Source organism: Helicoverpa zea, chromosome 27 (genome assembly GCF_022581195.2).
Source record: "Helicoverpa zea isolate HzStark_Cry1AcR chromosome 27, ilHelZeax1.1, whole genome shotgun sequence".
In the NCBI taxonomy this organism is placed as follows: Eukaryota; Metazoa; Arthropoda; class Insecta; order Lepidoptera; family Noctuidae; genus Helicoverpa; species Helicoverpa zea.
In genome coordinates this window covers 2,595,523-2,717,418 of record NC_061478.1, presented here as the reverse complement: position 1 = coordinate 2,717,418, position 121,896 = coordinate 2,595,523, and the positions used below count along the sequence as shown (strand labels likewise).

The following is a 121,896-nucleotide window of genomic DNA, read 5'->3' as shown; positions in this document are numbered from 1 at the left end:
CCTGCTTTTATACTGCTAATTTCCGCTAATTATTAAAAGCCTTTATTAGTATCTTAAGGTCACAAACTGCGTAAGTTAAAACTTCAATACTAATGTGTGTTTAATAATCTTAGCAAATTCGGATTTGTCTCACATAGCTTAATCTCATAGTCACCCTATTAGAAAGGGACAGACAGCCTCCGTACTAACTGTTTCACTCGGCTCGTTTTTTGGGTTTATATGCGCAGTCCTGTTTACTAATATTATGTCTATGTCTACCACACACTAAATATTTAAAATATTTTTTATCATATAATTTTTTTTTTTCCAGTTTCTTTTTTATTACTCTAAAGTAGTATGCATGCAACGGAAAAAAATGAAGTGACAGGGAACTCTTCATATGGCAAAAAAACTATACAAAAACTTAAACATGTGTCAAACACTTGTCTAAAATATAGTTATATGTCAATGGTCTAAAAAAAGTGTGGCTGCAAAATGGACCTAATTTCAACGTCATAATTCGTATTTTTTTGACAGGTGTTAAACTTACGTTTAAAAGTTTTTGTGGTAAGACGGCAAGGGTTTTAATTGGGTTTAGAATTTGCGTTTTCTTTGTCACTCATTGACGATCTATCATACGGTAGTGGGGTGCTAAATCTACCTATTTAGGAATTGTTATACTTACCTGATCTACATAGAATGAAATCTTAAATTGATCTCAATGATAATAAATACTTACAATTTTCTTTACTTACCTATTTTTTTCTTCATGTCGTGTAATTCTGTGATTAACATTATCAAACCGAGTCCAAAATAATGTGATAACAGTTTTTCAAAGCAATTGTGTGGTTTACCCTTGGAGTAAAATTATTCAACGATATTTGTGCAAGCCATTATTGAAATACATAATTTAGCATTAAGTATTTTTTGTCATTGTCGGGTCGGATTACGAAACCGACCTAATTCCTATATGTATTAGTTATGTTCAGACAGTGCATTCAGCTCGTACTGACGTATAATATTGACAAACACACTCCCCGTAGCTTTACTCCCTGACATTCTGACATCTTCTTGTGGGTTACGTGAGGCCCGCATAATATTAGTATAGAAGGTTAGATTCTGTGTAAAATACTCTTCTAATATTTTTACATATAACGCTGTCACGGTTCACAGTTCCCGCGAGGTACAGTTAATATGTAATGAATTCGGTCCAAGGGAGAGAAATAAAAGACATCAAGTTGACAGAATGGCGTATTATTGCTGCACAGTAACAATATAATATATTTACAACAACAAGCTAAGGAAAGGATTCACATACAACTACAATTCAGAACTTATGAGGTACGTCACCAACTAAGCGTATGTCTAAGGCCCCAACGACAACATGAGGCCGAGCCATTTGTATATGATAATACAGTATATGATACTTACTAATTATATATGTATACACATACTTAAACCGGGAGTTTTTTTGTTGCGAGCCCTTTTTCATAACAGCTCATTACGTCCAATCAACTGCTACGAAAAACTAACTCACTGCTTTTTTTGAATAATGCAACGAACGACTCGATACCATTTTGTTTGTTTACATGAAACCCCAATAACGTGAACATTTGTTTATTCGGCACTAGCTACAGTGTAATATAATCTAGCAGCTAGAGGAGGTGCGGCGTCGGCGCGGGTGTCACGTGACCTCGGGCGACAGGTCCGGCTTGGGCGCCGCGTCGGCGTCGGGCGGCGCCGCGTCGGGCCGCGGCGGCCGGCGCTTGAGCTGCGGCGCCGCGAAGGCGATGGCCGACACGTTGGCGGGCGGCAGCAGCTTGTGCGGCAGCGGCACGGCCTTGTGCAGCAGGTTGGCGACCAGCGCCCGCGGCGCCACGGTCACCGCGGGCGGGCGCCGCGCCAGCTGCAGCGCGGGCCGCGGCGCCGCCTGGCGCACCACGTTGACGAGGTGCGGGCCCTTGCCCAGCTGCCCCGCCTTGATCTCGAACAGCTGCGCCACGGAGCCGCCGGCCGCCTTGTCGAGCGCCGCCAGCGACACGACGGCGGGCAGGTGCAGCGCGCGGTTCTGCGCCAGCAGCGCGGCGCGCTGGGAGTGCGACAGCGGGTGCGCGTGCAGCACCTTGAGCTTGGAGTGCGGCGCGTGCGGCACCACGAGCGGCACGTGCTTGTGCACCGGCCGCGCGCCCGCCAGCGGCAGGCGCAGCGCCGCGCCCCGCCCCGCGCCGCCCACGCCCACCACGCCCGGGAACGGACCGTTGCCCACCACCACGCCCGCCTGCCCCGACACCAGGTGGTTCTGCAGCCGCACCTGCAACGACGGACAATTGTTATTGAAATGGCATCTTTTAACGAAATTTGGAGTAACACGATATTCCTAAGAAGGTATGACTGTCAGACTTATTTCTCAGAGCCCTAACAACGCTCTCATAGTGGGCGATTATTGTCGCTAGAAGAAAAAACCGAAAAAAACCCACTAGTATGACAGCGTTGTCCAAATGCCCAATAGCATCCTAACTGATTGTCATCCACGACGACTATTCTCATATAAAGAGATCAACTAGCTACGCAGGACATATTATACATAGTGCACAATCATTTTATTCAATCACCACACATAACTTTTACATTTAATTTTATAGGGTCAGAAAAAATCAACGTACCTTTAAACTATCAGACACAGCGACGGTAACGATCTGCGGCTGTGACGTATGCGGCTGAGCCTGACCATCCGGCACCGACGTCACTATTGTGACGTCACTCGCCCTGCGATGTCCCGCCGAACTAATTATATGCTTCTTCAGCGGCGAATGTTTCGTCTGAACAGTCTTCAACTGCACCCCGTGGGGCAACTGAACTTCCTCTATAGTATCTTCTTTGCGTTTCTTCTCGATTTTAATATGTGGTACTTCATTAACTTCTTCTATAATAATGTTGGATGTGGGTACTGGGGCGGGCACGTCGATGATTTTCTCTTCCTTGACTGTTGGCTTGGGCGTTTCAATTTTGATAGGCGGCGGTTCGGGCTTGACCATGTCGATGTATATGGGCTCCTTATCCGCGTTTGTAACGTTCACTACGGTCGAACCAAACGAGTCCGCCTGTGGAAGAAGAATAATGTTAATATATTTTATTGAAAAAAAGAACAACATATCGTTATTCAAAATGGTGTATGTGTGTGCCAAACATATTACCCATAAATATGATTCTCTAACCAAATCCTCTAGTGTGAAATTGCTGTCAGTTATTTGAGATAAATTGCATAACATAAAAAGACGTACTTATTTTCGGCATTTATAATAATGTATTCATAAGGATAGAAAAATCTATACATACTTATAATATTTCAGATTGATCATTTTATCCGCATGCCTGAAGTAGTTCCTAAGTTAGTAATACTAGTATTAAAAAGAGGATATTTTATTATTTGTTCATAAAGGATAAACTCAAAAATTACATGACCCATTCTAAAAGTTCTTTCATCCTTAGAAAGCTACATATATTATCTGCGAGCGACACAGGCCATATTTTGACCGGGTCGTATGGGGAGAAATACCCCCGGGACGTGGGTGAAACCTCGATACCGGCTACTTTACAACACAAATAAGTAAACAACACCCACCTTTCTGTAGTCCGGGCCAGAGTGGGCACGCCCCCCCGTACTCTGGCCGTGCGATAAAAACGACGCCTCCGCCTCCGCCGCCGCAGCCACCGCCCGCCCGCCCGCCGCCGCCGCAGGCAGGCACCGCCCGGGCACTAGGCTCTCCGTCTGCGCTGACGATACACCTGCAAGGAAATAACATGGTAAATAATAATAAATAAGCAAAAAAAACTTGTACAATAAATGTAAAATGAGGTAATTTATGCATATTGCCTTCGAGCTTCCTAGGTCTGATTAAAGTATATAGGTACGTTTGCAGTCCAAATTCTTGAGTTCAGAAGGTCACTACAATCTTTCTAGAACCATGCGCGTTTTTATAATTTCTCATAGTGCACGAAGAACAATTTTAAGACTATCAAGGCAATTAATGTCATATTTTTTTCTAAATGTTGTTGAATATTGACCGTTTACTGTTTACCAATTTTAAAAGAGATTTAAACTTAATAGCATGTAAAAAACAAATCAAATCCTAATAAGCAATAACAAAAAAAACACTCACCCGTAAAATCCTCACTAAGCAAATCGTCCCCACTAATATCTAATCCGGTCACACTATTATCCAACACCGGGTTTATATCCGGGTACAGATCGGCGAGAGTGAACTCTGAGGTAGTGAAAGTGTCGTGAGTGTCGGACACGGTGTCGGACCGGATCTCGACAGCGATGGGCGTGTGTAGCGACACTGGGAACTCTGTGTCGTGGCTCTCTGGGTGCGGGGGCGACGGTGGGGGGGTTTTTGGTCGGAAATGTAACCTGGAATTGGAAAAAAATGGTTTTATTAATTTTCTTTTGTCATACAAAACATATATAGGAAAACAGTATTTTTATTATCGCTCAGTAAACTGTGTCATGTGTGAGAATGGTTATGATTGTATGTCCTTAACAACTGAAACGATTTTGATGAAATTCCGTGTGAATGTCACCAATGATAAATGAAAATAACATGTTGATATTGTGTACAGCCAATGGCCATATTCATTTTTAAAAAACACTAAACTAATCATTTCTCGCGATTACAAATGCGAAAGTAACTGTCGTCTATCATGCGTTCACGCCAAAACCATTGAACCGATTTAAAATACAATTTTATACACAGATTATTTAAAGCCTGAGAAAGGACCCAGTGCTGGTATTGGTAAGCTAATTTCTCATAACAATCGTAAAAAACTCACCATTTCTTATTAACTTCATTGATAAACTGCTCAAACTCCTTCTCAACCGGTTGCAGACTCTCATCAGAATCGTAACTGCTATCCGAACAACCGCTCCAAGCTCTCTTCCTCATCACCCGTTGCAAATTATCTCTCACTACACCATCTAAAGTCCTTGCACTAAACCTAATATCACTTTTAACACTATTAACACTGTCTTGGATGACGTCAGGCAAGTCGGATCGGATGTCGGGCAGGTCGGATCGGACGTCGGGTAAGTCCGACTTGGTTGCTTCCTGCTTGATGTCCGTGTCGGCTGTCCAGAGGTCGGGATTGCGGGCGAGGTGGCGTCGGAAGGCATGCCTCCAAGGATATTTGCCGCTGCTGTGGTAATCCATTGATAGTTCTTTTGGAGTTCTTTGCGCTTTCGTTTCGATGTCCTCCTGTAAATAAGATTGGTATGTTTAAGTAAATATTTATAATATAATTCCGTCTGTTTTTTAAGAGTAAGTTTTAGAACATACACCGTGATTTGCAGAAAGATCCATTAAAATTAAAGGCGTAGTTCGTTATGTATCTAGGCAGTCATTAATGGAGTTTTTGACCTCCAATATGGCCTATGAATTAACAGGCCATGCTAATATAGCCAGTAGTGATACATACGTGTGGCTGGTGGGGCTGGGGCGGGAAGGGCAGGCGCGTGAACAGGTCGTGCAGCGGCGTCCGCGTGCGGTCCAGCGCCACCCATAGCAGAGTATATAGCCAGTAGTGATACATACGTGTGGCTGGTGGGGCTGGGGCGGGAAGGGCAGGCGCGTGAACAGGTCGTGCAGCGGCGTCCGCGTGCGGTCCAGCGCCACCCATAGCAGAGTATATAGCCAGTAGTGATACATACGTGTGGCTGGTGGGGCTGGGGCGGGAAGGGCAGGCGCGTGAACAGGTCGTGCAGCGGCGTCCGCGTGCGGTCCAGCGCCACCCATAGCAGAGTATATAGCCAGTAGTGATACATACGTGTGGCTGGTGGGGCTGGGGCGGGAAGGGCAGGCGCGTGAACAGGTCGTGCAGCGGCGTCCGCGTGCGGTCCAGCGCCACCCATAGCAGAGTATATAGCCAGTAGTGATACATACGTGTGGCTGGTGGGGCTGGGGCGGGAAGGGCAGGCGCGTGAACAGGTCGTGCAGCGGCGTCCGCGTGCGGTCCAGCGCCACCCATAGCAGAGTATATAGCCAGTAGTGATACATACGTGTGGCTGGTGGGGCTGGGGCGGGAAGGGCAGGCGCGTGAACAGGTCGTGCAGCGGCGTCCGCGTGCGGTCCAGCGCCACCCATAGCAGAGTATATAGCCAGTAGTGATACATACGTGTGGCTGGTGGGGCTGGGGCGGGAAGGGCAGGCGCGTGAACAGGTCGTGCAGCGGCGTCCGCGTGCGGTCCAGCGCCACCCATAGCAGAGTATATAGCCAGTAGTGATACATACGTGTGGCTGGTGGGGCTGGGGCGGGAAGGGCAGGCGCGTGAACAGGTCGTGCAGCGGCGTCCGCGTGCGGTCCAGCGCCACGCGCCCGCCGCGGCACAGGCGCCGCCGGGCGAAGCCGATGCAGCCAGACCGGAGGGAAGTCAGCGTGTACCTGCAAACACAAATGGTAAGGTCAATCATATGTTAAATGGTGGGTCCGGGCCTTTGGCAGTCGTAACGGTAAGTCAGAAAGTAGAAATCTGACAAACAAATCTTGCCGAGTTATCCGGATAACTGGTTTGAGGAGGTCAGATAGGTAGTCGCTTTATGTGGTACACTGGTACTCAGCTGCATCCGTTCAGATTAGAAGCCGACCCCAACCTAATTGGAAAAAAAGTTAGGCAAGTGACATATATTTGTAGGTGTACACATTATTTTTATTTATTCGGAATCTATACCTAGTAATATTTTAAAACTGAAGAGTTTGTTTGAACCGGTTTGTATCTCCGGAATTATTGTTCAGATTTGAAAAATTCTTACAGCGTTAGATAGCCAATTTATCAAAGCTTCTTTTTTCATGCAGGAAGTAGCTACCACAAGTTACGGACGGAACAACGGAAATTACTTTTTATCCAGAGGCACGAAGTATTTCTCTCGCTACACGGGCGAGACAGCAAGTAAAGAACCTATAATATCATCATCATCTCGGCCATAGGACGTCCACTGCTGAACATAGGCCTCCCCCTTAGATCTCCACAGATACCTGTTGGAGGCGACCTACATCCAGCGTCTTCCGGCAACCGTTATAGGTCTTCTGTCCACCTATATAAACCTAAATAATGTATAATAAAGTGGATGTGTTACCTATGCCTCTCATCCATCTCGTGCTCGAACATCCCGTCTTTGGAGGGATCATCAGGGTCCACGGGGTCGCCATACAGAGTCGACGTCGGCTGCAAACATAATACTGAATATTAATCACGGTTAATTACTATTTTATTCTCATAAACATAGTTGAAAACTGGTCAAATTCACCACTTTTTTCTGTTAATAATGATTACATTATGTGCAATATATAACTAAACTAACCAACTATTTATACAAAAAAAAAAAACTATGATGTCACAGAATTTTCACATCCAAAATATATTTTTTAATTGAAACAAGAAAAAGAACTGATATTATTTTAAGATGCTTTACAAAATGGATATTTTATTTTTGACTTAGTTAATTAACAACCCAATTTAGTACAGTAGGCTAAGGAAAGTAGTCTACCAATTTATAAAAAATATCTAACACAATGCATAGCACTATCATTGTAGGTAGACTACTTTTATTACTGAAAATATTTGTTGTGTTTATATTAATCTCCCAATGGGTCCATATTTATCTTCTATCCTGATGTATCTCACAATGCAACGAACATATCGAGCAATGAAATATTTAAATGTAATTTTACTGACCATTTCATAATAACAGCCGGGCTTGCGTCGGAAGGCGAAGGGCCCGTCGTCAGGCGGCGTGGCGGCGTCGGCGCGGCCGCTGCCCTCTTCCTCCGAAGAAGTGTACACGCCAGAATCTGCAATGTTACAAATATATTCGCGATGTTATTTTACATTAAGGTTCGATAAAGTTTGAAGAATGTGAAGAACATTACACCAACCAAATGAAAGTTTGATTAGGGTAATCAGCTCTTCTAAAATTCTTATTTAGGACTTCGGTTCCTAAAACCATTTATTCCCAAAAAGTAAAAGTTTGTTGTTAAACAAAATCCTTAATGTAATCGATTGATGGTGTAATTTGGCATAATATTTTGACATAGCCAGTTTAACAAGAGCGTTGTGACTATTATTTTTAATTAATTAGGTTAATATACATGCATTGTATTTTAACGTACCCACATTTCAATACGCTTTCGGTAAACTGTAACCCAAAATATTTTCAATCTTTTAGAACTACCGTTCACTAAACCTTTTTCATAAAAGGTACCCTACTTTTCAAATTAGATTAATACGCATGGCGTCTGAGGAAATAATATTATTTTTATAGAGTGCAGTATCCAGTACAAGAGATTAGATGCAGGAAACACATAAATATTAAACGGCAGTTTTACTTTTTTTTTTCAGATACCCTACGACTTTTTGATAATCACAAAACAATGCCTACCTGTATGAAATCTTATCCATATTCTTAGGTACAAATTAATAAATTTGAAATACCCCCGTATTTATAGAAGATGGTCTCATTAGTTTAAAATATCATTATAATAAGACTTTTGATACTTAACTATTAATTTAAAAACATAAAACCCGAACAATACTACCTTTATTTCTCCCCTTAGAAGGATTTATAGTGAAAACCCTCGACACTAGGGCTCATTAAAGTTTATTTTAGTACGTATAAGCACCATGACGTTCGGGCGCCACGACATTTAAGTGCCACAACGTATTTGCGCCATGATGTTTTTGCGCCATAACGTCTTTGCGCCACAACATTTTTGCGCCACAACGTTTTTGCGCCACGTCGTTAAAGCGCCACGTATAAACTGATACGTACCTCGCAGCCCCTGCACGGAGCCGACGACGGGATGCCTGTGTTTCCGTCTCTTGTACGGACGCTTTTCTCGCTGGAAGGCAACAGACTATCATGATATCTTACTCGCTTTTATTACTTTAATATATGTATATAAAAGTTGTTTTTTTTTTTGTTGAGTGAAACATCTATTAGCGCGTTTGACGTCACACCGCTCCCTACCATCTTATTTTATATCTAAATAAAGCTGAATAGCAGCACTTTATTTGAACGTCAATTTTCTGCCCTGACTGACGAAATAAACTCCCCATTTAAGTAGATTTTTGCAGGGCAATTGTAAAGAAATGTGTGTATATGATGTATATAATATACTTCTTAGTTTACGTGCCTTTAGATGTTTCACTGTTAACCGGTAGACCGGTGATCACTTAAATATTTTTCGGTCTTAATCGGTAGGATTTAAGTTGCGAGTATCAGCCCCATTTTTGTGCAGATTTAAAACACTTTTTTATACACAGTGGCATATCAATAAATTGAAGGAATTATTTTCATATCGAATCGATGTTTCATTATTGTTGCCACTATTCCAAGGTTAATTTTATGTTTAAATAACTTGATCCCTAACCTTTAAGGTCCATCATAGACAAGGCAACACAAATCCCCGAAACACTGCAATATTTTACACACGCAGCGAGCCATTTATGTTAAGACATCTGTCAAATTTCTTCAATAGATTTTCAACCTTACCACAATAATGGAAGGTTAAAGTTCGATTGATAAAAATTTACAGATTCGGGTAGGTTGGCCTGCTGATCTGTTCAATCTTTTGCGTCGAAATATCACCGTATTTCGGAGAAGTGTTGCCATATCTACGCAGACCCTGAGACAAAGAGTTGATATATTTGTGGGTACCTGTCGCGGTTGGTCGACGGGCGCGGGAGGCGGCCGCGGGGTGTAGTGCGGGAGGGGGTACGCCTCGCGACGGAACGACGACGACGTCAGCGGGACTGGAGTGTACGCGGGCCTGGAAATGGAACGAATACATTTTTAATGATATATTATAGTGAAATGTTTTGAGCTATTTTCTTGTAGAAGCTCGTGGCTTCTGGTATACCCGGCCTAGTGTCATATGAGAGTGAAGGAAAAGGTACTCTCTTAGCACTAAGGGTATATCCTGGACACCAATGATTGATTAAAGGTGAGGGAAAACATCTTGGTAACCTGGGCTATAATGTCTGAAATCACCAAACCAGAGCATCACTAGCAAGCGTGGTGATAACGCGCAAATCCTTCTCTATGGGAGAGGAAGCCTGTGCTCAGCAGTGGACGATAAAAAGGCTGATGATGATGGCAGTCAGGGAGTGGGAGGCAGCTGCGATGTTGGGAGACCATCCGTTCCAATTGCAGGATCGCCATGTGATGTTGGGTCGAATGTTGGGCTTGCCAACCTTCCGACAGACAGGGTCCTCAGGTGGTAATGAGGGGTGGTAGTACCTGAGCTCGCGCTTGGCACTCTCGGCAGGCCGGGAGGACGGGGCACATACCTGGGCGGCGGGTCGGGCAGCAGCTGGTTGGCGAAGTCGCCGGCGGCGTAGCGGCGCTCGGCGATGAGCGCGGTGAGGCGCACGAGCTCGCGCTTGGCACTCTCGCGCCGCGCCACCAGCTCCAGAAGAGTCAGCGCTCGAGCGAGGTCACGACGGAGTTTGAGCATTTTCTCGTATGAGCTCTCGTCATTTTTCCTGTAAAAGAATGAAGATTTATTGTTAAATGATTGTGATACAAATATTACGCTGTGATTTGACAGTCGTTACGGGTAGTCAGAAGCCAGAAAGTCTGACAGTCAATCTTAACTCAGGTACTCAGCTCATTAGGTTAGACTCCAATCCAAATACAGTTGGTAAACGGCTAAGCAGATATAAATATGAAGTCGTGGTGATGTAATAGTTAAAGTCAGATGTGTAGATGTCAGACTGACAGTGACAGAAAACATCCTTGAGGAAACCTGGACTTAACCTTAAGCAAACGTTGTGTTTAACGCTAATACCTTCCCTACAACAGTCACATATATTCTAAAAACTTTTTTATGTATTGTTTCAATTACTCTAGCAACTGTGCTATATTTTATCAGCTGTAAGTGGACGATGTTTTAAAGAATCGTATCACAAACTGCTAAAGTGGCACTCACCTATTTTTCCTAGTCTGCATCTTTTCCGTCCGCCGCCTGAACGCCAAATAGGGGTTGTTAGAGGACTGGCCCGGCCTGTTCTCTGTTTTCACTGACAGGACCAGTGGATGTTGCTGGGGACAAAACAGTTATTGTTATTAATATTGGAGCGTCGGAGTCTTGATAAACCTAAAGCAATTCTTATAGACTAGCTTAAGCTCCTGTTCCGAGTGAATTATTTCCAGCAGATGGATAAAAAGTATCCTATATGTATCAGAATATGGTATATATTGCTATGTAGGTCCTATATGCTATATATTGCTGCCAAGTTTCATCAAACTCCACGTCAATTTAGCGTGAAAATCTCAAAATTTGGCAATTATAATATTTGTAAGATTTAATGATTACATGCCACGTCCAAATTTAATGGAGCAGGAACAGGTCTTATGTAATTTGTATAATTACACATAATCCCTACTAACATTATAAATGCGAAAGTAACTCTGTCTGTCTGTCTGTCTATTATGCTTTCACGTTTAAACCACTGAAATGATTTTAATAAAATTTAGTACAGAGATAGAGTTGACCTTGAGAAAGAACATAGGATAGTTTTTATCCCGGACTTTTGAAGAATTCTCTTGGAAACGCAATTTAACCGAACTATACTCAGGCGGAAGCTAGTTGTATGTACTTGTCAATTTCAAACATTTTGTCTAAAAACTTAACCAACTTCCAAACATGTAACTCACCGTATTGAGGCGCTTATTCAACCAGTAATCGTACACGGCGATGACGAGGTCATCATTCCTCTCCAGAAGCAGCTTAGCCTCGTTCAAGGTCACCACCGTCTGGCCTGAACTCTTCTCCAGTTTGTCCATCATTTGCTCGAATTTTAGCTCTGGAAATAAACAAAAATAGCAGTCAAGCAGTGTTTTAATATTAAATAAGTTGCAGCGAAAATAAGGATGTACTTGAATATAGCAATCCAGCTCTCAGGCCGATTGAAGGCCACGGCGGCTGTTGAATATAAGGACATCAGCCAGCTGCACAGGACATATTATAGTGCACAAGCATTTGCGCAGACACAGGTGTACTCTCCCTCACACTCATGGCTCGATGGGATGGCAATTCCATACGTGACAGTGAAAAGTCACACATTAACATGTTCTCCCATGCAAAAAATCACCGACTTTCAAGGTAGAATTCCGTGGATAGCGGCTACGACAGCCGCGCGCGGCTTACGACAGTCGTCGGCCGCGCGCGACAATAGTCAACCTATGAAAATGTATGACACCGTTGCCGAGGTCCGCGACAGTCGCGCGCGGCCGACGAATTTCGTAAGCCGCGCGCGGCCGTATGCATCTCAACATGGTCTAGCGCTTAGTAACATCTATATAATTTTAGTAAAACCAGAATTGAATTGTTTTTTATTTAGTCGGCAAAAGTTCCTTTTGTTTTCATTACAATACAAATGCTTTTGAATCAGTATTGGGTAGTATCCTTCATCATTTCTACTTTTTTAAAAATAGGGTCGATTGGTAATCTATTTTCATAATACAGCCACAGCAATACGTCATCCTCTTCTTCTTCAAGGATATCAATTAGCACTTCGACTAGAGGGAACGGACGAACAAAATCTACTAATTTCAACACAATGCCGCGCGCGGCTTACGATTTTCGTCGGCCGCGCGCGACTGTCGCGAGCCTCGGCAGCGGCGCCATACATTTTCATAGGTTGACTATTGTCGCGCGCGGCCGACGACTGTCGTAAGCCGCGCGCGGCTGCGCAAGCCGCGACCCACGGAATTCTACCTTCATACTCAGACTCAAGAGCTAGTTTGTTTGGTAACGGTTTCAGCCCGACCCGGGAATCGAACCCGAGATCCTGTATTCTGTAGTCACGGTATGAGAAGCTGTTTTTAAGCACATAAGTCTTAGAAAACATATGTAATGAGAAAAAAAATGTGTGATGATACATATGTATTTCAAGGTACTTCTACTACTTAACTCGCTCCTCAAATTAGTCATTAGTAGTAACTACTAGTAAATAAACAACAATAATTTACATACGGGTGAGTATGTATACCTGTGAGCTCTGGATGCCTCTGCTGCTTCAGCCAGCGCTCGTCGTCCGTGTCGATGTCGTATTCCGGCGCCTCTTGTTCCTCCCATAGCGCTGTAACAAGTAAAAATATATTCTGAATAACAATTACCAGATACTTATTCCAGACATTTTAATAGCCTCAGACGCAAAGTTCGTAAGTTTAATTAATTCATTTTTATCATATTAATTCCAGTAAATATACACAGTTGCATCAGCAATTTCACTTATGTCTTAAAATTGTTTAGGTACACTCTTAGGGTTATTTAGAAAAACAAATTCACAGCATTTGAAGCTATATCCTACTGTCAGTATCCCAATTTTCATGTGTTTGTAGATCCAAGTTTCATCCATCTTCTTCCATATTTCTCTAAATCATAAAATTAAGTCCGTAATCTTAAAAAAAAAACTAAATACATACTACAGACTTTCGAGTCCTTAGAAAAAATAAACGCCTCTCTGAACCTAATACAGAATTCTGAAATGTGCTGCCAAATAATTGTATAACGTAGTTTAAAATCCAACCTTATTCCGAAAAACCCTTATATAAAACATCGACTCATTTCAAATGAAAAGGTGGGTTATATAATCTGTATGGGTTGTTTGTATCACGTTTCGTGGAAATGTGCGACCGCTAAATCAGTTACCCTCTTTTTCAGTTAATGAGTTATTGTTTGATTAAAGAATACATACGTATTGTTAATTTTACGGGATTCAATTAATTACATACCTATTATGCCATGCTATTTATAATTATCTCCGATTAATTAATGATTGGATGTAATAATAAGCCGTTGCTATACTCAGAAAATCGAAGTAATTCTATCTGCCTATTTCTTGAGAGCTCAACATTTATTGTCCTAATTATATTTAGCATTATTATCTATGTAATTTGAATCCCTATACATAAAGGACGGGGAATTTGCAGTTTGTTTGTCATTTATCCTCACACTAGCTCGTGCCAGCGGTTTCACTCGCATCCCGTGGGAACCTCGGCACGAACCCGGATAAAAAGTAGCCTATAGCCTTCCTCGATAAATGGGCTATCTAATACTGAAAGAATTTTTCAAATCGGACCAGTGGTTCCTGAGATTAGCGCGTTCAAACAAACAAACAAACTCTTCAGCTTTATAATATTAGTATAGATACCAACTTATTAAGTTAACATAACATATTTTGAAAAAATAATGCAGTCGTTCAGAAGTTACGCATACATATTACGATAATACATTTTTATTTAACCTGACACACAATAGAAACTCGTGCATAATCCAACAGCCCGCTACACGACCTCTCCGCTCGGCGTCCGCCATGGTTCTACGAAGGCCGACACTCGACAGCGTAGAGAGCTCACAGCTGACAGCGCCGGCTAACGTAATCGCATCACCAGACGCGTGCGCAGACTTGACAAACACACACGAGGTTTTATATCCGAGGATTTTTGTTAAGATAATATTCTAAATTTTAAAAAATGCGTGCTGTTTATAGTGCCAGAAACAACGTCTATGAACGCATGTAGAAACAGGCAATTAGAATTGCCACATTTAATTTAAATTGATCATGAGTGCCGGCAACATAAATCAGTTTTTTTCTAAAATCAACTTTTTACTTTGTAAATTGCGTGGTATAGTTAACAAAACTGGAGTAATAAAACTGACGTATATTGTTGATGAACTAGGGCCTAAAAAGGATGTACTAAATTGACACCAAAAAATATAGATTTCATTAAAAAAGTTTAGAAGATAAAGTAGGTACATCATATACATATAGCATCATCAACGTACAAAACTAAAGCTTATAAATAAAACTATTTCATAACAACAACCATATTATACATTTCCCCTAATCCGGCGGAGCAATTAAGAGTTAATCCTGGGCCGTCAAATAACCTCGTGAAGCGCGTATATAACTAATAACTAGATAGTAGATAGCATAAGCTGGGAAAGGGCAACAATAGCTAATTAATGTTCTATACAAAGTGTTTGTATTCGGCTACTTATTACGTAAAATGGTAGTCAACAAAATTATATAACTTTCCTATAGTCTATTTAGTAATCTGTGCTATAGCATACAATTGGGTTATATTATATGTAGGACTTAACACATTTCTGTAAGTTATTCAACGGAATCGAAACTAATAGACACCTACAGTTATAAAGCTCTGCTGTTCACTTAAAATACGGATGACACCACGCGAACGAAACTAGTTTATTAACAAGGCCTATATTGACCGACAACATAAACGTCCGTTTTTCTTAATACAACTGTTTACTTTGAAACTTGAATGTGAAAATTTATAGTAAATATTTTTTTTTTATCGGACGTTAAAGTTGTCGGTTAACTTGGGCCTTATGAGTTATGACTTCATACATCAAATTCTTTTAATAGGTACATAATAAAGCAATGTCATCCTCCGAGCCTTTTTCCCAATCATATTGGGGTCGGCTTCCAGTCTAACCGGATTCAGCTGAGTACCAGTGCTTTACAAGAAGCGACTGCCTATCTGACCTCCTCAACCCAGTTACCCGGGCAACCCGATACCCCTTGGTTAGACTGGTGTCAGACTTACTGGCTTCTGACTACCCGTAACGACTGCCAAGGATGCATAATATAGCATATAAATAAAAGATAATAAAGCAATGTATGAACCGAAAATTAAAATGGAACGCATTTAATTGCCATTGAAAGCAATTGCGCTACGTAATTAGGACACAGACAGGTAGACAGGGGCTGAAGTAGTGGCATAGCCAGACTATTCAATAACTAGCGTAAAGGGATTCGGTGCGGTTGGGGCACTCAGATCGGCTTTGGCAAACTATGAAATGCCTGTATGAACTGTATCCATATTGGTCTGATAGGAAGCTACGCTTATTAGTTATAATGTACGGCCTGGCAAGGGGAATGGTAACTTAACAACATATTTATAATATCATAATCCCTGGTATATGATAGCGAAATGCGAAAGTAGCTCTGTGTCTATCTGGCATTTAAGCCAAAAGTTCTAAACCGATTTAAATGCCATTTGGTATGCAGATATTCAAGAACCTAAGAAATGACATAGGTGACTTTTATTCAAATACGGGAAATAGTTCCCTGGGGACACGGATGGAAACGCTGGGAACAGCTATAGTTCGGCCATTCAGAGAATGCGTTCCTGACACGTCGCGATTGAACTGACGACGTAACTTTGCAATGGCGTTGCAGTTACGATAAAAATATTTTTGCTGGTTGTTTACCGTTTTAACAATTGAGGAGCATTAAAACAACATTATTATATCAATAATCAATGAATGTTATTACGTCGTCAGTTCAATCGCGACGTGTCAGGAACGCATTCTCTGAATGGCCGAACTATAGTATATGATCAGGCTCCGAAAAAGAACGGAGAAAATCCACGGTCAGTCTGACAAGAATCACCAACTACGAAAAAGTATGATGAAGCAAAAACATGGATACGACTAAACCTCACGTGTCAGAATTCAAAAGGTGCTCCCTTTTTAAAAAAATCCTTCATAACAATGTAAAAGAAATTCAACTTTTTCAGAACTTCTAAAGCTTCCGCTTGTTTCCCAAGGTTTTGTTTAAAAACAAATAGAAAGAGAAATTGGGACAAAAACAAGGAAAACATCATTTTGTAAGGTAAAATGAAATTATTTTTTGTTAACTTTTTAATTTGAGGTGGGAATTGAATTTCGAAATACATTTACAAATAAAAGTGGACAACTCTTGCTAACAAGTTTTTTAGGACTTCAGCTCCAGAATTTTATCCCTTTTCGTTTTTACTTTTTAATATTACATTTTGAACCCAATTTCGAAAATCAAAGGTAACTCCAGTCAAGGCACTCATGTATTCAAATAAAAAAATATTATGTTTATAGGCACACTCAAAATTCAATTTACAAGCCATTTCTAATGTTGATTTTACTTCAAACAGTAAATAGGTCAAAAATATAATTTCATTTTCTCCTTGTTTTTCGACGGAGACCGAAAATGTTTCATGTTTTTGTTTAATTTTAATTATATTTTGTAACATCGAAAGACTTTCAATTAACGGCCAATCTACGCAGTCTTTACATTTCAAATTAATTTTACCACGAAACATACTAAAAAAAAATCGAAGACAACAAAATAAATCTCAAGACAAAAATATCTTCTGACAATTTACTACGTGTGCGTTCGTCGTTATCACCCAGACAGACATACAATAGTTTACTTACACGCACACATTTGCAGAGCAACACACACAGACTCAAAGCGGTTTTGCTCGGTTCCCTAGTAATTCATCTAATGCTAGCAATTGCTTTTATTGTAAAGACTATTTTGTCAGTCTCAAGTATTCTGTAAGGTCGTTGTTAACGTTGATTCTTTGTGAAAACTAATTTGTTGAAGTTTAATAGACGCACAAGTTTTTTGGAGCAACAGGTAAAATTGTCCTTTACTTGCCGGGATTGCAGGATTGTTCGAAAGTGTTACCGCGGTCCTGGTACACAAAGGGCTTAAGAAGGAACATGATGGGGTTTTAGTCAGTAAGAGTCTGACACTCCCTCACGCTGCACCCACAGCGGGAGGGTCATTTGATAATTTCACATAAAAAGTGTCATTCTTTACGAGGTACAAAGCATACAAGACTATTTCAGATTCGCTTTACATAAACTAAACATGTTCTCATAGGTACTATTTCTAGGACACAATCCAAAGGAAAAAACCATGACGTAAGCTGAAATAATCTTCATGACGTAGATGTAACTGTAAGACTGTAGATTATAATCAGTTGTTGCTACATTTTGCAAGTCCTATGACCTATGATAATGATGACTCTTTAAAGAGGAATATGCAAATTAGGATTCCGTGCAGCAATGAGGGTTTGGTAAAAGTACACCTTCAGGCTGTCATTGAACATCCTTGGCAGTCGTCTACGGGCAGTCAGAAGCCAGTCTAACCAAGGGGTATCGGATTGCCCGGTTAACTGGGTTGAGGAGGTCAGATAGGCAGTCGCTTCTTGTAAAGCACTATTACTCACCTGAATCCGGTTAGACTGGAAGCCGACCCCAACATAGTTGGGAAAAAATGGATGGATGATGACACCTTCAGACACCATTCCCATACTTGGTAACATTTTCAGGTTTGAAAATCAAATTAAAGACCAAAGCAACAAAGTATGGATTGTGCTGAAGAGGAGTAGCCAGAGTAGCCTAGAATTGGACTCCATACTGAGACAATTTCAAACAGAATCATATAAAAGCCAAGGATATTTTAATATACAAAGCTAAACATAATTAAACGGTACATAATGCAAATCAGATATATAAACGTTGTTGCTACGTCGTTCAGTCATAAAAATACGACGAGAATGAGTCATTGAAGATTTTCTTGGTAACACTAATGATAATGAGCTCGTAAAATCGATCCGATATGGACGGGATGAGATTCAAATGGCTGTTCTGCCCACATAATGTCTATGTGGTTAGTAGAAGAGAAAGATCTTCATATCTTTATAATTAAAGGAACCTTATTTTTGGAATATTAACTTGTAGTAAGTGAACTACTGAACCGGTTTCTAAAAAATTCTTTCAGCTACACTATCCTCGAGTAAACATAGGCTACATTTTCCACGCGCGAAAACAGATAGATAGTAACTGATTATAACGACACACATAATCTTTAACATTAACATAATTATAAATTCATAAAACTTACAGCCAGTTTCTTCATCAAAAGTTAAATCCAAAGTAAAAGTCAAAGTAATGTCTAAAGTAAAAGTAACGGTCAAATTCAATTTTTCTATTAGTTTTGCTGTCACTTTAGCCTTGAAAAAACGTATTTGACCGTTACTTTTACTTTAGACATTACTTTAACTTTAACTTTTGATGAAGAAACTGGCCGTTAATGTACTATAGTTCGGCCATTCAGAGAATGCGTTCCTGACACGTCGCGATTGAACTGACGACGTAACTTTGCAATGGCGTTGCAGTTACGATAAAAATATTTTTGCTGGTTGTTTACCGTTTTAACAATTGAGGAGCATTAAAACAACATTATTATATCAATAATCAATGAATGTAGTTACGTCGTCAGTTCAATCGCGACGTGTCAGGAACGCATTCTCTGAATGGCCGAACTATAAAAATACGTACCCGTTTAATAACCTCTGTTAATCCCTTTTGTGAAAGGTGACAAAGAGATATTACTAATTGAAATCGAAACCGATTTGACCAATGTTATCGTTATAGTTAAATGGTGCAACTCACACTTTATTCGCAATATTGTATACGTCTGGTAATTACCAACCATCACATGTCAAAAAACACCAAAAAAACCGGCACACGCCGAAACAATTATGCAAATAAATTCATCCATTCCCGTTGTAACCCGAGATTCGATTAAATTCAGCATATCAAACATCAAAACATTTACATACGCATCAGATTGGAGTAACCACCCATATAAAATTTAAACAGGTAACAAAACAAGGGTCGAAATATCCCCTTCACTAATAAATAACGCTCAATCGACAGGAACAATGGTCCAAAATTAAAAAAAAAAAAAAAAAAAACAAGTGCGAGCGGACTCACGCACGAAGGGATCCGTACCAGAGCAAAAATGAGCAAAATGTCACTTTTGTTGTATGGGAACCCCCCAAAATATTTATTTTATTTCAGTATTTGTTGTTATAGCAGCAATAGAATACATCATCTGTGAAAATTTCGGACGGACGGACGGACGGACAGAGGAGCGAAAACAATAGGGTTAACATTTGGGTACGGAACCCTGAAAAAACTGCGACATTAACAAAAGGGTTCCGTACATCGGGTTTTAGGTATCAATTTCAATATCCGGGGGGGTGCTAGGAAGACTTTATTCAAAAATGAATTCTATTTGTGAGAGTTTAAGTTGATTATTGATTGTGTGATGAAATTATGAGTGGGCGGTCAGACAAAACAGATGGCTGTGTTGTGAAATGGCTTCCATAAACGAAAGTACATCGTTCATGGCAAAGGATTTGAGGCAATAGTACTCCAACATAGAGCTTACGTTATGCAAACAAAACACTTCTGGTCTGGGAGAGGCACTTCGGTCTTCGGTAAGGGCGTATTCAGCTGACACGCGCCGATCACGCACAGCACCCGTGCACGCGTTCTGCCCGCCTTAAACCCGCACACGCGCTGCATCCGCCTCGCACACGCCTCGCGCCCACATAAACTACTAGGGACGACTACTTCGTTCACTAGGCATAGTGGCTTCCAGGTTTCACAACGCGTACGCGGGGAGGGTGCAGAGCGCGGGCAGGGCGAGTGCAGGGTGGGCGCGAGGCGGGCGCGGGGCGTGCGCATGGCGTGCGCGTGTAGACCTCGTTAAATGCAATTTGAGATCTATCGATGCATTATAAGGCTCAAATTCTTATTTAACAAACTTCAATGCGAGTTGGACGCGGGTGGCGTGCGCTAGGCGTGCGCGTGTCGTGTGAACGCGCCCTAAAGCCGTTTCAAAAGGCTTTGGCAGTAAATGTACTCAAATTATGTACAATATGTACAGACTATATTCTATTTCATGATAATAATAATAATACACCTGACGCAGTAGATCCGTACCATCATTCAAGTCCATTTTGGATACTCCAAAAAAAAATCTGGAAATCTGGACAGCCATTTTTAACAAGAGATATAAAGCATATCCAGAACCATTACTATGGACATTTCTATGGATAATAAAGGGAATTGGACCAAAAAATACCACTACTAGCCGTAGGTTTCCAACAGTGACAGAATTTTGCAAATCGGTTCAACAATTTTGGAGCCTTTAGGATACAAACAAACAAAAAATATTTCCACTTTTTTAAAAGTCAAATAAACTGGAGAATCGTACCTTTTTTCATTAGAATTAGCCAAGGCCCTCGCATACGAACAAAATATACTACGTGGAGTTTATTGACCCCCAAAATGTTGCAAATAGACAACCTTCTCATCCCCTTTGAGAGTTCAAAGAGATATTCGGATGCGAGGGACGATATTAGCTCGCATGGGGGTGCAAATAATATCGGACTGTTTTCCTTATTAAGGACTGAATATTATGACAAACTAATTTTAGTAATGAGTTTTGTGATAGAAACATGGTACATGAGATTGTCAGTGCGATAGCTTCGTTTTGAAAACCACCATTTAACATTAATATATATTTTTCAGTCTCAGCAATAGAAGACAAAATTGACATCAAACACAGTCAAAAGCGGACAAAGAGTCTACTTGGTTAACTTTTGGACTGCCTACCTGACTTCCACAACCCAGTCACCAGAAGAATCCGATAGGTACTCTTTCTGGTGACTGATTGACAGATTTTCTGGCTTGACTACCCGCAACGACTGCCAAAGATGTGTAAAATGACAGTCGGGACCCACCAATTAACCGCCCCTTCCGAAACACGGAAAACAATAGAAAACAAAAGACGGTCGAAGAGTCAACATGGTTAGTTTTTGGCCTGCCTCTGCAGCGTACCACATGAACACAATGCGTGAACAAAATTATACGTTTTAATATTATAAAACGGGATAAAGCACATATATTCTGATATGTGATAACGTAATAATGTGGTGTGAAGTCGTAATTTCCCTCGGGCAGCGTGGGTAGGGTCCACGGCGTAATATAATATCGTAATATTGCCATATCATAGCGCTTTCGATAAAGCATTCGGAGATAAGACCGAATATCGGGTTATTAAAGGAGTATAGCTCAATGTTACGGTTATAGGTACTGACATAATATAATGTTTATCTGTTTCCCATGTCCTTAGGGACTGGCAACAAAGGCTTGCAACTTAAAAAGCATCATTTGAGGATACCAAATCAGAGTTACCGCGGCCCTGGTGCATAAAAGGCCTACGACGGAACACGACCGGTTTTTGTCAATAAGAGTCTGACACTCCCTCACCGCTGTTAACCCACAGCGGGAGGGGTCATATGATGATTTCTGAAGTCGTTAAAAAAAGGCTGTTATTCAGGGCGACCTATATTTGAGCAATATTTAGCCTGAAAAATTTCATTGCACTAAAGAACATTTTTAGATATGAAACGCCACTGATTTTGTAGTTACAGAGATTATCCGCTGCACATATCCTCATTAACAACTCTTATTTACCCTCACCCAGTCACATACATGTTTCAAAGTCAGGAACATGAACTACTGCTAAATCAATTCGAGACACAAACACATAAATTAGCTCAACCTCTAAACATACATACCTCTAGGTATAGACTACACAACAACATGGATACGCCAATCAATTAAACTTTCATATTACATGCGATTCGACCTTGTTGCGTCAAACTGAGAGCTGTAAATTGATGTCAAACGGCACGTCAAAGTGGTGTCAAATCAAGTACTGTGTAGAAGCATTGAATGTACAGGAAAATTGAGGTTTACAATCTCGATTGATTTATGGTTAGTTTCATCTGAACCTATTCCATCTTCTTTTTCTTTTTTTCGAGTGAGCTGCAGGTTTTATTAATGTAACAAGCCCTAGTGTCAGAGTTTTCCCAAATCCGTCTGAATTCCTTTGAATAAAATTCACTTATTTACCTATTCTATGAAGAGAAGAAAAAGTTGCTACACATCTTAACTACATAAAGCCGTTTCCGAATAATGCTACTCATCGTAAAAGGAGTACATAGTGTTTAGGGGAGATCGAAACAATTTCTTAACTAAGTGAAAGAAATGTGATTATGTTTCTTTAGCTACCCACGGAGGAAACACCATAGAATTGCGCAGATCTTTCATTTAGAGAGCATCAGCTGTCTTGAAAAGATGTAGTATGTCTTGAAAGTATGTATCATAACAGAGTGAAACCCACACGTTGATTTTGATGAGTTTGACCCACGATTGAGTTTAATGCTTCACCTACTCAATCCGATTCAATTATCTCTTTCTTTAAAATAAAGATCGGAATTAAAGATCGGAGTAAGCTTGGGGACTTTTAAAACTTCTCAAAAGTATTCTTAAAAACATCAGCTCATTCGAAAATATTAATCCAGTTCTCCAATTCGCAAGCAAGCAATTTGAAGACAGATCGGCGTCAAATCTATCAGGAGTACCCTCGAATGGAAGACCCACTTGACCCATATCTAGTTGTTTGGCTATTTGCTATAGTTCAACTGTTAAGTTTCGATGAAGCCGTTGAAACAATAGTGTATTTGTTTAGTTTTGAGATCGACTGTTCCTGTTTACGTATTAAGTTTGAGAGGCGATAGAAAGATTTAAAATATTCGCCATTAAAGTATCGGCAGATTGAGACTTTTAGACGTGATAGATAAATTGTAGGATGAGAAGGATGTGAATCAATTTCAAATGAAATCAAATCCATTTTAAATGCCATAAACGTGAAAGTGTGTTTAGTGGATGTGTTTTGTTACGCTTTCGCACAAAACTACTGATTTATTTTTGAGAATACCACAGTTATATGTACTGAATATACATCCGAGTGACATATAGGCTACTTTTTATCCATATGCAAGAAGTAGTTCCCTCGGGACGTGGGTGAAACCGCAGACAGTAGCTTTTATGAAATATTACAAAGGCGTAGAAATACAATTGACATTCGTTTTATTTGTAGGACTTTAAAAAAGGAACACAACGCAATATAACATTTCTGTTCAGTTCATAGCTCTTGGAGTAGAAATCCCACAAGAGCGATTTCTATTTATTAATGGAAATGGAATATATCGATTGCTTTGCGGTTTCGGCTAACCGATACGTCTGCGTATCTGGCAGATTGTTCATGCTGGTTCGTTGCTTTTACTTGTCAGTTCAATATTTGAATTTCCTCTTTCATTTAACTAGTATTGTGATTTTTTTTAAACCGTTCACGATGAAATCAGTGATCAGTGAAGTAGTTCCCTAGGGTCTATAAAATCCCTGGAAACAGGGAGTAGACTATTCTTTAGAAACCTGACACAATTTAGGTCCGTGTGCTATAGGCCTTATGTCGCGCACCCAGATAAAACGTGATTTCCTCTATAAACGGGCTCTATAACACCGAAACATTTCAATCGGATATCATAACAGTATTTCCTAAGATTAGTCCCTTCAAACAATGACTCATCAGCTTCATAACATCAGTACCTTTACTAAATATATTTTGACGTATGAAGTAAAAACGTGGCTAGAATATCAATCGTCGTAGCTTCAATGAATAGGTGCAATAAATACACGTAGGTGCCACGAGTCGGGTTGCCAACGTGATTAACTGGTGAAGCTGGCTGATACTGCCAACTATGACTAACGGGTTAGTTTAAGAACATCAGTTATAGTTATTTGATAGTTAGGATTACTAATAGGTTTACTTACGTCATGCTTTTTTTCAAACGTGGGTAAATGGTATCGTACCGACAGATCTGTTTCAAATCGCATCCTTGATAATAACATCGTGCCTACTTATTTATTTTTTTCATTTTCTATAACACATATTATATGGTTGGTTAACAGAAAATATGATTCCATATATTCCACCAATAAAAAAATAAAGTTTTTTCCCCAATTTCCGAGAAATTTTAGAAATAATATTAATTTACTAGGAACTCGATAAAAGCATACAAAATACACATGAGTTCTGACAAAATAAAAACATTAATTATATGAGTCTGTGTTTGTTTTACGAACGTTAGTTAAATAAATATATCGTGTCTCCGGCAATATTTCAGGGCAACGTTTGTTTTATGCCCGTAAATAATTTTGTATTGTACAAAGTTGTGTGTAAAGGGATGGTTAGGTTTATATTTACATGCTAGCTCCTGGAAGCGGTTTACGGATAACTATTTTCGCCCTAGTAGTCTGTAGCCTTCCTCGATAAACGTGCTATGTAACACTGAAATATCTTTTCTAATCGGACCAGTAGTTCTTCAGATTACCGCGTTCAAGTAAACAAACTGTTCAGCCTTGTAATAGGTACTAATAACATGTATGGATTTCGCAGAAGCTACATTTACAACGCACGTACAAAAATGTAGCCAAAAACTGAAACTTAAAAGCCGAAAATACAAATATGGGTGTTGCTTTTAGAAAATGGTTCACAAGAAACTGACCCAAATACCTGTACGTGTAGGTAGACAGATACCTAACACGAGCTAAAACCTCGTCGGAAAAATCGGTAGAAAAACGAGCTAAAGCTTAGATTTTCTAGCGACTCCTATATGTCACTTGTAAATGAGTAGTATTTGAAAAAATCTTTCACTGTTCGAAAGCTACACTACTCCGAAGTAATATAGGATATCTATATTTACGGGTACGAGCAAAAGTTGCCCAAAGAACGTGGACGAAAATGCCGCGGGAAAAGAGCTGGTAAACAATAAAATAAATACATGAAATCTTTCAAACACTATCAACTCATGTTGGTCACACAACGCGACTTGCAAAACAAGAAACGCCTTACAATTTTCCTATTAAAAAGCCAGACAATGGGTTTATCAATATAATAAATTGAATTTAATTACACACAGGGCACCCCCTTTGTGTTCAATATTGAAAAATAAACTTGTAGGGAGTCCGGAGGCAGTCTGCTGGGAGTTTATAGGGGAGAGTGGGGCTCTATGATTTAATTAAGAGTTTTCAAAGAGAGTATGGAATTGTTTTTTACTTTTTGATGTGACAACCATTTTTATGTTAGACATAGAAGTAATTTCCATGTTGGTAAGTTCAGTAGATATTATGTAACTAGCTGTTCCCGCACCCGGATAATAATTTAGTTCAATCGGTTCAGTATTTTTGTCGTAAAAACCTGACAGATAAAGTTGCTTTCGCATTTATAATATTAGTAAGGATTATCTTTATTTATACTGTCTATTCTATAAATAAGAAAACCTTACCCATAATATTAATTAATTTTGTAAATGCTTATTAAGTACAAAATATCTGCACTTAAAAATAACATGATTAATAGTTGTTGATCTAAATGAAACTTTACTTAAAAGTAAAGAAATAAAAAGCTTATCATCTCCTTGCAATTAAAACGTGCAAAAACAAGTAAATAAATAAAAAGTGCTTCGGTGACAAAAAACTTGATCCTCAAGTCAGATAGAGCTATTCAATTTTCAGTCAGGAAATTCTGAATAGCCGAGCAAAGATTTATATTAAAAACTTCAAGTGACTTAGGACTTCCTAGTCACTTTGAGCTGATAACAAGAAAGATAAGACACGACTAAATAAATGACATAACTCATTTAATAACTAAATAAAGTAACATAACCTAAGAAGATTTTTTTTTATTGATTGACTGTTTATAAGATAAATACTCTGACATACTGAACCCTTCACTATTCCCGGGTGTTTATCAAACGCTATAAGCATATTTTGTCCAGATACGGTAATTAGTTTCCACAGGACGCAGGCGATACCGCAAGAAACCTTAAGCTTATAAATAGAACCTACAGTACTCAAAACATACTCTACAAACATTAAAATTTTCTAAACAAAATTTCACGTAGATTTCAACTCTACACTGCAGTAATAAGGTTGATAACACGAGAAAACTTGTCGACCATTCATTTTTCATAGAGCACACAGTTGGTAAAAAAGATAGACTAAATAAAAAAGAACTTTGAAAAGGCTTGTACGTATAAATGAGTAAGGGCTATTTAAAATTAACATATGTATATTATTTATGTACGGTACGCTCGTTAACTGAATACTCGACGAGATTCCGACGATGCAGAATGCTGCCTGATGACTAATGGAAGCCGCGAAATGTATAAAAAATGACGGGTATGTATGTGCAGGTGTATAAAAGACGGGTTCCGTACATAAAGTAGCACTATTCTTTTTAAGTAGTAGTTCAACATCATAGGAATAAGACCTAAGTTTGTAGCATAAAGGCTCCAGAAATACTAAACCGATTAAAAAATTATATCCCTGTTGGGAAGCTACACTATCCTCGAGTGACATAAGCTATATTTTGTTCGGATTGAAGTTTCCGAGGAACGCGGGTGAAACCGCAAGCAACAACTTCTTTTTAGATATTCAGTGGAATTAAAACCACAACTCTGATCATCCCGAGCCTTTTCCTAACTAGGTTGGGATCGGCTACCAGTCTAAGTGGATGCAGCTGAGTACCAGTGTTTTACGACTGTCTTTCTGACCTCCTCAACCCACTTACCGGGACAACCAAATACCGCTTGGTAAAACCACAATTCTGATACAAATTATATCAATCCAAACCAATTTTTTAAAAGCGACTTCCTCATTTCTCTAGAGAACCCTAACTAACCCGTATAAAATACGTGCGGTTTTCACAGCACTGTTAGTGGTTGTAAAAACTTGATGTCTTCAGTTCTATCTTTATCTTTATTGCAATGTTACGTAGGGGTTAACAACCGGTCACTATTGTCCGATGCTTTATCGATTGTTGATGTAGGCTACGTTATTTAGTTAATCGATTATGTAGCCTTGGCCTTTTGTCGTTTCAGGGTTAACTGTCCTGTTCTAATTGAGGTGACAGAGGTCAAGCTTTTTAGATTACCTTCCTAGTTTTAACTATAGCATGTATTTATTGTCTGTCTAAATAGGCTAGACAGGCGATGTCTTTCCTGTCCTGTCCTGGGATTTTGTTTCACTTTTTTGCTTATACGCTGTGTTTCAATTCATCTTAATCGATTCAGACATCCCTATTGCAAAAATGTCATGATTCTAATCACATATTTTATTCCGGGTGGCCTCCACATGTGTTTTTCTTCCATACTTTTCCATCTAACGTGATCTCATTTACCGGGAAGGAGTTACAAACTATCTTGTAATCAATATTCATATTAGTTTACAATACAGGATAATATATTATTATCCAATATCCACATAGCCAAAGTTAGATGCTCTGCTATTCTCCCGAGGGAGTTTGAACTATGTTTGAAACCATTGGCTGTGAATACAAACAATCTGTATTTCATAGCCCATGGGAGTATTATTCTATGGCACAATCAGCTGTGTTTGCAAGCCAGTACAGGTGGATATTCAGGCTACATAATATGAATGTAGAACTTGGGAATATACCTGGAAATACTTGTTTATTAAGAGACATATTCAGAAGACTACATTAGAACTAATCATGACCGGAGAGAGATCAGGCGCAGGACCGACAAGAACATGCTCTCCGATGCACGGGTGTATCAATCACCAACTTCCAGGCTCGGGGCTGCTTTGTGAAAGTTTCTAAAGCACTTTCGGCCTGACCCGGGAACTGTACTCGAGACCCCGTGCGCCAGAGATGTCAGCAACCCCAGCGGGGCCAGAAGAGCCAAGGCCTGCCGGGGCTGCAGGATGTTCGAAAGAGTTACCGCGGCCCAGGTACATAAAAGGCCTTCGACGGAACACGACGGTTTTTAATCAGTAAGAGTCTGACACTCCCTCACCGCTGCACAGCGGGATCTTTGTCGTCGTTAAAAAAAAAGACCCCGTGCGCCGAAGTCGCGCTATGCGACCACTACACCAACGATGCCACATCTCCCATTTTAACGAATTTCGAAACATGCACGAAACGAAAGCTCAATAGTTTTTATTTTACTACTCTGTACACTGCTAGACTGTAGTAGTTAAATGCAAACTTCTTCATGCTAATGAAAACTATAGAGCAGGTAATGTATGAAAGTTTCCGCGACTGGTTTCGGAACTTCATACCTACCAGCGTTTATGAGAACATTTAGAGTTTGTTAACATTTAAAGTTGTTTATTGGATTTATGATTGCTTTTAAGTTTAAGACCCAGTTGGACCACATAATAACGATAACCAGACGTGTACTTGCCGCCCATTGGGCAAATTGGCGATTTGACAACTGAAAAAGTTCGGTCATCGTTATAGTTGAATGGTATCATTTTAAATGGTATCAACTCATCGTAAGCTTCGGTCGCGTGTTTCGAGTTTTTAAGTTGTGGATCCTTGTTCCAGAGCAAATTACACCTTATATATTATTTTTTTTCGCCCATAATGTCCCCACTGCTGGGCAAAGGCCTCCCCATTTTGCTTCCACATTTCTCGATCTTTCAACCTTATAACATTCTTTTGTTTATGGAGACCAGATGACTTAGTAAATCTTGGTATACAAACATTAAGCATTTGACTCCACAAACTCATGCATTAGAATTGTATCTACTGTATATATAGTATTGATGCTTAGTCACGATCAAGTCTGGTATGACTAATCTATTGAGGAGATCAGACAAGGGAGAATCAATGAAGTGTAACCGGCTTGATATAGCATCATGTACGTAGTTAAACATGTTTTAACAATACATTACATTTTGCCGTCACCGAGTTTCATGTCTATAACTAATCTCTCTCAAAGACTTGTATCTAGTAACCTAGAACTCGTAAATTTTGGAAAGCTTACAAAATTGAGCATAATTGCAATAAAACTTTCCGTTATAATTACTTAAAATTACTATCAATTAGAGAATAATTAGGCTATTGTCACAATTCTTGAAAGTCGCAATTGATTACGTGAAGAATAAACGGCTTATTGCGAAAACCAATTATCTATTAATTAACAAAATGTTGTGCTCAAAACAAAATTATTATTTTCAATCTATACTTATCTTACTAAAACCATGGAACACAGGACTCCAGAAGAAAGATAGGAGGTTACAATCAGAAAAAAAGCGAGCAAAAGCCTTGTATATCTGAACTACCCAGCACTTTAATCATTATGTACAAATGTACAGCACATACATAAAAGAACGATTAAAATCACCCAGTTTTATACCTTTACATAGGTATATTTGTACATACATGTCATGTGCACAAAAAAGCTTTTAACCAGAGCATTCAACGTGAACAGTTGACGACCTGCCCTTTGGGCGCGTCCGGATTAAATATAACTACAGATATTTTATACAGCATTTACGTTACAAAGCCAAAATCGAATTAAAATGTGTTTCCGTGATGAAAAAGTAGAACTGTTATGATTTTTGAATCCCAATAACTGATTTTGCATACCATAAAATTCACATTCTAACATTATACAGAGGTAAAAATTGTATGTTTGTTTGTTTATCATGGATAAACTCAAAAACTACTGGACCAGTTTTAAAAATTCTTTCACCATTAGAAAGATACATTAGCTGCGAGTAACATAGGCTATATTTTATCCCGGTACGGGTGTAGTCCCACGGGACGCGAGTGAAAAAGCAGCGAACCGCGGTAAATATTTCGAAATTAATTTGAATACCAAAACTGTATCCCTATTTCAACACAAGGAAAAATCAAACAGAAGTTATTCATTAGCTATCAATTTGAAACAACCAGGAAAACTTTACTGGTGCGTCGGTATTATAAAAATGCAACAACACACAATTACGTACTCTGTTTATCGATACAGGCGTTTCCGAGTAACGATCGGTACATACAACAAGACAGATGTTACGCGTCATATGGCGTGCAATTGCGACGCCAACGTCCGGTTGAATTGCGAGCTTTCTATATTGAATTATATTTTACTTTAATTCAATAACATTAGTCTTGATACTTTTTTTTTTAACGACGTCAGAAATCACCAAATGACCCCTCCCGCTGTGGGTTAGCAGCGGTGAGGGAGTGCCAGACTCTTACTGACTAAAAACCGTCGTGTTCCGTCATTGGCCTTTTATGTACCAGGGCTGTGGTATCTCTTGAGGGAAAAGGAACAATGAGTTGTAGCAGGTGCATAACTTTTACTTTCCTCAGGGTCAAAAGGTCACTTTGAACATCCCTTTATTCAAAAAGAACGAAAAATATAATCATAGTATCCTAGCATAGCTAGTGTGTATAAAATCTTCAATTTTATGAATAAAACGTTTGCTTTTTGCGGTTTATTCTATCTATTCTAGGCCAATTTTCCGGGAGACGAATTATTAAGCAAAAGAGTTTGTTTGTTCACGCACTAATCTCAGGAACGGAACCATTTGAAAAAAGATTTCCGTGTTAGATAGCCCATTTATCAAGGAAGGCTAGAGGCTACTTATAATTTTTATGTACCAGCGCTGGCGGAAGTTAGCGAAGCATATTTTAAGTTACAATTACTTTTGGCCGATATAGTGCTCGAATTAAACTATAACTACATGTACCATATATTCCCAGCGGGGCCCAGCAGGACCAAGGTCTGCCGGGGCTGCGGGATTGTTCGCGACCCTGGTACATAAAAGGCCTACGACGGAACACGACGGTTTTTAGTCAGTAAGAGTCTGACACTTCCTCACCGCTGCTAACCCACAGCGGGAGGGGTCATTTGATGATTTTTGACGTCGTTAAAAAAAATGTTCACTATAAATTTAACACTATACTATAATAATATAACGTTGTTTGTCTCACTTGTCTGTCCTTACAAATCCTGAGGGACAACAAGACATATTATTCATTAATTTGACGCAACACCCGTGTCGGCTCACAGCTGGACAGAAGTGTTGACAAGTTTATTTGTATAGCGTTATGTTCTTTTATGATAATGTACTCGTAAAATATTTTATTAAGGAAAAGAAATACTCTCTACATTTGATCACTTTGTCTGTGTGGGAGTATTTCACTTAATGCCAGTGTAGGTATACTTCTCTGTCTGTCGTGCTTTCACGCCAAAACAACAGATCCTATTATCAAATTTTGGTACAAAGATAGTCTAGGGCCCAACCTACATAGGCTACTTTTTATACAGGTTCGGAGAGTAATTGTTTTGGGACGCGAAACCGCTGACGGAACCTAGTTCTAGAATATTTACATTATCCTATGCGGAAACAAATATTTTTTTATATACAATGTACAAAAGCGAGCTTAACCCAGAGTTGGGTTATCTAACAGCAAAGCTTAGTGATATCCTCACCTATAGGTAGATGGACAGTAGTAATAACATAAGCAAAAAACCATGTACTATGTATCTATATAAGTTGATTTATTACAGTAGTGTGATTGATTGATCTTTCCTTACGGAGACACGATGCTTCCTACAAATTCTATTCAACAGAAAAAAAAACTAGCAAAGGTCATAATCCTTTCTAAATTAGCTTCACAAATCAATGTCATCTATTGTCTAGAGTCTAGAAGTATTTTGCTGTCCTCTATAACAATTATAGACCTTATTTCTGAAGATATAAGGATTAAAATGAATACAGGGGATAAGAAAATGTTTGGTATTAATATTATGGTGGTTTAGCCATTTCCTGCGGTTATACATACTACAGTAGGCGTCCCATAGAAACTACTTCCTGAAACTAATATAAAGTCCTTGTCGAAAAGTAAAAGATTTTTCGAATAAGTTCAGTAGTTTCGGAGTCTTTTGGGTACAAAGTCGAACATACCTCTTTATAATATTACAATAGAAGTATGGATAGAGGAATGGTACATACCTCTTTATAATATTAGAATAGAAGTATGGATAGAGAAATGAACTTCACGCCATTGACTTTTGCGTGGCGAAAGCAAATATTATATGTTTGACTATGATATTCTGTTGATATAGGGTTACCACTGTAATATAATAGAAAATCGCAAACAATACGTGAGGAGAAATGAATTAATGTTGATACTAGGGACCGTACATTACAAATAAATAAATATCAAAATCTAAACAATGTTACAGATAATACACACTAGCGGACAAAACGTATATCGACATAGCTTAATATTAATTTGATGTTTTAACCCTTCTATACCTTCAGCTCTTTTGTTAAAATATTTCAATGAAGTTACTTTAATGCCATTTGTGAACTACACATCTACCGTCTATATTTTCGATGGCGTATGGAATGTATTTTCGCACTTTTTCAAAAACCTATATTTTTCAAAAATGGTCCTTTTTCAGACTCTAGCCAGACTATCTGTGGACCCAATTTTATTTAAATCGGTTCAGCAGTTTTGGCGTGAAAGCCAGACAGCCAGAGTTACTTTGGCATTCTACTAGTAAAGATAACGATTAGTGTAACCTTGGAAAGACATCCTTATATGATAATACAATAGTAGTTTAGTAATTAAGACTGTCCTGTATCGCATGTGTGTGACCTAGATCAAAATATAGGTCCGATCGATTTCAGGAACAAAGACCTTGGGCTAGTTCTGTAGTACTAGCAGATTTGGTGCCAATTCACAGAATACAAACCCTATGCAGATGATGCGGGAATATGTGTACATATTTGAGAATTCGTCGAGTATAGTTTGGTATATTGACCGCCTTAAATACTGAGAAAGTACATCATCATCTCTCGAGACTTTTATGCCAATGAGCCCAACTAAGATAGGGTCGGCTGTTAGCCTAACTGGATGCAGCTGAGTGCTTTACAAGGAGCGACTGCCTATCTGACACTCCTCAACCCAGTTATCCGGGCAACTCAATGCCCCTTGGCAAAACTGGTTGTCACCACTTACTGGCTTTTTACTACCCGTAACGGCTGCTAAAGATGTTCAATGACAGCCGGGACCTACCGTTAAACGTGCGCTCCGGAACTCTGTCCAAGATATAATCAGAAAGTACATATAACTTAAAAAAAGTTACATTGGAACTTGCCTAACCTTCAATCGAGCCCGTACACTCTTAAATGGCTGCTTCTTAAACCACAAGGCCACCGTGACTATAAAACAGAATCCTAGGATTAGAAACCTATCACATATTACGGTCGACCATTTAAACCTAGGGCTTAAAGGCTTTAGGTCCTAAACATGATTTCAACTGGAAAATCCCCTAACCTTAAAACCGAAGCTTTCCAATCCCCGTTGCTAGGTTCTGTATCGTTTTTGACTCAGGCCAATGGCCGGACGGGTCATTGACTCTTTCATAGTTAATTTAGTAGAAAAGGGACATTGTTGGCTGCTGAAAATGACCGCTTCATGGCTTTTGACGTTTTAAGTACATTTAAATAAATTAAGCGAAAGCTTGAAGAGAGTGCGAGGACTTTGTAAGGCAAAAATACTAGGTTTAATTAATTAGACATTTTAGTACGTTTAGGGAGATCTGTACATGATACAGAACAAACTATTGGCACGGAATTATCATGAAAACATTTACACGTAGGTATAAATTACACTGATGAAAAGTAGCCTCTGTCCTTTCTCAGGCTTTAACTATCTGTGTACCAAATATATCGGTTCAGTAGTTTTGATGGGAAAGCCAGACACATAGACATAGTAACTTTCGCATTTATAATATTGGAAGGATTCAGGTTATTCTCAGTAAAATATGGCAGAAATAGAATTGATATTACAAAAGCAATATTCTTTCTCGACCAGAGTCATAATTTTACGTAACTACACACACATACACTTCTAGCTTACTTCTAACGGGTGTACTATGCCAAATCGAATAACAAATAATCGAATATCAATTGATCGACCACTATAAATCGATATTCTAAATACTCGAACATTCATAATATCGAATGGTTATTAAATCGAACATTCAATACATCGCGCAGTCTATACATCGAGTGTTCAAAATATCGAATGTTCGTTTGATCGAGCGTTAAATGCATCGTATATTCATCCTATCGAAAAATCCTTATTTTTTATGAATACAAGAAAAACTCAAAATTTATGAATAAATCATATTTTAATGTAGTTTTTATTTTATTATTATTTAACATTTTTCTATCGCATTATCATCCCTTTTGCCTCTTTTTTGTAAAGTAGGTCTTCCCAATTCCGCGTTTGCCTTTTCAATTCACACAAAATTTTAAAATGTACCTTTAAAAGATAAGAATTAAAGATTAAAATGTGATTTATTAGTAAATTTTGAGTTTTTCTTGTATTCATAAAAAATAAGGATTTTTCGATAGGATGAATATGTTTTGCATTTAACGCTCGATCAAACGAACATTCGATATTTTGAACACTCGATGTATAGACTGCGCGATGTATTGAATGTTCGATTTAATAACCATTCGATATTATGAATGTTCGAGTATTTAGAATTTCGATTTATAGTGGTCGATCAATTGATATTCGATTATTTGTTATTCGATTTGGCATAGTACACCCACTTCTAACATATTATTAAGCGTAAATTCAACTATGAAACAACACATTATTATGGAAGAAAATGTCGTTTTATAGTGTTCTACATAAAATATACCAATGTAAATAAAAGTTAATTGTCATAAAAGCACGAAGTCTTGAAATATTTACTTAAAATAAAAAGGAACGCCCGAAATTTTGAGTCGTTACTCAAACGAAATTTAAGATATCTTGATCTCGCAAAGTGTATTAGATTATATGTATAATACACACATAATATATCAAAGAAAAAATTGAAAATCTATTTCATAACGGTAATGTAAGAGTCGAGTAAGCTTCTCCAAACAAATTCACTAGTATACCCATTTTTACAGCTGCTTTTCAGCTTCAACAACTGAAAACTACTTTGGCGTATCTGCTTATTGTATTCCAAACTGAAAGCCACTAAGTATATCTTGTCAGACCACGACGTCGATAAAATAACTTATTATTAAATAAGGCCGATTCCTTGATACATTTCCATGAAATAAAAAACATTTCAAACGCATAAGTCCTTGAATTAAAAAAACCGTATCTAATGAGGCTTAAGTTCACCGACAACATTAACGGCCGGTTTTCTTAAAACAACCGTTTACATTGAAACTTGTACGAGCACATTCATAGTAAACGTTTGTTTAAGAAAACTGACGTTTATTTTGTCGGTGTGCTTGGGCGTAAACGACATTGCAAAACGTCCACATAATATCACGCACGTACGTAAAAAATCCGTAGCGATACTGAGATAACACGACAAAATTGGAATGGTTTTCGACTTACGCTGCATATGTATGTGCTGCTTGGGCATTTTGTAATCGGGCGGGTAACATCGCTCGTAGAATTCTAGGTCGCTGACCTGGCATACCTCAGGCGTTGGTATTATCAGACCAGTGCCTGATATCGCCTTCTGGAGATGGTGTTCCTGTGGACAAAAAAAAATATGTTAGACTATAATATTATATAAAGCTAGAGTCTATTTTTACACGCTTTTTATTAGCTTCACCTGTATGTTTGTAGGTTTGTAACCGACTTCTTTGGGCGCGATTTTGACCCACTTTAAACGGCCAGATTTCGTTCAAACTTTGTAGATTTATTGAGGACCGATGACAATACACTAATTTGATAAAATAATTATTCCATTTTTAACCGACTTCCCAAAAAGGAGGAGGTTACACATACACATCGATTACTCCGAGGTTTATAGACCGATTTACGTGATTCTTTTTTTGTTCGACTCGGAATAGCTGCCAGTTGGTCCCATAGTCATCAGATCAGGATCTGATGATGGAAACCCTGAGAAATCGAGGGCAACCTTCGAAAGTTGTAGGCATACATAGGATAAAAACTTGACACTCAGGTGTACGCCTAAAAGCACTATTCAACTGTGAAGATTTGGAGCTGATCTGATGATGGAGACCAGAGAGGGTCGAGGGAACTCGACAACTGAATATGTAAACTACCTCGTGTTTGGGCTTAAATTATTTGTATTGACAAGACCTTTGCAACAGTGAAGGTTTGGAGCTGACCTGATGATGGAGACCAGAGAAAGTCGAGGGAACTCGACAACTGAATATGGAAACTACCTCGTTTGGACTTATATTCTTTGTATTGATGAGAACTTCCCACTTGTATGGATAGTTACAACTATTCGTATCACTGAAAAGCTTTAAATAAAAAACTTTTTTACAAAAAAATTAAACCGGCTTCCCAAAACACTAAAAAGCAAAAAAAATACTAATTTTAGGTACATCGGCCTAGAAGTCGGTGGCAAAATTAACTTAGTAACATCCATTAGACACCGACTTGTAGGCTTTTCAATTTGCAAAATATGATTTTTGCTAATTTATATAATTTTTATCTATAAGGTAAGAAAATTAATTAAAATTTTCTATAATTTTTCTCTACAGTCGATAAGGCAGGACTCGATGTTAATTTTTATTTCCAATAATTATCTTTGGCCGTTTTCTCTAATATTGACAAATTTTATACTAAAGAGAATTTTAATTCTACAAAACAAATAATAGTTTTAAAACAAACTAAAAACTGGAAAATAAATAATAGTTAAAAAAAACTAAAAAACACGCTTTTTATAGAAAACCGAACTAAAAAATAGAAAATAAATTTTAATGAATTTAAATTAAGAAAATAGTGTTAAAAATTTCAATGAATATAAATTAATAGTAGAGTGAATACAAAAAAAAATATTTAAAAAAAGCGTGGGGTGCTTTTTAAGGTATTATCGAAATGAAAATCACTCTACTCATATCTGTCAATAAAATATTTATAACTATTGACACCATGCACCCCACGCTTTTTTAAAATATTTTTTTTTGTATTCACTCTATTATTAATTTATATTCATTGAAATTTTTAACACTATTTTCTTAATTTAAATTCATTAAAATTTATTTTCTATTTTTTAGTTCGGTTTTCTATAAAAAGCGTGTTTTTTAGTTTTTTTTAACTATTATTTATTTTCCAGTTTTTCTAGTGTGTCTCTGTTTGAAAGCTCGCAGAAACTACTGGATCACTTTGAAATTCTTTCAATGTTCGATAGCCCGTTTATAAGGCCATACTGGCTATTAGCTCTTTATCCGGGTATGCGGAGTAGTTCCCACGGGACGTGAGTGAAACCATTGGCAAAAGGTACATAGTTCCTATTATATCAGATCTACATAAAGCAGAATATAAAAATTTACATTAAATTATTCAATCAGAATAATTTAAATTTTTGAAAAGATTCTGATTGAATAATTTAATGTAATAATGTGAAGCAATCAGACTCCTACTCAATGTTAACAAAGATAGATAAATATGGTCTCCGAATACATCAAAATAATTACCAACAAATTATTCATATTCGGTCATCGTATTGCATAATTCATTAAATTTCATTGCTACATTTTATCTAAGCTCTCAAGTTATTTCGTAATCCGTATGATAAACGAGTATAAAACATTTCACAAAGGTAATGAGTTCTCGCTACAATGCTCAAATTCTCACATTAATTAAACAAATTAGTTGTGAAGTTTTTGTTTCGAAATATACTTTTTACTGGTGTAAATGATGCTGGCAAAGTTAACAGAGAATGCAACGTTGTTCCGCCTGCATTATATACACATGCCCAGAATTTTATCCCGGCTTGGCACGGTTATCTAGATACTAATATAACGAAGAGGAAACATTTTTTTGGTTTGTAACCCCAAAGGCTCCGAAACTACTGAACAGATTTGAAAATTTCACTGTTGGAAAGCTACACTCTTCCCGAGTAACATAGGCTATTTTATCCCAGTACGGGCAGTAGTTTCCACAGGACGCGGGTGAGAAGGCTAGTAAACTATAAACCTATAATCCAGGAAGGATTGAATCAAGTCAATCAATTGGAGAAAACCGCAATAAATCCGTGCAGTAGCTTTTGATTCCAATTCGAAAGCGCAAATATACGTGGCAGTCTTCTGCCACGTATATTTGCGCTTTAAGTTTAAAGCCATTTTATACAAAACCAAAAGTATTCAACAGTCAATGAACACAGTAACACTCAAAAATAACATACTAAAAACGTATGTTAAGACCACACAGCGAAGCTTAAGCACCAAAACGTGATACTCTAAAAGCCAAATGGTTCCTTCAAATGAAGTAGTTGAGCTGCACCCAGATTTCCAGTAACAGATAAGACATTGCCGGTGATTAAAAGCATCTGGGCACTGATAAACAAGTTGGCAGAAACAAGTATACTTTGTGAGGGGCTATTAACACTTCAAAGTGATTTTAAAACGTATACCGGGTGAACTGTAGTGTATTTAAAAGACTTTTTTTTGACGTTTCTTGTCTGTGCGACAATCGTGTGTTTTGTCGAGTGGCTGCTACACCTAACTCTTACGCCGGACGCACCCACTTATGTCTACATAGGGGTCGTTTGTCGTTTTTTTTTTTTTGGGGAGTTTAAAAAAACAAAAGGTGCCTAAGTGAGTGATCGCGAAATCAATTTCTTTAAAGTGACACGGCGCTGCATACATCTGTCAATTCGCTTCGGAAATCGCATAAGAATCTAAACTCAAATTATAACAGTTAGAAACGCCAATTAAAAGAGCACCAATATAAAAGAAAAGAATAGTAAAGAGAATTGGCACCAAAACATTCCAACATCGGGCCAACGTTTGCAGTAAAATTTTAATATCAAAGTCTGGAATACTTCCCACGACTGGTTTTGAATATTAATAAATCCCTTATTGGACCGCTTCAATGCCAAAGAATCTAACGATGCATTAAAAATGAGGTTTTGACTTATTTTATCAAGTATTTACAATGTTTAAGTATGTAATTTCGTTGAGTGGTTACAAAGTTTCCTTCCTAGGATAAACTTATCAGGCAAAGTAAGTTCTAAGTACGCTTTTACTTCTATTGGTTACATTGCTGTGGTGCAAATATGTTTTGAGATACAAAGTTCCTTTGTTGAACTAACAGTTAGCAGTGGAAAGCCGCTTTTATCTACTTCAGCATTTTGTCTAAAATTATTGACCAAGTAAGAAGAAAAACAAAAGGAAACTTTATAAAAGCGTACATAGATTGTTAAATTAAGTCCCAAATCAAAGAGGAATTCTATAACTAAAACTAAAACATTACATCATAGAATGAATAGAGGTTACGTAAATCGAACATTAATATGACAAGAAGGCTCCATTGCATATTGGGGGACTGGACGCTTTATGTACCATTGTGAAAGAATACAACTTAGATGACTAGGAAAAGCATTGTAATTCTGGTATGTATTAATAGCCTACTAAACTATAATGACGAATGTCTATGTAAAAAAAAAATATCTATTTAGAGACATCTATATTTTTTTAGAGACACCAAACTAGAAACACTGACTACCGTTTCATTTAGGCGAGGTGTGGAGTAATAGAATCATTAACCAAAAAATAGGGTTCAATAAAATCTGAACCAAGCAATTGGCTCGTGTCTGTGAGTTGGCAGAACTTACCCTTTGGTTTTTGTCATGAAAGAAACGAAAAAAAATGCAAGCATAACGAATCATTTTCTTTTTTCCGGCTATCAAACGCAAAAATGCAACGAGGATATTACAAAGTAAACTGAGATTACCGTCTACACGGGTAGATAGATAGGTAGCCTCATAAGATGGATCGACGGCCTAGTTAGATGGGGAGTCTACTATGTGCTGGCCAAGACTGATCGTTAGTAGCCAATGTTCATGTCAGCAAGAAGCTAGGGGGTATCAGAGAAGATTTTTAAGATACAATAGGTTTAAAATGTTGACTGTATAGTTGTGGAACATAGAATTTTACTGGCCCCAAAATAGTTGGAAAAAGCAGATGAACATGACGTATTTGGATTACTGCTTTCAGGTATCATAATGTGTGTGGGTGACTTTTGAGACGAATTTCAGCACGGAGATAGTTGGAACGTCGAAGACGCTTAGACTAGGTTACTTTAAAGGCTTTTATTGCAATGCGGGTAGAAATTACTTCATGACGCAGGCTCTTAGATAAAGATTTTCTGGCGTCACTCTTTCCTATATCTTAGAGAAGGCTGTTTGTGACACATCATAATAAAAACAGCATGTAATACAAAACTTGGCAATACAATGCCTCTAGCTAAGCGTACTCTGCCAAACAGTTAAATCCAAGGATACATACGTATCTAGCAGACAATCCGATAAAAACTATTCATGAGCTACTTACATTAAGCCGATTACGAGTAAGTCGAGAATTTAGCACAAAATAGCACTGACTCGAGAATCTAATTAAAATTAATTATGATGGCTTATGTAGGGAATTTTTTTCTATGCCTTAAGATCTATTAATCCTTTGTAATAAAAGGAAGCTTTAAGTATTTTGATAGGAGATGAAAGAATTTTCATAACATTGATATTAAAACCATGTTGATTAAGATGTACGTTCAAAGAAGAGCACTAGTGATCGCTCACGGCTTCGTTGATCATCTTTTTACGTTATAAAGCGTTGAATTACCAGTGTTCATCTGAATCTTCAAAACAGAATAGCATATATTGTTATCCGCAATCAGTGACACAAGGTAAGGTTCCATACACTTAAGGATCAAGCTGACGGTACTGACGAACATTACAGACTGTAAAGTAACATTTTACACGGAAAGCATTCATGTAGTCTATAAGTGATGTTACGCGGAAACCACCGAGTAAAGGGCAGCTCGATACATACGTGTAACATGTTACAAAACGCCCTATAACGTCTCGATCAGCAACGCACTTTATGTGTACGTTGTACCTGTGCGACTGTATTTCCTGGAATCGAACTAGCACTACGGGCTACGAGTAGTTTCGAGTGGTGCATACTGGGATTTTCCAGGGGGAATTTCCCAGTACGAACACATTGTCGGGAATATGTTATACTCGTCCCCTCAAAATTGTTGTCTATGCAGTAGTTTTGAAGTTAGTGCGACTTACTACCTGGCACATGAGTAGGTTTTAATACGCTTTTTACTCTTGAGCTTCTTGTGTCGGCCTATCCGCAATAACCAGTCACTACTAAAGAGCTGAAATGACAGCTGAGTGCCACAATGGCTTCCGAAACACAGAGGAACTCGTTTCAACTCGCCGAGCATTACTTAACCTGTGAATGTGATCGACCGACCCGATTTGCCAATTGGCAAATAGGGTAGTTTCCAGTCGAAATAATGAAATAATATTTAGTCCGCTTTTTAGATAATCAAAAAATATTGGATACGTATTTTTTCTTTTTTTAATTAAACATAAAATGACAAAGATAATACACTTCAAAAATTAGGAGTGGGGGCCTTTTACGTCACAGTGTCCTGAAAATTGTAGCAACTTGTGACGTCACACTCAACTTTAACACGCTATATCTTAACAAGTTCTGATCCAATTTAAAAAAGAAAAAATACGTATCGCTTAATTTTGGACAATCTACAAGACGGACTAATTATTATTTTTTAGGAAACTAGCCTATTATTGCTCAATCCTGGTTAGTTAACCACGAGCTCCTCGGGGACAATAATACGACAAAAGTATGACCACTGCATCCCATACAATTCCAAGACTTCTGATACTGCATACGAGCTTCACAAATTGGAATCGTTCCCACAGTTCAGCATCTCGAATCCGCAGCGTTACGTCACTAAACAAACGTATGACAATACTGCGGAATTATTGATAACGTATCTAAAAGTATGTGTTGTCTATTGAATTGTGACGTCAGAATATGTGTAATATCAAACAATGATCAATTAAAACAGTTTTAATGTAGGTAAGAAGAGAAGTTACTTATTTCTTTATACAAAATTAGCAAGCTATGGAGCAGTATAAAATGGAGTGCGAATACCGTCGTTTAAGCTGAACTATCAACCGTCCCGACAAAAATCGCGCAGTAAAAGTACAAGAACAATGTTAACAAATTGTATGTTTTATACATACATTATAACAAAAATATTAAGAGATACTGCGACAATACTACAGTAAAATTAATATTGAGATACAAATATATACTGAAACTGTAAGACTGGCTGATATACTAATTCATTAAACAAACTCTCCATTTACACATCATCCACGTCTGTACCACTGATAATTTAATTCACTTTGCTTCTTCATATTTTCCAAGCCGAAGTAAGCGCGTAATTATATAAAATGTTATCATTTACCAACATTATTAGTTACCGCTTGCTGGGGCGTTTTCCGCATATTTTTACAGGGCAGCTGTGGAGCGCTGATATGGAAATAAAGCGGGGAAAACACTCACAGTCATTTGTTTCCATAAGATGTTTCCTTTGTTATAGTGGAAGGGCTAACTTAAGTGATTTATTATATAAGACATAATTTTGAGCTGTAACTTATAGCTGAAAACAATTATGACGAATTTCAACCTATATGAAACTAGCTGTGTCACTAACTAGGTACCTGTGCAGCTATTGGCGTTTCTTAATGAAACACAAACTTTTGATTGTGATACCTTTATCACTCTTAAGAATGTGTAAACCGTAAAAACACTAACTAATTTGAAATACAATTTCTATAATACCAAAATCTGCATAAAACTATAACAATAAATCTTCGTTTCCATCTTTTTTCTATAAAATCAAGGCACGTAACGAACGTAGCCTATACTTTAATCAAAACCACACAATTTCTAACTGAAATTACTGACCAAAAGTCTGACAATCACGCGATATTTGAAAATATTGTTAAGGTGACTTGGTATGTTTTTGGAACAAAATATGCATGTTAGAGTGGTTTTTAGAATAAATGAATTAAAGACTAGGGCTAAAATAAGAGCATTCTTTCTTACCCTATCCAATTGGTGTAATGTAAACAGATACCGAGCACCCTTTCTTTGTTTTGTCTCCAAAATAATAGGTATGATAGGTGAGGATAGAATGAGCTTTTGCTCGCATTTGCATTTCATTGATCACTTCTTAGTTATTATCTTATGTAAATTAATTTTCTAATGAAAACTTTTTTTTTGAAAAACTTCGTCACTCCATTTTGATATCTATAGTCTAGGTTTTAATGGTCGGTTAAACGGATGGTAAAATGGTAGGGTCAAAAAAAAAAACGTGGATAGCACATAGAATTGAACCGATCATTGAATTTCGAAGACGTACCTCAAATACTGATACATTTAAAGCTTATCTCACGGCCGTTATTAAGCTCAATTGACTCTACGTGGGAAGATAAAATATGACTTTATTCATATTACTTATCTTTACACTATATTGTTTAGATAGTAAATAATGTACGCATTTAATATTGTATGCCAATGACTGTAATTTTGACCATATCAAGCCAATTTCTGGCGAAATAACCTTCGAAGCCCTTCAAATTTTGTTCAAGTTTTCTTTTTTTGTGCTTTAAGAACTGTAGTTGAATTAGATAAAAGTATTTTTTTTTTCAACATAGCAACTTGACATTCCAATACCGCATTCTCACTGGCAGTCGACGTCTCTTAACATAATTGGAAAAAGGCATATGATGCTTAAGATGATATATATTATACATATGTAACTCGTTTCATTTATAATAAAAAATCTTTATGAGCCGATCTTTCAATCCTCGGATAAATAAATGCCTGAAGAATATGTTTGACGTTTTGACAGTTTTTTTTAATGTTTGAAAGTTCACTGATAATACATTCAATTAAAAAACCGGCCTTTCCATTTAGGTTCCTAATTTAGTTTCCTACATTCTCACTAATGAGGCAAGTTTCGAAGAGCATGTTTTTCACATTATGATCAGTAGGGCGTGCAAACTTGTGTTGTTTACTGATTAGTAGGCGTTGTTGTTTGTTTGTGGACTTAAGTAATTATATCGCACTCTGGGCTGGTCGTTTTAATCGCTGGAACTTTATTATATTCTGTATTTCTCAGTTATAACTAGACTAGACTTGATCCGTCTTACCACAAAAACTTTTTAACGTCAGTTTAAGACTTGTCTAAAAAAATGTCAAATTATGATGTTGACATAAGGTTCATTTTGGAGCCACATTTTTTTAGACAAGTGTAAAACAGTTGTTAAAGTTTTTGTAGTAAGGCCAGATGAGTCTTAGAATCTTTAATGTTATCATTAGATGACTCATTTATATTCCTTTCTCATAATTGATTTCTTTGACATAATTATTGTATTTAAATAAACTAAATAAGTCTCAGTAAACATATTCTCTTAGTCAATTCAGGCCTGAGTCAATCTTCATCATCATCATCATCTCAGCCATAGGACGTCCACTGCTGAACATAGGCCTCCCCCTTAGATCTCCACAGATACCTGTTGGAGGCGACCTGCATCCAGAGTCAATCTTATATGATTGGCAATATTCAAAGAAGAAATTTCTACCTAACAGCTCAGAAGTGAAAATTGAAAATCAAAAACTTTGTTAAGTCTTACAAATGTAAAGAAGGATGTTTTATGGTTTCCATGATATAAATAGGCCGTCGAGAGCAGAAGGGAGACGAAATAGTTCTGAACAAAACTTCATACAACTCCGCAGTGGAAATAATACGTCCAATCTCGCTCCGTCTACTGGGTAGGAAGTGTAAATATAATAAATAACATAAGTACAGTGTAACGGGGTTCTCGAAATGTCTCGAGGGGACGATGTGTTGGTAACAGGACAGTTCTGTATTACGGCTATTGTAGTACAGGTACTAAAATATTGACAACAATGGGAATATTAAAACATCTAATCATCTCTTTAATCAATACTGACGTATATTATGAAGAGGTTTGTAACGTTAAGATATTAACATACATCTTATGAACAAACGTGCTAGGTAGTAAGACTGAACTCTGAACATAAAAGGGAATATTTCTGTTGAGAAATAATATTACATTTAGCCTCCTATCCATTTTAAGATTAAAATGCTATAAAATAATTAAATCTAAAAGTACTTGATACTTTTGAAGCCCCTATTTTATACGACAAAATGAAACGACCAAGAACCAAAATTTCTAGATGCAGGGACAGACAAGTCCTCAAAAGGTCTCCTTTCCTCCTTTCAGACGTAGCCATAATTGAACCAGACAGACGTTTCGGTCCAACGCATACGGGCCCGGGGTACGAAATGAGTCTTGTTTAGGCTCGGTGCAGACGAGCCACTGCACCAGAGCTACCGGTGACTGGGATTGTTTATATGATTTTTAATAAGCTTCCGCCCGCGGTTTCGTCGCAGCCTGGGGGATCTACTTCTCATACCCGATTAAAAATAATAATAATAAATAGTGTTTACTATGTAAGCTATTTTTTCAGAAAAACTTCTGATATAACTTTACGTACTGCGAAGTTTCATCCAAATCCATTCAGAAGTTTTGCGTGAAAGAGTACCTAACATCACTCACCAAACTTTTACGTTCATACATATTATTAGTGTGATAAGTTTTATATCGAATCGCCGCACATGTGAAGCCGCCAATGTCCAATCGAGACTCAGTATCTGCAACATCTATGTGGCAACCGCTCGTTTGACAATCACAAAAGGGGCAAAACCGACACAGCCACACAGATCAGTGTCTCGTCTGCACCGAGCCTTAGGTGCTCATAAGATTACTGGACGGAAATGAGAGTTGAGCCTTGTTAGGGGCGAATACTTTGACGTACTTGTGTCCGCGTTACTTGAAACTTGAGTATATCTTGTCTTGAGGACAGAATTTGATTGGTTGAATTCAATTTTAAGTATGTATGTAGTGGCTTCTTGAGACCACATCGGCACGAGTTCAGCAGACCCTTATAGACTCCACTATCCCACCAAAATACGGAGTCCACTGCTAAAGCATGTGTTTGCACACAAAGGTTTCAGTTTCACGGATATTTACGATGTTCCCACGCACTTTGTTACTGTTTACTAGAGAATTAATTCTAGGACATCTTTCACTACAAGTAACCTTTTATTTCCGATATATTTGTAATCCAATCAACAAGACACGTTTATACAAAGAAATGCTAACTTTATAAAGGCTACTTCCTTCGCAAATAAAAAAGATAGGAGAAGAAATTCAGTAGCTTTTATTATTTTTTATAAGAGTTCAATAGAAAACTAAGTTGCAATCGTAATAAAAGTGAAAAATAAGAAAATTCTTAGGAATGAAGCCATTGTACGGACTGCGCTAAGCAATGTAGAAATACTACGTTTTTATTGGTCTTGCTAGTTTTTCTTAGAGCTAAGAGAAAAAATTGACATATTCTTAAGATATTACTCAATTTACTTTAGCAATTATATAAAAATATTTTGTGATATTAAGTTAGAAAGGTTTAAACGAGCAAAATAAAATTCTTTCGTAAAGGTTTGTGTGCTAAATTGACGTCATAGTTTTAACTCATAGATAAAATCAAAAGTAATATAGATGTAGATTTCATTTTACATATAATAATTCAAATAAACAGTATTTCAGTGTTTAGAGCAAGTTTTCAAGTATGAAGACAATAAGCTCTATTTTCAGTGGTTATCTGAACAGTTTTGCTCCTACCAGGATAGTGTAACAGAGGCCAACTTGCATCCCCATAAAAATCGGTGCAGCAGGCTTAACATGGAGGCGTCACAGACAAACCAACCAACTTTAATTTCGGCATTTATACGTTTTACTACTTTTTAGGTCATACATTGTATAATATCGTACGAACATTTATATAATTGTTTATAAATAAAACACAGACGGTGACGCATAGTGATAAGAAAGGTATTTTTTTACTACCAAAGTAATTTCGATAAGACGATAAGATTTATCGTAATCGTGGCATCAAAGTACGTATTTTGCGAATTTGCGTAGTAAACTATAGCAATAATTTTGTTTGATCATGTAGGAATATTAAGATGGTTACAAAATAAACGTCAACTTTTCCCATGAATCCAACCCATTCTTATAATCTATTGGGGTTCATTGAAATCCTAGATATATAGGACTAGATATACACTAGATAGACAGGACCCTATTACTAAGCCTTCGCTGTCTATCCGTGTATCCGTCTGTAGGTAGACTATATCTCATGAACCGTTATAGCTATACAGTTCAAATTTTCATAGATGATGTATAATATTGTTGCCGCTATAACAACAAATACTGAAAACCAGAATAAATTAAGATATTTCAGGGGGCTTCCATAAAACAAACGTGATTTTCCTAGCCGTTGCGCCATATTCTCCTCACATTTCTAAACCATATTCTCTTCAAAACTCGCACTTACATCTACCAAGCCAAGCTCCATACCAGGCCAGTCCTGCCATGTCATCGGCCGACGTCACCCGAGTGTAAACCACAGAATAAGGATGGGGGCTTAACGCTCGGTTACGTCTCCCGCACGTGGTATCGAGTTACATCTACCAACCTATCTAGTTTTTCTCGAGCAAGACGGGGTGCGTTTTAAATTGAATATTTATGTTTGCTGGGGAATTAGATCTGAAGTAGTAAGGCTTAATTTGTGGATATGTCTGAATAAGCTAAACCGATTTAGTATAATAGAGATGAACTGGCCATGTTAGGACTTTGAGCTCTTGTTCACGGCACGTTTTTCTAAATTTACGGCGAATTTGCTATGCCGTCGAAAACGTGATGTTCACGGAGCCTTTATCCATACAAAACCTATATAAAGTCTTTATAAACTTGGTAGAAAAGAGGCCTTATAATGATGATGATTACAAAAGATATTCGTTTAATTGCTTTAACAGAAATTCTGTCTATCGGCTAAGCCTTCTCTGTTAAACATCTGAGCCAGTAATGATGATATTTGGCATGCATCTGAGTTAAAAACTATGGCTTCTCATGGGGCACGACTTAAAACATAAAAAAGCTACAATGTAATTAAATAACCAAAGCAAAAACCCTGAAAAAAAACTATTTTCATTCCAAGCCAACAATATAACGTAGGTATAAAAAACTGCGGTTTGTGGAAATGTAGACTTGCGATGGTTAGAAATACAAAAAATATAATACAATTTTTATACTCGACGGGATATGAGAAAATTGTACTGCAAGTGAAATAAAATTGTACCCTTATATAACGGAAGTTTATGTCGTTCTTTGTGTAATCCAGTTTAATTTCATTTGTGGAAAGACTGAGGATTTATTGTTTTCGTTTCATTTGAAGTTGATAGCCTATATTTAGAGGATTCCATCAAATTGCATTGCGAAAGCGAGTATTTTGTATGTTTCTTTAAGCCAGTAGAATGACTTAGGGTGAGTTCTATCGATAATCAAACCATAACCAGCCATGTAGGTACTTTAGGCCCATGAAATCGTTGATTTGACAACTGAAAATTTAACTATAACGATAACCGAACCAGGCTACGTTATAGTTAAATGGAGCAACTCACCGTTAATCGGTATATTTTAATTAAGCATATAGTATGGATAGGCCACCTACCACCTATTTCTATCTTAACTAGCTGCTGAAAGCCACTTTTTATTTCAGTTACTGAAAGAAGTTCCCTAGGGTCACATTTGTTGTGTTTCTTACCTGAGGTATAAATGATTCTACATCTCGGAATTACTAGCGAAACTTAATTATTTTGGTACCTAGTATTTCATTATCCCCCTTTTTCCTTCTTCCACCCATTTAATAATTCCTTAGAAGTTCTCAACTATTCTCCTGCAATGTAAAGTACGTCGTCTATTTTTCGCCTTTATAAAGTTCTTCTAACATTATTTATTCTAGTAGTAAGAGTAAAAGTAATAAGATAAATAAGTAACACAGTGTACAGGTGTCGAATTAAGTTAGCTCTCTCTCGGCTACTATTCTTCCAGTTATAGAGAGTTAGAACTTTTGCACATGGATAAAGTTTTAACTTGGAAGTCGTGAAATAGAAGCGAAGAACTGTTTTATTGATGGTTTTATTTTTCTATCTAGTTAAGAGTAATTTGAATAAAATGTTTTGCTAGCCCACTTTTACGTTTTTTAGACTATCGATTTTGCAGCTGTTAAACTACAGGTATTAAAATGATTAAGAGGACACATATTTTTGTTTGTTTGTACCCTTAAGGCTTCTAAACTACTGAACAGATTTGAAAAATTCTTTCACTGTTGGAAAGCTACACTCTTCCCGAGTAACATTGACATACACATTTTATCGCGGGTAAACAGATAGTATTTCATAATTTCCAAGAGAAACTCCCTACAAAAACTTTTTATAATATTACGTAGTAAAGAAATATCTAAGTAGCTACAGCACAGTATACAATATAACTTGTTTATCATGAACTTAAGGCTAGATCAGTTAGCCTCATAAGATCAAGGATATGGCTGAGTCAACATGAATCCTGATTAAATAACAAATAGAACTAGAAATAGCCGGCGTGACTCAAGACAAGATGGTAAATAAATTGTTTCTAGACTACTAGTATACTTTATTACATTTCATTGTTAGCATCTACTACTAGATACTAATTCATAAGGCCTAGATGTACGGTCGTAGGCCTTAATGGTCTAGCAAGTTCCAAACCTTTACAGTGTTGCAGTTGCTTTGTAGTGTCATACTGGTAATACATTGACGAAATATAACGGATGCACCGGTTCGACTAATTGTATTACTTACACAGCTAAAAGAGGAACAGTGGCAAATTGCTAGTGTATATAGGCTTTTATTAGTACATAGTTTCAGTAAAAGAGGACCTAATACTAACATTTCCAAATTGGCCCTTTTGGCAATGAAAGGGGAGGATTATGTTCAGCGGTGGATGGTTGTGATGATGATGACGAAAACGAATGACAGACTGATACCCACCACCATCATTTATCGAGCCTTCACCCAAGTATGTTGGGGTCGGCTTCCAGTCTCAAACCCACCATGTCTTTTGTGTTTTACATATTAAAACTCTCAATTTCAAAATTGAAAATTGCTTAGGGATACCATGATTTGGAATTCAACTATAGAAATTCTTATACGCATATTTCGTAACGTATGCGCTTTATGAACGAATAGTCAATTTTTGAAATTCTTCATTTTATGGAGCCATGTTACGGACTGAACTAACGAATTCTGTAGCTTTGCTGTCTAATACATCGTTAGATTTAATGTTCTCTTTATATTTTTAGAAGAGTGCTATATATAAACTTTTGTTTTTGTTACATCAAAAAATCCTAACCTCAAATCACGGTCATTCGGAATTGAAGATCAAACTGAACTGGCACCAGTGGAAAATACTTTGTTTTTTTTTTTTCAGCTATCTACCTCTAGATATCATGAACGAACAATCTTATGGCCTCTTGGGTCTAATCAATCTCCTTATCAAACTACTCAAAAAAGCCCCCAATACATTAATATGTACTTAGAAAAAAAAAACAATGTCCGCCTATCCTGATCCTGAATATTTCTAGAACGTCCTCTTCGTCCTTTCGACCTAGACAGTAGTTCCAGGCCAGACAGGCCTAGTTAAGCAACGCGGCTTGTAACATAAGCCCCTCAAGGCGAAACAGCACCGAATTATGTCTACAATTACTGAAGGAATTAGAAGTAATGAAGACGAACTCTTAGAAGTGTTTTAATTATGGCTCATTGTCGAGTATACGGCGTTGGTGGTGAATTTATATTTAAATGTTATTACTTTACTTTGCAGGCTTTTTTATGTAGGGAACACCCACGTTGGCTTGGCTTTGAAGTTCTATTATGAATCACAGCCTTTTATAGCACTTAGGCTTGTGTGAACGTAGATAGAAAATATATTAAGGACAGATTTTTCCATCATCAGTTAACTTCTATGGAAAAATACAGCGGTATACGTGAAACATATTCTTCAGATAAAATATATTTGTCGCTTGTAAAATCGGTCGTATGTAGAACTTTACTACTTAAACTTTGCTGACAATACGATAAATATCATGAGAAAAAAAATCTAACAAATCTTTTGTGCTTATTTAACAGCACATCGAAAGATCCTTCGTTATTAATTTAACAGTAGTACATACACGTCTTTAGCTCTCGACAGTTTTCAATAATCTCTCATTGTAAAGAGTGCGTACGAGTATGCCGCCAACCTTGAAATATATTCACGGTGAATAAGTATTTTAACACAAATTCTATAACTATGCAAACATGGGCTATTCATAGTAATGTTCTCTTATCTAAGAAGGTTGATCACGAGTGTCGTAAAGGGCTAGGAAAGCGATAAAATTGTTAATGTAAACTTACAAAACACACAGTGTGCTATGATTATTTAGTACAAAACAAGGTCATTTGGAGACACGATTTTTATCGTGTTATTAAGTTCCATAAAATCCAATACAGGTAATTTTTTCATGATTAACTTATCAATATTGAAATGTTACACTGCAATTCAACAAAAGTAAAATCTACAAAGTAACAATTGAATGACATGACTATTCGATTATGCTATTAAATGTAGAACACATTTAGTTTTATCAGATAAATTAAATTCATGTTAGTGAAATGGTCACTCCTAAAGGCGAGACTACATCAATGTAATGCTAACAATTTTTTCTCCAATACTACTCGCTCTAGCAAACAGTAACAAATTGCGCGCGAACATTTCTAAAATATCCGTTAAACCTGCAACCTTTTGTGCGCGAACACATCGCTGACGCGTACACACTTTGTTCACGAACAAATGTGCGCGATAAATTCATGAAATAACAAAACAGTAACCATTTTTCAATCACAAATCCAAACAATCACTCGTCCAGACTTATTGGATGGTAATCAACAAAAAGAATGGCGTCCGATATAGGCAGAGCCTGGAATTATCTATTCCGAATCACTGACTTTTGTGTTAGGCCCGAATTCTGACAAATTAGTGCGCTTTCAATGTTTTGAAAAGAGTCAAGAGAATTTTTATTAGATACTCGCCCTTCTTTGTTTAAAATGGAAACGGAATAAGCTGCAGTTTTGAAGTTAAAAAAAAGGGGAGAGATTAACGTCCCCATTTATCCGAATCTCCATTACAAATCACAGGAAATTATTGTGATTTCAATAACCATTAATCTATAGTATATTATAAAAAAACTCTATAATCACCATTTCACCAAACAATCCCTTATTGATACAACAAAAAAGCTATTCAATTGTTACTCTTTTAGTACGCGGATCACGGAAATGTGTTTAAAAAAATCCACATGCATAATATGGACCACAAAAATCTACATATTTATAATCTCCAACATTACCCGGGGACGGTAAGGCCATTATTCTTTGTGAATAATCGTTTTCACCCACAATATATCACTGCGGTATTATGAGAGTCAACATAACACGAATTAGGGCAAAGCTCTAACATACTTTTAGGGTATTGGCCCAATTTTATACATAGAATTCCTATTTTATATTGTGGCAGGGTATTTTTGCAGGTAGTGATTGTTTAATCTATAACAAACAGTGTATCATTGGCAAGGAAACGATCAAGGAAAAGATGGATGGACTGCGTGAACGATGATATGGCTGGAAAAATTTGAACATATTGCGAAGACTCCAAATAAAATTGGGGTAAGGGCAGAAGGATGATGATGATGATCTTTAGAATTAGAGGACTGCTTATACAATAACTTAGTTATAGTATCTGATACTACACTTTTAGCTAATGTTTCAAGAAACAACAGAGGTGCAACATGTATAAAAGCTATAGAATTATAATAACTGCAATCAATCACACTGCTGCTCCCTTAAGACTGCCAAAATGATTGATTCTAATGCCCTTTGATATAATGGAAGCTTAAACATTAGCTGACGATTTAAAATTAAGGGAGGGAGTAGAGAGATTAGGGGAACACGCAGAGTAGAAAGAACTATTATTTCGTCCCTAGCCTTTGAGGTTAGAAAACCTATACTCCGTACTAAAGTGTGGAAAGTGGAATTAGCCTCTATTTTGTCCAGGAACGGGAAGAAGGTCTACTTTTTAATGGATTTTGACCGAAACCAGAGTATCATCATGTTATGGTTATTATCTCTTTATCCCTTAACAGAAAGGGCAACACACACGTGTTGTTATTCTTAGACACCCCTTAAACAAAGGCAACGTAACAAAAATTAATTTTATGTTAAGCTGTGCAATGTCAAACAAACCGTGGGGCCCTTTGAATGTCAATTAGAATTTCCAAATTGAGCCCGCTCTTTGCTTTGAATATTTCTTCCATTTATTTTAAGGGTACCATTGTTTTTTTTTCTACTGTGTACTGAAAATACAGCCCGTGCTGCTGCAATAACAGCCCGTCTTGAGCAAAATATTCATGTAGCCCAGTAAAATTGACAAAATCTCAGAATGAACTGAAAAAAAAAATGTTATGTAACTTAGTGTTCACGTCCTACACGTTCTCTCAAAATCCCATGAGAATAGCGCATTCAAAACAAACAAATGTTATAATAGTAGCATAGTTTTGAGGCTGTTTTTCTCCATACGGACTATGAAACCCATCAAATAGTATGCTTCTTCATTTCAAGACATCCTCATACCAGCGATTTGGATACAAGGCGCTACTTTAAACGCAAGCTGATTGCCAGAAAGCCACTCCACACGAAATTAGTCTCCGAACGCCCAAGAAACGCTGTTTACGTTTAATTTCACGAACCGAAATCAGGAAGCGACTTTCGTTGAGGGGTGAAAATTCAAGAGTAAGCTATTTCTGCACCGCTTAATTTGGCTTTGTAGCCTCGTGAGGAATACTTGAATGTTTCATTATAAGATAGGTAACGTCGTGTCTCAATTCTCGAAGGGTTTTGGGGTCTTCATTTTATATAAGCTTCTTAGAGCCCTTGTTAAATGCGGACTAAACTGTCAGCCGATAGTTAGCCTGATGATGGTTACTTAAGTAATGATGAATTCAATTGTTTTTTTTTGTTGTTGGTCTCCTAAAAGATCGTTGTAATATGGGCTGCCATTCATCCCCAAACGAATTGATCCTAGCCCAATCAAACTATCTGCCGACTAAAAGTTTGCAGTGTGCGAGAGTTCTTAAATAGGAGACGAAACTTCGGCAATTGTCATTGACCAAGGACAATCCCAGACAAACATTTTCAGAATCTCAAGCTTAGCAATGATCTGAATAATAACATACTGGTTATTTTTTCAATCATACATTATTCAGTCTTCAAAAACAAGGCCTTTATAAAGTACACTTTCAGAGAAAAAGCTACATTGATCGTCTGCGAAAAGCAACAACCTGACATAATAGAAATAAATCAATCAATTTCAGCATCTATCTAGTAAATAAACAATAAGTATAGCCGTAAATGCGGGCAAACAGCTATAGACTGGGCCGTATTATCTGTCGTCAAATTGATCCAGATTACGCTGCGAAAATGGGACCGTACTATTGGTCAGATAGGTAGCTCTGTTTCGCTTGCACGTTTAAATCTAAATCAACAACTTTATTGGTTTATATGGAAGATCCATGTAAACCTTTACTTTACTTTTAAATTGAAACATTTTTCTGAGTACATATAACTTTAGCTAGGTCTTTACCTAAAAAGTTAACAGAATTATTATCTTTTGATCTTTTAATGACTTTCCACAGAAAGGCTAGACAATTATATTTGGATCATATTGCCTAGAAGATCTGAGTAAATGCCTCTTGAACGCAAAAAAATATGAATCATCAACAAAAGTTCTCATCCTATTAAATGCACAACGCATTTCAAAAATAGGTCCCGTTAGCTAACCACAGAGAACACATTCAAGCCAAAACTCTCAAAACCTCATCAACTTACTGGGGACAATAACTCAAAAACTACGAAACACATTATCACTATGTAATAGGCAATAAAATATATTCATACGGCGTCTTTCCCTCGCTGTGTTATGTCCTTAAATTCGGCAGTTACGTAACTCGGGGTCGTTGACCTGAGGCCCGGCCAAACCGCGCGGCTCGCAAACTAAAGTTTAACGTGGATCGTGATCAAATAATTCGCTTATACTTCTTTTTTTTTGAGTATTTTTTTGTCGCTTTAGCGTTATTCTTTTGGTGTGAACTTTAGTTTCGAAAATAGAATTCTTATAAAGAACTTTTATATGAAATAGTTTTCTTTAGAGTGCTATATAAAAACTAATTATTCATATCAAAGTTCAAGGATTTATCCCATACATTTGCAGACATGCAGACATTTGATTGCGACTATTATACAGCCGACCTTTTTCAAGGACAACAAAACAGGTTAGCTATATCCTTGCGTTTACTCCTAACCATTTATTTCTTTATAAGGTATTATATAATAGCAAAATTATGCTTATTATATCATTACAACCGACACCTCGTTATTAGCTACAACTAATTATTATAAAAAAAAAAAAAAACTAAAAACACACTAAGCCATATTTGTTATGCCCTTGAAAACTTTGAAAGGCTGATGAGGGTACACTATTATACAGATCTTTAGAAGACTTTGTTGAAGAATGTGGACAACGGTATGTATGAGGAAGTCTTTTGCACAAAATCAACTGACGTATAATTTGGGGCAGTCTATATAGATCTTTAAAGTGAAAGATTGATAATATTCAATCAGCCTAGTTTCAATAAACGCCTTTGGCTTTGAATAAAAATAACAACCAATGAGACGAAGTTCCCATAAAATAAATTGTAGTTACAAAACTTTACTTTTAAACGCTCGAGTGACTTGCTTTTGACCGTGAAACTCTTTTGCTAGAAAGTATTGAAAAGCCGCAATTTTCTAGCTATCTAGATAACTGATATTTACTTTTAAAACTGTATTTACAAGAAAAAATCCTTAAAATATCTTTTGACGTTTTGCTTGATTTTAGGGGCCATTTTACCAAAGGAAACCTATCATTAAGACTGGTGTCAGTCTATCACCACCTCTATTTCTTGGTAGTGAATATCAATTATTATGATAAAATTAACACCAACAATCAATTTAACGTTCCTTTATTTATCGTGAAAGAAAGTTGAGCCGTATCTAGAAGTTGGAACTTCCAAAGTACTTGCATGTCCCTTGTCTTGGCTCAAAAACTTGGAAAGCACCTCAGACTTTAAAACTTAAGTAGAGTATCCTGAGTTTTACGAGGCGTACTTGAAAATTTGAAAGCCGTGACAGAAACTGCAACTTTAAACTTCAAAATCGAGAGTAGTGAGAGAAATATGTCTCAAAGAAATTATATCTACATTCTACAAGCTCTATTTCATGCGTTCCTAACAATTGATTTCAAGGCATAAGTATGAAACAGTCAATCAGGCATGGTTAGTCATTAACGTTGAACCTCACATTCCTATTGCAAATGTTTACACAATGACTATGGAAAGATTAAAGTGCACTTTTAATAGTGTAATTAAGATATTTTTCCAGTTATTAAAAACAAGAGAGAAGATTAAACTTTACCGTTTTATATTAATTGGTAAAACGTTACGTTGAAAATAATAAATTAAGTCACATTTGTTTTAGAAGAAAACAACCTTAAAAACATGGATTAATCTCAAAAGATCCAGACTCATACGTAAAAATGGCGTCAATATATAAATGTCCAACGACAACAAAATTCCGAAGTAATCCCACACCAATCCTTTGGATTCTCATATAAAAGAAATTAAATATATCAGAAAGAAAAACCGGCCAAGTGCGAGTTAGAGTCGCGCACGGAATATTCCGTGCCATTAACAAGTATGAAAAGAGCAAATAAACACGTTTGTTGCATGGGAGCCCCCTTAAAATATTTATTTTAATTTTAAGTTATATAGCAACAGCATAAATACGTCAATTGTGAAAATTGTAACTAACTATCATGGTTCGTGAGTTACAGCAGTATCAGACGGATTGGCAGACGAACAGCGTCTCTGCAATAGGGTCCCGTTTTACTCTCCTGGGTACGGAGCCCTAAATGTGGCGACGAGAAGAGATGTTTTTGAAATAATAGGAGCGTTACAAACAACGTAATCCTTTGCTTCTATCCTCTATAACACAGCTGTTGTCGCTGTAATAGGATTGTCTTTTAATGTTTTACAAACATTCCTTATTTACGTTCGCTAGAAATGGGAGCCATGAATAAACGATGTGCTGTTCTCTTTGTCACGTTTATGGGGAAAATACTCCTTTCTAAAGTAGGTAACAAAGTTATTGATTATAACATGCTTGTACGAAGTGGAATTCATAAGCAGTTTATTGACTCTTTGTCAAGAGAAAGATATGATTTTAGAAGTAGAGCAACTGACCTCGTCTCCTCGGAGTATACATAGAATTGGGACCATATCGCATTTGCATCCAAAACGAATTTGGGTGAAACTTACATAAAAAAACATACGGCAAACCATGTTCTAACTTTTTCAAAAAGTCGTTCAGTAGTTTCTGTCTTTCAAAAAATAAATGTAACAAGATTTTCACGTGTTTTAAAGTTTTAACATGAATGGGAAGTCATCCTTTCATACATTGTAAGCCTGCATATTTTTCTTTGTCGTAATCGCGTCATCCGTGCAGAAAACATCTGAGTGAGTAATAAGTACATGTATTTTTTTTCTCAGACGATAAGCAAGCGTAACATGAATACCATCGGCCGGTTGACCTTGGAAAGGCAAGGTACTACCTACACATAGTAAATCACGGCCGTCTACCATGAACATTTTATTTAGTTTAGCATTAGCAATGCTTGGTAGATATACTACTATACTACTATTCCTTCACTCTCATAGCCCGTATGGGACGGCAATCCGAAACGTCCTGTGTCTGCACAAATGCTTGTGCACTATAAATATGTCCCGCATATTATGCGTGCACTATTACAAGAGAACAGTCGCCGTAGCCGATAATCGGCTAGGAGGACATGATCATCATCATCATCATTAATATACTACTAAATTATTTATTGTAATTAAACACTTAACAGGTCTAACCGCTGTCAGTCATCCTATATTGGGCTGCGGGATTGTCCGAAAGAGTTACCTCGGCCCTGGTACACAGAGCGCTCCAGAAGGAACATGGTGGGTTTTAGTCAGTAAGAGTCTGACATTCCCTCACGCTGCACCCACAGCAAGAGGGGTTAAAAATCTAGGATGATTGATAGTATATTGTGTGTAATATTTTGTCAACAATTTATGTTAGACTAAAAACATCAAGTTACCTTCCTCTGCAAAAATACCTCTACATCATTCAGTTTAATGTTCTTAGAAATGTTTTTATGAAAACATATTCGGGGAAATCGAGGCTATACATATATTTTTTTGCAAAAGCGTTCTAATTTGGACATTTCAATAACTTAGACTCATGTTTCTGTATTTTTCTATTTGAACTTTTCTTAGTAAGTGGGATTAAAATTCAAAGGTTTGTGTATTTGGCCTGCATTATGGATAAGAATTAGAAAGTTTATGTATTACGAGGAGCTAATAATTCTTGAACATCTGGTAGATACACAACCCCTTACATTCTCCTTTGTTGCATTATAAACACCTGCTTTTATCGGAAGTTCGTTGACCTTACCATTCAGCGACGTTACAAAGTGGTATCAAAACTCAATTATATTCATAATATACACTAGCTTCCGACAGCGGTGTCACCCGCGTCCCGTAGGAAAAAGTAGCCTGTAATAGACTTAATTGATGAATTGCTATTGAATTGACAGATTATTTTAATCGGGCCAGTAGGTCTTGCCGCTTGGTCTTAAATATTGCCTTTAAACAAACAAAGACTTCAGATTTATACAATTAGAACCTGTCGATTACATAACATCACGTTATTCCCTAACCAGACTAACTAATACAAATTGGCTTGTTCTTCAATAAAATAATTTTACAACAGGATAATCCTCAAACTATTTTATACATATAGGTACAAAACAAAATAGGGTAAACTCACCAGTAACTGGCCACTTAAGGACAGCGAGTTGTTCATTTAAGTGCCATGGAGAAATGTGTCCAGAAATTAATATTCTTGTATCAACTTTAGTTAAAGCAAGTATCCATTTATCGTTATTAGTGAGTAAAAATGAAACAACATAGAATTATGTAGTAATATTTTAACAGAATGAAAAAGTAGTATTTTTTAGTAGTAACTGGCCATTTAAAATTAGATATTAGCCACCATAATACCAATAACTGGCCATGCAAAAATAATATTTAAAATCAATTAAAATACAAGTTGTTGATTTGCATCCGTGCCATATTCAAGGAGGTAATTATGCTAATGATTCTCGACCCAAATCAATAAAAAAATTGGTACGTAATTTTTTTTCTTTAATTTTTTTTCGTAATTCCGTAAATGTTATCCAGCCTTATTTAAACTTGGCGCGTATGTTACTGGCATTAAAACCGTGCTGCACCCTCACACAAACGCAAACACAAAGCATACGCAACGATCACTCATAAATTTCATTCATAAAATTGGATTACTTCTGAAATACCACGACATTACAATGACAAAAAAAGCAGTGCATATTAGTTATTTCCCATCTACTGTAATTCCAATCGATTATTTACGTATTGTATGTCCTCCTCCTGAACTATGGCACAAATGCAAATCAACACCTTGTATATAGAATAAAGCAACTATATTAGAAATTAAAAACTTAAAAAACATAATAAAACAAATTCTAACAAGGTGGTTCTTAATTCGTAAAAAAAAACTACAACTTAGCTTAATTTAATGAGATCAGTATACCACAGTTCGTTTGCACTTAAATCATAGTATGGTAACGAGGAACTTATCATTTGTAGTTATTGACGTGCTTAAATTAATTAATTACATCATCATCATCATCATCAGATGTAGAGTAATCTCTCTCTTTGTAACAATTATGGCACAAAAAAGAATCACATTCAGCCTCAGGAATATGAATCCTGTGAGACAATGGTATTCTCATGAAATTGTTTGTTACAGAGCCTACATAGGATCACCCTTCTTGTTATTAGATTCAAACAATAGTCACAACAAGTAACACATCGGTTTTTCTTATTTTTCAACAGTTTCTTGGACTCGTCTTGACTATTTATAATTTTGTTAGTAGCAGTCTTTTTTGTTTTATACTTTAGTTTTTTATTTGGTACATCATTCTCTTTTTGACTTTTTTTCTCTTCTCGTAATCTCTTCCTTTCTTCTTTTGCGGCATCTTCTTGCTTTTTTTAATTGTTTTTCTCTTATCTTGTCAACATATTGATTGGATGTTTCGCTCAATTTGGCGCTTTCGTTGTCGTTTGGGAAAATCGGGCAACTTTTGTTTCAGGTATTCAGGTATTTTGTTTCAGGTAGGGGAAAATTTACAAGAGTATTGTCAGACCTGCTGTCTTGTATGGATCAGAGTGCTGGCCCACAAAAGCGACGAATGAAAGACAATTGCATGCGGCAGAGATGAGAATGTTAAGAGGTACATATGTGTGGTGTTACGCAAATGGATAGAGTGAGGAATGAGTATATAAGAGGAAGTTTGAAAGTAGCGCCGGTATCAGAAAAACTGCATGGAAACCGGCTGTCATGGTATGGGCATGTGATGCGGAGGAATGAGAATCATGTTGTGAGGAACATGATGAGTATGAATGTGGACGGATATAGTGGAAAAGGAAGACCAAAGAAACGATGGATGGATTGTGTGAAAGTAGAAAGAATGTTACTTGTGAGATGACGGCAGATAGAAGAGTATGGAAGGAGAAAACATGCTGCGCCAACCCCAAATAAAATTGGGATAAGGGCAGGATTATGATTTTGTTTCAGGTATTCCGAGAAAAAAAAAAATATTTGAGACAACAGAAATTGTTTTATTTGGATTGGATACCTTCATTGTTTTCAATAAATTTGATAGCATTTTCTATTGCCTCTTTAGAGTATTGGCGTTTTTTTAAAGACATTTCAGAAAATCTGTCCAACAAAAAAAAATCCGTCAGTAACTGGCCATATAACTATCAGTAATTGGCCACCCATGCCAGTTTTTTATCTGGATTTTTTTTACACGATAGTGTGCCTTATACTCATTCTAAATATGTTTATTTTTTCGTAAAATTCGGACATTAGCGTATAATTCAGTAACTGGCATGAGTGGCCAATAAATGAAAATACACAAAAATGAAAATCAATAACTGGCCACCCAACTAATCTCGCTTTATTATAGATACTGACAGAATAAAACCTTAAAAAACGATCGTTTACCATCTATACAATACCACAAACACAATCAACTCACGTTTACTACACGAAGTATTACAAAATTCACTTTTAAATTCAATCATTACCTTAAAAAAAATTTAAGGATTTACCGTTCACGTCGGAACTCGTACGCGTGCTGTCACAAAATGACCGATATTTTTGGCGCTAGTGTTCATAGAGGAAAAAACTGTCACTATAATGAAAGCTAGTTGAGTAGGTAATACTAAAAATAAATAATAGATGGCGTTCTATGAGAATAGTTCTTAATTTATGCAGTCAAAGTGAATAGTGGCTAATAATTGAAAGTGGCCAGTTATACCTCGGTTTACCCTACATATAGAGCCATTCACCCTAACCGGACGAAGTGTACAAAAATAAATATTTTTCCTTATGAGGCAAGCATATCGGCAGAAAACAGTAGGGTGGGATGGTGCCGTATTTTCGCGGGTTATACATAGAGGAAAATACACTTCGAACTGTGGTAGGAAAACTTTGAGAATATTTGGTGAAGCGAAAAGGACAGGAAGAATGGGAGTTTATATAAGTAAACAGGTGTTTCAACCTGATTGCGCCCGTCGGAAGAATAACTGATCTGAACCTTCCATGAATGAATAACTCTTCTAAATCTTCTATTTTTGAGTGTATGGCAAAAGGACAGTCAGAAGCAGCGGACAACTTTAAAAAATGTATTAATAGTGAAGTAGTGTCTTACCTACGGGTATTGGATTGTCCGGGTAACTGAGTAGAGGAGGTCAGATAGACAATCGCTCCTTGTAAAACACTGGTAGTCAGTTGCATAAGCTTTGACTGGAAGCTGACCCGGTTAGTTGGGAAAAGGCTACGCAGATGATGATTCATTTCCTTAATTAAAAAATGCGTCAAATAAAATGTAAAATCGTATCAACTCGGTATAGTATAATCGTAAAACGTTTGTCTGTCGTAAAAGGCTCTTGCGTACAATTTGCTATGTTTATTGCGAACTACGAAGACAGCTTTGTTTTATCGCTGTTAAACAGTAGGTAAGCAAGCTGAGATACGGAAAACGTTTTACTTTGAATGCTACGAATACTTTGTATGTTTTAGAGTTTTGTAACGGCTGTAAAATGTTTTGCTTGCATGAGAAGGACTGGCAGACGCTTCGTATTTTGTCTAACTTAGTATAAAAATAAGTTCCAATTCATCAAAAAATATACACTTACTTAGTTTATGTTGTTAGGCAAAATTGACAACATTTTATCGTCAAGTGCTTAAATATTTATAAACTTCAAAAGTTTATTATCGGCCAGTGACCTTTAATTAAGAAAATATTCACAGATATTTTACGAGATTCTCGTCCGAACTCAGTATATTTATGCAATTTTCATTAAGTCGACTTGTGGACACAGAAAATTCGTTCTTATTGCTTTAATTTAGGTGTTAAATTTGAACGAGTCAGGTTTAACTGGAATGTTTGTGTTATTCCAATAATATAAATCTTTGGAAATATTTAATGGAAGCCAAATGTTATTGTTAGTATTTCGAGAGTGACGGGTTCATAGTTATTCTCTTGAATATTTATTCGGGTTTATTTCGAGAAGACTGCAATGTATTGATGATAGATCGCCGACACCTTATGCAAAGGAAAACAATTTTTTGAATGAGCTCCAAAAATGCATAAGATACTAGACTCAATAATCTAAAATACCTTTACGAAAGATCATTTTTGGACTGAACCTTTAATAAAATATCCGCTTCATGAGAAAATGCAACCCCCTGATGTTAAGACCAAGAAAAATGAGTTTCAAATTATCGCTTTTTGCCAAAAAAGAGGGGTATCTTGTAGCTATCCTATTAAAGATTATCCTGCATATAAAATGTTCCGTGTGGGGGATCGAACCCCTTGTAGCAAGGTACTGCAAGAATGTAAAGTATCGCATCTTATAGATACGACGTTATACGTCTGTAGCCAATTTTGCGAGTGTAAAATCCTAGGAATCTTGTGTTCGGAATGTGGGTATGTCGATCCTATCGTCTGGGATAGAGACCTTTGCTGATGCTTATATTAAATGTTCTTTTGAATACTATTTCCTGTCTACATAGATAGAGAAAAACAACAAGATACGAATATAAATAAGTATGGCAAATATAAAATCATAGATAATTATAATATTTTTATAGAATGATACAAAACAGACGCTAACAATGTCATAAGTCAAAGTCAAACCATTTATTTCCATTAGACTATTTACAGGCACTTTTGATTCGTCAAATCATTAGTCTGCCAGTTCTAGTTGCCACCAAGAAACTACAATTACCAAAACACAGGCTTATAAATATGTCTTCAAAAACCTGAATATAATTAGAACTACACGTTTAAAATCCGATAAACAAACTTAATATAAAAGTTTGCCTTAATTGGTTGCTAGACATTTGTCAACTGACCCCTCTCTCTGTGGGTGCAGCAAAAGGGAGTGTCAGACTTTCACTGATTAAAACTCGTCCTTACGGAGCCCTTACAGAACTAGGGCTGCGGTAACTCTTTCCAATAATCCCGCAGGCTTGTAGGCAATATGGAATAGGCACTGGAAACACTTGATTAGAGGAAATGAATCAGCAATTTCGAGTCCTAATCGATGGCCAGGCCGTGACAGCGCAGACCTACATACGACTATGCGAGTAGGTGCATTCGAGATCACGTTTGGCAAACATATTGCAAATGGTTGTTTTAGAATCGTTCGTTATATGGGTAGTTCTCATTATGAAGGAATTTTAACGGAACATTATTAGTCCCATGCTTTTTTTCTAAAATTGAGTATGTTAAGTGGCTAGAAGTCAAGATTGTTACATAAATAAGCACAAGTTTTGCGGGTCAGACAAAATATTGATAAATAATTAAATTATAGGTCTTAAAAAAAAAAAAAATAGGCAGGCAAATGATATATGGCACAGGAAAATGAAAATAAACATGAAATATGTATAAAAATGCATAATAAGTGACATGTAAATTATTCACTATATAATATTTTATATATTTATTAAAAACCTTTAACAATTTTAAGATGTGAATGTTATTTAACTGCCCGAAAAGTGAGAAATAACCAGAAAAGTGAGATTATTAAACACAAATTACCTGATTTATTTTTTATTTAAAAACAATGAATTACAAAATTTTAATAGCAAGTCACAATAAATAATGATAGTCTGTTTTATACAAGTCTGTAACTTAATAGTCTAAATTTGTCTTAAAGAGATCAATAAAATCAACCCATTCTATGAAATGAATACGTTACAAAAAATAATCAGCTGCTTTTTTTCAGGTACTAACTTTAAAGAAACTTAATTATTAGAAGGGCATATATAATTTCAGTGTTTTTTTCAATAATAATCAGTCGAAAATTCTCTAAATACATAGGTCAGTTTAAGTTTGCATTGCATAGTCTTTATCCGATAACCAGGCAGGACACTTTAACGATACTATATCCGTTTTGATGCAGTTACATTGCGCCCATTGATGACATATGATGCATTTGATCCAATCTTGACCTGTTGTGTCTTCCTTTTATAACAATCCACAGATAATACAATAACAATCATCAGAATCAGTTTCGTGTCTTTCTTCATCGTTCAGTCATCTCGGATATTGTTTTTATCTTTCCTGTACGTACTGCTTGACTTTAATTACCTAATACTGTTTTTTTCTTTTCTTTCAAAGTACCTAACTTCTCTGGATCATTTTTCATTCTGTCATAAGGTTTTCTTTATTTTTTTTTGCTTTTCTGCTAGTACTTATTCCCTGGTCTTTTTTTTTTTTAGGTTGTGACATTTTGGTTTCTGTGGAAACAAGGCCTCAACGAATAAAAATGTAAAATGTTAAGAAAAAAAAATAGAAATCCAAGGAAATCCATCACTATCCTGTAATGTTATCACTTTCCTGTGCACACAAATCCAGACAAGTGATATACAGAAAAGTGATAATTTTGATGTTATTCACAAAAAACACAAACACGTTGTCTTTGAATGACATTTCACTACTTCATTGAGTATTTATCCTTGGTGTATTATTTAAAATAATAAAAATTATATATGAAATCTAAATATTGTTTACGTAAATACTTACCATACAAGTGAGAAGTTGTCTGTCCCGAACGCGTCTGCGGTCGATCAGAGCTTCGTTGCGACTATCTGATTGGCTGTTACGCGGAACTATGAGCGGCAATGAGCTTACCTAACTACCTACTTTGTCATAGAAATCTGGCAACAGCTATCAAAATTCAATTTATAGGTATTCTTGACACGTTTTTAGCTGACAGGAATGTGATACACAATTCTTGTCGCCCCTATTCTATGATTAAAAATCGTCAAAAAATAAGGAGCTACAAAACTTTTTTTTAAGTTTTAGCAAAGTTTTACTAATTGTTACTGTGATTAGGTATTGATTGATTTATTTATGTATTTACTTTACGCATTATGTCGGTAGAAAACTTGCGTTTTGGAAAATCGCCCCACAGGAAAGTGAGATTTTTGCTCATGTTGAGGCATTTTTCTACAAAAAGATATTTTCGAATCTATCTGAATTTCAGTGCCCATATAAAATCCAATTGCTTAGTTATGCTAGATTTAAAATAAATCAAAAATATTTAAAAACTAATGAGTTATGATTCGAGCCAACCAAAATTCCTTAATTATGAGAACTAACCATATCTGTGATAAATGTTTTTCTAACTTCAATTAAATATATAAGTAATAGACTGCGGCACGGTTTCGTTGGATCAATGGCGATAGTGTCAGTAAGTTATCTGATTGTTAATGTTATTTGCCAGATAACGGCTACTTAAAAATTCTGCTAGAACTGCGAAACCAAAATCTACAGTTTATCTGTCAGATAAGTTCCTGATAGGCTAACATAGAATTTGTCATAATCTGTGAAACTGACTGTGTATGTTTTACAGGTATGTTAAATTATCCTATTCTATATAGGTACATTAGTTCCCTCGCGATTTAGATTACATTTCGGGAGACCACGTATTCTGAAGTTAAAGACCATTTATTTTTCACCTGAAAGGGATCAATACCGTCTTCAGCGTATTCCTCAACAGTTTCATCATAAAACGTTTTATTATGATAAGACTTTATGTCCTAAGTTATAAGTTTTGAAATAAACCCTCTTCAGAGTTCAAAATAATTGATAAACAACTGAAAGAGAAACTTCCAGACAATATTGTTGTAGATATGTAGGAGCGTCGAAAACACGGAAATGAGACGTCTGAGCGAGACGACATGGAGGCGACTATCATAGCAACTTTGTGAAGTTTGGTTGGATGACAAAATCATGTATGTATGTATGACACAAAAAGGCTGAAGTTTTTTTTGTTTTGACGAGCGTTAAGTATAAGATTTTTTTTATAATACAATATCCAGATCCGGAAAATTTTAATTATTGCTCTATGCGAGAATGGAATCCGAAGTTCTAGTTAAGGTATGAGGAAAATAAAATCAGCCTTTACATTGTTGTATTAGCAAAGTGAATAATAGGACGTGAATAAAAGTAGTTGAAATGTTGCATAGTTACAATCAAGTTATAAAACCAGTATTTTGCATGATTATACTTCGGCCGTTCAGAGAATGCGTTCCTGACACCTATCAGTTAGTCACGACTAGTGATGGGCACAACATAACACTGAGTTCGTTACCGTTCCTTCAAAATGAACCGCCGCATTATTTTAAGATTATTTTCGTTTTAAATTGGCGGAATCATTTGTTTTATATTTTAGTTATTTAAGTGGAAACCAAAAAAAGGTAATATTCATATAATAAAATTGTTTTATTTATTCTTTGTTACAAGTACATTGAATTGAATGTGCGAACAGAATATTAATCAGACTCCGATTTGCTTGAGGAGGTGGTGTCTTCATCATCATCTTCGCCTATATGTATAATTATATTATTATCAATAACAGAATCAATCCTGATATCTCGGTCTAACAAAAGCCGGGTAATCAAATAAAAACAGATCGAAAACACTTGAAAAACGTCGCACGAAACGACAACGGACGACTGTTTTAGCGTCACAAAATGGCGGCCCATAACGCCATTTGGGGTTACCATTTTTAATCTAAGTATAAAAATGCGGTTTGGTCATAGTTTTATTTTTATATTTCATAAAAGTTATAATTAAGTCTTATAGTCCATTATTTTCCAATTCTTAAAAAGAAAATCAAAACGTATTATTTTATATTATAACTGTATAAGAACAGATTACGATACTTGCCTGTTATTTTTAGCACAGCACTACAAAATATAAACCGCTGACATAACCTTGTAATAGCGCAGTATAGATTTAGAAAAATATTGTTTACCAAGTTATTTGACACTCAGTTTGGCACAAAATTATAACATTCATTGATTATTGATATAATAATGTTGTTTTAATGCTCCTCAATTGTTAAAACGGTAAACAACCAGCAAAAATATTTTTATCGTAACTGCAACGCCATTGCAAAGTTACGTCGTCAGTTCAATCGCGACGTGTCAGGAACGCATTCTCTGAATGGCCGAACTATAATAAATATATAAATGTCGTGGTGGCCTAGTGGGTAAAGGACCAACCTCTCAAGTATGAGGGCGAGGGTTCGATCCCAGGTCAGGCAAGTACCAATGCAACTTTTCTAAGTTTGTATGTACTTTCTGAGTATATCTTAGACCCCATTGGCTGTGTTTCGGATGGCACGTTAAACTGTAGGTCCCGGCTGTCATTGAACATCCTTGGCAGTCGTTACGGGTAGTCAGAAGCCAGTAAGTCTGACACCAGTCTAACCAAGGGGTATCGGGTTGCCCGGGTAACTGGGTTGAGGAGGTCAGATAGGCAGTCGCTTCTTGTAAAGCACTGGTACTTAGCTGAATCCGGGGAAGCCGACCCCAACATGATTGGGAAAAGGCTCGGAGGATGATTTTGCATGATTAATAGTTCCGGTGCAAACGTTATTTTTTTTTATTCTCTGACCTTTTGCAGCTGTCTGAAACTAGCTCTATTAGACCAAAAAATAAAAAATAATATAGCTTTGATAATAACATATTCAAACTCGTTCTTGCAAAGGTACGTTACTGTGATTTAGGCGGATTAAAAAAAAAACACTAAAGAATTTTGCATACAGGTAACTGAAAAAAATACCCGTACACATTCGACGTAGATATTCAAAAATATTTTCGCTTTAAATATCTAACTCACCGTGGATTGTTTTCAAATAAAATGTATAACAGTCTACGTACTCTGGCAGGTAATACACAATATAGATTTAAAAACTGTTTCAATATTTTCAGCAAAAGTTAATAACTTTCAAGGAATTTTGATTGAATTTTGCAACTGACTAATGAAATAAATTCATTTATTTTTTCAACTATATTCAGTTCTGAAAAGTGATTTACTGTGAATATACGGTCATTATTAAAAGATCAGGTTTAAAACCCAATTTACACGGTCATATAGCCTCACATTTTCCGTGCATATTTTTTTATATGTTCGGTTTAGGCTTATATTTTCTGTGTATATTTTAAAACTAGTAATCTGGGCCGGCTTCGCACGGGAGCACTGCTATTTGATGGAGGTTATTATACATATAAAACTTCCTCTTCAATCACTCTATCTATTAAATAAACGCATCAAAATCAGTTGCGTACTTTTAAAGATTTAAGCATACATAGGGACTATATCCCTAGGGCAGAGAAAGCAACTTTGTTTAATACATATATATACTATGTAGTGACGTAGTGATATAGTCGGTTTTTACGTTCGCAAACAAAACCGGATATTACACAAACGGTGTCGATACTGATAAATTTCCGGGCTAGAAGCCGTAGAAATACATGAACACCAAACACCTACATTTTGACTGAGACCTTTTATCAAAAAGGGCTTCACGGTAAGAAAAGGTTTTGTTTATTGGCATGTACAACGACCTGGTTCATTCATTTCTTTTGGAAGGGGCACACACAAATTATTTGACACTAGCGGTTACGTCATCCGCGTCCCGTGGGTACTACTGCTCGTACCGGGATAAAATATATAAATATTTTTCCAAATCGGTTCAGTAGTTTCGGAGTCTTTAGGGTACAAACAAAAAAAAATATTCTTTTTTATGATATTACTACAGAAGATAATCCTAACATCATAAACATAACTATCGTTCCTTGATATTCCGTGTTCAGACTTTATTTACCTTACCAACCATTCAAAAATATAACCATTATTTCACGAAATCTCTGTCCTTAGCATTAGATCTAATTTCATTAACTTGATTATAACACATGATGCCTGAATTGATATTTGCAGAAACAACACAGTACTCTCGGCCTAACTATATCGGATATTAATTTATTAACTGGAATACAGTGCAGATTAATCTATAATCAATAATACGAATAAATACATCATAATCAGTCTGTCGGTCGGACGTACACGGACGCGATTTATTTGGCACAAATACGAATTAAGCGCATGTCCGTTTTGGCATAAAACAAACGTTGATTTAACCGAATACTGGCGTAATCCTCTTTATCGGTATTGATCGATTATTGAATTGAAAATTGGCTTATAGTTTTTTTTAAGAACTGAGTATAATTTTTTACAGTCGCTCCTTGCAAAACACTGGTACTCAGCTGCAGATGATGATAAGTATAATTGAGAACTGAGATCATAGCATATACATAATTGAGAGCATATTTTCAGCTTATTATTTATTCCTCAGAAAACAGTCGCATTGCAATTGACAACCTCCGTTTTTCAAAATCTGGTACAAATGCCTAACCTTTTATCATCATACAAAGAATTTTAACGAAGCCTCCCTTGTTTTTATAAAAAAAACAATTTACCATTAAGAATTTGCTGAAAAATGTTTGATATGCATAACTTTAGGTCGTTATACGGCGTGACGCCAAACCCTCTTTCAAACTCGGCCGGGTTCGAAACCCGAGCCCCTTTACACTTTGAAACCCTTTGAGGATTCGGTGACATGCTAACAAAATACATACTATGTATTAAGTTAAATTTTAAAACATGCAAGTGTTATTATTTTATTTATAGGGGTGAGTAAATTGTTGAAACATCACATTTGGTATTGGATTTTATGAACAATTGTTTTGAAAAAGCCTTTTTGAGCGAAAAATATGGCCCTATTTTTCCCTTTGCGAGTTCTCTGAATATGAATAAAAATTATCTTATCTGCAAAGAATTTGCTTAAAAACAAAGCTAGATCTGATGCTTATATTCGTCCACTATTTATCGCAGTACGTTGAAAACTAAATAGGGTTGCTTTATAACATGGGCGCACAGGGAGAAGGGTCCCACTTTGAAAACACGCTGCAGGGGAATTCCATGGCATGTTTAAAAAGAGCATTTATCATTGTTTTCCTACGAAGAGTCATTGTCTGCAATTGTTCTTAAAAAAATAGGGTATAGTGAATTTTATTGCATCGACTTTGTATCGATTCTTTACACGGTTCATTTTTCATAATTATGATAAACGAGAGTTATCGATAAGTAGGTAAGTCAAGGTTGCAGCCAGCTTAAGATAAAGAGTACAATTAAATACTTAAGTTACAAAATCGGACTTAGTGACAACTATTTTGTTGCATTATTTTATCTGAAGACTTATATCGGCTGATAATTTTAAAGATAGGTAAAATGATGGGTCAAAGTTTGATCCCTAATAAATTAAGTACAGTTTTCTTTTCCGTCATCTCAATGCCTCATTTCCATCACAAAACCTCATCAGAAAAAAAATGTTCATTCATACATAAACATAACGTAAAAACCAAGATATTCTCAAAGCGAATTCTCGTTGCAATTTAAATTCCGGCGAGCACGTTGCGGCAACGTCGGACGAACGGTAAACTCGACCGTGTTTCTATTAAGTCTAAGTAAAATGTTTTTTGCATCAAAAGCGCAGCCGGACTGGCAGTGGCCGGTGGTATTCTAAAAATGTTCGCAACAACTTCACTGAGGATTTGCTTTGTAGCGTGAATGTTTTAGTTTGTACTTATTTTTATATTAACCTAGATAAAAAACTGTCAGTATGTTGTTAATAACTGTTGGTCAATTTAAAATAAAAAAATACTTCAACCGAATAATTATGACACCTGTCAAAAACCGTAAAAAATACTTAAACTAGAATAAGAAGGCCTTAATTAACATTACCGTAATAGAGTTCTATGATGACTAAAAACCAGCTCGGTACTTACCTGAAAACAAAGAAAATAAATCATAAGTAACACGTCTTTAAAAAGCATTATTACTATTATATTATGTAATACAAAATTGATAAGATGTTCGCCAAAATTAGTAAAACCGTTACAATTTTATCGTCTAAAAAAATAATCTATCACATCGAAGTTACAGTTATCATAATCATAGTATAATAAACGTTATCTAAGCTTTATCGGTTATTTTATTCCTATCAGATTATCTAAGCTCTAGGTATAAACGTAATACCAATAAGAACATATATTTTCCCACGTTCTTCGTCATGTGCAAATTTTCTATATAGTCTTATCAAAGTTACTCAAAATAATCCCCTAAAGGTCGTAAGGATAATAATTTGATATTTCGCAGTCTAAGCTGTCCAGAAATTTGAGAGCACAGATTTTTATTTAAATACTAAAAGCAAAATAACTTAAGCAATCAACTTAAACTTCATTTCAAAAGAAAATAAGGTTAATGGCTGTTTTTCCTTCGTAAAAAGAAAAACACTCGCTCTTAATCAAAATAAAGAAATGTCAAAAGAAAATTTTAATACAGCTTCCGTCGACCCTCCTGAAAACCCGCCCACAAAATGTAATTAATTCGAATTAATAGTTCGTTTTGAGTAATTTCGGAGTCTTAAAGAGAATTATGTAGGGATCATCGTATATAGAAACAAGGTCAAACTGGGTAGAGTTTATAAAAACTACATTAGATTACACTAGCGCCTGACCCCGGCTTCGCACGGGTATTAATTATAAACTAACTCGTGAACATTTGGTGTGGCCCGCCTGAAAACCGTTCAGTTGTTTTTGAACAGACAAACAGGTAGAACTGAAGATAGAGTAGTAGTTCTTAGACAATCATTTAACCTTTCCATACAATACGAAGTTGGTTATCTGTCAGATGGAACCAAACACATACATATTTCGCTAAATTATTGGTATGAAGCTGAAAGCTGACCTTAGGAAGTTTTAAGTGCATCTTCGATCAAGACACTATTACATCTCAGGCAAATTTTTCGTCAGGGTATGTGCGTTTGTATGTGTCATTCTTACCCAGGATGGACTAAATAAAGATCTCGATATTCAATTATGCTACACGAAGCAAGTGTCAGCTTCCTACGAGTAATAAGTTAACTTCTACAATTCTCATTACATAAATTGACATAATACGATCACGTTTACTTTATTATACTCAATAACAAATTTCCAACACACAGAGATTCGTGGAACACGTTGAATGTAGGTAGGTAATCATAGCCCACGAGGGGATCGTTGCCATGGTAACCAGACTAACCGACAAATGTATAGGTAGCACGCGAATCAGAGAGCACCCAATAATATTTTATGTTGTGAATCAGTGTACTTTGATATTGTACTGTTAACGATTCAGTTATTATTAGCCTTTTTTGTCTGTTTGTCTGTTCGAGAAAATCTTAAAAATTAATGAAGAGATTTCCGTACGATGAGTAATAGTGATTCTAGGTGAGCAATCTTATGATTTACGTATATCGGAGCGAAGTCGAAGTTTAATTCTTACAAGAAAACAAGTTAGTAAAGATTCAACAGGATGAAACATTTAAGTATTGATATTTTGGATAGAGAAAATGGCTCTTTTCTACTTAAGAATATACTTAAGAAATGCTTGAAAAACAAAACGATATAGCTAAAGTCGTTAAGAAGAAACTTAACCTAAGTTTAAGTATATCAGGGATGATATATGAGGATTCTAACGTAAATGGAATTTACTTAGAAATGATAACGTAGATGACATGTTTCCAAATGGGTTTACAGAAACTAGAAAGTCTGACAGCCAAGAGGCATCGGGTGGCCCGGGTAACTGGGTTGAAGAGGTTAGATAGGCAGTCGCTCCATGGTACATACAGGTTCTTCGTATCCTTTTAGACTGGAAGCCGATCCCAACATAGTTGAGAAAATTTTAGACAGATCATGCAATCCATGTCTTCCTTTCATCCTTTTCTGGAAACTTGTTTAGAAAACTTGATTGAACATCTATTATATTGACTACAGAGCTTATATTAAGTATTTTTCTCATGCCAAGGGATCATTCCAAGCCCCCAGTCAACAGTGACGTCACTGTTACAGGTACTTATAATAGAACAAAGTGCGTGCTATGAGGTCAACGGAACCTTTACTGGACTAGCTTAGCCATATAAACTGTAGTTAAGTTTTTTTTTTTTATTAAGGTCTAATATTTTGATAGGCAGTTATAGATAACTGTATTTAAAGTTTGGAATCATTTCAGGATAGAAAATTTACGCCTTTGAAAAAAACTGCGATTGACGAAAGGTAGATCCACTCAGCTACTCACTAAATTAGAGTAAGTGTGATAAATAACAACATTTCGGACTCTTTCTCTGTGTAGAATATTATGTTTGTTTCCACCCGCATCTATATGAAACATCTTCCCGCTTACAAATAAAAAGTAGCCTACATACTTTCTCGGTATCTGAAGTTCCAAGCACTAAAAGACATTTAAATCGGTTACTATTTACTTTCGAATTTATAATATTACTAAGGATTTTTAAGTTCTTACACCTAAGACATTCAGTGAATATACCCAGTAGTATTGAATCGACTAACACAAAACCGTTAGTGTGAAAACAACTGCAAAATTCACAATCCACAAACAAAGCTACGTTTAAGCTGCAATTTATCTTTTCAAAACTCCCGTTTGAAGCCACCTCACGGCTATGCGAGCAACTTGAACGGTCCATTATTTTATTTTTAGGCACAGATTCGAATACGAATCCCGTGGGCTCGAACGCTTGAAAAAGCCGCTTTTTTCGTCGAAAAACTCGCAAGTCTAATTTGTAAAGGAATGAAGCGGATTCGATAGATCTCGCTTTAGGTTTTCAAAAAGCGATTAGTTCTCTGCACTCAATTCTGTAGCGGTAATGCTTTTGGCATTTTAACAGTAAAACGGCTTTTGTGTTCGCGACTGAAGCGTTGGTTTTTTTTTTTCAGTTTTTTATTCACTGAATGAAATGAAACTTTACTTTCTAATTTTATGTGAATTGCCTACAGAAGGGAATTATATCGCTCGTTATAACGACACGAACATTCTTGCAGAAGAGAAAAGTTGGTATGTCAAGAAAAAAAAAGGAACATAAAAGACTCTGTGACCTAAACAGCTTTAAACGCACAGTTTTATGTAATAAATAATCTAACAAACAACGATATAGACAACCATTGAACACCTACATAAAACTATAAAGTCAATAGTTTGGAAGCAAAACGTAATTTTCGTACATCAAGTGTAAAAAGCCATGACATAATGTTAGTTTTCAAGATGGCGTCCAAGTAAATAGCAAGAGACTATGTAGGTACTTAGTTCTCAAGTCTCGGGGCCAAGAAAAACAATGTTTTACCAGGTCATGCTGAGCAATTTGCGAAGTTAAACAGGAAAGACGATTATTGATGGCTTTAACAGAAAAACAGACAACTACACGTTAAAAATGTCTAGTAATCATTGGAAAATACTCGGTGTGTAGGTAGTCTCAATTATTGATATATTTTTCATCCTGCCCTGTCCAATTTATTTGGGGTCAGCGGAATGTTTTCCGCTTCCATTCCTCAATGTCCAATTATTATTATTGATCTATTTGTGAAAACGAAACCAGAAACAATAATAGGTAATTAAAGCAATTTTCGCAAGATCGTAACCCTTCTCGATAGTCGGATCAAAACCACGACCAGCAACGACCACATCCAAAAATATGATACCTTCATAAAATTTATTACAACCAAGTACAGTATCAAAACTCTCAAAATAAACAACCAATCAAAAACAGGAATCAAGTTACAAACATCGCTTGCGACTTCGTTAATAAAATACTGTAGCTTTTGTACGTATAAAATACGGAGGGATTCAATTAATTTAATTGGATTAATCACCAGCAAGGCTGCGTATTTGGCAGTGCACGTCAGAACCCGGCTATCCTGGAACCAATTGATTATTCCGGAATGAAACGGTAAAAAAACATGTTTTAAACTTTTACGTAAGTCATTAAATTACAGATTGTAATTAGCTGCTGTTTTATCTTTAAATAGGCAAGAGATTTATTATTTGCCAATAAAGAAGATTTGCTAAGTTTAACGTATGTCTGCAGGTTCTTATGTCCTAAACTATGTTAACTACTAAATTAGGAAATTAATATTGACACAGCCAGTGGTTTCACCCAGATAAAAAATTGCCCTATTCGATTAGTGGGCTATAAGAAATTGAGAAATAAAAGTAGCAGTTCCTGACACTAGTGAGCGCAAGTGAAAATACATCAATTCATAATATGATAGATGACAAACTAAAACGTACCCACTCTTTAAACTTTTTTACCCACGTACACCCACTCTTTAAATTGAAACTCCCAGACACAAAACTAATCTGATGCACTCACTTTTCCAGATAAATAAAAAGGTGCAAAACAAAGTAATAACCCTATTAGTCAATGAAAGCTCCCCTAGCTTTCATTAAGCTCCATTTAGCTGGCATAGATAGATAAACGCGGAACACCCACGCGTTTCTAGCGAGATAGAGTCGCAACTACGTCACTCACGGTTTTATATAAATAGTGGATTGACAGTTTGCTTTTTTTATTACGAAAGTATAAAACTAGTAGTGTTGGATTTTAATAAAAAAGTTATTATTTAGCTGGTCTAAACAAGATATTAAACAGTCACACTCGCTTTTGATTCATGATCTTGATGAATTACTGCACCTTCTTTTAATAATCTTGTAACTTTACCAATTCAACGATAGAAGAAACATAAAAATATGTAATGATAGTAGAGTTCATTAACTGTCAAGTAATAATCGACAGACAGAAATCTGAGAGTACCCTTTAATACTTAAACAGAATAGCAACGAAAGACATGTAAGTACCACTCCAAAAATAGGGACTATAAAAGATCAATCGATTGAAATGGGGTCATTCGTTTTGAGTATAAAACAGCAATAAAACATTCCGAGATTGTAAAATCAAATTACAGTCGACACAAAAGCATCAAGTAATTAAGAATTAAAGAAAATAAGACGCTGACTTGTTAAGAGATTATGCAAACCCAAAAATCATTTTCAAATGTACCACACCGCTTGAATACGATGAATTATGAACTCTAAAGCTTGAGTCACAAAGAGCAATATTGTTCAGCGCAGTCTAACATAAAATGTATATAGTACGTCATCACAAGGCAATCCAATTAACTAAGGATTACAGGCTTATTAAGTGTCGCACATAGATCTAATAATAGTCAGTAAGTGATACTTAAGAGAATTAGGTTTGGCTCCTTTCTTGTTTGACTTTGGTGGCTCGTGAAGCGTCAATGACGGGTGATGATAAACCAGTTAGCTGGCTTATGAAAAAAATCATCATCCTCCGAGCCTTTTTCCCAATCATGTTGGGGTCGGCTTCCAGTCTAACCTGATTCAGCTGAGTACCAGTGCTTTACAAGAAGCGACTGCCTATTTGACCTCCTCAACCCAGTTACCCGGGCAACCCGATACCCCTTGGTTAGACTGGTGTTAGACTTACTGGCTTCTGACTACCCGTAACGACTGCCAAGGATGTTCAATGACAGCCGGGACCTACAGTTTAACGTGCCATCCGAAACACAGCCAATGGTGTCTAAGATATACTTAGAAAGTACATACGAACTTAGAAAAGTTGCATTGGTACTTGCCTGACCTGGGATCGAACCCGCGCCCTCATACTTGAGAGGTTGGACCTTTACCCACTAGGCCACCACGACTTATGAAAAAAAAAGGCAATTTTATTAATAAGTAAAAGAATTCAACCAATAGTTCCAGATAATTCTATGCGCAAAATCATTTTATATCTATTTAGTAAAGAGTAGCTTTTTCAGCCGCGTCCCGGGGGAACTTCTACCCGTACCGTAGCCTATGTTACTTAAGAATAGTGTAGCTTTTTCAAAGTCAAAGAATGATTGTAGTAATTTCGGAGCCTTTACTAACAAACCAACTAATGCTATCTCTTTGACTATATAAACTATAGAAGTATAGTACATTGTGACGCCTGAGAAATATATTCTGGACATCCGTTATAAGTATATCAAACGAACAATAAAAGCTCCAATATAGACTATTCAAATATCAAAAACATGCCAAACGGCGCAAGGGCACGAGAAATATTTCAGATATCGACCGATGATGTTATGAATTACATAATTTCATCAACTATATTATGAAAGACATAATTTTGTATTAAGATTCTTCAAATCTAACAGACAGACTTGTGTTGCTGGGGAGTTTGTTGCGCCACTTCTTCTTCATCACATAGGAAGTGGTTGAAGGGCGGGCGTTTTTGGGGACTGTCTTATAATTTTGTTGTTCAAAAAGTGCTGTTTTTCAGCCTACTTTGAATAAATGCTTTTTGATTTTGCTGTTATATAAGAATCAGATTACTAGCCATTACTAAATGAATTTAGGACAGTCCGGAAATAGTTTGAATCTCACGTACTTCTAAGGGCTACAGCTGCTACTTACAAATAATTTATTACAATTTCAGTAAATATACGTTTCCTTTGATATTAGGTTCAGAAGCTCTAGGAATTTTGTTGGTTTAAAGCAGTTTCTAGAAACGAATAAACCTTGATTAATGTAGCTTGTAGCGAGAATAGTGACATTAGGGAATCATGAAAACAAACTTAATGTTCATTTAGGTTATAAGATTACCACAACAAAGACACAACTAAGGAACACAATTAATTGATAATATTAAGATCAAAGAGAGGCCTAAATACATCAGAATTGGATTATCCATCTCTATATTAAGTAGACATTAACTTTTTTCAGAAGAAGTATGTTTTTGTTACGTTATGGTTTTGTATGAAACGAAATTTCTTTTCTTGCCAATATTCTCTCTTAATAACTTTTCTATCTAATAGAAAAATACAAAAAATCTGTTAAGTATATCCAGACGCGTTCAAACAATTACACAGATCAGGTTATTATATTTACAGAAACACAAGTATATGTAGTCGTATATAAGAAAGAAGATATTATAAGATATAATATACGATTAACGCGAGTAAATATTTCATTGTTTACGTTCACCGAATTGTTTGCAGAGAGATCTGTTGCTGGGTAATTTGGGATAAGCCGAACTATTTCGTCTCTCGTGTAGCATCCGATAGAAAAACCGCAACACATACTGAATACCCCGATTATTTAAATATCGGTGAATAGTTTATGAAGGAAAATGGATCGTACAAATATCCTACTTTAATACTATTAAGGATAACTATAAATATGGCCTGAAATCGAAATCAAATATAGTACGGTACTATAAATCATCGAGATTGGTAAATGATAAATCTTTTTTTTAGTGACAATCTTGAAGACCTAGTGGGTAAAGCAATAATGAGCGAGTGAGTTCGATTCCAGGTCAGGCATGTACCAAAGCAGTTTTTCTAAGTCTTTATGTACTTTCTAAGGACTTTTTAGACACCAATGACTGGTAAAAGGTGAAGGAAAACATCTCGGGGAAACCTGGACTATTAGTCTGAAATCACCAACCCGCATTGATTCAATCCTTCTCCGTGTGAGAGGAGGCCTGTGCCCAGCAGTGGGACGATAAAAAGACTAATGATGATGATGATGTGCTTTTCCATCAAGAAATTATCAAGTATCAAGGGCAAATATCATGTAAGAATCATGACGCATCAATTTTTAATTACGTAAAAGTACTTTAGAAACTGTCGCGACGTTACAAAATATTGTGCAAGGTTTAAAGTTGTTTGTTTACTATTTATAGGAACAATCTGGAACTTTCTGAAGACAAAAGTGAATCAGCTGTTATTTTGACGATATCATATATGCTTATATAGTATTCACGTATACATACGTGTATGTATGTATTTTGAAAAGTTCTTGCAAGATAGACGGCTTTTAAGATAACCTTCTTAATTGGAGCCACGATAGTGATTTTTAAATTAATTAATTAAAGGCCTCTATTTTGTTTTAACATTTATTTGAGGCGGCAAAAAGCTGCTAATTTATTAAAGGAAAATCGTCTAGTGGTTTGTGCAGGAAAGATATAAGACATTATTTTCCCACTGCCATATCTGACTGAGATGGTATGACAATTGAACAATTTCTTTATCGACTTCGTCAAATATAAAATACCCAACAAAATAACTATAAAACAATTACGAAAGTCCGTTAAAAAGTTCACAGAAAAGCGGATATCTGCATATAAATGCGTGTCACCGGTGCATTATAACTATTGGAACGATGCCCGATTTTTTTTTGTTTTTTTTTTCTTGTAGTTAAAACTAAACGTCTCCGCAATGTTGCGCCGTCAATTTACGTAGCGTCTGCTCTTCCACTTCGGCGGTATGATCGAAACGGGGTTTTTGTTCAAGTTTTAGTTTTGAAGGAATAAGTAGGTAATGGTTTAAGGATAGCCATTTATGTTTTTTGTGTTAGGTAAACTGTGAATGGATTAACAGATTTATTGCCCTTGACTTTGAATGGCTTCAATAAGTTTTAATGTATAAGTTAGACAAATCTCTCCCAGAACAAGAGATCTGTAACAAAAAGTGCTATGTAGACATCATCTGCTTAGCCTATTCTCTATGCTAATATGAGACTTCCTGTACTATCATAATCTGCCGAGCCTTGGTCCAACTATGTAAGGACTACCTGTGCCACAAGATAAGTTGAAGTATACAAAATCTATACCAACTGGTTAAATAAGACGCATACTCATACATATTATCACAGAAAAAAACTATTTCAAACGCACATACATCATCCAAAATCAATAAAGTTTCTAACAATATTTCCACACATAGAAACTGACGGTCCAAACCGGTCGTTACGTCACAAATTACATTATTATTCTCACTGTTGATCGCATTGACCTAGAGTCCTAGACTGTACAGATGTTGATATGGGTACAACTCTTTTATTGTAAATTTTATCAACACTAATATTGCAAGAGTATTTTTTTTGTTTGTAAAGTCTTCGAAGCTACTCCAACGATTTTAAAAACTCTTTCACTGTTGGGAAGCTACACTACCCCCGGATGGCATAGGATTTTATACCCACTTATAAAAATAACCGAAACGTTGAAATTATTACAGCAGTCTGAAATCTGTCCAATCCTTATTTAAATTCTATTTCAATTCAAAAGCAGTGTGACACAGGGTACAATAGATAAATTATAGTTCGGCCATTCAGAGAATGCGTTCCTGACACGTCGCGATTGAACTGACGACGTAACTTTGCAATGGCGTTGCAGTTACGATAAAAATATTTTTGCTGGTTGTTTACCGTTTTAACAATTGAGGAGCATTAAAACAACATTATTATATCAATAATCAATGAATGTAGTTACGTCGTCAGTTCAATCGCGACGTGTCAGGAACGCATTCTCTGAATGGCCGAACTATAATTGCTTTCAATAATCACAATGAAATGTGTTCCAATGGAAATCATTGTAAGAGATTGCACGTGGACAGTGAAATAGGTATTATTCAAATTTAATATTTCCTTGTCTCAAACACGATTAAAAAGGATGTATGCGTAATAATGTTGTGAGATATATTACGAGAATATACATTTTTATGAGAATATTGGCTTTGAAATCTACATTTTAACGGATTGCACTAGAGCAATAAAACATTATTTTACGACCAACTTTTTTGGAAAGTTGAGAGTAAAGTTAAGACGCCACCGTGATTTTGATAGCCGTTTGCCATGCCAAATTATAGGACTACCCGCTTACCAATGGATCTGAAATTTTGATATAGGTAAATTGATATCTTTATCTAGATTTTGCCAGAACGAAAACACGATACTGATAATTTTACTCGATCATAATTAATTCCGAAAACACGTCTAAAAAAGTACTATTTTTGAAATTACAAGGAAGTTACACTATCTTTATGTTTCAAAATTACTCTAATATATTCTTAACATCAATATTAACGTTCTGTCAAAGTCATTTTTCCATAACTATTACCAAACATTTTTAATTAAAGTTTTAAGATATTGGATTTTTTGAGCGGCAGCGATCATGATAGACGCTACGCAATTCTGAACCTTATGTCCGTGCTCTAGCGATTGATACACAATGTGTACGGACACGAGCCAGTCCGGCGATAGCCCTCGTCGAGGTCGGACCTGCGCATGTTGTCGCTCCGGCCGTAGGTATAATAATTTGTGACGATAACTCAGATTTGCGCGCGGCCCTATGTGTGCGTCGGCTTGTAAATATACAACTTTCGCTCGTGTGACAGTGACGTCGTCCGAGCATGACGTGTTCTTAGATTATCGCTTTTTGTTATGGGTACAGTCGTTTACAAAAATGTCTAGTTGTTCACGAAGAAAATGTTTAAGGAGTCAGGTAGCGTTTCAAAAAATGAAACAACATCCAAAGCTTTTTATTATTACATCTTACAGTTTTTCATAAGAAAAAAATGAATGAGAAATATCTAAGAAATAAATGAGGTGAAATATCTAAGATGAATTAAATACTCCTTACATATTTTCTAGCTCGGAGTACGAGGACAATAAATAAAAGTGTGGACTTGATTTTTCAAGTAGCGATTCAGAATCATTATAAATAAATAAATATTTTTATTGGGTATTAAACAAATCAAAAACTAACTTAATAATTTCAATAGATATTTACACAGATAAATAAACATTAAATTACGTAATAACTGTTTTTCCTTAAACAGCCGTAACCCCTAAATAACTGTATTTGTACCCGACTGTACCTCTTGTCACGCACACAAAATCACTGTATATGTACAAGGGTTACCCACACATGACCGCGCGCAAGACTGAGTTGAACTTACTATAAGCACTCTGAGAACAAAAAAACCGGCCAAGTGCGAGTCGGACTCGTGCACGAAGGGTTCCGTAAATTACAGTTAAATCAACCTATCTCAAAAACTATAAGAGATACTTTGATCAAACCAAAAATCGTTGAAAGAGTTAATTAGCATGCATCACCTCTATTTTTTTTAGAATTTTATACCCCGTAGTTATAAAAATAGAGGGGGGGGACATACTTTTTACGACTTTGAGAGCTGATATCTCAAAAACCGTTCACTTTAAGAAAAATGTTTTTTAGAAAACTTTATATCATTTTAAAAGACCTTTCCATTGATACCCCACACGGGTATGTACATCGAAAAAAAAAATTTCATCCCTCAGTTACATGTATGGGGGGCCCCACCCCCAATTCTTTTTTTTACTATTTAGTGTCATATTTTTGTAGCGGTTCATACAACACATATTCCCATCAAATTTCATCACCGTAGTACTTATAGTTTCCGAGTAAATCGGCTGTGACAGACGGACAGACGGACAGACGGACAGACGGACATGACGAAACTATAAGGGTTCCGTTTTTGCCATTTTGGCTACGGAACCCTAAAAATCTATGGAGACCGTGTTATACTATAAATTCTTTTTTTTTACATTATATTATTATTTATATTTCAGTTTTAATAAATATGTTTAAAAATGAATTACTTAGCTTCATTACTTCTTTGATACCTTACAGCTTCACTACATACATTTATAGCATACATAACACACAAGATCTGCGACGCTTTTATTCCTTAACCACTTAATTTTTACTAGCTGTTTAACGCGATTTTAGCCGCATTCCCGGGGAACTTCTTCCTGTGCCCGGATAAAATATGGCCTACATTCACTGGGGATAGTGTAAATCTCTAATTGTGAAAGCAAATCAAATCAGTTAAGCAGTTTCAGAGCTTATACAATCCACAGAAACAAACAATCAAATCTTCCCTCTTTATAACATTAGTATAAATTATTTAACACTGGTCAAACGCTTTCATTTGATACCCATATTGAGAGAGCTATAAAAAAACAATGCAATTCAGCATTTTCTGGCGGTGGCTATCTTGGACTTTAAATAATATTATACATGATTCTACATACTAATCAAGCCCTTTCATTTGATATCCATACTGAAGGAATTGTAAAAAAAATATGTTATTCGCCATTTTGTGGCGGCGGCCATCTTGGGCCGATATTCACCAAATAAAGCTAGGAACACTCCCGATTAATTTCATTTCAAACAAAAAAACCTAAATACATATCGATTCATCCGTTCTGGATATACAAACCCACATACACGACACACCACACATACATACACACAACCATACGCGTCCAAATTATCATATTACTCTTCATAAAAAGTTTTCATTACAAATAATTTTTGTAAGTACAACAAAAAAAAATCCGATCAAAAAATAAAAAACTTAGGTAAGTTGCGGCTCCCTATCTTCCCTGTTCGGTTCTCCTGACCCCGCACTGACCTCGGCGTGTGCGATTGGCGCGAAATACAAATTTTACACATTGAGTGAAGAGTATAGCTTGCGCGACGCGATAGACGCGGAAGTGTAGTGGGCGGAGCTATCTAAAATCAAAAAATCCGCGGTGCGGTCTTAATAAAGTAAACAGTTTTTCTACAAATGTTCCTAAAAATCTAGTTAAGGGTTATATTGAGAGTGGAATACGGATGGTGAAGATTTTTATAATCAAAACGTTTCCCCAATAAATAACAAAAGGGGTATTGGTATTCAATTAACATTCCAGTATCCGTACTTTGCAACATATGTGCAAAATTTAAATACATCGGCGAACGGCTAGGGAAAACTTGATGAGGAAGCCCGTAGCACTAATAAATTCCATCCACGCTTATATTGCTTCGAACGGCAATAGAGGAATTATTAGCTCCAAAACTTGTATATTCAAGCATCGAACTAGTTTTTCTTGGCTTGAAGGAAACTTGGTCTACTTACTAGCAGCTTTTCTGGCTATATGCCAGTCTTTTTGCGAAGACCTGAGCTCGGAAGGCGAATTTACGAGTCTTCTAGATTCATTTCCATATTTCAAGGTTGAATTTTACGAGCGAGGGAATACCGTTCGGCTTTAATGGACATAAGTTTGATAAAGCTAAGTTTTTGTTCAAGTTATGAGACTGGGAATAAGAGTTCATATTAGGAAGAAACTTTGTAACTCAATTCATACTTTTAATTGAAAGAGTTGTTTTTTCTTTAACAAGAAGACAACTTTTTGCTTTTTATTTAATTATGATAAACATTGTTGACTCATCAATTAGCCAAATTGAAGTTTTAACCTATGTGTCTTAAAACTTTTTTACAAAACCTTCTCTAAAAACAAAAATTAATAAAAATCGGTTCAGCCAAACGTGACCTAATCGCGCAAAAACATAAATACAGGTCCTCAGAACTCCCTTCCTTGAAGTCTGTTCAAAAGGCCTCAAAAAACTTCTTTGTCTTAAAAAAGGCTCATCAACAATTCATCCATATTTTTTTTCAAATTCACCAACTCCAGACAAATCTGAATCTGCAAAATATACATTCCTTCCTGTTAATAACTGCAATACCGGACCTGGATGCGATCCAATAGTTCGGTAGTACGTAACAGTTGTTTTGTATCGAGCCCTTGATAGCCTTCTAAACGTCGGCACCGTTCGCTTTAGTGAAATTGTTACAATACTGTCATCGGCAGACCCGGTGTTGTATCGAATAGAGGTCGAACTTGGCTAGAATAGGGGTATGTATTTGGTGCTAGGTTATATTATAAAGTTTATTCCTCATCTCTTCTGCCCTTATCCCAATTTTATATGGGGTTGTGGCAACATGTTTTCTCCTTCCATTCTGTTCTACAACACAAGTGACATCCTTTCTAACCATACCATTTTTAAGTTTATTTCAACTTAAATGTTTCTGTCTGTTCGGCTTTCACGCCAAAACTGTTGGACTAATTGGTACACAGATATCCTATAGCCTGAGAAAGCACAAAAACTTCGTTTTGACCAGTTGGAAGGAAGTGGTTTTGTCGGGATGTGGGTGCAAAATAGGAGAACAGCTAGTCTATAAAGAAAAAGCTGCTGAACTGATTTAAACGACGATCGATCTATCGAATAGAAAATATTCTATCTACAAAGACCCTTTTATATAAACCCGTTTTCTTATAAAGATTCTTTTTTCGGGCATAGCAACATTAGCTATTGTCATTAATAAGATGAAAAGGGTAAGTCAGTAGGCGATGTCTGGCAACTAAACACGGCTCGTGTACTACGGCTCCCAAAACGTAATCGGCACACAGTTGCCAAGTATTTAAATATTGCACGTTCCTCTTGCGATATTGAAATGCGCTTACGCTTACCGCGTTTTATTTTAAAATTTTCGAGTTCTTTTCTAATATTTTTAGTGCAGACTATGGGTTATGCTGAATTGGTAAAACGGCTGTAACTGTAACTATTTTGAATCTTGGTTAATGTAGATGAATATAGAAGAAGAGGACGACCAAAGCAACTAATGGATGGATTACGTGAAAGACGATATGGCTGCAAAGAGTGTTACTTGTGAGATGACGTCAGCTAGGAAATTACGGAAGAAGAAAACATGCTACAACGACTACACGTAATAAATTGTGATAAGGGAAGAGTAATTATGATGATGTGATTCTAAAGGAGGTAGAAAAAACTGTCAGAAACAAGTTATATAGTAGATCGGTCTAGAAAAGTCACACACATAACATACGCACATACATTAAAATATTTTGGGGCCCACGATACCAGGAAAAAGTTGTCAATGTTATCTCAAAACTGATTAGGGAGTCAAATAGTGCCTTATTATGCGAAAAGTTTTCCATCTCTGTTCGTTCATTCGTGATAGTATTATATTGTTTCAAACACGTGTCTTATTGCTAGGAAAACTTCTGAAGGATATCCAACACCTGAGGCTTCTTTCAACTTCAGAATATGTAGTGTGAAATATAAGTTGAAAAGCGTGGTACATTTTAGGTTCTTCACGAGATTGGATAGAAGCTTAGCAACTGATGGTATCTTTAGTATTAAACCTTTTTTTACCGACCTAACCCACCAGTGAGCATTCAAGTCAATTTTCACGAAACGAGCTCCATGCGACATATTTAATAGATGAACTTTAAAAAAAGGTACGTTAGTTAAAAACATATCAAAGCAAATGTTTTAGTACTCGAATGAGGACACAAAACATTACAATGCAACCGTCATACCTATCACCGGCCACATCGCTCACGTTGTCATGTCTCCCGGTTTCCCCTTTGTTTGCGAAAACAATTTGAACGTCCCCAAACGGGCACATACCCTGGCTACCATTTTCCGAGTAAAATGTACAAAACATAACTACGGTGGGACCTAGTTATTTTTCGGGGGAAAATACTTTATTTAATTAACGAAATTCGAATCAGGTATTCCGTCAAATTTTAACAAGGCGGGTACTTTTATGTTTTTGTTTACTTTTCGCATATTTTAACCTGTGGAAAAGTACCTAAAATAAGTTTTGCTGTTTTCACATTGTGTTTTGGTATATGTGCCCTACCTACAGTTACCTACTAACGAATGTTATCTGATAGGTTCGAAAATGCTTTCTGGAGCACCCTCAACAATCAGCATTGCTGCTATAAAATGAATGATATATGGAGATAATATTCATTTATCTGTATATTGACAATGTAATGTACGAAACTCAAAGTGAAATATTTTTCTTTCAAATAGGCCTTTGCAATTATGAAACATCGCACTAGTTGCACGGTTCCAAAAAGTTGGTCTCATGGAGAAGAGCCGGCAAGACCCTCCAAGGACACTCTTTTTAGGAAATTATAATGTTCACTAGCTATGAGACGTGACGCGCACGGGATAACAGTACTTCCGCACTATTTAATGTATTTTATTATACATATACAACTTTATCTTTAATCACTCTACCTATTAAAAAAAACCCGAATGAAAATCGGTTGCATAGTTTTGAAGCGTACAAAGGGACAGAAAAGGCGACTTTGTTTTATACTATGTAGAGATAGTAATGTTTAACGAGACTACGGTTAAAGAGAAATTTTATAAAGATATTCCCGCATATCTGTCTGTATGTTCACTGCACAGATTTTATCGATTCCCGTCTGACAATTTGTCTAATGGCTTCCACATAGCTCGGCCGTGTCCGTCGATAAAATCGATCGACTTCAAGACTTGTCGGGTACAATTTAAAGCTGAAAATGCTGGTTTAATGTAGCATAATGTAATATTACGCTTACTTTTCAACAAACGGTATAGACAGAGGTACCTACTGCTCACATATTTTGTCTATTATTTAAAGATATTGATTGCACATAGGGAGTTTTGAACGCCCTCAATTTTGAGCTGCAATCTCGTGGAATTTGCACAAATTAAAACAGCCGCTGCCAAAATGGGATTTAGTTTTGTATGATGGTGGGGATATGAGCATTATGGATCGCCTTGTGGTAAATGATTATATCCGCCTATGGACACCATCATCATAAAAAAGAGTGCAATCCTTTTTGAATTTTTGAAGGTCACATGGTGGTTCGAAAATACCGCAGGCGACTGTTCATTAAACAATTTCTTTGTGCGAAACAAAAAGTTAGGTAATAAGGCGAATTTATATGCCAAAACAGGTAATGGCTGGCTTATAAGTAATGGGTTCGTGTACTGAGACGAATCGGTCAATATAGTAGATAGTTCACGGCAAATATCTCAAACATGCTTACATCTTACATAAGATAAAATAGGAATAATACACAGATTCAAGTATTTTTACCAACCTGTTTCGATACTTCTTATTTGAGAATATAAACTGTATGTTTTATTCCCACACATGTTTTATGCAAATGAATAGTTGATGGTTTTAAAAAATACTCGTTTAGAAATCACATAATATGGTGCAATATTATGTGGCTCTTATGTGAACAGAGGTTTTTAATTGGGAGCATTTAAATGGTTATTTAATTATTATGGTTTTATTTTCTGATCAACTTGATCACCGTTGCTGACTATCTTATAATTTGCTGAAGCGAGCGAGCGAGCTACTTAAAAATATTGGTAAGACGCTTTCTTTTTTCCTATAAAGTTGTTTTCGGTTCTGAAAACAACTTTATAGGAAGTATGATCCTTTCTTGACACGTGCTGCTAGTTTTTTTGCTAACTTCTAACCGTCTTTTTGGCTAATGAACTTTTATATATGTCTCATAGAGATCAGACACTGGACCTTTTCAGCCAATAGCTAACTTTAGATTAGATAAAAAAATTAATATTATTCTCGTTTTATTTATATTAGAAAACTAGTAACTACTTTACACGTGAATAAAGAAAGGTAGACGAAAAACTGTCGGCTATATCTTACAATAGATGATACATTGTAACGTTTACAAAGGAAACTTGGCGGGTAGCCTATTATATTACGATCTATTCATAATTATATTAGACGTAGACAATCAAGAATATAAGAACGAACTACAATGAAGTAAGCATTAGTCTGACTTCATACATTTAACGTACCTTTTATTTTTCATTTAATAAAATTTAAGTGACTCTTTGTGAGATTTTATGTATTGTATGATTTATTTGTTTCAATATATAATTTAGTTCCCTAAAAAAACTGGATTGCTGCTCCTAAAACACTGGTTCTCAGCTGTATTCGGTTAGACTGGAAGCCGACACAAACATAGTTGGGAAAAGGCTCGGGAGATGATGATATCATGTTAGATCATGAACACCGTAAAAGAGATTAAAATAAAACTGACCACTATCAGGGGTATTTTTTTCAATATCCTTTGTGGACGTAAAAACGATAACTGGCGTCTGAAAACTGCGCCTTCGCCATTCGACACGTAACCAGTTCTCGCTGGCGCAGACTGGCTAGAAGCCAGAATTCCAATGGTCGGAGTAATATTTCATAACTACCTATCCTCATTTTTACTGATTTTTTATTATTTTTAATGAACTCCGGGATCTAGAGTATTGGGTAATAAAGAAAAACGTAACTGCTTTTCCAAACGTGGCTAGAATCAATGCGGAATAATTTGATGACAGTTGTTCTTTTTGAGAGTATGAACAAGTATTTTGCGTACATTTTTTACGCAGACTACGTACTAAAAAGACGACTATAGCGTTGGAAACTTTATTAAACAATAATTAACAAGTTCTTTCTATTATACTACTCGCAATAGAAAACTAACCAAATAAAAGCAGAAGCCTTATTATTTCTATACAAGCACTAACAATGGAATATTTTTCGGTATATTCAGAAAGAAAGGAACCTTATTGTGTAGTATTTCACAACATTCGGCCAGTTCGCATCAGCGGGGCGCTACAAAAAATGTATTGTGAGTGCCTGAGGCGACGTAAACTACTTTACACTGTAGATTATTTGCGCAGACTAGACCTAACTTAATACAGTACTTTAGAACATGACACATAGCTTCAAAAAGGTAAAATTATGCTAGAAATATCGTAGATAGAAAAGGCTTATTCTCTAGATATAATACTTCATGGAATACTTATCGAAAGGTTAAGAAAAGGACACTTTGATACCACGTAGTATCATATTATCCAACATCAGTTATGACGTATACAAAAACTAACAATCACCTGATAATACTTTAACAACGTTTCATGATGCATCAAATCTACCTATCTAAAATATGCATTTAATTGTTTATCAAATTAACAAAGAAAGAGAGTCCAAATTCCCGTTCTCCGATAAGCTACACGGCCGTTTCGGATTGTCTGTTCTGGTTATTATTAATCATTGGTGCTCCACGCTGCATACCACGTGACCGACTGACTCACGTTCATTGAGAGATAAACACTCGTGTCAGCTGTTTAGCAGCCCTCTTACGTCCGTTTGTAATTCAAGTGATAGTTTTGTTATCATTTAAGAGGTTATCGCGGGGTATAGGTTAAATTGTGGTATCTAACGGAATTCGTATTGTGTTCGTTTTTATGTGAGGTTATCGTTGGGATGAGTTTGTTGAGTAATAAAGGAGAGTTTAATTGTAGAATCGATTGAGTAAAATTTCTTGAAGAAAGTGTACTAATGTCTGTAAGCTCATAGCGGCTCATACTTCCTTACATCAAATTTTACAGCAGGCTAGTTTCCGCCAAAGGTTTCAGTCGCATCCAAGATGAACCCGAATAAAAAATAGCCTAAAGCCTTCCGGAATAATAAATGGGCTATCCACTGAAAGAATTAGGAGGAATCAGGCCACTACTTCTGAGATTAGCGCGTTCAAACAAACTCTTCATCTTTATAATATTACTTAGTGTAGTAGATAGATACAGATATTCGTTACTACACATTTTTTTTGTTATTGATCTAGCTCAAACAACAAAACCTTTCAGGATTATATACCATACAAAATATAGCATTATCAGATGTTAAATTCGCTGTAAAAATAGATCCGTGCCTGCGAAACAGCGAGCATACCTTTCAGCAACGAAGAATGTAAGACATAAGAAAAATGCTTTGAGAAACAGGAGTACTTTTTTATAATGTTGGCATTTTTTAAAGAATGTCTGCGTCGGTTTCCCGACCAGATGAAACTGAGCTGTTTTTTTTTTTCAGTATAATTTTGTTTAGTTATAGTATATTTTTTTGTACAAAGCAAGTGAAATTAGTGTGATATAAAAATACTATTTTACGACCGTGCTACATTTTTATTGATTACATATTGAAGATGGCTGGTACTTATGTATTACATAATTTATTATTAAAGGTTCCTTCAATGTGAACGTTATAATTCAGGTTAATGGTGATTCAATAATTCATGCTATTATTTTTATGAACAATTCAATTTCATATTTCAAAACTGTTACATTTTTAATAACTATACAGTATCATCATTCATCAGCAATCATCATCCTCATCCCCCGAGCCTTTTCCCAACTATGTTGGGGTCGGCTTCCAGTCTAACCGGATTCAGCTGAGTACTAGTGCTTTACAAGAAGCGACTGCCTCATTCATTTCATCAGCAATTATTATCTATAAATTTTATGGCTACAAAATACGTTAGATTATGTTCCCATTCCAAAACTAATTACGAACAAACTGTATCTTCTGATTAGTTTGTACCGTGGTAGAAATGTGACATTTGCCGTATACCGTATATTCCGGTCCGCCGGTTCGCATCCCAGGTTTGCCCGTAATTCCCCGGAATCCTTTCTTTAATTAAGGATTTACCTGCGTTAGGAAAGCCGGCCGGTTTTTGCGGGCATCACCGAATTTATTTATAAGGACTTAAATTCAGAATTATTTACAAACGGAGATAGGAGAATAAATCGTTTTTCAGAAGCAGAATCTCGAAACCCGAAAATTAACTTTTGTCTAAAGTTAATTTTCGCCTTTCGAGATTTCGAAAGATTATCTTTGGGAAATGGTTATTCTATTCTATATTTTGAGAACAGTGTCAATGTTTGTGAGATAAAAGATAAACTGGAGCTTAGATGGATATATATTTTTTGATAGATGATACCGTTGTAAGGAAAATGATCGTTCCCAAACGACAGCCGATATGAATGGAAGACAACTACGTGATAAATTGGTATAATGACAAGTGGATGACAAAACGTTATCAGAGCCCAAAATAGACTGGATCTTTATAGAAAAATAATGATGTGACGTGTCTTGGAAAAAACCCTAAGCTACGTTAAGTGATGAACTACCTATTTAGACGTAGGTCTTGCCTACCAACTGAACTAAAAAGGATTTAATCCAGCGATAATTGACATAATGAGGACTACAATCCTATCTATGGTACTCAGAATAGTTACTAATAAGTACCTATCTATAATTGAAAATGTTCTTGTAAATAATGGTGTAATTAGTAGCAAATTGCAAAACAACAGGAAAAATAGAACCATGGAGAAAATTTTGCTATATTTAGAAGTTATAATTGGCAGAAGAAAATGAGAAAGAACCCGTAATAAGATTTAATGAAGGCGAAGTTCTACTTTCTTGTCTTCAACTTTCATAAAATTTAAGTATACGTACTTGCGTACAGTACTTAAAAGTAAATTGAGAAAAACAAGTCAACTTAGTACACAAAAGTCTCTTTTACAACAAAACTGAATCTAAAAAATATTTGTGAAGGTTTTTCTTTGTTTCACCAACAAATATATATTTCCACAGACTTACAATTTATGGACCAAAAGACCTTCATAGCCTTTTATCCCAAAAAACATGTTATATTCCCATAGGGACATTCAGTACATACTACCTTAGTGTGTCTCTATCTGATATAAGATCTTACAAATATGTATAACGTAAAAACCATTACATTTAGGTACTGAAATTGTTCTACCTAGAAACTCGACAATGCTTAGTTTTTGTGCCAACTGACATTTCAGGTACATAAGTGATTGGCTAGCGACCTCGACTCTTGAGAACCATCGGTAAGTTATAGCTACATCCAAAACTAGAAAACGACAGAAAAATAGTCTTGTAAGCCAGAGAAGATGTAATTTATACTAATATTATAAAGAGGAAATATTTTTTTTTGCTTTAATCCTAAAGGCTCCGAGACTAGACTAACGCGCCATATTTTGTCCGGAAACGGGAAAAAAGGCTCTCGGGAGGACGCGGGTGAAACCGTGGAAAAAAGCTAGTCATTCATGTAATTGAAAAAGAAATGGTATGTCTTACTTTACTAATACTTAACTTTTATGTGAAACATTATGAACTTTGACGAAAGACGGGTCAATAAAAGTTTTATATCTTAGAAACATGTCCGCTAAACAGTTGATTGACACTGTGAGGACCATTTTCTCAAGCATAATATACTCCTACCACCAAATATATTCTTCATCGAGTTACAAAAACCATATTTTAAAAGCAGTATCTTAGCTAAACAGCAACAAACGTGGAAAAAAAGAACATACAATTACACGAAAAGATAACCACCATACCATTAAAAGGGTTAGTCGAGTTTGCGCATTAGATTGACCGATAAAGAAGATAAACCTTATCGCGTCGTATAACAGTGTGACGTCATAGTTTGCACGCGTATCATTAGAGAGAGAATTAATTAAGAACTGACGGCCTCGTTGGCGTAATGGTTACCATGCGAGAAGAGGATCCGGGGTTCGATACTCGGTACGGTCAATATTTGTGTGATGAGCATGTTTGTTGGCTGTGGTCTGGGTTTTACATTAATATGTGTAAAATATATTAGTTTATTAGTTCTGTCGGCACCTATAACACAAGCTAATCAATAGCTTGGGGCTACCCGACCGTGTGTGAAGGTGTCCCGATATTTAATTTGACTTAAAGATACGAGTGTATCTGTCACTACTTGATCTGAAATATTCGCATACAACTGTCATATCATGTCGGGGCCGCATGTTCAGCGATTCGATAATATTTTATTTGTACGATTGGCAATCAGGTCGACATAATTTGAGGCCCCTTTAGATATGAGTCGTTTCTGCATGCGAAGCTGGCTAAAACCAACGATGTGCGGTTTCCAGTATTTTTTAGTTCGTATCGTGGATTTAAATTGACTACTTTCTATGTTACTCCCTAAGGTTTGTATTTCATGGTTTTAAGCGAATAGTACCAAAACAACTACAGTATAGAATCATCGTGAATGCTTGCTGATTGATGATGAAGTAGATTTTATAATTAAATAGACGTCAGCAAAGAGGTTGATATTACCGCTGATTTTCGGGCACCAGGCCAATTTGGAACTGTACGAATTTTGGAAACCGACAACCGCCCCAAATTATAAAACGTAGACGACATAAAATGGAAAACGGATGCCTGTAATTTTTTTACGTAACTAATTTAGACGTTTTTCAGAGAGAGAGAACTTCTTAATATAATTAATGTAGAATTGTACTTGATTGTAACGAAATAACTAAACTTGGTATAGGAGGAATACCGCAGGGCAGTGGGAAATTAGTTTTTGCTGTAACTAAGCTCAACGTCCCCAACCACGAGACAGGCAGATAAATGACGCGATATAATTAAACTCAAGGTTATTTATTAAGCGACATTTTATAATGATTCAAATATTAAACATTTTTACAGTACAGCGACCTTAGCGTCCGCTACGATAGTTTTTTTAATTAAGAGCATTAAAATAAAATGTAATTTCGTTTTTATTTTAATATTATTTGTAGAGATGAAACTAGAAGGCTGAATTTCTTTAAACTAGACTAGACACAACCCGGATTTTGGTGCCTAGTGCCAAAAAATATTAAATGGACTGAATCTTTTTCATGACCTTCGGCATTTTTGAATCTCTATGTAATTTAGCCTCTTCACTATCCACTATTCAGACACAATACTTAGTTTAACAATAGTGTACCTATATCACATATGTGACTCACGGAACAGGGAAGTTATTAACCTTACTAGCCAGTCAATACTTACATATTAGTGGCATACACACTAATATTAGAAAGGACATTATACAAGTAGGCTATTTTGATGTGAAAAGCAGTTACTTTAGGACTCCTGAAGAACTGCTGGCAGAAGCTGGTCTATCATAAGAATGGTATTATGCATTGCAAACCTTACAGACTTACATATATAGTCGCTCTTAACTATAAGATTTCTAGCACTCTCTTTACGTATTCCGCTGATTAACATTTTTCCTAATTAATGTTTTTCCCTTTACAGTTTACACCGTCAAAGCTTAATACTGCCAGCATGAAAACATTTTAATAAAATTTCATTAGTACTCGCAAAAAATAGTCGTAAAACATTTTCTAACGAGCCGAATTATTGCTTTACAAACCGGTCTAGTGTTGTTAAAGATAATCTTTTATCTTACGAAATGTCTGATAAGTTTATATTAGAGTTAACGACATCAAAGTGCGGTGGTTGTGGAATATCAAGATTAAAAGGTAGTGGTATCAGTATTTTCCTGTCGATGACAGAACAATTGTATTATCATCATCGGCCGTATTATCTCCTTAATTTGGGTTTGTCTTAGTGTAATACAGAGAAGACAGAGCAATCTACTGTAATTAAAAATGCAAAAGTTTGTAAAGATGTTTTCTTTTTGCGCAAAAACTAAATAATGGATTTTATTGAAACTTGGCCGTGAAACAGCTTATGAATCATAATAACATATAGGCTACTTTTTATTCATATTGACAAAAGTAGTTGCCTCAAAGCGGAAGCTAGTATAAAGTAAATCTCTCGCTCCATGCAATATATGGAGACTTCAGACGTTATGACCAACATACTAGAAAATATAATTCCTTCCTTTCACAAAATAATAACATCAGCACATGTATGCAGCGAGTACAATGCAATTTAATAATATTCCTCATAAGACGAGACCTACGTATACAAGCAACGAAATGGCAAAGCTTATGAGCAATCTACAAAATGAAAATTAAATGCTTTCTAACATAACACTGACAAAACCCACCAACCCCAAGTGGTAGTTTGGACTCGCACACGAGAAGTTCTGTACCATTAACATTATCTATAAAACTTACTTTATAATATACCCCAAAAAATATGTAAGTCTTTGGGAAGACCCCAAAAACAAACTTTTTTAAATTTTCAGTATTCGTTCTTATAGCAGCAACATTCATCATCATTCATACATCGTCTGTGAAAATCTCAACTGTCTTAACTATCACGGTTCATGACACAACCTGCTGACAGACGGCCAGGAAAGTCCTACTAAAAGGGTTTCCTTTTTTACTCTTTGGGTGTGAGTACCCTAAAAAGCAACAGCAGGAATAAACCTAGACAGTACATAGGCAGCTTATGTTCTCAGCATCTACCGTGACGAGTCGATGCGGATGTATGCACCGCCGCACTCTCCCTTCTCCGTGAATGCTACTCCTATAGGTATCATGGTAAGTACTTCAATTCTACATAAAACTATGTGTTTGTAAGTTTTTTCCATAGCTATTGCGTTTAAATCTAGTTGATTGGTGGAAAAATTGCGTCGTAAATCAATAGTTTCACGAATTTTCTATACGTAATAGATTTCATACTACACCATGACATTATTTAGAGGTAATGTTGGATATACTTACTGGATTGATTTTGAAAATTCTGTTCACATCATGATATGTATGTAATAATAGGCTATATTTTTACATGAACCAGCTGGGATGTAAGATATAAAACCAAGAATAAACTCGAGGAAATATATGTATAAAAGGTGGCCAAAAAAAAGATCACAGTTTTATTAGTGAGCAATATTATAATGGATACAACTATCATACATAGTACTAAGAAAAATGGTAAGGCCTGGCAAGAGTACTTATGTTAATTAAAGAACCCCAACGACCTACAACCTGCTTCCAAAATTAGTAGCACCCAATGATTCATAACTACACTACCGACAAAAAAAAGACGCAGCTTAATCAGTCCAGTTATCTTCAAGTGTAAACTGCGCATTGACAAATATACGAACTTTACAAGAATTTAGTTCAGGACATTAAAACACGCATTACACAATACCGCGATAAGATATCAAGTTTTAAAAAACAAATATGATGTGGAAATGTTTAATGTTCAAATTCTAGACGAATTTTCCTTCCCAATTTGGTTTAAATAAGCTTTAATCAAGATATTATCAGGAGTATGTAACATGGAGCAGAATTACCGCTTGCTGTTCAGTGAAAGGCTATGATTTCTTATGAGAGTCAGAAAACTTCAGTGGTTGGAATATTATACTGGAGCGAAATATGATGGAATGAAAATTCTCGCTAATTTTACTATAGTTAATTTAGTTACTAAAGTACATCACAAAACTATAAGATTAACCTGCCTGGGATTGAGCAATCGTGGGGATTAACGCTTAATCCTTCTATGTGTGAGAGGAGGCAAGTGTTCAGCAGTGGCCAATAAAAAGGCCAATAATGAAGAAACCAGCAAAAAAAAAAAAAAAAAAAAAAAAAACTGTTTTATTCACACAAGAGCAGATAACAAATCATTCATTTGATTATAAAACACTTCTGGTGCAGACAAGTAAAAACTAAAAACATTAGAAGTATTTCCGAATAAGGCCTTCCAAGCTCTTACTAAAGACTAAACGACCTTTAAACATAATAAATTATAGAAAGCACAGGTGCCTAAAACAGCCTGTATAACGAATTCATAAACCCACCAGTCTGCGAAGATAATTACAAGTACCACGTCATACTATGACGTCACAACGCCGTAGTTAAGTACTTCAGTAATGAATTAGCCGTTCTAAATATAGAGAGAAACCGTTAAGTTTGGTTTATTTTCTGCGGAGATTTATAGTTGCTAGCTTAGACAGAAAGGAAAGAAAAAAACTCTTACAAAAACAAATACCTAATAGCGGAAAAATACATGTGTGCCAAATAGATCCCATTCAGCATTATGCCTGACTCTGGTTTTCAACTGGACCTAAGAGAAGCTGCGGGTCAATATGTTTTAGGATTCAAGGGTCAAGGTGTTCCTGTTATAAGTTTACCTAAGTGTGATGTGATAATTTGTCGAAAAACATTTCAAATACAACATTAATTAATATCTCAACTGACGTTCCATCATCACCCTCTATTCCTGTTTTGTTTATTTGGAGTCGTCGCAGCATGTCTTTTTCCATTATTCATCTCACAAGCAAAATTCTTTCCAGCCATATCGTCTTTCACGCAGACCATCCATCGTTTATTTAATCGTCCCCTCTTTCAAGTCTCAACTTTCATTTAACTATATAATTGAGGACTGACCAAAAATAGAATGTAAAATTATAAAAATACTAATATATTATCTCCTTCAATATATTTTCTCGATCTTTACATCATTTCGGGTGGAAATTATCAAAGGGCATGAAATAAATATTACGGTAGCATACTTAACTAGATTCTGGCAACCCAGCCGTTTCATCCGCTTCCAAGGGGAACTACTTAACACACCCGAATAAAAGTAGCCCATAGTTATTTTGATACATAAGCTATGTGCTGCCATTCATATTTCATCAAAATCCATGCAGTAAGTAGCTTTTGTTTGAAAGAGGAACAAACATAAATACCTACCTAACTTTCGAGTTCATGTATCAATAAAAGAACTACACTACCCAACAACACACTATCCAATCTATCTATGGCTTTAAGGTTGGCTGTAAGAGAACCCAATTCTGGGTTAAGCTCGCCGTTGTACATCAACTGTCTTTATTCTGTGTATATTAATTGTTAAATGTGCAATAAAGAATAATAAGAATGTTGGAAAAATCTCATTACGTCCTTTAAGTTTTCCAAGCATGAGTTGTCATTTGCTTATCACGCTGTAACACGTGTTATTTCACTACGTACATGATTAGTCATTTTACTATTTTATACAAAGTCATTGTATCTACACTCGTATGATTTGAAATGAATAGGCCGGGCGTTTTATTGAATAACATGTGCTGTGACGGCTATCGACCATTCCCAGTATGCTATCTATCTATTTATTTTCTTACCAGAGATAGGCCATAGCTCATAATATTCATAATAAATGTTATAACATTCATAGTAAATGTTATCAAAATCTTTGATAGACGTTTGAAATGCTCTAAATAACTATGAAGGTTATGTTTCTTTTAAAACCAACTAAAGGTGACATCTTGTCTTTTAATAGGCAAAAAAATAATTAGTTAAGCAAAAAAAGTTGTGGCAGAAGCCGAACAAGTCTAATTAATATGTCGAATATCTTAACCAAAAACGTAAAATTAAAATGTAGTTTACGCAATATACCTAGCTTGCCACTTCGAAGGTACTAAATTACCCTAATAATCTACATATATTTTTTTGCCTGATTCTTCATAAACTTAACAGAATACCTTCTGAATTATATTCAAAGGAAACTGGCCATCAAAACGCTTTTATTTCACAAACATTAAAAGGTTTCTAAAACCCCATGTGCATGAGTTAACAAATTCGACCCTTATAATTGCTGGTCACGGGATCCGGTCCCATGGTGTCAGGGACCGATTAAGGGCTCGTGTTTGCAAGATGGGGTATATCCACCCATGGTACGTTATTAATTATGTCTTACAATGTAATCAACGCTTGCCAAGGATAATTTATAGGTCCTGCAATATAGGATCAAAGGGAGTTAATCACTATAATATAAAGCATTATAAAAGCGAATATTTTGAGTTCTTTGCAAAATTTTCCTAATTTATTAATTACAAACGAAAACATCAGAATTGAAAAGTTTCTCCTTTTAGGGAAGGTGGTTAAAAATATTATATTTTATCAGTATAAATCCATTTGGTTTGAAATTACATGGTGTTGACCATACCTATGCTTAATTTACCTCACCAATACATGTTTTTAGACCTAAAATTAGATTTTCCTGTATCCTAGAACTAATATTTCCTTGAGGTCAACCGCAATTTCAATTTTAATTAACCATTCAAGGTTGACGGCACAACAAGGTCTTCATAAAACGTCGGAGGCTTTTAAAAAGAGGTTCTATTTTTTTATCGTCCCTCAATGAAATTAGCATTTTTATAAGGCAGGTTGTTTTCTTGTTTCAGAACTGTATTATTTGTAGCATTTTTTAAGGTTAGAATTACAGAGAAATTACTGTAAAATGTTGTTCAAGGAAATCTGTGCTTGGCGAGACGATCAGTACTTATATTTATTTTTAAAGTACAAAGTAGCAATAGATCCTAGGACCTATTCAAATGAAGTTTGCTTACAGATAGTTAGCCAGAGAAAAAACATGAGCTACTTTTTATCCCGGTACGGAAAGTAGTACCTTCGGAATGGGTGTGGAACACCTAGTCATCAATATCCATGAACAAAATAAGGCTCATCCATTCCACCAGTCTCATAAAAACTCAACAACGTGCTGTAGATTTAAAATGATCCCTAAAAATCAATACATTGCGTCACGTTTTACATTACGAGGGATGAATTCCCTTGGAGACTGCCGAGATAAAAGCATTGCGCAGGACCGTATGGAAAATTCATTTTCAACCCATAGGGTAGAAGTAAAACATTTGTAATACAATTTCTACGTCTAGTAATCCGATTTCACAACTTTAAAAAGGTTTTTTCAAAATCGTTGTTGGAAAAATCCGCTTACAAAGCGGCCCCATAGATATTAAACATGTTTTCCGAATTGCGTATTCATGTATGGCAAATTAAAGTTAATTATTATTAGACAAGTTTATACACAGTCTATACAATAAAAAGAAAAATATATTTCTCAATAACCTCACACCAGCAGAGCACAAAAGCTTCCATCCCATCAGGATTTCATTAGGTAAAAAGAATCGCTTACTTCAAAGTCCAAAAAAAAGAAAGAAAACAAGTATACGAACCTTTCTTTAATACTTCTTATGAGTTCATTCATTCAAACGGTGCCCTACATTCAAATATAAGAAAGAAGGTTATTCAAAGTACGAAAAACCTTTTACAGCTATAACAAGGGGCTTGGAAACCAATATACCGTAAATCATATACGCTCTCAAAGCCTGTCAACTGATTCGTTACGAAGAAATCGTAAGTACTCGAATTGGGTACACGTTTAATATTAAAAAGGGAAAGAAGATTTTATATTGGATTATTTTTCATTATCAGTCTCGCGCTTTGAATATTAAACTGATTTGTAGCGTTTCAGTTTTCGCTGAGCAAAAATATCGACCTTTTTAAATTAGTATTAAGTATGGGACAAGAGTTTTCAGGGACGATGACGACGACGAAATACCAGCTTAAGTCTGACAAAACCGCGTCCAAATCGGTTCAACCGTTTAAGAGCTACGTTGCCACACAGACATATACCGGTCAAAAAACACCCATATTTTTGCGTCAGGGGTTAAAAACACGTTCTGTCTTCAGCAAATGAAGTTTAGTTAGCTTATGCATCCTGGATTTCCACCATAGTACATAATATACATAACATTCCTTAGACCATCAATTCACCTGCCAACGAAAGACGGTATCAATCAAGATCATTGGGGAATCCTCTCAGAATTGTTCGCTGTATCAAATGTACCAGGAAGTTTATACCGACGATATTTATAAGCTGGTTACGAATACTGTAACTTGACGATAATGTAACCGTACAGGCGTACGTCTGACTGAAAGAACAAAGGTTAAAAAGATGGTTTCATGCTGAAATGTGGTATGAAAGAAGTCGATTTTGATTTACATCAAAATTGATAATCTCCGAAAACCTCTATGATGACAAAAACTAGTCAAAATACCTACTTAACATCTCTTTCTGAGTAAATATTTATGTTTGCTTGCAAAGGAGCATACTCATTTCCAACTCCTCTTATTGGTATATAGTGATAAAATTAGCATAGTCCTGCTGGAATACAAATAAGAATAGTCTATCTATTCATTTATAACTATAACCTATGTGGCAGAATTCGAAACACACAACTCTAGGTTGGGTTTCCCCCGGGAAATATCCTTCTAAAACAAGAAGGATTTATCAATAACAACATATTTATTCCATTACCGAACCCTAACCCATATCAAAAATTGGCCAAACTTTATTAACGAAAGCAAAACTATAATAATATGAGGTCACAGTTTCGTAAAATGTTGGTTACTCATCTGCCTAGCTTTTTCCCAAGTATATTCCAGTCTAACCGGATGCAGCTGAGTACCAGTGTTTTACAAGGAGCTACTGCCTATCTGAACACCCAAACCAGTTACCCGGGCAACCCAATACCCCTTGGTAAGACTGGCCGTCAGACATACTGGCTTCTGACTACCCGTAACGACTGCCAAAGATGTTCAATGGCAGCCGGGGCCTACAGTTTATCGTGCCTTCCGAAACACGGTAAAATGTTTCTCACAGACCTTTTATTTTACAGCCGTGTTCAGTTTTGTAGATTCCAAGTAGACACATTCAGCTAAAGGTAGTTCACAGAAACGACTATACCGTGTCACAAATAATATTATTCAAATATGGGCTTTAAGTATTGCTCTTAAGACTTAATTTACATTGACAACATAATTTAGACCTAGAACAGACTACTATAGACTAACTAGCTTCTGGTGGTTTCTTAAATTGCTTAATGTCACGTACAACATAGGAGAAAAGTGTATTTCGAGTTGTGGTAAGCTACAAAATATAGATGTCTCATATTTTGTCCTATAATAGTGAAGTCGATTTTCTGCCGCGGCTGGTTTGTGTCCTAAATTCAATTTTGTCATTTCGTGTAAGCCTTGTTCCTAACAACGTAACATGGAGAACTATAGCTTAAGCTTTTGTGAAAAGATCTGTTCAAAGAGAGACTGGCGTTGTGGTAGGCTTATTTTTCTTTAGCTACTTCAAGCCTAGTTAAACTGGTACTTTTAGGAAGTAGGTATTATATAGAAAGCTTTGAATCTATACTTGAATGTCACCAAAAGAGCATATTTTATTCCTTAAAATTTATCAAGCAGTCACCAACATCGCGTTTTACCAAATCCCCAATCACAACTCCCAACAAAATATTTGTTCTCCGTGTCAGTTATCGAGAAAAATACCTCAACGTTAAATAAAGTTGTACCTACCCTTTATCCGGTATAAACGAGAATTTACCAGACATTGTTTCGACCAAACGATCCCTTATGAGCCCTTTATTCTTTGCTTACGTCATCGGCGTATCGCTCAGCCCCGGTCGGTCAGGCCATTTCATTTCATTACAGGGAACCAACTGCTATAAATTGTATATAGGATAAGATTTGCCTTGATAGACTAACGGCCGTTCCTAAATTATATCCATCTTTTGTTTTGCTTAGTAAGGATAGAATTTTGATATTTGCCCCATTCAAGTATTTTCAGATTCCTATTTCTAGCATGGATGGAAATAATGGATAGATAGAATATAGAGATGGATCGTAAAGGTATAATATTTTATAATATTGTTTATCTTAGCTCCAAAATTATACTTGATTGGCATAAAAGGCAATTTGTATGAAGTTCGTGTGTGGTCTAAAATTATCGATAAACTGAGGATGGGGTTCAAATTACTTACTATAAAGGGATAGGTATTTTTGAGTCTGATGATGTAGTTATACACTGAAATTTGCTATTGGAAACCTATTATTATAAATGTGTTTGAAATGTTTGTAAGGTTAACGCATAAGGTCCTAGAAATCTAATAGGTATTTCCGAGTATTGGTAAACTCGTCTATATATTTTCGGTAGGAATTTACAAACAAGGTAAGACTAACAAGAATTATTTTACTAGTAGAGAGAATAACAAAATGCAGATTTAAGAAAATTTGAAGCGAAAATAATTGCAATCAAGAGACAGTCTGCTTGTTTTAATTTCGTATGCAAGAGTATAAACGTGTACATTTTAAACTGACTTCATGTAATTCGACGAAAAGTCAATTGTGTGCCTGAACAAAATATTAATCGGCGTCGTTCACAAGCTCTGATTGGAGTTTTAATTATGTTATTATTCCCGAAGTTATTTTTGTTTCTTAAATAATAGGGGCATACATTAATGCTCGAAAAAGCTTCATTGTTAATTTTAAAGTACATTTATTAAACATTTCTTACATAAATCACTTAGATGAAAAATAGCCAACAAAACCTTATTAGAAACTACTAGAAAAACAAGACAGAATATTCTTCCAAAAACAGGATTACGTCAGTGTATTCCTACAGAGTTTTTGTTGATATGTTCACTCAAAGTCCTAACATAGATACGGAGAGACGGATACGAATAAAATTATAATCCACGTATAGCATTTCTATCCGGCAGCCAGGTACTCAAGCAATATACTGAATACAAATTGAAATATTTGTTGTTTTTATGTTAACGTGCTCTGGGTACGGAAAAAAATGGGAGCTCAGTAGCGCATGTTTAAAGATGAGTCCACATCTACACTCTGCTATTTATTTTTCCATATTGTTTGCGTTGGGTGAATTGAGTAATTGGGCGTATGAGGAAGACCGTATCCCGAATTAAGGTCTGAATAGAGATTATGTGGAGTTTTGCTGTATTTACTGTAGGTTACGATAGAAGATATATTGCGTTTATGCTTTCATAATTAACGTCAGGGTATATAAAAGCTGCAAGAATATTAGGAATGAAGAAACAATTTGGGATTGGTAAGAAAGTGACACTATTTCCTTTTATTTTTGGACCCGGCAGATTTATGGATTATTGCGAAAACGGAGCCTTAAATATAATATGTATGCCTGGAGATTTATACTGAATGATACTTAAGTTCCTTTGAGTTACTATGGGTACTCCGTAGGCTATAAAACCGCCATCAAAATGACTATCTTTCTTACGATCTAGCATTGGACAACATCGCTGGTAGAATCGCTACCGATTCATTTGGTATTCAAAAATGACAATCAGAAATTTTCCTCATATTATGTATTACTTTTATTGACCTTACCGAGTGTGGCAATGTGATAGAACTGACGAAATCATGGTGGCCTAGGTAGTTAAAACATCTGCCTCTCAAGTACGAGTGTGCGAAACAACCAGTCGTAGTAAAAAAACTGTTCGGTATTCGGAGCCAAAACCCAGCCTTATATTAACCAGCGAATGAAAATGTTGTTTTAATTTTAAAGCTACTTTAGTACGGGTCTTTGTGCTCGCTTGCAGGTAAATGATTTATTAATTGGACGTCCGCAGGGAATTTTCAACTCATTTTCGAGAGTACTTCATCCGTTTTATTACGTTGCAAATTAATATAAAAACGCTTCAAAAATATCGATTTTAACTCTCAACTAAAATTAATGTGGTACTAGAGCTTGGCAAGGCCTGTAAAACCTAACTAGAGTTTGAAAGAGGATCTGTAGACTGTAGATATACTAATATAATATACAGGAATCACTTCTTTGTTTGTTTGTACCCAATGGGCTCCGAAACTACTAAAACGATTTGAAAAATTCTTTCACTGTTGGCACGCTACATTATCTCCGAGTAACATAGGCTACATTATGTACAGATAAGGGAAGAAGTTCTCCCGGTTGAAACCGCTAGTTACAATATAAGCTTCATAGAATAACATTTTAAAAAACTACCATCTGTGTAACAGGCTATAAACCAAGACTGTTTATCATGACATCATCAGTAATTCAGGAGATTCAATCGTACCAATATTTAGCAGCATCAAATAACTAATAAATAACATAATCCTTATTAGAGGCGGCGCTAAACAATCACAAATTAATGACGTCATTAAGCGACTCCTTAATGAATGATAACGGTGGTTTTAGCGTTAATGAGCTTCTACGAATACGTTATATAAGTTAAGTGATAATATTAATGACATTTTAGTATTGATCATATCATATGTACTGATAAAAGATGGACATTTACAAAGACATTTCAAATGAAAAGTTGTTAGACCTGACGATATTTAGTTGAGAACAAGAACAAAGTTTTTTTTTTTCGATTTTCAATTCTAAAAAGGGTTACGTTATTCGAAAATATTTCACACGTAATTAACCATTTTTTAACGCATTGAGGATTGCCGTTGAGGGTCCACGGCACTTTAAAATGACGCATATAAGATGAGTCTGCAACGCAAAACCCCTTTCTGAAATTATACGTTTAACTTTTTTATGACGTTACAATACTTTGGCGACTTAATTTTTCTCGTCTAGTCTGATTCATTTACTGAAACGGGGTTTTACCAGTGAATCGGTTTGGTTGATAACTAATACATGTGGACTGACAGTATTTTAGGTACCTAATCCACAATACATAGGCATGCAAACAATGTTGTATTCTATCGGTTATTTACGAATAGCTCTGAAGGTTCTAGGTACCTACATACAGAGTACGGATTTCCCCAGTAGCAGTCTGTAGTTTGATTTTGTTCCTGGACGGTGTCAATAAACTCGTCCCCTATTGCATGTGTTATGATTATATGCCTAGCAAAATATGGATGTACTGAATAATGCTAATTTGTGTACCTTTTTGGAAAAAATTGTGTTGTTTTAAACAACTGTAGTTTGCGCAGCACTAGCACATCATTAGCATCCGACCGCGATTTTATACGTTTACGCGTCCCGTGGGGACTACTTTGCGCACTCGGATAAAAGTATATAAATAGGAAGGCTATCGTTCCTTCCTGTCATTTCAGATTGGTTGCAGAATTACTAGTACTTGCTTCTTCTTATCTAGGCTCTCCGACTATCCTCATTGGAACAGGAATTCCGAAACTCAATCTCAACAAAAACAACCAAGTACCAAAAGCAACCATACAGGATATTTTGCGCACTAGCAGTTCAGAAATATGCGCTTGAGTTCATACTACGATCATTCGGCAACCCGACACGACTGGAAAATTATCAGGCGTTGAAAACAGCTGTGACCTTTCGAAGGATGGAAAGTTCTAGAATTAATAAAAGTACGATCTATCCATGGATTAAGGACCGTTTTCAATATTCAATCAACGTGGTCTTTTGCTAACTAGAGATAGGAATTTGACAAGACTTTAATGGGGCTGCTGACAAAATCCTATCTTTAGTGAGATAGATAGATAGAATATTAGGAAAGGCCCCTACTTACGATGGGATAAGGTTGTAGATCAAGTAAAGAGACCTTTAGTTTCAGAATAAGAGTGAATTACCTACTTAATGCTGCAAGCGGAAAATTCCTAGAACTTACCGGTCTTACAGACAAACTTTAACAGTACAAAAATAACTTGGTATTGTGGTGTAGCCTATACTTATAAGTAAGTTCGTAATGCTAGTGAAAAATGTCAGCTGGTTGTAAAGGAGTGACCACTTAATATGACTCAGGCTAAGAAATGATGTACCTACTTATCAAAGGCGGACTTTGAGCACGACCTTTACATATATTTTTTTCTAAAACATAGACAGTTGCATCATAAAATTGCACGTAGATAAATTCTTAGATAAATACATCTATGTATGAATAGTTTTCGTAAATATGGGTGCGGATTAAAAAATAATAGCGACGTGATGTTTCAAAAATTCTTGCGTAGGTTGATGATAGGTAAGTTCTATAAAGAAATACTACCTGTATGGTATTATTGTAATATTCCTGTTTGAGTTCTAAGGCGTGGAACATCTAAGTTAGGTAATTCAGTAAATGGAAAAAATGCAGCCTTTCAAACGGTACTTCTCCAATTTTTATTCTAGAACCATAAAAAACACAAGTGTCCAGAATTATCTGATTTTGCTACACAAATACCAAAAATACAGACCTAACTACTGGAGCATAGTTGTGTTGTGTCTTTAATGAATCAGAAGATCAACAAATTGACTACAATTGAGACAAAAAATCTTCGAGTCTTCTATTCATTAAGGGAGGTCAGTAGCTAGAGTCTGACAACCAGTCTTACCAAGGGATTGCCGACGCAACTGGGTTGAAGAGGTTAGGCAGGCAGTTGCTGCATCCGGTTAGACTGGAAGCCGACCCCAACATAGTTAGAAAAAGGCTAGGCAGATGATGAAGGCTCTTGCTATACAGATACTGATGAGAAGATCACAGCAGTCAGTTTTATAACAGTTTCATCGGCAGTATTTGTATGAAACGGTACGCATAAACATGGTGACAATAGCGAGATATAATGCATGACTCAGCCACTACAATCATGTTGTGAGCATATCTTCGTTGCCCGCGAAATCCGGTCGGATGATAGACAAAATATTTCGCCGAATCGTTATTACGATTCTGATAAGTAATTTGTTTGGTTAATGAGCGAATTTGATAATGAAATCATAGCTCAAAATCTGTGCAAGTCTAAGTTTCTCTAACAGATTTAGTAAGCTAAAGCTCCGTCATGTTCTCCCTCAGTCTATACAAAAAAAAATCTCCAACTTTAACTAGTTTCACACAAGTACCAGCACCCATATTAAGTCCGATAAGCGACTATTCCTATCTGTCTTTGCTTTGCAAATTCACAAAAAAGAAAAACGTTCATTTTGGATTTATCTGAACCTACCCAAAATGGGACCTTATTTTCAAGCATTTTAAAATTGCCCATAGCTAGCCCATGCTAGTCCAAACATGGTAAAACTGACTACAACTGATAACTAAACTACTACCAACTGTATATGTATTTCACAATGACATAACTGGCGATTTTGGTAGTCATAGTATGATGTGTTAAATGGATGCATGAGGTCATCACCTACCAAAATAAACAGCATATAGGATATATGTATGACAAACATAAAATAATAAGTAGTTTATATGTAGTATAATGTGGCTTTAGATATGTTTAGTTAGATGGAATACTATTCCATAATAAAAAATACTTTTTGTATCCTAAAGGCTCCTAAACTACTAAACCGATTAAAACAATTCTTATACTATTGGGTAGCTACACTATTGCCGACTAACATAAGCAATTTTTTTTTCAGGTACAGGAAGAAGTTCCCCAGGACTTGGATAAACTAGAGGACACAACTTGTCATACATAGTGAAAAAAAAAAAACTATAATACAAAGAATCATAAAGCTAGATCAAGATAACTCTTTCATATTAGTTATATTTTTAGAAAAAAGAAATACAGTTTTATCTTATGGGAAAACTGGTCTAAAATTCATTAGCATCAAAATCCTGTGAATATAAAAGTATGAACAAAAAACGTTGCAATTTATTTAATTTATGACCTTACTTTGAATTAATTATACTAACATGAAGCCATTAAATAAATACAATTACCATTTAAAAGGAATAAATAAAAATAAATGTATTCAAATAATGTATGCATACATGTACCACTTTCCAAGTTAAATAGTATCAATTTCATGGAATAATAATATAATTGCAACAGAATAGTTCTATGTTCTTTTTCTTCCTTCTCTGTTTCCAATCTGTTAGGGGTTGGTGCAATATGTTATCCGCTTCCATTCCTCTATCTACTCTGTTCCTATTAACTATTCCAAGAATCCAGCCTCTACTGCATACTCACTACAAAACTACAGTACTTGTAATTAAGGCTCTATCATCATCTGTCTAGCCTTTTCCCAACTTTATTGGGGTCGGCTTCCAGTCTAACCAGATGCAACCGAGTACCAGTGTGCCACATGGAGCGACTGCCTATCTGATCTCCTCAACCCAGTTACCTGAGCAACTTAAGTGTCATGCTGATTCTTCTCTTCAAGACTAACTCCTATCCCTCTAACTACGGAACTGTAGTAGGTAACAATTCTACACTTGAAACAAAACCTCAAATACAAAAGTGTAACAAATAAAATCATATTCGCATTTGCTTAATTGATTATTCCGACAAACCATGTGGACTCGCTACAGAAAATCCTAGGGCTTAAGTGTAGTTAGTTCAGTAGAAGACTACAATGATGAGCTATTAGCTATCTTACAACTTCTCTTTTGTATCTTCAGAAAACAGTAGCTATGTGTTACTGTATAAATGTATGATTTAAACTTAGACATGATAATATGTTTGTTATAAAGTTATACCAATTTCATTCACCGACATAGACTGTTTTCCTTGGCTAGAGTATCATTATAAGTGTGGGTTTTATTAGTGATATTCAAAAGCATAATAATATGCTTTTAAATTCCTGAGCATGTTGTTTTTAACAACAAAATATAATCATACCTATGAGGTTCAAAAGTAAGATAAAATTGCCTTCTATTTTTTTATAAAACCGCAGTATTTTTTAAAATAATTTAAGGTTGGTAGAAGAAGGCTGCGGGTTGTTCGAAAGAGATACCGCGGCCCTGGTACATAAAAGGTCTATGACGGAACACGACGATTTTAGTCAGTAAGAGTCTGACACTCCCTCACCGCTGCTAACCCACAGCGGGAGGGGTCATTTGATGATTTTACGTCGCTAAAAAAAAAAGGTTGGTAGAAGAAGTCTAAGTAGGGCAATTAATTACGATTATAATCTCTTGTAGTGTCACAAAAATTGTGATAAAATATTAAATATTGTAATCAGTTAAGTTGTAGAAGTTACGAAAAATTCAAAATAATAACCGAAATTAATAAAATTATCACGTAAAGTGACCTTTGCTCGTCATTGTAGGATGTTGATTTTATTTAAATTAAAATTATAAACTGCAGTTAATTATTAAAAACCTGCGCTTGCCGGCGTCCATTGTTTGTAAACAAATAACATATGACCCGGCTGCCGGTTGATGATCATTCCCACACAACTATTCCCACATAGCTTCGTCATAAACATACGAAAAAACCAGCAAAATCCGCCTTGGAATAGCTCAGAAATCCTCAATAGAGTGCCAGGGAGATACAGCAAGTTAAAATCACCATGTGGTCATTTAGCGCGCCAAAATTTGACAATAACTTCGACAAATACTCGAGACGGTAAACTAGTTTTCATGTAATTAATACGTATGAAAACGGAATTATTATATTTCTTTTCTTGCAGGTAGCAGCCAAATACCTTATAATTTTCAAAAATATACAATTTCTCGACAAATTCTACCGCCCCTAGCGGCGAGAATAAGAAACATAACGTAATGGCCGACACACAGTAGTTTCCGATGACTTAACATCTAAATGCGCAAAATACTTACGCTTTCCTCCTCTTTTTCCATTCCAGAGGGCATCTGAGGTACTGCACGGTTAATCGCCGAGTAGTCCGGTAAATCCGGAAGCTCCTCGGCGAGATATATGGGCATTGGTTTCGACGCATCCAGGGCCCTCGCCCTAAACGAGAGCTTCGACATTTTGTTGACAGAACAAAACACGCTAGCGTCGACACAAAAATGCACTTATAAAACACTTTATAGCTCCACTAGGAGGTCCCAAGGGACCTAAAACTAAACTTTGCACACTCTAGTTCGTTCCCATGATTGATTTTTGCACGCACTCAGTCACAATTAACGAAAAACATTAACGAAACTTTACATATTGAGCGTACTTTACAGAAAGCCATCATGGCGGCTTTCCGTTTGGCGGACGACCATGACCAACTTCCACCTAGTACGACGTGCGCGGGAAGGAAACACGCGGGACCAATTTCGTCATTTTCTGTACTATTAAAATTATTTGAAGATTTATTCACTTTTTTGGCACAAAATATTAAAAGTAAATTAGAAAAATATTATTTAGATATAAATACTGATATTAAAACCGTTTTTTAAAGTAAAAATTGAAAAAGTACAGAAATGACGCTGGAAGTTACTTGTCAACTCATAGACAAAGACACTCTATGAGTTACGTTTCGTTATACGCAATGTACATTTTTACGAATTGTTATGCTGTAATTTATGATATAAAACAAATATTGTATATTTATTTTTAAGTTAATACAATTTTACAAATCATTATTTTATATTATTGAGTAAAAATTAATATTATATTTTTATTTAAATGAAAATTGTAAACCATAGACACGTTACTTTTTTGCAAAGGAATTTTTGCTTGCTGCCTTCTTTTTAAATTGCTAAGGAGGGTGATAAACAATAAATTGATTGCTGATAGAGATGTTCGTTTGTGTTAGTATCCAACGTCACTAAATCCAGACCTGCTTAAATAGCAAATTCAACTAAAATAAATTCAGAACTCCTAAATGATTGGCTACTTAATTAAATATAGCCTCCGCACCCAAAATGAACAGAGTAATATGTTTTTAAATATTTTTTTTTCGACTTGAGTTTTGTACCTACAATGTAGAAATATACCAGGAAAACCTGCAGATCACTGTTTATTGAGTTAAGGCAGTGGCGTAGCGTGCCTTGTCGGGGCTCCGTAAAAAAAAAATTGTTTGAATGCCCTTATATGGGGGTAAAGATTTTTCCTTGTCTTTTTTTCGGCAAACCGATTTATTAAATCATTTATAGCTGTTGATGATTTTAGTTTTTTTTTAATTTCTGCCTCTATGAACAATAGTGAGAGGTCTGATAGCCGTATAATACCTATATAAAGCGCTTAAACCAGCGGTCGGCAACCTTTTGTCAGGCAAGGGCCACAAGTTGGTAAAATAAACTGAAGGCGGGCCGCACTTGTTAATTCTAGATTTCAACTGATTTTAGGTTTGGGTTTGGTTTTTGGGAGGCCTATTTCTAGCAGGGGACGTCTATCGATTGCTATGATGAACTGTATTAAGTACAGTACAGGGGTTTGTTGCAAATGCGACCAAGGAGTCCCTGGCTGTGGTAAGATTTTTTTTTTGCGATTTTTTACGGTACCGTACCCAAACGGTAAAACAGGACCTCGCCGCATTAGTGACCTTGCCGTCCGTCTGTCACCAGGCTGCTTCGTGAACCGTGACAGTTGAACAGTTGAAATCGAAAGATCGTTTTAATTCTAAGCAAGAATGTTTCAGCTTTTTCAGCGATTTTTTGAGCAATTTCACTAGTTTTCGCCGCGTAGATATCTCCTACGTACGCATTCAACAAAATGAATAATGAAATGTAGTGTAACGCGAGCGTAGCGAGCGCGAAATTTTTAGTAAAGTTGTACAAGGCCTGAATAAAGAAAAAGAATTGAAAGTACTTAAATGTAGGGCGCGAGCAAAGCGAATTTTTTGTTAGATGTAAACATCGAGCATTCAGTTAACTAACTAGCCGTTTCCCGGTGGTTCGCTTGCGTCCCGTGAAAACTACTTCATTCCCGTAGCCGAACAAAGTATAGCCCAGTACATTACCCGGGGATAGGACATAGCATGGAAAGAGAGAAAAAATCGTAAAATTAGTTCAGAACTTGCGTGTAGTGCACTGAAAAAGTACAAACACCCAACATTTTCGTTTATATTTTCTATATATTTATGTATTTACAAAACGTTCACGGGCCGCAAGAGCACTTGGAGAGGCCTATGTCCAGCAGTGGACTGCTATAGGCTGATGATGATGATGATGATGAAGTAAGACGTCCGTGGGCCGCATGAGGCCCGACCTCTGGCGTAAATAAACAGTGCACTGCACTCCGTGGTTTAACATCCAATGTTAAGTACAACAACGTACACGTACATCGAGATATCGATGAAGGATTCCCCGCTGAGTTGAAGATGAAGTAAGGAAAACGGGGAAGTCCCGCAGCCCGCCATACGATGTAGAGCAGGGGTCGGCAACCCGGCCGGCAATTTTTCTTACCAAAGCCAGGGGCCCCTTGGTGGAATTTGCAACAGACCCCGGTCTTACTTAATCCAGTCGTTATAATCATCATCATAGCAATCGATAGACGTCCACTGCTAGAAGTAGGCCTCCCAAAAACCAAACCCAAACCTAAAATCGCGAATATAATAAATTAACAATTATTATATACTAGTGTATTAGTATAATATAACGATAGAATTAACAATTGCGGCCCGCCTTCAGTTTATTTTACCACCTTGTGGCCCTTGCCTGACAAAAGGTTGCCGACCGCTGAATTGTAGTGTTGCCAACTTTTGAACACACGCTTAAGGCGGGAAAAAAGGAATTGCTTTATAGAATTTTGACATTTGTAAAATAAAATAAATTGGAAAGTTTTTTTTTTCCTTACACACTTTTGGGGCCCCCCGTGGCCCGGGGCAACGTATAATTGATACGGCAGATACAGTGGTAGCTTCGCCCCTGAGTTAAGGATAGGTGTTAGTTTTTAGGTCGTAGAATATAGTTACGCCATCTTTCGTTTTTAACTTGCATTGTGAAAATCATAATTCGGGGTTACCCTCCTAGCTTAGGTACCCGTAAAGTGGGAAGTGTTTTTTATATAGTTCCAAACCTAACGTGTGATTAAAATAATAAGTGGCTGTGAATTAAATTTTTGTGATAATTTTAATACTGTCGGAACTAATCGATAAAAAGTTAAAAAAAAAAGATACATGCCCCCTCTAACTTTTAAAACATAATTTTAGGAAATACATATAAACAAAATCTTGAAAGCAACAATATAATCAACTAGCTCCTGCCAGCGGTTTTACCCGCATCCCGTGGGAATCTCTGCATGAACCATGATAAAAAGCCTTCCTCGATAAATGGCCTATCTAACACTGAAAGCATTTTTCAAATCGGAGCAGTAGTTCCCGAGATTAGCGCGTTCAAGCAAATAAACGAACTCTTTAGCTTTATAATATTAGTATAATCATGAAATTAATGTGTTGAACAGTTTTTGAAAAAAAAAGTAATAATTTTAAGTTTGTAAGTTAACAGTAGGTTCTTATATGCCAGCACATTTTATATTATACTAGCTTTCGCCCGAGATTTCACCCGCGTCGCGTAGCCGGATGGTGACAAAAACTATCCTGAAACCTTCTCCCGGGTCTAAGTTACCTCCCCCCTAATTTTCAGCCAAATCGGTCAAGCCGTTTTCATGTTATGTCGTGACAACGGAAAGCGGGTTTCATTTTTATATACAGGGTGGCCAATCCATAGGCGTCCAAAAGAAAAATTTAGAAGCTCTATGCTATGGGGTATCCGAATCACCCCCATGTATGTTCAGCGATTTTTTTTACTTTAGCAGCTAGAATTATTTTTGAATGAGATGACGCTAGAGAAGTTCACACCTCTCATCCCAGCTGCTGCCATGGACGTGGAAGACACCACGGGCGCCGGGTGTCGAGTGACGTCTCCGGGCCATCGTAGGCGTGGGTTTGTGGACGGTGAGTTTCGGGTGGCTCATCGTCCTTTCGTCTCTTAGAAGACACGGGCCCGTCTCGGCAGCGCGCGTTGTTTCACGTGGTCCTCGAAAAGATTCAGCAAACCCCAGTGGTTTTAAGTCACTAACAGTCTGATACTTTTTCACGCTGCTAAACCACAGCGGGAGGAATCATTTGATGATTTATCATTTAAAAAAGTCGACAATAATTTAAACCGTTTTTAAGAATTAGTCAGTACCAAGTTGGTTTTACCTACCATATTTATTACTTTGGCTAACTTTCACCAGCTATTATGAATAATATCCAGATAAAGTAATTAATTTATCACATTGTCGAGTCAATTTGGGTATTATACATAATGACCAGTGATTATGTATAATATTTATTTAATCACTATAGCTGTAACATATATATGTCGGAGACGGTCATTAGTACGGACACTAAACGTCACGCAAGCGCGCCATCTGGGCCGCGAGTCTCCTAATTTTACTTAAGCGTCATACGATTCACGTTCGACTCGATTCGACTGAGATCCGATCCCGACTCGATTACGATTGAAGGGTATGTGGCGTTCCGCTATTTTTTTTTTGAAATAAACGTTTTTATCCTTTTCTGTCATTCAATAATGAATCATTTTGTCTGCAAATGATTTACGATTGCAAAATGATTGTACAGCAAACTACCGTATGGACCAAAATCACCAAAATAGCAGACCAATCGCACACCAATCAAATGTCAATCGAATACGATTGGTCTTTTATTAGTAGCAGAATGCCCGATATGGTTAAAACTGCTATTGCGATTCGATTTCTACTCGATTTTGACTTTATTAACTTAGGAGAATCGGGCCCCTGATGGCGTTTCCGGCGAAACAACATTTTGGCGCGCTTGGCAAAGTCGTGGTGGTCAGCGTGGCGTCGACGGAACTCAGTCTTGGTTGAGTCGTCGTGTTGCACACATCTCGAAACTGCCCTACGTCTAGTGTACCTAGTGTTATTGCCTAGTGTTGTAGTACCGTTGTAGTATCGTAGTCCATATTGTAAAGTGTAAAGGTTATTGTAACGTCTATCGTAAAATATGGTTCTTCTAACCTAACAGACAGACATGTGTTGCTGGGGAGTTTGTTCCGCCACTTCTTCTCCCCAGCCAAAACACATAGACCCCAGCGGGGCCCAATAGGGCCAAGGCCTGCCGGGGCTGCGGGTTGTTCGACAGAGATACCGCGGCCCTGTCACATAAAAAGGCCCACGACGGAACACGACGGTTTTTAGTCAGTAAGAGTCTGACACTCCCTCACCGCTGCTAACCCACAGCGGGAGGGGTCACTTGATGATTTTTGACGTCGTTAAAAAAAAAGCCAAAACACATAGGAAGTGGCGAAGGGCGGGCGTTCTGGGGGCTGTCTTTTGTTCTGACTAATTTGAATAAACGTTTTTGAGTTTAGAGTTCTTTTTCAGTTATCTCTTTGTGCGATTACCCTAGCTGGTGTCGGACAATAGTGCCATCCTGATGTTCGCCCTCCGACATATAGATGATTACACCTTTTATTATCCTGAACGTAACTCCTAACGTAAAAAAAAGAATGACAAGTTGAGAAAGTCCTCTTTAGATGGCAAAAATCATCAAATGACCCCTCCCGCTGTGGGTTAACAGCGGTGAGGGAGTGTCAGACTTTTAGGTACTGACTAAAAATCCATCGTGTTCCTTCGTAGGCCCTTTATGTACTTACCAGTGCCACTGTCAATCTTTCGAACAATCCCGCAGCTTCGACGAGAACGTCCTCCTTTAGTCTTTAAAAAAGAAAAGTCGTGTACTTTTATTGTGTTTATAACCACAGCTATCCCTAAAATATATAGTTCGCAAAGATTAAAGATGTCTGGGGCAAGTTATCACTCCAAGAGGGTTGAAAATCGATGTAAATACTTTTGTACTGTATGGGTCCGTTCAGATAGACCGGAGAGCAGAGCAAATTCTTAACATGTTGAAAATTGAGTACTTAATATATAAAGTAAGGTTTATTTTTGCATGCGCACTGCTTTTGTCATTGAGAATGTTCGAATGCGCTCGGTGTGAAATAATATGAGGAGCCGACCGGCTCCGATAGTGTGTATTTTTTCTTGACGTTTGGCTCCGTTTGCATGCTCTTTAATTCTCGCGCAGCCGATCGGCTCCGGTCTGTGTGAAAAGAAAAATGCGCGGCCAGTCCGGTTTCATCTATACCAGCGCCCTGGGCGAGATCCCTACGGCGCCCTCCAACTGCGCGAGCGAACCGAGCGCGTTTTTTTTTTAATAGTTAACAAGTGAAAGCCAAAATTACATAAAATGTAGCCCAATGGTACACAAGCCATTGCTGGTTCTGATTGCGCGAGCGAAGCGAGCGCGAAATTTTTTGTTATATTCTAGAACTCAAAACAAAAATTACTTAAAATGTAGCCCAAACGTACCTACATAATTCTTTGTTGGTGTTGGCGCCTATTATTATTATTACTAGCCTATAATGTCCCACTGCTGGGCAAAGGCCTCATTTCACTTGTTGGCGCCTATGTATTAAAATTTTGGGACTTAAAGTAGTACCGTAAATAAGAAAGTTCATATGGAAACTAGAAGTTACGCTACCTTTTTGCTAGGGTAGACTAAAAAATCACTAAAAATCGTAAACAAATATAATAAAAGGCGACTGTGAAGTGAAGAAGCCGCGACCACGGGGAGCGCGAATTTTTTTGAGTATTGGGACATTAAAAGTAGCTTTATGTGATAAACAATTTCAGTCTAAAGTAAAGAAACCGCGAGCGAAGCGAGCGCGAAAATATTTGAGTTTTGGGACGTAAAAGTAGTGTTTGTTCGAGAATGTCTCAAATTTAACGCGGAATTAAACACAAATTCGCTTCGGCGCCCCTGAGCCCGCGGTGCCCGGGTTATTCGCACACCCTGCACCATAGGTTAAGACGGCCCTGATGCTATGCATTTGGATACAGTTCTTGTAAGTTGCGATCTTTGATGAAATTTAAAACAAAATAGGAGTAAAATTCTGATCAAGGATTGGTTGGGGGCGCCTGCGGCGCCCCTTATATCCGGCGCCCTGGGCCGTCGCCCAACCGCGCCCTACCCTAAAACCGCTACTGCGCGCCGATGCTCTCCGACCCCGTCTATCTGAACGGACCCTATATCTACCCTCGACATTCCGTTAGTTGCACAATGATCCATTATTGCCAACACTTTTTATCCTCTTGACAAAGAAACAGTCGGCAATAGGTTTAAGAAACTTTAACTGTAATGGACCTTTCTGCAACTGACGGATTAAAACTTACTTTTGGAGCTTTTTGTGAACAAAACGACAAGCATGTTGATGATTCTATCTACGCTGATGAACTTATATACAATGTACTCTGTGGATGAACTTAGAGAACGGAGCACGAATAATTTCGTACGTTGACCTACCTACCATTTACTTGTCTTTGTTATAATAATAATAAAAGCCCATTTATTTCCAATCTACATAGTTATATACATTGCGATTACTTTTAAATATAAGTTTAAGTATTTATATAGTTTTCCTTTTTCTTCTACTCGCTATCATTACTTTCTTCGGTACCATTGATCGGATTCACGGGTAAAGGCCTCCTCCAGCGTCTTCCAGAGCTCTCTATCCATAGCCTTTTCCCTCCATTTTCTTCGCGCTACCTCTTCTATATCCTCTATCCACCTGTTTCGAGGGCGCCCTCTTTTCCTTTTGTCTTTGTTATACCCGCACATAATAGGTATGATGCGCAATGCAACTGTGTATACTACGTAAAATAAAACAAACAAATAACCAATGTCATGATATTTATTGTTTAAATTATAATACAGCTGACAATTTACCGTTTATTTTAATACAGGCGTGTTTATAATGCTGTTAACTTCTATAAAAACCATTCAAGTGATTGCTACGTTATTTTTTACTAGATATTAATTATGCTTTACACTGTAAAATTATAAGTAAAGGTCAGGTCAGAGATTTTATCCCTTTATCCCTTGAAAAATTAACCAATTTAGAATGAGAAGAATCTTGGCGAGACTGAAGTTACATTTCGCTTCATATAAACTATATTGTATATAGCACGTGCGCGGAAATGAAAGAATAGCGTACATTGACCTACCTACAGATGTCTCTGTTACACTCGCGTATTTATATTGCCGTCACGCTTGCATGTTGGCTTCTGCGCGAACATGTATGCGCAGGTCAACGTACGGAATTCTTTCGTTTCCGCGCATTTTTATAGGTTACTCACCAAAATATCTTACTGGTGGTGTAGATCGTAAAGCCTGTGAATTCATAATTTTACGGTGCAAGAACACATTCGGTACAAACCTATACTCAATACGGTGAAAATATATATTTATCTGTCGTGTGCAATAAATATAGTGACTTAAAATTTAGTAAATTCGCTTATAAATAGTGTTCACATTGAATTTATTTTATATTTTGATCATTATCTATTTGATGGTATAATACATAACTACCTACAATTTCCGTGCAGTTGTTAAGCAGGTTAGATTTCTTTGACTATCATAATATATTTTCAAGCATGGCAACAATACCAATAATAAAAAAAACAATCATACAATTTTTAGTATTGCCATATAATAAATGCGTCTCGCCATATAAAAAAATGTCTAACACTATAAAACCTTAGATTTTGTACAAATTAATCTTTCAATGTATCTTAACTAGTAATATGCATAAAGTTTAAAAATATTTTGCGAGTGACAGATTTATTTCTGAACATGCCATCTAGAACTGAGCCTTGGTCACTTTCCCAAAGAGGATTTTTCTTAGACAATTATTGTAAATTCCTATCTCTCGCAAACTACTTTTATAAGTTAACTAAACTATCTTAACATTCACAAATTAACAAATCGTTTCACACTAACATACATAACATAACAAAACGTACTATTTAACATTACTTAGAATTTTCACAATCAGTGCTTTTCTATCTAATCCATTTCTTATTTCAATATTCCACTTTTCACAATCCATCTTGCAATCATCAAACATCTTTTTAATTTCAACCAAAAATAAGATCCTTTATTAATTAATGTATAATATAAATCAATTAAAAACATCCGAATCGAGAATATCCTACTTTTATGGAAGTCGTTAAAAAATATACAGAAATATCAGAATCGAGAACTGTCTTCTTTTTGACAATTCGTTGAAAAACCGCTTAAAAATACAAGCCATCGTAGTTTTATCTTAGTAACTCAGGCGTAACTATGTCTCTTGAATGTAATAAAATAAATCCGCAAACAATCCTTTTGGTTGTTCTCAATAAAACAATAAATAATCAATTTTTTGCCAATTTGATTCTTTATACGACTAGCGGCTCTTGACAAAAATACTTTACGTAACGGGATGCCTGGTAGATACTAAATAAAATATATCTAAAGGTAGGTATGGTAATCGCCAAACTTAATGGCGGTTCGTGACTAATTTCAGAGCACAAGTGCGCGGATGTAGCCCATACATTGCCCTCCCCTACTCCCACCATCTGCTGATACACAAAAATATGTTCCTAACCGCCATAGAGTTTATACAAATTGCCAATGGACGTTATAACGCCAATTTAAGGGTTTCGTAGCTAAAGAGTAAAACGGGACCCTATTATTGGGACTTCCCTGTCCGTTTGTCAACAGGGGCACGATTCTGCTATTTTAAAAGCGATATACGATTACAGATTACTATATGTAGCAAGCATACTATTCACATCCGACTGAGATCCAATCCCGACTCAATTACGATTGAAGCGAAAGTGGCATTCCGCAATTTTTTCTTTTATCAGTTTTTGTGATTCAATAATGAATCATATTGTCTGCAAATTATTTACGATTGCAATATGATTGTAGAGCAAACTACCGTATCTATAGACCAAAATGGCAAATATAAGACCAATCGTATTCCAACGACATTCGATTGGTCTTATATTAGTAGCAGACTGCCTGCTCAGGGTAAAACTGCTATTGCGATTCAATTTCTATTCAATTTTGACATTATTAATTTAGCAGAATCGGGCCCCTGATAAGGCATTAAGTACCTATGCAATTTCTGCACATACGACGTGGCTTGTCCTTCGTTGCTTTTTTAAATTTGCATATTACGAGTTTCATTTTAAGTGACTTATTTGCCAAGCATCCCTTGATGATTTATAAATACACCTTTCGTCAAATAACTTTGCTAGTCTGAAGTTGGCTACTGGTGACTTTTTTGAGTTATCCTATCCTTGTCATACTCAACGGATTTTGACATAAGCATTACAAAATTCTCGTAATGCCTCTGTCTAGCAAATAATTTGGGCTGTTTTTGAGAATCTGGCGTTTTTTTTATTTTTGCAATATGTAAATGTAAGGTATTATTATTTTATGTAATTTTAGTGATTTATCTATGCTATCTAGCTTTCAAGCAGACCTGACTTTGTTTTTATGCCTTTTCAAATAGATTAAATTAGGTCGTTTAATATTTATTTATTATGGATTATTATTTTTTATTATATCGTCTGGGTATATATCGAAGTTTATAAATTATTGAGCAGTAATAGATTTTATGTAACAGTATTTATATTTCGATACATATTAAGTTAATATTATGGTATTCAAGCTAGCATGTATTTAGGCGTTTTATAAAAACTAATGTATTTAAAGTTAATTTTAATTAACCTTATCAATATTGTAAAAAAGCAATGTTTGAGGAAACCAGTCATTTACAATCTGTCCAGTCAGATCGTAAAACTGTCAACAAATTGTGAATGGACTTTTTAGTGATGAAAAAAAAATGCTTCATTAAAATTATTAGTAAGATCGACTATAAGTTCGGCCATTCAGAGAAT

At 36.3% G+C, this 121,896-nt stretch overlaps 1 protein-coding gene across 2 annotated transcripts; it reads right to left on the bottom strand.

Annotated features, from left to right (window-relative positions):
• Window positions 1-1,217: 1,217 nt before the first annotated feature.
• On the bottom strand, window positions 1,218-111,604 carry LOC124643236. Of its 2 annotated transcripts, XM_047182129.1 has the most exons (17): window positions 111,024-111,604; window positions 35,789-35,930; window positions 13,028-13,117; window positions 11,691-11,839; window positions 10,963-11,075; window positions 10,322-10,516; window positions 9,690-9,801; window positions 8,802-8,871; window positions 7,709-7,824; window positions 7,110-7,198; window positions 6,348-6,417; window positions 5,455-6,231; window positions 4,813-5,234; window positions 4,140-4,393; window positions 3,602-3,765; window positions 2,643-3,080; window positions 1,218-2,290 (listed from the first exon to the last, which is right to left on the bottom strand). In XM_047182129.1, exons 1-17 carry the CDS (start codon window positions 111,174-111,176, stop codon window positions 1,664-1,666), a joined length of 3,981 nt encoding a protein of 1,326 aa, XP_047038085.1. In that variant the 5' UTR covers window positions 111,177-111,604; the 3' UTR covers window positions 1,218-1,663. The 2 variants fall into 2 exon arrangements, with proteins under 2 accessions (XP_047038085.1, XP_047038086.1); XM_047182130.1 differs by lacking the exon at window positions 5,455-6,231 and having other exon boundaries at window positions 6,267-6,417; window positions 111,024-111,593.
• Window positions 111,605-121,896: the final 10,292 nt, after the last annotated feature.

Excerpts from the sequence above, each read along its gene's own strand:
- LOC124643236 (XM_047182129.1), bottom strand. The coding sequence starts at position 111,176 with ATGTCGAAGCTCTCGTTTAGGGCGAGGGCCCTGGATGCGTCGAAACCA. Across the intron at positions 7,199-7,708 it reads CCGGCTGTTATTATGAAATG|CCGACGTCGACTCTGTATGG; the intron begins GTCAGTAAAATT and ends TTATGTTTGCAG. Across the intron at positions 3,766-4,139 it reads GCTTAGTGAGGATTTTACGG|GTGTATCGTCAGCGCAGACG; the intron begins GTGAGTGTTTTT and ends ATTTCCTTGCAG.